General features: G+C 42.2%; 8 protein-coding genes across 17 annotated transcripts; 5 read left to right on the forward strand and 3 right to left on the reverse strand.

Annotated features, from left to right (window-relative positions):
- Positions 1-637: 637 nt before the first annotated feature.
- On the reverse strand, positions 638-9,207 carry LOC101169450 (nuclear receptor coactivator 5). Its single transcript, XM_023956002.1, has 9 exons — positions 8,997-9,207; positions 8,759-8,845; positions 7,719-7,798; positions 7,406-7,529; positions 4,647-4,846; positions 3,203-3,481; positions 2,971-3,129; positions 1,455-1,688; positions 638-1,357 (listed from the first exon to the last, which is right to left on the reverse strand). The coding sequence occupies exons 1-9, from the start codon at positions 9,056-9,058 to the stop codon at positions 1,326-1,328; spliced, it is 1,257 nt and encodes a 418-aa protein (XP_023811770.1). The 5' UTR covers positions 9,059-9,207; the 3' UTR covers positions 638-1,325.
- Positions 9,208-10,478: 1,271 nt separating this feature from the next.
- harbi1 (harbinger transposase derived 1) lies at positions 10,479-13,499 on the reverse strand. The gene is made up of 3 exons (XM_011476390.3): positions 12,658-13,499; positions 12,403-12,520; positions 10,479-12,314 (listed from the first exon to the last, which is right to left on the reverse strand). Exons 1-3 carry the CDS (start codon positions 13,419-13,421, stop codon positions 11,868-11,870), a joined length of 1,329 nt encoding a protein of 442 aa, XP_011474692.1. The 5' UTR covers positions 13,422-13,499; the 3' UTR covers positions 10,479-11,867.
- A 9,420-nt stretch (positions 13,500-22,919) lies between these two features.
- Positions 22,920-30,621, reverse strand: LOC101169695 (iroquois-class homeodomain protein irx-5-like). Its single transcript, XM_011476392.3, has 3 exons — positions 29,385-30,621; positions 28,546-28,951; positions 22,920-26,213 (listed from the first exon to the last, which is right to left on the reverse strand). Exons 1-3 carry the CDS (start codon positions 29,610-29,612, stop codon positions 25,681-25,683), a joined length of 1,167 nt encoding a protein of 388 aa, XP_011474694.1. The 5' UTR covers positions 29,613-30,621; the 3' UTR covers positions 22,920-25,680.
- A 7,144-nt stretch (positions 30,622-37,765) lies between these two features.
- On the forward strand, positions 37,766-65,120 carry LOC105354260 (ankyrin repeat domain-containing protein SOWAHC-like). Of its 2 annotated transcripts, none has more exons than XM_023956003.1 (11): positions 37,766-38,817; positions 41,093-41,305; positions 42,213-42,304; positions 48,754-48,921; positions 51,860-51,901; positions 52,813-52,935; positions 53,060-53,071; positions 59,791-59,877; positions 61,244-61,316; positions 62,859-62,954; positions 63,663-65,120. In XM_023956003.1, the coding sequence occupies exons 2-11, from the start codon at positions 41,113-41,115 to the stop codon at positions 63,809-63,811; spliced, it is 1,035 nt and encodes a 344-aa protein (XP_023811771.1). In that variant the 5' UTR covers positions 37,766-38,817; positions 41,093-41,112; the 3' UTR covers positions 63,812-65,120. The 2 variants fall into 2 exon arrangements, with proteins under 2 accessions (XP_023811771.1, XP_023811772.1); XM_023956004.1 differs by lacking the exon at positions 37,766-38,817 and adding an exon at positions 39,623-40,959.
- Positions 65,121-79,842: 14,722 nt separating this feature from the next.
- On the forward strand, positions 79,843-98,288 carry LOC101169939 (protein fantom). 8 transcript variants are annotated; one of them, XM_020704196.2, is made up of 27 exons: positions 80,161-80,357; positions 80,713-80,893; positions 81,074-81,172; positions 81,659-81,803; positions 81,919-82,232; positions 82,426-82,525; positions 82,862-83,005; positions 83,128-83,233; positions 83,472-83,618; positions 83,724-83,797; positions 83,997-84,136; positions 84,355-84,461; positions 84,546-84,596; positions 84,677-84,850; positions 84,929-85,046; positions 87,076-87,268; positions 87,347-87,513; positions 87,590-87,714; positions 88,435-88,774; positions 89,297-89,541; positions 89,907-90,005; positions 92,320-92,458; positions 92,966-93,063; positions 95,067-95,253; positions 96,482-96,566; positions 96,744-96,880; positions 97,894-98,288. In XM_020704196.2, exons 2-27 carry the CDS (start codon positions 80,824-80,826, stop codon positions 98,010-98,012), a joined length of 3,723 nt encoding a protein of 1,240 aa, XP_020559855.1. In that variant the 5' UTR covers positions 80,161-80,357; positions 80,713-80,823; the 3' UTR covers positions 98,013-98,288. The 8 variants fall into 8 exon arrangements, with proteins under 8 accessions (XP_020559856.1, XP_020559853.1, XP_020559855.1 ...); XM_020704194.2 differs by having other exon boundaries at positions 80,160-80,357; positions 83,730-83,797; positions 87,076-87,513; XM_011476394.3 differs by having other exon boundaries at positions 87,076-87,513.
- Positions 98,289-98,494: 206 nt separating this feature from the next.
- On the forward strand, positions 98,495-111,994 carry nox5 (NADPH oxidase 5). The gene is made up of 17 exons (XM_004070143.4): positions 98,495-98,591; positions 100,545-100,680; positions 101,591-101,741; positions 101,847-102,057; positions 102,247-102,484; positions 103,264-103,417; positions 103,679-103,851; positions 103,927-104,109; positions 104,251-104,383; positions 104,716-104,858; positions 104,920-105,123; positions 105,797-105,841; positions 107,525-107,649; positions 107,931-108,015; positions 108,090-108,189; positions 108,729-108,895; positions 110,468-111,994. The coding sequence occupies exons 1-17, from the start codon at positions 98,545-98,547 to the stop codon at positions 110,597-110,599; spliced, it is 2,427 nt and encodes an 808-aa protein (XP_004070191.2). The 5' UTR covers positions 98,495-98,544; the 3' UTR covers positions 110,600-111,994.
- An 819-nt stretch (positions 111,995-112,813) lies between these two features.
- Positions 112,814-133,537, forward strand: ambra1 (autophagy and beclin 1 regulator 1). Of its 2 annotated transcripts, none has more exons than XM_011476400.3 (19): positions 112,814-113,129; positions 117,045-117,250; positions 118,512-118,570; positions 118,743-118,926; positions 119,310-119,482; positions 120,139-120,205; positions 121,427-122,934; positions 123,012-123,098; positions 123,214-123,399; positions 123,669-123,749; positions 123,836-123,939; positions 126,019-126,129; positions 126,312-126,500; positions 126,582-126,736; positions 126,831-126,970; positions 129,268-129,372; positions 130,381-130,568; positions 131,304-131,435; positions 131,697-133,537. In XM_011476400.3, exons 2-19 carry the CDS (start codon positions 117,119-117,121, stop codon positions 132,224-132,226), a joined length of 4,131 nt encoding a protein of 1,376 aa, XP_011474702.1. In that variant the 5' UTR covers positions 112,814-113,129; positions 117,045-117,118; the 3' UTR covers positions 132,227-133,537. The 2 variants fall into 2 exon arrangements, with proteins under 2 accessions (XP_011474702.1, XP_011474703.1); XM_011476401.3 differs by having other exon boundaries at positions 123,069-123,098.
- A 104-nt stretch (positions 133,538-133,641) lies between these two features.
- Positions 133,642-139,500, forward strand: chrm4 (cholinergic receptor muscarinic 4). The gene is made up of 3 exons (XM_011476402.3): positions 133,642-134,518; positions 137,266-138,143; positions 138,226-139,500. Exons 1-3 carry the CDS (start codon positions 134,434-134,436, stop codon positions 138,595-138,597), a joined length of 1,335 nt encoding a protein of 444 aa, XP_011474704.2. The 5' UTR covers positions 133,642-134,433; the 3' UTR covers positions 138,598-139,500.
- The last annotated feature ends 1,193 nt before the right edge of the window (positions 139,501-140,693 follow it).

The raw sequence follows: 140,693 nt of genomic DNA on the forward strand, positions 1-140,693 counted from the left end.
TTTTGTTCAGAGCAAAAGGGAAATAGACGAAGTTCAAAAATGTTAACAGAAAGAGATGTAAACTATCAGAGGGAGGAGAGGCGGAGCTATGGATTATAAGGGTTAAAAGACTTTGCATGAGAATTGTTTTTTTCTGTCAACTTCTGGTCTGATAAATTCCACTTTCATTGTTTTCAGAGGTCTTGTGCTTTTAATAAGGTATTTTTCAATATCCTTTTGATTTTCTTCTTAACCCTTGTGCTATCTTAGATGACCCCACCCTTGCATTGACGTGTTATTCCTACCATGACAAAGGTGGATAAAGGTGGAAAGATTTCATGTAATCCATGGACACCAGTGAAGATCACAAATCATTGAAGAAAAAAGGTTCAGAGCACTGTCTAGTGGGTCTAGATGACCCAATTCCCAATGTTTAAGTGCCTAGGATAGAACAAGGGTTATGCTGATCTAAACCCTCATGGCTAAAGGTTGTGTAGTTTTTTAGATTTTTGGGAGTTTTTCTTTTTTTTTTGCGATTCACGCTCCATCTTTGTTTTAAACCAAAACATGTCATATAAAAATAACTTGAAAGTTAGAAGGTGTTAAGCCAACCTCTCTAATTGTTTCTGCAGAAAAGTAAATTATTTGGCAAAAGAGAGACTTTGATTTTTCATGTTTATTCTCTTAAAACAAAAATAGATCACATGAAAAGTCTAAAATTATAACATGTTAAATTATCTTAAGACATTTTTGAGAAAGTTAGGATTTAGTCCTGCTGTGTGTCAAGAAGTCTCCTCTGAAGTGGCTAAATATGAACAGTTCACTGTCAAATGTACAAAGCAGCTTCAACCATGGATTTCTTCTTGACCAAAAAAATAAAAACCTAGATGGTTTCTGAAGTGGTCCAATGAGGGAAAGCCTCACGATTAGGTTAAACTAAAAAAAAATAGAAATAAAAAGTGCTGACAGATGCGTTCAGAAACTAATAGTCAAAAACACAAAAGGTCATAACATGCACATAAACTGTACAAACTGAGTTCAAATCTACGTTTTTCTACAACAAACTCAGTTGCTGCTCTGTCACGCAGGTTAAGCACCATCTTGAAAAGAAAGAAAAAACAGCAGGAGGCGCCACTGTGCGACCTAAACCACAAAATCCTGAGAGCAGGAAGTGTTGGGACACGCTGCTGCTTTGCTGACTGTTTCTTTGTGACGTAATTATAGATGTGGCTGACAGCTTGGAAAAAGGAGGCGGCGAAGGACTCTTCTCGTTGTTGTTGGACTTCCTGCTCAAGTTGAAATGCTCAAAAGCACTGCGGTCTGCGTGCCGACAGGCCAGTCAGGTTTCAGTGCCTCGGGCCTGCCAGGCGGGGAACACCTGCGGAAAACAATTTCAGTGGCATGCTTCCAGCGAGAAACCGTTTAAACTGACATTTATTTTCTTCATAGTGCTCCAAGACATCACAACGACCAACCTGGAGTGGCCAAAAGGGGAGGACGGGAGCTCTTTAAAGAGGGAGGGGCCATTCTTGGACCATGGGGGCCTCTGAGGCCCATGTGGAATGGAGGGACGTGAGACAGCAGGGGTCCGCGGGACATACCAGGACCGGCGTAAGGATTGTGTGAGAGCAGGGGGCCGCGAGAGATGGGGGCCCCCGACAGTCCGTGCAGAGAGAGCAGGGGGGGAGGCTTGGTTTTGAGGTGAGAACCTGCAGGAGAAAATATGACAGAAACACAAAGACGTGAAAATGATGATCTGTGAGGCAAATTGATGGAACCTGATCCTGATTGTCTTCAGAAAGTCTTTGTTGAAGAACTGAAAACTTTAAAAAAATATCTTGATCGAATCGATGGTCGTATTGAAATTCAACCGTGCACATGGGCACAGAAAACCTTTTTCCGATTAGAACAAACGTTCACATGGTCTCACTTTCAGTCAGAATAAATCATATGGGCATGCGCAGTAGTGTTGAAAATACCAGAAAAGGAAAGGAGTTCCACTGTAAACAAATCTTGCTGTCATCTACGTTTATGCAGCAGCTCGGTAATATACGAGACGATCTTCCAAACGTGCTTTTATTACTGTCATGAATATTATGAAGGGCCTGTTCGCTCATCATTTTATGTTTAATCCGTTTGGTCAGTGCTTTTTCTGTTGAAGAACGGAGCTGGAAGAAGCCAGGACTAAGAGAGGCTAACACGGGCTAACAACATTTAGCCTTTGATGGACATAAAATCCATGCGGGAAACGCCGCAATCTGCATCTTGGCTGCACGTAAATATATGGAATAACATCCGCCTTTATTTTGTCGGGACACGACTGGAAACACAAATCCATGCGTTTGCTTGAAGAGTTTCTAAGAACTGAGCGACATCCGCTGTGTGAGCTGACGGTCGGACACACGGTTCTCCGAGAGCGGCAGCCGCTAACCCAGAGCAGCGGGATGAATCGCAGTCCGAATTCTCACACACATAACAAAACGCAGATGTAACAAAGCATCCTCCCTCCCCTCAAACACAGTTATTAATCCAGCTGCTCTGCTCAGAGACACAGTTCGCTCGGTCCACCTGCACCCAAACCAGGACCGCGCAGGGTCCAGACGTCACGAAGCGCTCCTCTCCGGCACCCCCCTCGTGAGGGATATAAGAGAGGGGAGAGGCGAAGAGCCAGCGGGGCGAGAGCGCCGCTCTGGGCCTCCGCAGAGCAGCGGGTCGGTCCTGTTTGAGTTTCAAAGCTTGATCTGGAGCGCCACACATTCCACATTCCACCCCACCTATCTCGATCGGAAAGACATTTTGATCAGAACGAGTCTGATCGGGGCAGAATAATCCGAACGGCGTGTTTACACAATGCATTTTTCTTCCGATCAGGCATTCTTTCCGATTACTTTTGGCCACGTAAACGCAGCTACAAAACTACACAAAGAGAGAGTTTGTGTGAGTGCAGAGCTGTTGAATAAAAGAACAGCTGAACTGGAGACGTCTTTTTACCTGGTGAAGGTAGGAGCGGCAGGGGTAGAGAGGGGGAGTGCTCCCCCATTAAACCCGCAGGCTGCGGCTGTAAAGGGCGAGGCGGGGTGGGAAGCAGAGGAGGCGGTTTTCCCAGACCTGAAGGAGAAGCATTTCCCCCGTCCGCCTCTGCATTTGAGACTGAAGAGACAGAACGTTGTTGACGACAGACAGGAGGACGACCGGAAATCGAGAGACTTCCCCTCAGTCTCACCTTGAACGTAGTTCTGCCGTGAGGTGACGTACTCTGAGATGATCTCTAGTTCCTCGGGGTACACGTGCACCCCCTCCGCCAACAGCCGCAGGAGCTGCCGGACTTCGGTGGGAACGACGTGGCGCTCAATTTTCTCTCTATCCAGATAGTCGTCAAGCAGCTGAGACGCCTGCGCCGCGGTGTCTGCGGGGTCCCGTGGAGAGCGGTCTTTGACCAGCCCGCGGCTGTACTCCGCCTGGACCAGCTCCATGGCCTGCTCCTTGGGCATGTTGCGATGGACTGGGGGAGGGCAGGAGGATAAATGGGGAATTGTTAGGCGGGAAAAAAAAATGTTGACAAAACGAACCGAAGCATCTGTGTGTTTTTCCCTTTTTCAGGCTGAACTGTGTTTTTTATGAAAGTTTGCTTTGAGGGGTCAGACTCTGAAAGGGGATGAAAACGTTTAGTTTGAGGGGGTAAAGATATTTTGGGGGGGACGGGAAGTATGTGACCTAAACTTTAGAATGTGTACTCTAAAGTGATGTGATTCCTGAGCGCAGATTAAAAACGTGTTTAGGGTTCGTTGGGTTTGATCAGTGTTGGAAAGGTCTCACTGTGTGGGAGGACCGTGTTCACATGCAATATTTGAATGACAGAAATCAGTGAGGTGCAACGCTGCAGAGCCTCATTATGGAGAACTGAAATGCACATTTGGGTTCAAGGGTGAGTGTTTTTGCAGCATTTAAGACATATTGACAGTTTTTCAGTAAAAGTTTTAGCTTTGAACGTGTTATACATAGACTATAAATGAGAACTGGACTGAGTGACCCCCACCGGCGTTCCAAACAGGAAGTACCTGCTGATCCTAAGAAGCCTAAATCCCATAAACAGTTACCATATTTGTCAGAATAACCATTTTGTCTCCAACCTTTTTTAAACATGTTTTTGATCATCTAAATATTGTTCACAATATTTTATTTTGAAGTGCAAGTTATTAAAGTTATAAACTGACCAATCAGATGCCTCAATTAAAGAAGGTGGTGCCTGCTGGCCCCACATCCAATGTTCAAACATTTGATTGACAGATTCTCCCGAGCCTGCCTTTAAGTGGTGGGGGTGTGGAGTTCCACCAAGGGTCACTCCTGACTGGCGAGAGTGGTTGCAATAGAAACGTTGACTGATCACTGCATCCTGATGACAACTAGCTCCAACATTAAAATTTAAAAAATAAATAAATAAATAAATAAAGGCGACTGAAGTGCCTTCATTTGGTTGGAGCTGGAAGTCAGTCATTTTCTATGGGTGATGTCATACTGACTCGGTCCAGGTCTCACATACAGTCAATGGTTTTCTGAAAGCTTTTTTTTTTTTTCTGAGGTTTGAGGTGAGGTTTGGAGAAGCTATATGGTGAAAGGGGTGAGGCAGTTTTGGCAAGTCAGAAGGAGTACCAGGGGTACGGACTTACTTTTGAGGGACTCTGAGAAAATGATAACAGTGCAGGAGGACAGAGCTATGTTTTTCTGCTCCACCAGTATACATAACGGCGAGCCATCTGCTCGGACATCCTGCAAGGCCCGGGTCAGGCCTGATTCCGCTTGGAGGTAGAGCATTTCCACTGACAGGCCGCGCTCCTGCAAGCACTGGCTTAGCGATTTGGGGTATTCCCTTTGAGAGGAAGAAAAACACTTTGTTAACTTGACATTTCTGCCCGAAGGAGACTGGACTGGCACAAAGAGGAACCCTGAGGTTCATGTCTGCGGGGAGCACAGTCTGCTGAAGAAAATGTGCAACAAAAACATGAAGAGTCATAGACACACGTGTGTTTGTGCGGCACTAAAGCCTTTCAGAAACGATTGTTTTAGTGACTCACATTCAGCAAGAGCAAGTGATGTTTGAGTTGAGAAAAAAAAAAAGAGGGCAATGTTAACACTTTAAATAAATTATGAGGTGATAATTTTCCAGACAGATTAAAAGTGGACACGAGGAAACAAAAACATGTAGGAATTATGTTCAGAAACCTGTCAATTCCCCAAAGATAAATCAGTTGTTAAAGAGCAGGACGTCTATCAGAATGATTGCTGCAAATTACAGGATTACTTTTCTATTTGGGAAACAATAAAGTTGAGATATAGAAGAACTTTAAACATGTTGCACATTGGTAAGTATGGTTCTTGCCCTGCTTCATTTGAAGAAACGGACTGCAGAAGAATCCCACATATTAAAGCCTTCCACCGGGCTGCATACTTGGCATTGTTTATTATTGCTCTGTGATGTGATCTCTTGAACTATTTTTAATTGTTTTTAAGGTTCTGATGAGGTTTTCTGTCCTGAAGTTTCTCTGATCCTGTGAGGTTGTGTGTTTTTTGAGGGAGAAGAAATGATCAGTAGAAAAGGAAAAATTTCAGATTCTGGTCCAAACAGGATCATTGTAATGATTCAGCTTTTTTCTTTCACATATTTAGTTAGTGGCTGTCTGGAAATCGGATGACCATGGTGTGATAGAAAGCTTAAAGGGGTTGTGACTGACAGTGGATTTATACCAGAACTGTTATCAGTTAAATGTGTCTGTGGGAGGCAGTGAATTTAGAAGATTCAGGTAAACTTTTAAAAATAAATACAAAACAGCACCGTTATAGTTTTTTTTCTTTTTTTCTTCAGGCTTTTGGCTGAATGTTGGTGTCTGTGCATACATGAATTCTTTTTTTTTATATTTTGCAGAGCTTCTATTAAAATGGGGTGTGTTAAAGTGCAAAGCTGAGACTGAATGTTTGTGTTTAGATCCTGAACACGTTGTTCTGCTGTAAGAGCAGAACCGGTGACAGATTTTATATCAATATGTGTTGAAGAGTGTTCTGCCGTTTGATTCACAGCTTTAAAGAACCATTTTGACTCTGAAGTTTGGAACATGGAGGTAGGGATGGGAGTTCAGGAAGAAGCGTGTCAGCTGTTCTGGTTCCCTTTGGTTCTTAAACGCTCATTAAGACAGATGAGTTTGTGCCCTAAAGTCTGGATGCATCCTTAAATCTGGGAACTGAACCCGTCAGAAAATGAACCTGGAGGGTGAAATATCACATGAAAATCTGTTTTAAATGTTTGCAAAGCTGAAAAACACAGACTGTTTGAAATGAAAAAGGCACAAGGCAGAAGCTGAATAAACACATTGGATTTTGTTCAGAGCAAAAGGGAAATAGACGAAGTTCAAAAATGTTAACAGAAGAGATGTAAACTATCAGAGGGAGGAGAGGCGGAGCTATAGATTATGAGGAGGATGCATCTCTACGGTGATGTAAATCCATCTAAAATGACAGAAAGTTTAAGTCAAATAGGTGATTTTAGGATTTTTTTTTTTTTTAAAGAACTCATGTTTTACTTTTTTGTTTCTTTTTTTTAAGAGCAACATCCTTAAAAGCCCTCATTCACCAAAAACTCCTGGGATGTCATGTTCTGCTGACGCCATCACGCAACATGTGAGGGCCCAGACCAAGACAGAGAAGATGAATGTAAGAATGACCCTTTGAAAAGACTGATGTGTCTTTGGGGTGAAACTGTTTAAATTGTAAAGTTTATGTGATTCATGTCCTGGAAAAAACATTTATAAACCCAACAATGTTGACGGAAATTATGAAAAATGTGCAGATGAAGGAGGCCTCGCTTGAAAAGATTTGATTCCTGCAAAAGAACCGATGGAAGGAACACTCAGGATTGTTTCTGTGGAATTGTGATGATGATATTTTATTTTTTGGTTATTTATTATATTATTAATGCTACAGAGCAAGAGACTAATAACGTCCTGTGCTGTGATGATGAAACAAAAAAAAAAAAATCCTCTTAAATGCAGTATCGGTTTTGACCACCAGGTGTCAGTAATGAGATCATGAGAATGTTGCCGGGGAAAAAAACACACCTGAATATCTGCATTCTGCTTGCTCTAAATAGGTTTGAGTAAACATTTAATTAAAGTAACTACATATCCCCTTCATTTAATACATGTCATCGCTCAGTTTTTGATTACTGTAAAGCACAATCTCTGCCTTTAAAACAGAAGTTAAAAGGTTTTAAGTGGTATCAAAAGGCAAAGTTTCTGAAAACACCTAAATGATTCAATTCAATTTGAGACCCTTTCAAACCCACTAAAATGTTTACATTTCAGCAGAGAAATGACATGAATGCTGCCTCAGCTGTTGTAGTTTCAAATCTCTGCAGGAGGTAAAGAAAGGTACTCACGGACACTCATTGGTGATGGAGAGGACGACGCAGTCGGCCGGCTTCTTCTCCTCCTGCACCTGCTTGTAGAACTTCTGGTACAGAGCTTTGCGTCTGTCTGACGGAGAGCACACCTCCGACTTGGCTGCAGGTTAGCAGAAAACAACAGGGATTCACTACAGGTAGGAGCTGTTTTGATAAGATGTAATAATGTCTTCGTTTCATAATTCATGTTAGTTATCACAGAAAAGTAAACTAAGTTTGAGGTATTCGACAAGAAAGTTAAAAGACTAAAAAGATTTTGCTTTCAAATTATAGAAATGCAAAGACTCACCAGCCGACTGCTGCTGCTTATATCCCTCAAACTTCTTTGCGGTGCCACTGAAGTTCTGCATTTGTTCTAACTCCTCATAACTGTCAGAAAAACAACAAAAAAAACATTTACAAGATGCCCACTAGTGTTATCTAACGAGGACAATAAATTAAACCTAAACTATTGATTCAGATATATATGTAAGGTAAAAGTTTGTTCTAAATAGTTAGATTTTTTATTTTTAAATCCTACTCTAATCATCTTTTGATCAATTTTTAAAGTGTTTCCCAGTCGTCTATTAATTATGATTAAGTTATTTTTTTTGCCAGTCATTACCAACAGCTGCACAAACAAAGCAGCGAATAGATGTGTGACTACAAACAAACAGCAAATCACAAAAAGCCACTTGTAGCTGCATCTTTTTTTTAAACACTATTTTAGCAAAAATGAAAAACGCCGGGTTGCATTAAAAAGGTGGAAATAAAAAAAATTAAAATTTGAAGTCAGAATATTTTAGGAAGTCTATTTTTGCTTAAATAATATGTAAAAAAAATTTATTACAGTTGCTGATAAGTTCCTCTGACCGGTTTACAAAACGTCAATGCCTGGGCGTCCATGACGCTTCTCTGCTTCTATCGTCCTGTTGTGACCGCAAAGAATTGTGGGATTTAATTTTCATCACCTCTTTAGAAAATAATGCTCTGGTGTTTCTCCTGCTAATAGTTTTTTAAATAAAAATATTGACTTTCTTTCCTTTATATTTTACCAAAACACAACGTTCTTTACAAATGAATGTGTTAATACTTCTGTATTTGTTTCCACTTAGTACGTGGATGTTTTTCAGAAGTGTTTTCTCGGACACACCCATTGATCATCAAAAAGACAAGCAGTTTTAAGACATTCCTGTCTGCGTCAAATGCCGTCAACAGGTGTCTACTTGTGTTTAAAGAGCTTTTACTCAACTTAGTGAAGACTTGAGTTTAGAGCGTTGAATCAGGGGCGCGGGAAAGCGTGCCGACCACGCGGGGGTTACTGAAACACCTGGAAGGCGCAGGTCGTACCTGTCCAGAGCATCCTTCAGCTCGCTGCTCCGCTCCTCCCTGGTCGGGTACGGGGCTCCTCTCCGGAACAAACGCAGCTGTTGAGCACTGCAGAACACAACCAACTTCATGAGAGAGGCACCTCAACAAAGTTAGCACATTAAGATTAGCCAATTAGACGAAACAAGCTTTATGTGCTAGCAGGTCAACAGCTATTTTATGCTATCGCTGCTGCTATGCTAAAGACCGCGAGTCCTACCTCCCGTTTGAGCTACTTGAAGGCCGCAGCGCGCCCGCAGCTGACTTCGCCCACGCTGACATTTTACTTTAACTCTAAATTCCTTTGAGCAAAACAAAACAAAGTAGCTTAATGAACTGAAATTCGAGATCTTCCTTTTAAATGTTTCTTGAGTCTGTCCACACGAAACGAAGGGGAAAAAAACTCTTCTTCTTCTCGAAATAAGCGGCCGTTCGAACCATCTTATGGACGACTGCCGCCACCTGCCGGTCATGCAACGAATTGAAAAAAATAATCTAGCAAGAAAAAACTGAAGAGTCAACTGTAAAAACCACTAATTACTTATTATAAACGAACATTTATTACTACCGAATATAAACGCTGCTTCTGGAAACTAATAAAACTGGCTGCTAAGAAATAAGAAGGGCGTGGTAAATAAATAGATTTTAATTTATATAACTTTTTTCCTAAAATCTATTATGTCAAATAATGTATTTTATACAACCCCACACTAGCCTATTTTAATTTTTGAATAATAATAATAATAATAATAATAATAATAATAATAATAATAATAATAATAATAATAATGCATTTTATTTAAAAGCGCCTTTCAAAACACCCAAGGTCACCGAACAAAGTTAGAGGTAAAACACAATAAAATCACAACATGTTAAAAACAATAGATAAATTGGATTCATCAGCTGACAGAAGATGAGAAATTGTGTTGAGCTTTAACAGATAGGTTTTGAGACTGGATTTAAAGATCAAAAAGGAGTCAGTGTTATGGAGGTCTGGGAGGAGAGAGTTCCAGAGTATGGGAGCAGAGCGACTGAAGGCACGGCTCCCCATGGTGACCATACAGGCCGGAGGGACAGAGAGCTGAAGGGAGGAAGAAGACCGAAGAGAGCGAGAGGGAGGGTTAATATGGAGGAGATTAGAGAGATAGGAGGGAGCCCGGCTATGGAGGGCTTTGAAAGTGTAGAGAAGGATCTTGAACTGAATCCTAAAGGCTACTGGAAGCCAGTGCAACTGCTGGAGAACGGGAATTATGTGATGGAAGGAGGGAGTTCTGGTGATGATGCAGGCAGCTGAATTCTGCACCAATTGAAGCGTTTTGAGAGTTTTGTTGGGAAGACCAAAGAGAAGAGCATTACAATAGTCGAGATGAGAAGTGACCAGACTATGAACTAAAATGGTTTCAGCAAAGACCTTTTAGGTATCTTTCTGTGCAAAAAATAGAACACCTTTAGCCTTACGGAGAGCAAGTTAAACTCAATTGTCTTCTGTGTTTTCGACTATATTTACCTGTCATATAAACCCGTCAGAAGAAATATTTGACTGAAATATTTGTCCAAAATAAAGCCCAAATAAAATCTGTGTTTTTACCTAACAGCAGTAGATATCTGTGTCATGATTTATCTTTTTTCATATGGGTAAAAAAAAAAAAACAACTAAACATGATTATGTGATAAATGTATAAATGTTGCACAGGTTTGGTAATTTGGTCATATTTTATTTTATTAATCTTTTGTTGTAAAATACTATTCTTGATGACAAATCCTACCAATGGAATGCTTTTTAAAGGTGCTTTCAAATAGCGTCACATTTGTAGGGAACATGTTTCTGAGTTGTACAGTTGAGCTAAAAAATAAAAATAAATTGCCCCACTTCTGTGAATTTCCTTATACCTTCACTCTGAGAGACAGAATGCGAATACAGGGAATCTCATTGTTTGACTTTTACATTTTTTGTATAATGGTGCAGTAATTGGTAAAAAATAAATAAAAAAAAATCACCTCAATAGTTTGTAATGCAACCCTGGTTGTTAACAACAAAAGCCAAAGGATTCCTGTAGGTCTTTAGTAGGTTTTCACTGTAACTGTAATTTTGGTCCATTCCTCCATGTGGATTTTCTCTAGAGCTTTGTCTGTTGTATTGGGGCTGTTGCTAGGCAACACAGACTTTTAATTACCTCCTCACGGTCTAGACCGCTCCAGAAAATGCTTTTTGTCGCCACTCCTTTTTCCCGGGCTATGTGTTTGGAATCATAGTCATGCTGGAACATTCAGCCATGTTTTATTCTCAGAACTCTCACTGACAAAAGAAGATTTTTGACCAAAATCTCACCATACTTGGCTCCATTCATCCATACAGATCAGTCGTCCCAAAGCACGATGCTTCCACTTCCATGCTTCACAGTGGGTATGGCATTCTTGGGATGCAACTCAGTATTCATCCTCCTCCAAACCACATCAACTGATGTTTATACCAAAGAGTTTCATTTTGGCTTCATCTAACCACACGACCTTCTCCCATTCCTCCTCTGGATCATCCAGATGGTCTCTGGAGAACTTTAGAATGTGATTTTCCTGTATTATTATTTTTTCATTCTGTCTCTTACAGTTTTAGTGTACCCATGATGAATGTTAAAGACATCTAATCTTCTTAATTGGAACAACTTGCAGGACTAAATCCTTTTGGCCTCGCTGTATGCGGATAGTTGTGTTTTTGGGCTAAAATTTTTCTGGAAAACCACAGAAATGTCAAACTAAACAGACTCAAAGGAAAGCAAGTATAAGGTCTCAGAAGAATCTTTGCTCTGATTTTCACCAAATCCCATTTACTAACCCCCCCAGAACTCCCCCCTCGACCTTGTTGCCAATGCAGTGGATATTTTTCTGATGCTTCAGTTTGGCAGTCGTAGGAGAAGGAGCCAAAAAGGTCTGATCTCGTTGGACTCCTTTGGACCTCTTGTGTCTGCAGCTTCAGGAGAAAATTCTGAGAGAGTATTTAAAGTCTGCAAAAGTCTTCTGACAGAAATGCAGAAATGTTTTCATTTTCACATCAGAATCAGCAGGCAGGCAGTCAGCTGATGTAGCTGCAGGCAGTTCAGTGCTGCAGGATGGACAGTAGGTTGTAGGCGATGGTGCGCCGGACCACTTCTGCCATGCCGTGTGTTTCTTCTTGGCACGGCACAACGTCTGGCTGGATGAGACATGTTCCGGACGGCGCCGTCTGCACGTTCCACTCTGGCAGGAAGGCATCTCCTTGCAGCTCGCAGATGTTATGCAGGACGCAGCAGGCGGCCACCACCTTCGGCATCATGGACACATCGATGTCACTCTTCTTCAGCAGGCACCTCCAGCGTCCTTTCAGCCTCATGAAGGCGGCGTCTACCACGGAGCGTGCAGACGCCAGCGTGAAGGTGAAGCGGCGTTGCTCTGGGGACAACTGATGCTCATCGCTGTAGCCTTTCATCAGCCAAGGCCTCAGAGGGAACGACACGTCGCTGATCAAATGGACGGGAATCTCCACGCCACCAGACAGCACGGACTTCTGAAAGAAATCAGCAACTCTCAGCTCACCCAGGTCAGATCTTCAAGACTCTGTTCTCCTCAGAGTCTGATTTGCTGGATGGGCTCACCTCTCTGGGGAACAGGTAGCCATCTGGGCGGTCCTCAGCTTTCAGGTACAGGTCCGAACTGGACAGCACGGAGGCGCTGCTGTTGCTGCCAGGCCAACCCGCATACACGTCTGTGAACCTGACAAATGATTTCACCTGATTTAATCAAACGTTAGGTCAACTGGAACCATCAGAAGCTCCACTGATCCAGAGGAAAGTCAACAGGTGTTGGTTTGATCAGTCATCAGTGGAGCCTCGGGTGTTCTGGGACGGTACCGGAGCCGGTGGTCCACCACGCCCTGCAGAATGACGGAGTGCCAGCCCCTGGCGTTCACGTAGTGGTCCGGGTTGTCCCGCGGAGGGGCGATGGGGATGTGTGTGGAGCCTATCGCGCCTGCGCACATCGGGTAGCAGCGGTCCGCAAAGCCTCGGATGGTTTCGTCCAGCTGTTGTCCGGTCGGAAGCGACACGAAGCGGCGGCACAGCAGCTCCACGATGGCCGACGTGACCTGCCGCACGATGATGCACACGGTGGCGATGCCCACCCCGAACGTGTCCGCGATGGAGCGGTACTCCCCGGACCGGGCGAACCACCACAGCGTGATGGCCAGGCGGCGGCGCGGCTCGATGGGCGTCCGGTAGTTGGTCCGGCGCCGCTGGATGCTCGGTCCGATCAGCTTCACCAGGTAGTCGAACGTCGATCGGGACACGCGAAACTGCGCCTTCCACGCGTCCTCGTCGTACGACTCGGCCGTGGCCCAGAAGCTCTCGCCCCGTATCCGCCGGCGGGCCCAGATGGGTCTGCGGGTGGTGGGGATGACGCTGAGGATGCCGGCGATGGAGGACAGCAGGAAGGCTCTCCTCCGTCGCAGGTATTGCCGCCGCCGCCGGTCCCGGTCCAGCGCCTCCTGCGTCCGGCTCCGCCTCAGCACGGCCGCCTGGAGCCGGCACATCTCGGACAGCTGACCCCCAAGCAGCGGGGCAGAGCCAGACATGAACACGGAGCAGAGGAGGACTGCGGACCGAGCCGCCTCCTCCATCTTCAGATCCAAAACAAACCTCGGCGCACAATGATGACGCAGCGCGCGACCAGGTGCGTTTCCACCGAGAGAGCGATGGGCCCCCCGGGGTGGCCCCCCGAAGTTCTTTGAGGCCCTTTACTGCTGCCATGCTGAACTGACCCCCCCCCCCCCCCCAATAAAACCTCAATCAATAAATCGATTAGGTTGTTTTTACAGAATTGGTCGGCTTTTTGTACGCTAGAAACCTTAGTGCCATAAAATCCAACATGATGAGATCTGATAATCCCTGTAATTTTAAGACCTACTCCAATCATCCTTTGATCTATTTTAAAATTGTTCTTATTGGTCTTTCAATTATGATTATGCTGTTATTCGCCAACATAAAACAAATGCTCGCTTTTTAGAGAGCAGCACTAAGTCATTAGAAAATCACCTTTGACTTGTGGGCAGGAGTAACCGCACCACCCCTTCTCCCAGTTGCTGAGAGCTGTCAGTTTCCATTCTCTCCCGGTAGCTTACAGCCCCTGAAATTCCGAACCATGCATTACCTGTGAAACAAAAATGGCGAGAAATATTGGAACTATCCAGCCGTACAATTTTGAGCCAGATGCCAGCTTAGTCGAGGAAAACAAAGACGTACATGAATCTATTTGTCTGTAAGTGGCTGCACCAGAATCGAAGCTTGTGGTCTTCCCATCGTATTTTCTACATCTCAAATAAGCTCTATTTTCAGACTGCATTTTTTCATCTGCTCCTAATTCACAACGATATGAATTAAGAAATACTCAGAAATGCAACTTTCATCTTCAATATTCCTCATATACTTCCTCTATCAGGTCACAACAACAGAAATACAATTTTTAATTAGCGAGGATCCTAAAGGTATATTTAACCAACAGGTTCTGTAAAACTGAATATACAATCCTGCAACCAATTCTTTTACCAGCAGAGGGCGCTCAAACCATAACAAAAAACCTCAGAGGAAAGTCACGAGAGCAGACTCTTTGACCTGCAGGTTTGGATTCTTTTCTGCATCCTTTGTCTGACTTATGTCCCTTATCCTAAAAAGTAAAATTAAAGCACATCTGACTGTGGTGACCCTTATTCTCCACGTTTGACCCCTAGGAGGAGCGTAGAGCCGCAACCCTTTAACCCAAAGTGTCAAACAAGCATTTGGTCCTGGATTTAGTATGACCCAACCTCATAATATCCCAAATTCTTTATGGCCCAACCCCACAGTCTCTCAGTCTCAGGGTGGAGACTTTTGGCATTGTCATGTCTTCATGATGAAGATCAGATCAAAGCATAAATTGAACTGACAGACAGATCCCCTAAAACTCAAAATTTAGTGTCAGAAGTATACATTACTTAAGGTGGTGTACCTGTATTATGCTTGTTTTTTTTAAAACGGAGAAATTTTTATTTTCCAAGTTTCCTTACTTTTTTTGACTTTTACATTTTATTCCCAATTTCGGGGAAATTAAAACATTTGAAACACCAGAATTTGTTCATAATTTTTGTATCACCATAATGTGATCGTCTCAGTTAAAACACTGACGTGAAAAGTGCTGACTATACAAGTTATGATGTTCTTGTACTGCTTGATGGAATGACCCACTTTCATGTAATCAACCCCGGCCACCCAAAAAACCAGACTGGATACACCGGGAAGGCAGAACTCCTCTGTGACAGCTTTGCACTGTGACAGACGGCTTCTCCTTCTGCAGAAGTCTAACAAAAGTTCTCATCTCTTGGGTGGTTCTTCTCTTTGTTAGGGAAAAGTCATAACCATGACACATTCTATAAACTGTAGGTTATCGATCAAACATATTTAAACCGCTGCTCAGAGATTGTGACATTATTTTATTTGTGACTTTTTTATTCTTCCTTAAGTAATTGTTGGATAGCTTTACCTGAAACATTCAGTATAAATAAATGTGTCAGTAAAGTGACTCGTCACCAAACAGAGAAATGTCCGGATCATTTATTCTCTGAGGTCTTTGGTCCTTTCACCGCTTCTTATCAGGTTTTTCTTCATGCACATGTTAGACTGTCTTGTCTGACCAATAATTTTCCAGATGACTGACAGAAACTGTTTGTTTGTTGTGGTCTTGTTTACCTGAGTTGGGTAAATAATTTATACGTCAACTAACCCTGTAATTCCATGAAAAAATTGACAGAAAATTATATTTTATGGAATCAAGATGTTTTTTAAAGGTTTTGACGAAATCCACAAAGAAAGGTTGCAGTTATAGTTGAGATAAAGATCAACTATGATACGTTGGGGGATTTGTTGTTTTTGTTTTTGTTGTTTTTGCACACAACAATATAAATACCCCATATTTTTCCACTCTCTCAAATTTGACAAACGTTTTTCAGATGGTTTAACTGAATTATGAAGAATTAATTATCGACAAATTTAGCATTCTTTCAGTACAGCAAGTTATTTAAAAAAACAAAACAATAGATGAGTTATTTTCACTATAAAGTTTAGAAAATTAGCAAAACATTTCCCGCCGAAAGACTTTTTGAGATTTCACGGAAGGAACCATTTTGTACTGGAAAGGCCCTTCTACTGCCTCTACTGGTATGATGATGAACTACAAGGCAGAAAACATGGACCAAGTTATAAATAATGGGTTTTTAAAGCTGTAAACACACTAAACACGATGCATGCGCCTGGGGCGTTGAGTTTCAATGTTAAGTTAATGTACAGACACGATCTGAGGTTGTAATATTTTCTGGTTAATAATTGTACCACTTTTAGCTAATAGTTCAAGCTACTTTACAGATGCGCTCTGTTTAAATATTAAATGACAAAAGAAGGCTGAATGAAATAAAAAAAAAGGAGACAACCTGGATCAGTTTATAACTTTTTTTTTTAATGGTTAACAAAAGCATCAGATCGGGACTCTGCATTAGAATCAAAATGACTATGAATCTGATTGAAGACAAGAAATTATGATCGGGACATCCCTAGTTTTTAAGCTAAGATCACACTAATGAGATAGGGGAGAAATGATTAGACCAATTATGATACAAATGGTTTGAGGGGTTAGGTTCATCATTGTGGAAGTTTCAGCTGGACACTGGTGTTTTCCTAAAAAAGAAAACCTGCAGGCTCTAAAACACAGCAATCCAATGCATCTTTTAGAAACAATGCAGTTGAAACAAATACCGCAGCAGTACCTGAACGTAGCTCAGTCTTGTGTATGTATGTCTATAAAAGCTGATGGGTAAAAATGTAAACTGTTCATCCTCCAAGGCAGTTCTAGGTTTGACCTCTAACAGGTTTGCTGAAATGCACAATCATTCAGGAAGTCCCACATTGCAAAGGCCTTGCTGCTCAATCACAAAACAAGAGTCCTGACCTTCATTTCCATATTTATAGAGAGCAGATGTGACATTCAGACGCTATGGACTGTGACCGCGCCGCAGAGGGTCAAACAATGGGGAGGGGAGGCAGAGCCGACTGCTTTGAGGATGCATTCGCAGGGGACCCCCGTGTACTTTAAGGGCCAGCGTGTTGCAGGAAGCCGCCTGCTGGTCTGCTTGCGTGCCCAGCTGTCGAGGCTGTCGGCGGGTGAGGCCGGAGGAGCAGCGTGGCAGGAGGGTTGAGTGGCATCACCATGTGACATGCCGGGGTTAGATGGCTCACGGCGAGGCCCCCTCGCCGCCTCACCAACATGCTCGCTGTCATCCGACAGCATTTAGCTTCATGTAAACACGCAGCTGGAAGCAGGAGGAGGAGGGGGGGGCTGCAGCAAGGATCCTCTCAGGGGACGTTAGACAAAGTTTGAACAGACTGGGGGCTGACAGCTATAATGAAATGTTTGTGTAAAAGGTTAGACTTCAATCCAAATACTCAGCATTTAAACACTTTTAGTCAGTCAGACTTGAGGCCTGGAGCTTTTTCTGTGTTTTTTTCTTCAGAAGCCCTCGGCATCGCTTTTTTTCTGGTTTCATTCCAGTCAGCCACAGCTCCTTCCCATCACTCCAGTCACATTTTAATCCCTTCATGTCCGAGCATGTCTAATTTTTACAACAATCTGCAAAAGTAAAGTTTTTGACTTTTTGTTAACCACACCCACATTTCTAAAATATTCATATAGTATGTCATATTGTTCCGTGCAGCTTGAGCCAACCATTCATGTATTAAACTTTAAAAATATTTTGGTAAAAAATATGCGAGCAATAAAGGAAGGCAACTTTGGCGAGGTCGCCACACTAACGCTGTTCAAAATCTACAACATCAAAATTTTTCCCAAGTAGCTTTCCTATGATGCTCAAAGAGTTATAAAGCGATAGATAAAAATCTCTGGGAGGAGTTAAGTGTGTTTTCAGACTGGGAAAACCATTTGGTCTGGACCAAGTCCACTTAATTTGGTCCGCATCGAGTCCTGAACCTTGCATTTGGTCTGTATTCAAACTGCTATCAAATGTACTTTCCTGTTCCGGGCTAAACAAAACCACGTGACTAAAGATCTCTTCAGTCATTGGTCCAGAATTATAAGGCAAAGCAACTAAAGACAGAAATTTGGGAAATCCTGCACTTTGTAATGCTTGTCAGGATAGTCCCTGATTCAAACTTTATGTTTCGCTGACCGATTTAGAACATCTGTATCGTCAGCCAAAGCACTGTTACTTCTTCCTTAGGTCTGGGGTAGTGCCAAAAAAAAAAGCTAAGAAGGTACACTAATAAGTGTTTATGACACATAGATTGTCGGGAAAACTGCATTATGTGTATCTGAGCACATTTCAATGAGTTGTTGAGTCTCATTGTTGTGGTTTTGGTTTAAGAGAATTCTGTTAAGGAGCTAAGGTAGTCCTAAGGATGATGTCACAGGAGCGCCGGGCGCGTTCCGCACAACGAGACACAGAAAAGCATGTAAGAAGCGTTTTCAACTGTTGTAAAATAAACTTTCTAACAATTAAACAGTTGGACTCGTTTATTCTGTTTGATAACATGACAATCGTTGCTTTACATTTGCCCGCGGCTCATCGATTCCTTCATTCCTACTCTGTGTACATCACATGACAACCGGCTACGGTGGCCATTTTGGTCCACTTGTTCCGCTCCGAGGACGGATTATTTTCAAACTGCGGAATCTTAGCGCGAACCGAAGATCAGTCCGATTGGGGACGAACAGAGACCAGCTTGAGAAATGGGTCAGAGACCGGTTCCTGGTCCAGGGTTGGCTTGGGTGTTTTCAAATCTGTTCCGGTTTATCGGGACAAACAAACTCTGGTTCACTTTAAGCGAACCAAATATGTCCAGTCTGAATACACCCTAACTGTGGTGATACTCCTAAAGGTGTTTTGTTTTAATTTAAGATGGCAACCTTTTCCCGAGGTCAAAGGTCAGCGAAACTGGTTGTAGACTTAAAATAGCTTGTGAGAATCGCTCAAACAAGTTTTTTTCTTTATGTTGTGAAAAAATGTGAAAATTGTCAAATTTCACACCTTACCACAAAAAGGGTTTCAGGTCCTGTGGCCATCCCATAATATTTTAAAAAAACTTCCTTTGGATATCAAAGTTTGTCTTGGTTTTATTAGTGGATTCTTGCTTTGGGCCCCATAAGAGATTTTGGCTCCATTCATTTTTGACAGTTTTGCCCACTGTGATGTCATCTTTTTTTATTATTTCTTTTATTTGGGGGTCAAAAATCCTTTTTGAAAGGAACCATGTGCGTACAAAGTTTTGTGAGTTTTTGAGTAAGTGACAGAGGTCAAATTTCTGCTCCAAGGTGCCATAAGAAAGAAAAAACAACATTTTCAGGTAAATGGAAATTTTGTTCAGAGAAGCATCCCGATCACCTGGTCTCAGCAATGGTGTGAATCCTTCAGAAGGTCTGAATTGATTGTCATTGATCGGCAGTGGGCTCTTATGTTCTAGCGTATTTCTGAAGCCTGTCTTCGCCAGCGTTTACACAGCTGGACATCAGCAGCCCGCCGCTTCAGAGCTCCTTTTGGCCTTCACACCTCAGCCGGACTTAAACTGATCAATACTTGTGGTGTCTTCCAAAACACTCTGCTGTGGAACTCACAGATTATTTATCAGTTAGTGTTTTTCTTTCCATCAGTCAATATTTCACAGTGTTGAGAAGTTCTACTGCACTTTTCTGGCTCATGATCATGTGTTTGAAGTGAAATGACAATGGGGTGCGTTTTCCTGCTTTACATAGAAAGAAAACAGCCGCAGAGACGTTCACGCCTGTCAAGAATATTTCTTTGGAAAGCTGTCAGATAAATCCACCCAGCAAAACATTCAAAGCTGTTTCAGACTGACACTCAAAGAGGAAGTACTTTCAAAATAAAACTGGAAGCATATGAGGAGGCACCAAAGAACCCACAGAACCAAAACAACCAAACTGTCAGATCAAAGCTGACAAAAGCTTTCACTCCTGAGCCATGTTGAGGCCCCCCACCCATATACTAAGGGAGCTGCAGTCCTATGGGGGTTTGACAGATCAGACTACCTGGAACATGCAAACTGTCAGCCAATAAGCAAACATGGAATCAGGGAAACGAGGAGCTGTTCTGAATGAGAACATTAGACTCCGGTAAAGTCGCTTTGATGGCAGCCGCACAGACAGTTTCCTTTCAAGAACAGGAACTCGGGGTAACCTTGGTGTCATTTCTATTTCTGTACATTAAAAAACCACAGAAGGTATCGCAACATTTATTGAAATCACAGAAGTGCATTGGTTTCATGATGTGGCAAATCTGCTCACAGTTTTTGCTGTGTTCTCTTTCCAGACGCTCCAACATCTGGGGTGACAACAACTGTGGATTAGATTAATGATAGTTTTATCTATTCTTACCGAATGTGGTCACATCTATTTAGTGGCAAAATATTTTTGAAATATCAGTAATTAATAAAATCCTTACCTTTTTAGAAAAAACAAACTAAAACTAAAGTGGTACGGTCCAATTTAGAAGGGTCCAGGCAATCCAGGTGTGGTTTCCACTCAAAGTTGGACGAGGTGAAGCTTACAACAGCAATGGAGGTCATCCAGCAACTCCATTTTTTCCACTTGGCGATTGGTCTGGGCTTCCTTCATTTATTTTGTGTTTTGTTCCATCGTGTGACTCTGTTTCTATTCCTGTCAGGTTCTATTTTCGTTGCACAAGCTCTGAATGATGTTTGAGTTCCATAATTAAGAGAGAATGAAGCCTTTCCTCTCCTGTTTCCACATCATCAGCATCACAGATTAAGGTCAGTTTGCTTAGCTCTGTTTGTCATGTCAGTTGCAGACAAAGCTACGTACCTGCAAATTCAAGATGAAAAACGACGACAACTAACGGGGGCCCAAAAACTGTCCATTTTATAAAACACCGGATGTTCCGCACCAAACCATTCCGCTCAGTGGAAACAAGCCTTTAGTCACATATTTTTTCAGGAATTCAAAATTTCTTCCCCGGCTATTTCATTCCAGCATATTTACACCCCTTATGTCTCATCTGTTACAATCTTGATCAGTGATACCGAGAAACAGGATTATTGGTCACATGACTCATCATCGCCATCTTGGATTTGACCTCAGCCTTATTGAATATTTGCACAGAAATTGGACAAGAAAGCCTGGAAAAAAGAGGCATACTTTGTACTTTTGATCTGACTCAAACCCAGTGGAGCTTTGCAGCTTTGCAGTTCTTCAATTGACCACTGGAGGTTGGTTGCAAAAGTAGGTCAATTGTTGTTTTCCCCACGTTTAATAGTTTTAACACAAAAAAACGTTAAAACCTTTCAGTGGCAACAGTTAGATTTGTTGACACTGGTTTGCTTTTGCTTTTATCTTTTGTTTTTATGTTTTTATGACAAATATTTAGACTTTTAACCCTAAATTGTTTAGACCTTTTAGTATTGATTGTTTTGGTTATATTTGTATATTATATTTATTTATATATATTAACATTTCTTGGTTTTTCATGAACAGCGTCTTGTTTGACTGCAGTCATTTTAAGACACCATATAATTAAATAACAAATAAACAAATAATAATAATAATAATAATAATAATAATAATAATGAAGGATAAAGGCTTACAACTACCATTTTTACGAGCTTGATTTTTTAAATCTTTATTAAATAAACATTGGTTTGAACATCAGAAACTTTTGTAACTCCTTTCACTTGTAAACTCAGTTATACTAGTTAGTGTACTAACTTTCGTTAATATTTGTTTTCACTTATGATTGTTGTTTTTAGCGCTATAATAGGATAAACATTAAATAAAGGAAAGACGTGTTTTATGAAAAAGGAAAATATAATATTGCTGTTGAAATGTGCTTTATTTAGTATTTGTAGCAGCTTTTCTTTTGTTTGGAACAACAAAAAGAAAAAAATAATGATTCTGATTATAAATTAATGAAACAATGGTGCTCAAATTTAGGATAAATCTGTGGAATTCTATTCTGTTCTATTCATTTTATTTTTAACTTGAAATATTTGCTGCAGTTCTTACATTTTATGTGTACCACTAAATAATGATCTATTTGAATTGTAACTCTAACATATGTTGGAAACTGGGGAGTTCTGTAAGACAAAAAAGGAAAATAAAATTACATTTAAGGGAACTCCAGTAAATTTGACTAAGATTTGAAAAACCCGTCAAATTTTTAAAAGTAAGCATCAATTTTTCTCACTGACCTTATACTGATTGTGTCCAACCAATCAGACAACTTTGTACATCAGACTTTTTAGTCTAAATTTAATGTTTTTTGCAAATTTAGCAAAAATAATAACAGGAATAATTTGTATTAAATTCATATTTTATGGAATAATTTTACCTGTCTGGTATAATATGCATTTTAATATGCATTCATTTTAACTTGATTGCTACGCCATTTAAAGCTGAAACTGTTATCAATTATTACAATTTCCGTTTTAAATGGCATAGCACATTTGGTTTTTCATATCATAGTGAATGAAATTTTTTATCTTTTTATGTTTTATACTCAGAATGAGTTTGGACTAATCTCCAGGCTTTGTTAATCATAAGAAGAGACTTCTGGTTTTTTGTGTGAGGCGCCGCAGTTTCAGAACTGAAAACTTGGGAAAGTCCTCTTTTAACCCTTGTGCTATCCTATGACCCCTCCCTTACATTGAGGTGTTATTCCTACCATCACAAAGGTGGATAAAGGTGAAGAGGTTTTCATGTAATCCATGGACACCAGTGAAGATCACAAATCATTGAAGAAAAAAGGTTCAGCGCACTGTCTAGTGGGTCTAGATGACCCAACTCCCAATGTTAAAGTGCCTAGGATAGCACAAGGGTTACAATAAAGAAAAAACAAATTCAGGCTCAAAAATACTAGTATTCCTTACATCCATCTTACCTTACAATTGGTTTTCTGAAAAAAAAACTTCAAGTACAGCGCATTACTTATCTGTACTTTTTTTAATCTCTTATTGTGGAGAAAAATAATTTTTTTGTATTGTTTTTCAGGATCCTGAAACGTGAAATCTTTGTAAAATTAAGACTTCAGTGACACAACTTGCAGATTTGAACGTAAGTTTTCAGAAAACCTCACTGAATTTAATGTACAAGGGAAAAAAACACATTGACATTATTCAGTAAAAGGGTGAACGTTCAATGTTTCCTGTGAAAAACAAACTGATGAGCAACTTTTTCACTCGCTCCTTTTCAGAATAAAAGAACAACAATCATGAAAAAAAACTTTTTTTTTTTTTACCTGATAGCACCATTCTGAAATGATATCATGTCTGCAGCATCAGAGGGAACCGGGCTAATCAGAGACGAGCAGAGCCAGTTTTGACATCAAGAAAGTCTGCAGAAGTGCCAGAGAACCATCTAGTATCGTAAGTTAAACATGTTAGAATGCAGATAGGGTTCCTCGGGATTCTGCTCTCAGACCTTCATAGTTTTGTCTTATTTTTAGCAGCCATCATTGCTGTTTGTTGCTGCTGTTTCCACAAATGCTCAATTATGACAGAAATCGCGTCTTCAGCACAGTTTGATGTTTCTGTGATATTTGAGGTCAGATTTAAGGAGAGCTAACCAAGACTTCATAAAAATAAACCAAGACTTCTGATTTCATTTAATTCTATGTTAAGCACTTTGGTTGCCTCTGCTTTTATAAGTGCTGTACAAATAATAAATTAATTGATTGATTTGATACAAATTATTATAAAAATGTCAAAATACATGATTAACGTGCAGAGTAATGAACATCCATACATTCAGGAAAACATTTAAATACATATCTTTTCAGTGATATATTTGTTTATTCATTTTTATGGTGTCATTGTTAGTCCTCCATATGGTTTAGTTTAATAATAATTCAATAAAGCCGTGAAAAAACAAAATCAGCACCTCAATTTTTGATGGAAATGTTACCTTTTGTTGTTTTAATCCATTTTTCTCTTTAACACATTAAGCTTCAGATCTTTACTAATAAGCTTTCAACACAATATGATGTGAATGGATGGATGGATGGAAGGGTGAAAAAAAATGTTCATGAATAAATTAATTGTTAGAACATAATTTCTAAATTAATTTAAACGTTTAAAATGTAAAGTTGGAAATTTTGATATCAAACCTACATAGTTAGTCTTTTGTGGGGGGTCAGAACAGCCTGACCCGGTCTGTTCTGACCCGGTTGGTTCTGTTCTGAACCAGTCTGTGGTTTTCCTAACAAATATGAATTTTTTAACAAAAAAAGAAACAAAAATTCGGCTTCACAAGAGATCAACAGAAATCCAGAGGAAGATGTCCTGACATCCGTTGTTCTGCAGGAGGGTTTGAGGGAACTTAACCTAACTGGTACCAAAACTGTTTAAAGACTCATTCAGCTGAAAATGGTGTTTTCTGTGTTTTTAACATGTTCTTGTAGCGTTTTTCTGACGAGGGAGGACACACATGGAGAAAATTAAGCCTAAGATTGCATTTTTAAGTATTTCTTTATTCAAATCGGCGTGAATCCGGAGCAGACGGGGGGGGGGAAATGCAGTTTGAAAAAAAAAAGTTAATTATTTTTTGTAGAAGATGCACTACTCTTACTACAAGCGCCCTGCTCCAATCTACAACAGGAAGGGGAAGTGGGGGCGGGGTTGCTCCGGTGACTAATCAAACAAATTTGTGTGAGCAGTTGGCTCTGTTTACATAATGCGTGCGTGCATGTGCACTAATGCAGAGTTGGAGATTGGTCAAAGTAAGATGAAGAGAATGGACGTGGACGAATACGTAGGGTCATTCCGCAACTGGAGATATTCAGATTATTTTTAAAACAAAAGCAAAAAACTTTTCCGTTAAATGCAAGTTATGTCCTGCAGATGAACTGCTTTCCACTGCACTAGTGCCAATGAGCAACCTGTCTATACACTATGTAGGCTACTATATAATGTAAACTTTCTCATGTTCGTGTGGTGAAATTAATGAGGTGGTGCTAAAAAAACCTGATTGCTCTTGTGTCACCTACATGTTTTTATTTTAATGATTTCACAAGAGTATCTATCAAGTGGTGAATTACTTTTTAAATTGAGGAATGAGTAAAGTAATTAAATATCCAACACTGAAAACGACAGTCTTTAAAAATGATTTTGGCTAAAAACGGCATGATCATTAATAAGAGACCACTGGAAACCCTTTTGAAATAGATCGGAAGATGATCAGAGTGACACTCTAAGATTAAAAAAACTAAAGCCGTGAAACCAAAATCAGCAAAGTTTGCTTTTTAGATGAAAACTTTTAATGTCAACCTTCATTTGTCTGTTTTTGAAAGCTCAAACGTCCAGAATGACTTTGGCATTCCCCTGACCTCAGCGATGATGAAGACACGTGGCTTTGGACGTTAAATCCCGAGGGTTTCTCCAAACATTCTGAATTTATGATGACTCGATGGGATCTTTAGTATTTCAGCCTGAACTTTAAAAAAGTTTAGAATTGATTTAATTATTTTAAAACAAACAGAAAAACAGTTTTGCCCTAAAAAAAAAGAACAAGAAAATTGATCCTTTCCTTTTATGAATTGATACTGCATTTGGGTGAAAACCAAGCATCTCAGAACCTAATGGAATGGGTCAGAACAGAACAGGGACTCTTGTTAGTTCTGTTTTGCCGGGTCAAAGTGCCTCCTCCAGAGGATCTGTCTTGACAGGTTGGGCCTTGCCGAGGACCAGCCAGGCCGCTGACAGGCCCTGAGGACCCTGAGGTCCAGAAACCTCCTTAGTGATGCCGAGATCATCAGAGCTTCTGCAGGACCTCCTGCAGATCCGGGTAAGTCCGATCAGTTTTGGACTTGTGGGGCCGACTCACACATTCATCATGCCTCGTTGGAGTTTGTTCTGCTCCAACTGGTTGTGGCTGCGTGGTTTACAGTCCTGAACAGCACCCCCCCTCCTCTCCAGCATCCTCTGCTGCGGTCCAGTTAACAGAAGGTGGGGGCTGCTGGGCATGTGGGGGGAGAACCCGGGAAGGAAGCGGTGGGTGTAGTAAACGTTTCGAGGTAAACCAGGACTATAGGAGAACAGAGTCCGTCCCACCCCCCCACCTTGAAACGAGTCTCTCCTACTGTCTGGAGACATGGCGATCTCAGCCAGGGACCACAGTTTGGGTTTGGGAGGGGAGTCTGACACTTGGGTGGTACTGCAGGACTCCACCTTCTCCTTAGATGGCGAGTTCAACATCAGCATGCTCTCCGAGTCTGAGGGGGGGGCTTCAGACACAGAGGAGAGGTCCAGGTCCCGGTCCCCAGAGTCCACAACACAAGAAACTCGATCCGGCTCGCTGTCGGCACCATTCAACATAAACCTGCAGGACCCGGAGGCAGAGCGGTGCCGAGGGGCTGCAAAGAGGAAATAACGGGTCAGTACAGAACCAGCCAGAGCGGAACAGCCTATAGGCATTTATTACGTGGGAACTTTTTTACCCTGTAAAAAACACAAAACATATTTTACATGAAAGCAAACAAAAAGAGGCGGAGCTGCTGGTCATTTCTAATCATATCAATGACTTTTATAAGTAACATAATCTGCATATATTTTGGAGACTTCATTGCCATGTTGATTTCTAAAAGTTATTTTTTACAAAATAATTTAAGTAATTCATCTTTGTCATGTGTTTCAAATTGATTCAAAAATATTTCCTAATGTGACATAATTTTGCACATGTTTTTAACTTTTGATACTTCATGAAATTTTGCTATGAAAATTCCTGAAACAATGTTTTGTCTATTTTACTGATATAGTATTCTATTTTAATCATATGAATGACTTTTATAAGTAACATAATCTGCATATATTTTATATAACTGATCTGCATTTGCAATGTTGATTTCTGAAATAGTTATTTTTTACAAAATGATTTAAGTAATTCATCTTTGTCATGTGCTTTATTGATACTTCAGGATTCTTAATTCTGTCTGATTAAAGTTAGGAACCGGATAATGATAAATCATGTAATAAAATGGTTACGGTATAACGGGATGGGATTATATAAGTTTGCTTCCTTCCACTCCCTTTCAAGCAATATATATTAATATGCCTAATTATCCTAAGTTTCATTAGTTACTGTGTGAATGTATAACTGATGACTATATTGCTTTTGTGTATCATTTCTATTTGATTGCTTGAAATAAACCATTTCAAATCAAAATCAAAAAAATGTGACTTTTAAAAGATAAACCCATGGATTTTGATTATTGTTTATATATTTTTTTGAGTTTTTCCTTACCTCGAAGGAGGGTCTAAGGGCAGGGATGCCAGTTTAGTTTAGTCAGTTTGTTAGTTCTATTTAGTATTTTCCTATTGAATTCTATGTATTCATAATCATTTGGATTCTATTTTTTACATTTTCAATTACGGATACCAAGCCCATCGAGGTGACTGTTGTTGACATGAATTGAATTGAATTGAATATTTACATTCCCTAAGCTTTTTTAGGGAGTTGATTATTTCAAAAATATTGATATTTGTTGTTCAGTTCATCCATTGATAAACAATAACAGGAAGTAATATTTGCAGATGTGCATTCTGAAGTGAAGATCTCTAAATCCTATGCTCATCAGATGTTTGCTTAGACTGAACCATTTTGAAAACATGGCTGTCACGGTGAGGGGGGCTCGAGAGCTAGTAGGACCCAGACGCAGAGACGGGAGGCAAACGGGTTCAGGATGTGGCGAGGCGGGAAACATGGAACATGGCATGAAAGGATGAAGACATTAATGGACCAGCACAAGAGGAAGGCAGAGACAAGACTTATATACAGACAGGGCAGACAAGACACAGGTGAACATGATCAGGACAGATTGGGAAAAAGGAAGTAAAACTCAAAAACATGACAAGACAGGAAACCTTTTAAAATAAAACAGGAAACAGAACTCAAACATGACAGAAGATATAAAGGAAAAACCAATCCAAAAAAAACCTAAACCATGACAATGGCTGATCCATTCTGATCCGTTTCCATTCAAACATCTGGGAGCAGCAACACCTGTCTGCTCCAAGTGTCTCCATTATGAGTTCCTGCTTTTAGATTTTCACTTGCTCGTTTGTGACTGTTGTAAAGATTTTTAGTCTGCTGTGACGGCTGGTTCTGGTCCAAGCAACGGGTGAGCGGAGGTTCATGAAGTTGCTTGACAGTGCCAGGTTCTCACCCGGTTGTCAGACTTTCCAGAGATTCTGATCTTGTGCATCAAGAAGTTTGGTCTTGCTGCAAACACAAACTCAGAACCTCATCCAGACTCGAAGAACTGGTTCAGTTTTCTCCTCAGCTTGCACACATCACAGTGTTTCTAGTTCTGGAGTTCTGACTCGAAGAGGTTCCTCATGAGCTGAGTTTCCTGAAGCGTATTTATTGGATCGAATCAGAACCAAAAATCTTGTCCTAGTTGGACATTTGGTTCTGCTGACGTCAAAGTCATTAGTCCAATGAATTTGAACTCACGACCTTTCAGTCACAGGGCAGACACTCCACCACAAGGCCACTGAGTTGGTGTCTGAAGCCCGATCACATCTGTAGCTCCGCTTTCTTCCTTTTTGAAACCAGTGCCCTGCAGTCCAGGAGAACTTGAATACACCACAACACAACTCTTCATGTCTCTTATAGCTGCCGAAAAAATGTATCCATTTATGAGGCACCCCTACCATCCTAAAAAAACAACAAAAACACGCACTCACTTGTGTTCCTGCCCTGCTCAGTTTCCTCTTCCCTCATCTTGATCTTCTCCTCTTCCTCACCGTGGAGCTCCAGCTCCAGGTTTTCCTCATCCTCCTCGTCCTCGCTCCTGTTGCGGGGCGTCCAGGTCATCTTGTTCTCCTTCTTCAGCCTGCGCCGGGCGTTGGCGAACCAGGTGGACACCTGCGTCAGCGTCATCTTGGTGATGATGGCCAGCATGATCTTTTCCCCCTTGGTGGGGTACGGGTTCTTTCGGTGCTCATTCAGCCAGGCTTTCAGCGTAGCCGTGGCGTCCCTTGTGGCATTTTTCCTGTAGGCAGAGTCTCCGTACGGAAAGGCCCCCAGGGGTCCAAATGGATGGAAGTCTAATGATCCGGAGACACCCGCAGATGGGTCAAAGGCCGGACTCTGGAACAGGAAAACACAGGTCACCGTGGAAGCTGTGTTCTGCCTTACGCTGATGTTCTCCTTGGCTGTTTGCCGGCAGAGAGCAGATTATTTATCTGAGCAAAGAATCACACAAACAACTTCTAATTAGACTCAGAGCACAGATGCTGCGGGCTTTAAGCTCCATCTGACCCCCAGATGTGGAGGTGATTCTCTGCAAAAACAGTGAACAATAAAAAAAAAGACAGAAAAAGATAAAACTAGGGTAGTGTGATGCTTTTAATAATAATAATAATAATAATAATAACAACAACTCTATGAATCTGACAGGAGTCTGTCACACTTATATTCAATTTATTATCTCCCGTTACGCACTAGTAACTTAGACGGATAATTACACACAAACCAGAGAACCAGAGCAGCAGGTCCCGCAGCTCTGCGGGCAGATACTCACCAGAAACGGGCTGAGACTTGCAGCAGCCTGCTGCTCCACTCCGTATTGGAGCTGAGGGCTGAACTCGGGAGGCGCCGCGGAGCCGGGGTACGGAGCGAAAGCGGAGCCCGAAGAGGAGCGGCTGAGCTGCTCCGTCCTCCGTCCGAGCAGGAGCCCCGGGCTGAGGGCCGGGCAAGCGGGCAGAGCCAAGGAGGCAGGCTGGAACAGGAAACCCTGAGGATAAGCCATAACGGGTGGCGTGCGGAGCAGGACTATAGTTTACGCTCAGGTCAGTTCACACGGAGCGCGTGACTCCGGGAGGGTTGAAAAGCATGGCAAGTGTCTGCGCGCGCGCGGCCGGCGTGGCTGCCGCGGGTCTCCTCTCCAGAACCCGCGGACACACTGAAGACCCGGACAGGCAGAAGAGCGGAGCTCCTCCTCCAAAACACGGACCTCCTTCAGCTCCACTCCACCTGTCACCGCCGGGCGCGCGCTCAGACGCACGGACTTGAGGCACGGCCAGTCCTACAGGTTGAAACACCTTAAATATTTAGCTTTAATCAATGTAAATCAATCCGGATTGGTGCTGCAGAGGTTCGGAAGTTCAGTGTTTTCTTCCTTACAGTAAAAAGCAGACCCGAAAGACTGTTGTTCTCACTGAAGAAGAAAAATCCACTTTTTAAGTAACTGTACAGATGTGCACGCGCCCAACATCCAACACAAAACAAACAAAAAAAGTGAAAGCGTCGAGATTTTAGGTGAGCGGGTCAACGTTTGTTCCTCCTCTCTCTCCAAAAAGCTTTGATAAACCAGAGGTTCAGCAGAACATCAGGCATCTGTGCAAAACGTCACGTCTCCAGGAATCCGTGTGGATGGAGAGTTTGATTCCTGCTACTGTCGCTCACTGTCTGTGAGCCTCTGAGCAAAATCCTACAGCTGCGTTTGTCAAAGGCTGACTGAAGGTTGCATTGAAAATGTTCTTTCAGAACCATGAACACAACGTTTTTTGTACAGTTTGTGCTTTTGGCTGCAGCTGTTTTGTTTCTACATTTTGTGCGTGACAAAGCGTGACAACTTTCTTCAGACAGAAGATCAGCAGGGATGTACACACAACTTTCTGAGAACATGTTCTTGATTTCAAACCTGTAAACATTTAAGGAACACTGATGAAGGACGCTCTTCCAACAGTTCCCCTGCAGAACTTCATCTGAGGAACCGTCTGCTGGTGGGAGGCAGTGGCGGTTCTACACTAACTTACTCCCTGGGCGAGTAACCCCACCACCCCCCCCCCCCCCCCCCCCCCACACACACACACATATACAATATTTGACAACATCCTGTTGTGTTCCCTATCTTCTATTTAGCCATTTTACTCAAAAAAATGCACGAATTTTCTAGACTCATATTACAGGGGGGTCAAACTCAGTCACACAGGGGCCTAAGTTAAAAACACGCTTAAGGTTTTGGGCCGAAGAAGATAAACATTTACTGAACACGCTAAAGCTAAACTTTTAAACCTTTTAAACTGAACTTTTTGAACATAAATATTGATAAAAACAGGAACATTAATCCAGTATAACTCAAGTTAAACCTTAAATAACTTGTAATATTTTGTTCTCCATAGAAATATGTTCTGTCAAAATTATACAAATATGAACATGCTGCAGGACAAAACAAAGAAAGCCTGGAAATATTAATAAGAAATTACATATCAAATAATTTTTAGCAATAATTTCTTAATGTGTGACGTCCTGTGTGTGTCTTTGTGAAACATATCAGAGGGATTAGATCTAAAAAATAAAACTTATTGTGATTAATATGTTTAGGTCTTATAAAACATTAAAGACTAAATCTTAGAACTCATCAGTGGGATTACTCCAAAAATATTTGGCATTTCCCTAAATTTGTGCAACACCAACAGTAGAAATCCTCCAAAAAAACTCAATCCATAAAAAATGGTCTGCGCTCATCCCCCCTCCCCCCCTTCCCCTTTCCTCTGACACACGTGGCTCCGTCTCTATGACGGGAGGCGCAGCTGCGGCTCAGAGTTGATTGTCAGATAGAAAAAGACTCCCCTCACACCTGTTAGTGTGATTCAGCCAGCCACCGGAGAATTGCGCTCCCCTCTCGAGTTTTTTGACTTATGTTCCAAAGACTACCGCAAAGAGGTGTGGCCGCAAGCGTCTTGCAGCAGAGGGCGGTGGTCACGTGCGCATCGGGTCTGCTGTGTCGGAGCAAAGAATTGTGGGAAATAATCCCCATTGCCTGCTTTTGTCGAAATTGGGTTGAGCACGAATGTTTGTTATGCCTAAATCCTTTTCATGTGCCTGTTTTACGTTGTTTCACTCTGAATTATTCTTTTTTTTTTTTTTTTTTTTTTTTTGCACCATAAGTGTGAAGAGGAAATAGGAGGAAGACATTATTAAGAGTCTGATGTGTCAAAATAAAAGTATTAAGTGTCGGCTACTGAAGCAATTTCAACTTAAAAGTTTCAAGCTACCTCGTTGAATACAGTATGTACCACATTACCACATTACGCATCGGGCACGGCAAATGCCACCCCCTATGCAGTGCCGCCCTGGGCGACCGCCCACATCGCCCATATCAAAAACCGCAACTGGTGGGAGGTGAATTGTAGTACCACCTGCTGTGAAGCTGAGAACAGAACTGGGATTGATGAGACCCAATCTGATCCAACTCTCTGTCAGTGAAACCTCTGCACTGCTGGTTTGAGTTTTGCATCTTCTTTTGAGACGCAACCTCATAGAACCGCACACAGAAACCGAGAAGGGGAAGAACCTGGAAGAATGAAAAAAGAAAAATGCACATAAACCAACCTGACCAAACAAACAGGAGGTTAGAGTATGCTGATTGTGTAGAGGAAAGAAAAACCACAAACGCAAAACTGAATGACATCAGACACTGAAGGTGTGAAAAGACAAAGTCACAAATGTTTGCTTTTTTTTTAGAAGACCGAAGAATTAGACGATTTAAATTCAGAAGATTTTTTGGTGAAATCAAAAAGTTGTTTGAGTTTTCCCGGCATCTAGAACAAAGTTAGACAAACCAATTTTATGAGTTTGTTTTTGTGACTTTGCTCTCACAACAGCTGCTCACAAAGATGCTGTGTGAGCTCCTCAGTGCAGACAAGCCTGGGGTCAACCACAAGATACAGTAGATGAAGCTACAGATAAAGTCTGAACAGGGAAGAAAATCTCCACGACTTGTAAGAGTTTTGGTTCTTGCAGTACTTTGAAGAATCCCCGTGGAAGAGGAAGTCAACAGATTTGTTTGTGCTTCAAAAACCATAAAACACGTTTTTCTATCCTGATAATCATTCTTTGACAACTTATGAAAAACAAACTTTCCATCCCAGAAAAGAAATCAGCTGAAAATATGGGAATGTTCATAATCAGACTCTATTTTGATCATTTTTCGACGAAACATTTTAGGAACACATTTGCTGTGGAGAACCCTGAACATTCAAAATATTTTTCATTTCTTTATTGATCAAGGAGAAACAGTCATTACGCCTGTCACTTAAAAGTCCATTTTACTGTGTTTGCATTGATATTGTAATCATTTTGCTTCTGGAGCTGATGAGAAATTACAGGAAGTGGACGCCATAGGGGGATTTGGGTTTCCCTTTTTTTTTTTTTTAGTTTGATGGGCTGATTAGATGAAGGTTCCCAGGTTTTATTACTGAATGAAAGTTTGGACATCTGAACTTTAAATCATTGTTTCATTTCTTAGAAAAAAAAAATATATATATATATATATATATATATATATATATATATATATATATATATATATATATATATATAGCGGCTGGGTAGCTCAGTTGGTAAGGTGCAGGACTGTCATGCAGGAAACCTCGGTTCGATTCCCAGGGGCGGAATGAACAATATAATGGCAATGGTAAATGGGGGCAATTACCATAACAATGGAAATGGGGCAATTACCATAACAATAGCGAGCAATTAACATCACCCAGTGAGGGTCCTTGGGCAAGACCCTTTACGCTACGGCCTACCTCACAAACATGAGAGACAATGAACCACATGTCATGCCGGCTCAGACGTCGCCCGGCCAAACAAGGTCTGCGTCAGGTGCTGGGGGACCAGAGCACTCTGATGGAAAGTGGGCTACTGGAACAAGACGGAAATGGACTAGGTGCGAGAACAAGGTTCTGTTAGAATGCTACTACTCAAGTAATCCCAACCAGCGTGGTTACATGCAGAGAATGTGGAATGAATGGATGCTTCGAAACTCACAATCAAGGCTAACTGCCAAACAACTGGTAGCCCAATGCTCGAACATCCACAAGCGGCAACTCCTATCACAACTTGAGATTGAAGCGATACAATACAATGGCAATACCCCGAGAGAGCCAGAACAACAGGTCAGAGAGCAGGCTATACTACACTCCCACCCTGAGATTGGGTACACAGCCCCAACAACCACAGTTACGCTGAGCGAGGCAGCAACTGACCTGAAAGACAAGATCATGTCTAGAATGAACACTTGGCAACCTCGACACCAGCTACAACGGTTAAGTGATGTACCGCCTGAAAGTCTACTGGAAACTGTGAATGAAGCATTGAGGGCAATTCCTACCACAACCATCACAGAAACCAATGAACTGGTTTACACTTCAGCAGCAGTGATCCTTGAGATGCTTGGCTATAAGAGTAACCATGGGAGAAAACAATACCCACCATGGAAGCAACGGTTAGAGGCCAAAATCAAGGCAACTCGGAAGGATGTGAGTAAGCTGACAGAGGCTCAAAGAGGTACAATGAGAAAGCAAGTACCTAAGAGATACAGCCAGATGCCCATACCTGAAGCACTGGAAACTGCCAAACAAAGGCTCCTAGCCTTGAGCAGCCGCCTAAAGAGGTACACAAGAGACAATGAAGCCAGACGGATAAACAGGCTGTTCGCAACTCAACCTGCGAAAGTGTACGCTCAGTGGCAGGGTCAAAACAGCCGAGCAGACCCACCAAGGCTAGAAACTGAACAGTACTGGAAAAGTATATGGGAGAAAGAGACAGCACATAACAGCAATGCCCAGTGGCTGGTCTCTCTGAGAGAAGAACATAGCAACCTCCCTGAACAGAATCCAGTAACCATCACAGTGGCAGACATCCAAGAAAGAGTCTCAGGTATGAAGAACTGGACAGCACCGGGCCCTGACATGATACATGCCTACTGGCTAAAGAAGCTCACAGCACTCCACGAGCGCCTGGCAGCACAAATGAACCAGCTGCTAAGAGATGGGACTCATCCCGAATGACTAACAGAAGGCCGAACGATCCTGATCCAGAAGGATCCCTCAAAGGGTGCAGTCCCATCCAACTACCGGCCAATAACCTGTCTCTCCACAACATGGAAGCTCATGTCAGGCATCATTGCAACCAAGATAAATAGGCACATGGATCAATTCATGAGTAACACACAGAAAGGCATTGGTAGAGACTCCAGAGGAGCGAAACACCAACTCCTGGTTGACAGAACAGTCGCTCAAGACTGCAAGTCACGACACACCAACCTGTGCACAGCCTGACTCAATGCCACACACGTGGATCACTGAATGCTTGGAGCTGTACAACATAAACAGGACTCTAAGAGCCTTCATAGGAAACTCAATGAAGCTGTGGAAAACCACCCTTGAAGCCAATGGGAAGCCACTTGCACAAGTGTCCATCAAATGTGGGATATACCAAGGTGATGCTCTGTCCCCACTGCTGTTCTGCATAGGTCTGAACCCCCTCAGCCAAATAATCAACAAGACTGGCTATGGATACCGATTCAGAAATGGGGCCAACATCAGTCACCTCCTCTACATGGATGACATCAAGCTATATGCTAAGAGCGAGCGTGACATTGACTCCCTGATCCACACCACCAGGATCTACAGTACTGACATTGGGATGTCATTCGGGCTCGAGAAATGCAGCCGGATGGTGACAAAGAGAGGCAAGGTAGTCCACACAGGAGGGGTCTCACTCCCAGAAGGAACAATAGCAGACATCGAGGACAGTTACAAGTACCTCGGAATTCCACAGGCAAATGGTAACCTGGAGCAGGCAACAAGGAAAGCTGCAACAGCTAAATACCTCCAACGGGTAAGGCAAGTCCTGAGAAGCCAGCTCAATGGCAAAAATAAGACCCGGGCAATAAACAGCTACGCACTGCCAGTTATCAGATACCCTGCAGGAATAATAAGATGGCCAAAGGAAGAGGTACAGACCACGGATGTTAAGACACGAAAGCTCCTCACCATGCATGGAGGGTTCCATCCCAAATCCAGCACCCTGAGACTGTATGCTAGCCGCAAGGAAGGAGGCCGAGGACTAGTGAGCGTAGAAGCCACTATCCAGGATGAAACATCCAAGATGCATGAGTACATCAAGCTCAAGGCCCCAACTGACAGTGTGCTCAGTGAATGTCTCAGGCAATGGAGAGCAGAGGATACAGTGCTGGAGGACAGATCCTCATGGGAGGACAAACCCCTGCATGGGATGTACCACCGGACCATAACTGAAGTGGCTGATATCAAGAAGTCCTACCAATGGCTAGAGAGGGCTGGCCTACAGGACAGCACTGAGGCACTCATCCTGGCAGCTCAGGAACAAGCCCTGAGCACCAGAGCAATAGAGGCTCAGATCTACCACACCAGACAAGACCCAAGGTGTAGGCTGTGCAAAGAGGCACCTGAAACAATCCAGCACATAACTGCAGGGTGTAAGATGCTGGCAGGTAAAGCATACATGGAGCGCCACAATCAAGTGGCTGGAATAATATACAGGAACATGTGTGCAGAATATGGACTGGAAACCCCAAGGTCAAAATGGGAAACACCCCCGAAGGTGGTAGAGAATGAAAGGGCAAAAATCCTATGGGACTTCCAGATCCAGACTGATAGGATGGTAATGGCGAACCAACCAGACATTGTAGTGGTGGATAAAGAACAGAGGAAAGCCGTTGTGGTGGATGTGGCAGTGCCAAGCGATGGGAACATCAGGAAGAAGGAACATGAGAAACTGGAGAAATACCAGGGACTCAGAGAAGAACTGGAGAAAGCCTGGAAAATGAAGGTGACAGTGGTGCCTGTGGTAATTGGAGCACTCGGGGCAGTAACCCCCAAGCTGGAGGAGTGGCTACAACAGATACCTGGAAAGATCTCAGACATCTCAATCCAGAAAAGCGCAGTGCTAGGAACAGCTAAGATACTGCGCAGAACCCTCAAGTTCCCAGGCCTCTGGTAGAGGACCCGAGCTTGAGTGAGAAACCACCCACGAAAGGGTGAAAGGGGCAAGTTTTTTTTTTTTTTTTTTTATATAAACAGATCCTCATGGGAGGACAAACCCCTGCATGGGATGTACCACCGGACCATAACTGAAGTGGCTGATATCAAGAAGTCCTACCAATGGCTAGAAAGGGCTGGCCTACAGGACAGTACTGAAGCGCTCATCCTGGCAGCTCAGGAACAAGCCCTGAGCAGATCTACCACACCAGACAAGACCCAAGGTGTAGGCTGTGCAAAGAAGCGCCTGAAACAATCCAGCACATAACTGCAGGGTGTAAGATGCTGGCAGGTAAAGCATACATGGAGCGCCACAATCAAGTGGCTGGAATAATATACAGGAACATGTGTGCAGAATATGGACTGGAAACCCCAAGGTCAAAATGGGAAACACCTCCGAAGGTGGTAGAGAATGAGAGGGCAAAGATCCTGTTGGACTTCCAGATCCAGACTGATAGGATGGTAATAGCAGACCAACCAGACATTGTAGTGGTGGATAAAGAACAGAGGAAAGCCGTTGTGGTGGATGTGGCAGTGCCAAGCGATGGAAACATCAGGAAGAAGGAACGTGAGAAACTGGAGAAATACCAGGGACTCAGAGAAGAACTGGAGAAAGCCTGGAAAGTGAAGGTGACAGTGGTGCCTGTGGTAATTGGAGCACTCGGGGCAGTAACCCCCAAGCTGGAGGAGTGGCTACAACAGACACCTGGAAAGACCTCAAACCTCTCAGTCCAGAAAAGCGCAGTGCTAGGAACAGCTAAGATACTGCGCAGGACCCTCAAGCTCCCAGGCCTCTGGTAGAGGACCCGAGCTTGGAGGAGAAACCACCCGCGGAGGGTGAGAGGGGCGTTATTTTTTTTTATATCTATCTATCTATCTATCTATCTATCTATCTATCTATCTATCTATCTATCTATCTATCTATCTATCTATCTATCTATCTATCTATCTATCTATCTATCTATCTATCTATCTATCTATCTATCTATCTATCTATCTATCTATCTATCTATCTATCTATCTATCTATCTATCTATCTATCTATCTATCTATCTATCTATCTATCTATCTATCTATCTATCTATCTATCTATATATATATATATATATGCTGTAGGTTGTAGGAGGTTGGGTGTGCCGTAGCTCCAAATGTCAGATTTCTCTCTTAGCGGACGCTGCGGCTTGAAGAATTTGCCCCACCCCACCCAAAAAAAAAAAAAAAAAGTAACTTAAAGAGTTTAAGTCTCAGTGCCTCAGTGTGGGAAAGGAACACTACAATAATGTTGTTTACGACAGCAGGAGCAGCAGGAGTTCATTAGAAATTCACTTCTGAATTGTGTTTGGGACTGTTGACATGGAGCAACCTGCCCCCCCTTTCCCTCCCCATTGCTGAGAGTTCGGAGCAGGGGGCGTGTGACCAGCCCAGCATATTTTCTACAACATTTTTCAAACATTTTTGTTCATGTGCTTCCAATTCACAATAGCTTGAATACTAAGAAATACTCAGAATTCCAATTTCAAGCTTGATTTTCTTTATATTTGCCACAAGAACGTGTTAAAAACACAAAAAAAACAATTTTCATGAGCTTAGGTCTTTACGAGTGGCCCGACACAGATGTCCTGATGGCAACAGAAGTTGAGATGGTACCAGACCGAATCTGTTTCTATAATTTTGACGAGGCAAAGCGAAATGACTAACAGGAGAAACAGGTGATTGGAAACGTATAACCCAAAATGAGCAAATAATATTAATGCATTTCAGTTTGTCCTTACTCGTAAGGTGCTTTTTTTTATGGTTTAGCTGCTTTTTAAAATCTTTGTGACTTTTTATGATGAGCTAAAAATCTATTCTGAAGACATGAATGTTGCCGTCTGATGATGCAGCAGAAACCTACCTGCAGAACTTTCAAAGTAAAGTTACCTGCAGTGAGATGATCAGACCAGGGAGCAAAGCTCTTGCTCTTAATCTGATTTGTACTTCCTATAATTAGCAGAGCAGGAGCTTTTCCTCCCAGCAGGAAGGAGCTCCTTTTTTCTGTCAACGAGCTTCCTGAGGCTGTGAGGTGTTCAGGGTGAAGCCAACAGGTGGGCCTCCTTTTGGTGCATTTGAAGACGTGGGGTTCCTGGACTTCCATCTCTGCAGGTAAGAAAGCAACAGATCAAATTAAACTACATAAAATTGAAACATAAAAAAAAAATCAAAATAAAATGTTAAAACTATGAAACCCCATCAAAAAAAGAAAAAAAACGGACATAATTTGAGAAATCACTAATTAGATGATGACGTTTGTCCATCATTTCAACCCAAAGTTATTTGGCAGGAAGTGATACTGAATATGCTCTGTACAAATCATAAAACGTTTATTATATGTTAATGCAATAACACATATTAACATATGAATCAATTGATTATAAAAAAAAGTGGCTATTTGGCCAATTATCCAATCATCAATGTCCCATAGTACCTTTTCCAGTTTGTAATTAAGCTTCATTTGTTAACATTTCATTTTTGTTTCATGGAAATAACTTTTGTTCCTTTTTATTTTGTTTCATTTTTTTTGTTTTTCTTTTGATTTCTAAAATGGAATGTTGTTTTTTTATTATTGGTTTTGCTTTTCTAATTGTCGTTAATATCTTTATGTTTTCACTTCGAGAAATTTGTTTGTGATTTGCCCTTCAGTGTCTCCGTAACAAATCCATTAACAATTTTTTTAAAAGCCACCCAAAAAACTTTTTTCTGCTCCATCAGTCATCTAGCCTTGAAAAAAAAAAAAATATATATATATATATATATATATATATATATATATATATATATTTTAAACTTATTTGCTAAGTTTCCTGTTAGCCTTCATTGACCAAAACATTTTTATTGCATGTTTGTGTTCCTAATAAGTGTGCTTCGTTTTTTGTTATGGACTGTGTTTGTTCATTTTAACCCGCTTTGATTAGGATGCATGAAGTTCTCAGTTTTTGACTCTATTTTGTCTTTTTATTTAATGTAGTAATTTTTTTTTTTATGGACTAAATTGACTAAAGTTAGTTATGGCTCCTCCAAATATGCTTACTTTTAATTTATGTTTTGTTTCTAAGAAAACTACAAAGACAGTAAATTAATTGTAAATTCTGAGACAGTCATAAGTTAAGGGACTACTTTTGAATAAGAAAAATGAATATTTCGTAGTGTACTGTTTGTACAGATGTAAAGTACATTATAATAATCTGACTAAATGAGTCGAAATTTTGAGAACATAAGAAAATAAAAATAAAAAGACTTTTTCCAGAAGATGAAGTTTTTTGAATCTTGTGACAAATTTGCTATCAAACCCAAAGTTTTATGTCAAATTTAAGATGGACAGCCAGTTTAAGAAAATGGGCTATGAACCCCAAAGTCCGCGTTGGATCCTCACTACGTGACTGCAGTTTCAAATACAATGCATGGTCCAGTGAAACACGAGTCATGAAGGCTGCTCTTGAGCTAAAAGGAGGAAAGAGTGCTGCAGAATAATAAAGGCCTCTTCTTGTTCTTCTCTGCAGCCTTCATAAACACTTTGCAGAGGTGAACGCAGCTCTTTTATTCTCATTTTCTGGACTCTTTCATCCTCTCTGGGTGCAGAGGGCAGAAAGGACTCTGAGGTCCACGTTTATGAAATCAAAAAGTTCTGTTTGCAATTTACACAGACAGGGCTGAACATTCAAAGAAATGTGCATCCCTGCTGCAGCCCCCACACTCTCTGTGGGACATGAAAGGAGCACTCATTTACACCCCCACCTCACCCTCTCCTGCCTGCAGGGCAAATGTGCAGAGGTTACTTAACAACAGTGTGTTTAATTAATTGGAAAACACATTTTTCTTAATGGTTATTATTCAGACATGAAATGATCTCTTTGTTCCCGGCGCTCAGACATAATTACCCCCCTTGGGACCCCTCTGAGAAGGAAGAGACAGCTTCAGATGAAGCTGCTGCTGTTTGGATCTCTGTACCTTCTCTCATCTGCAGAGGATGCAAGAAAAAAACCTAGGAGAAGATGCAACAAGTCCAGAACGTACCTAATCCCCCTCCAGCAGCAGAAGATCCAAGATGGAGTTAGAGCAGACACAGCCCCTCAGCTGTCCTTCAGCTGATCCACATCTGAGCTGCTGCGGTCCAGATCAGAGTGACATGGCTGGACATTAACCCTGCAGTTTTTTTTCCAGAGGTGCAATGAATGCAGCATGGAGTGGCTGCTGTCATGTCACAGAAACTGTATATCTGATTGTTTTTGGACTCAAACAAAGGTTCAGGTATCTGCACATATGAATAGTACTTTATTGATCTTCTGTTAATGTTTGAAACCCTTTTGCTGTTCATTATCAAGTACTCGGTTTCTATTTTTACCTGAAGTTTCTTTTGTTATTCTTTTCTTTTCACATACAGTATTTATTTGCTGATCGAGGATGGACGGTTCTCCTCAGCAGACCTTAGTGAACAAGCAGCTCCAGGCCCCGTCAAACCAGAGTCTAGACGTGCAGGTCCATCTGAAAGATCCAAATCCAGAGGATCATAATGGGCGAAGAGGACAGATGTCATCTCAATGTCTGGTCCAAGATCTGGATCAAGAGGAGCAGATCCAGGACTCTGTGGACAGAGGTGAGTGGATGTTCTTCTGAACCAATTTTTAGTTCATTTATGCTTCATAAAACCAACCCTGACAACCTCCTGGGGGTTTTCAACACTTTAGGTTTGAGATGTGATTTCTGGGTGCAGAGGTATAGCGGTCAACCTCTGATTAGAAGACAGCAGGTTGAGTTCCCACCCATGTGCCAAAGTGTCCTTGGGCAACACACTGAACCCCACATGGATCCTGGTGGTTATAGCCAGTATTCAACATCAGTGTGTAAATGTGTGCGTGGCTAAATGAAACTGTGACTGTAAAGCGTTGTTCCTTCTGAAAAGGTGGAAAAGCACTATAAAAGCACACTCCATTTACCACCTATAAACAGTCTTCATTTAAATACAGTTTCAGAATTTAAACACCACAAATGATCAATGCTTTCAGTTTAGTGGATACTAACAGAAGCACATAACTTGAGTTAAATTCACCTTCACAGAAGAAATAAGGATCTCTCTAAATCTGGTCAAAACAGTTCAGATCTGTTAGAAAAAGACACACTTTCGGACAGGAAGTGTTGGTTCAAGTGAGATCACTTCTAAAGGCCTCATGCTCATGCAGCGACGCCATCAGGACTACAGAAATGAGGAGCAGCAGAGGTGGAGCATGGAGCTGTGGATTCAGAGGTTATCACAGTCGTTGGTGGTTTGATCAGGATAGCCTGAAAAAAAAACACATTTAAGAAGAGCTTTTCCTTACTGACCAACGGTAATTAACATTTGCAGACTTTAAAATGCTCACTTTAAAATCAGCACCACGTTTCACTGCGGGCTCAGTGGCTCCCCCTGCATTTTTCACAGCTCGCCTTCCTCTTCCTTTGCTATTTTGACAGAAAAATGTTTTTTTTATTCACCTCCCTTGAACTTTACACACCTCCTCTCTCAGGGTCCAACCTGAACTCTTGTGCAACCAATCAGAGAGAAGCTGAGGAGTCGGGAGGTGGGTTCCCGGCACTGGTCGTCACTGAGCCAGAGGAGGTGAGTCCAGCCACGACAGGCATGATGGGAAGTTAATGCCAAAAAAAGGGACATCATTTTGACTTCCTGTTTGAAGCTGGTTTTAAAATCAAAGAAACTAGAGCCAGGACAGTTCACTAAATATCCACTAGAGGCCTGGAGAGCAAACTAGTCTGTCTTTAGGACAGAAATAAGAAACTGATCTGCTCTGAGCAACTCTCAGAATAATCAGCTCACTTCCTCAGCAGCTGTTCCCAGTTAAATAGCTTTTTAAATTATCCTACCTTGATGTTTGCATTTATGCTACATTTTCTTTGTTCTTGTCTTTTTCATAACATTCTAAGTCTTTTTTTTCCCTCTGCTGTCATTTGCTATGGTGACAAACAAATTTCCCACGTGTGGGATCAATAAAGTATTTCTGATTCTGATTCTGATTAAAAGGGTAACGGCCCCACTTTTACGCCTTTTTAAAGAGCCACTCCGATCGTCCTTTGATCTATTTTCAAAGTGTTCCCAAATGTCTTTTAATTATTATTTTGCAATGTTTTCAAAACCCTGTGTCATTTTCAGGGACATAGTTTCTGCAGAGTAGTATTTCATTATAATTTCGCCTCTGAGTTGTGGGTGGGACTGTTGGAATGAACCCACCCCCCCTTCACATCACCCATGACTGAGAGCTATTCATTTACACGCTCTCCTGCTAGCTTCCAGACATTCTGGAACTATCCAGCCATCCAGATGGGAGCCAGATATTTGTCTATTGATCTTTTTCAAACTGGATTTTTTCCGTCTGCTTCTAATTCACACTGATTTAATTGAAGAAATACTCAGAAATGCAATTTTAAAAGACTTATACGATGCTATTCATAAGCCTTTTTGTATTACGTCAACCTAGAGTCAGTCCCAGCAGTGTGTCTGCGTCTCGTCCACGAAAACAAACATAATTTTGCAAAGATGTATGTGCAAATTGTGCATAAAAAAGGAAAGCCGGTCACCACTAGCTGCGCTGAGAAAGAGTGTGTATGTTAGCCTGGGGGAGCTGCTGGCAGCACAGGCTCTTCCTGGAAGAGGCTGTTCTCACTGGTCTACATCACAATTTGAGACCCCGCACGTATTTGTGGGTTGAGAGGTGCTGGTACTCAGAGTGCAGGTTTTCAGTGGAATACTCAGAAATGCATGAGGGTTTCCTTTCGTGAGGAATGTGCATTATAATTAACCTAAAAGCTCAAATGCTTGATTTTGCATGATATAGACCCTTTGAGTTTCTTTTCTCTATACATTTCCTCCATCATCAGAAAGATGCAACTAGAACATGTTAAAAACACAATTTTTTATTGGAGTGGGTCTTTAGCATTAGTTTGTGATCAACTAATGAGCGGCCTTAGAGCAACAGATGAAAGGGATTTAAGTTTCTGCTCTGGATTTTGTGAGCACATGTTTGAGACTCCGCCCCTGTGGCTGTTCACCGCGCTGTATTTTAGCTTTAGGTTGGAGTTAGACCAGTGAAAGAGCTTCTCATCATCAGTTTTGAAGGCTTTTAAAGTCCCTCTATAGCTACTTTCTTATCTTCTCACTGTAACTGACCTCCTTTTCTGGTCATGAACTGGTTCTTTTCTCAGTTTTTTTGTCTAGCGTAACCATATCTCTGTTCATCATTGGTTTCCTTCCATAGTATTTGTATGTCAAAAAGAAGTGACTTTAGAATGAAAGACTCGGCTGATCTCTGTTGTGCAGGTCTGTTTCTGAAAGGGTCAGTGGATTTCACCGCGTCCTACAGCATCAAATCTACTGAAAGGGTCAGTAGATTTGATGCTGTAGGACGCGGTGAAAACCCTCCTGCAGTAGTTGCTGCTGAATGCACTTCAGGGGAAGGAGGAGGTGGGGCACTTGCAGGTGTGAGTCTGTGATGGGCGTGCTTGCTCGCTGGGCTGAAGCAGCTCCAAATGAACGTCCTCTGCACCTCTTCAGCACTGTGAGTTTTGAAGATACTGATATCATGCATGAAGCTGTTTTGCCCTCAGAAGAATTCAAATCAAGCCGTCCTCAGATGGTGATACGGGAACTAATATGAATGCAAATAGGATTAGGCTCCTCTGTTCATGTGTGCTGAGTGGGGAATGAGTTAGGGAGGGGTGCTGCGGGGGCCCCTCATCAGGGTTAACCCTCCGTCTTCAGTTGGAGCAAGCCTTTACTGTTCTGCTGCTGCCAGCTTTGCAGAGCTGAGACCTGCAGATAATCAGAGTTCGTCACAAGTTTATGGCACTTTTATGCGTCTGAAAGTAAACAATGAGAGATGACGGACCATCCGTCCTGAAAGATGCCAGGACGACTGGAGGCAGCACGGTTTGTGATCTTTGTGGGGTTCCTGCAGGACCATCCTCATCACATGCTAACAAGAGACTTACAGACAGATGTGTCGGCTGCCTCTGTGGCCCCATCAAAATCAGAATGTTGTGGTCATGCCAACCCTGTTGATGACTCCACTTCCTGTTTGCGGTGTTTGGTTTGTTTGGTAGCATTGGTCCAGAGTCCTGCAGCTGCTCTCACAGCACATGTCTGAGCTGTTGCCCTTTAACTTACAAACTTCACAAAAGCTTATCCTATAATTCATAAAGTCCAACACAAAGCATTTTGATAGTTTGAAATGTTCTTTATTGCCAAGGAAGCTGCATGTCCTCTTGGTGGAGACACAGCAGACCAGCCTCCATCCATACAGCTTCATTGTTCCCCATTGAAGCTACGGAACACTAGATGGCAGCACAGATACCTTCTACTCTTTGGAAATGTAGGTCAAGTGTTATAGTCTGTTGTGATTTTACTCTTTGAAAATTCATGCCGTTGTGAGGCTTTCTAAACCTAACAATAGAAGGTCGGTTAAAGTTCTCATTTATTCAGGTGAAGTTGTCTTGAAGTTGGATTTCCGTTTTTTCCTGTAACGTTTCACCTCTCATCCAAGTGGCTTCATCAGTCGGGATGGTCGTGGGTTCAAGTCCCATTTATATACTCCAGTTTATTTTTATAACGACTTATATCAGTCACCTCTGAGCCTAGAGTGAAGAAGTTAGGTGTCATCCAAGACAGTTTTCTATCTTTTAACTCCCACATCAGCAACATCACCCAATCAACATCCTTTCACCTCCATAACAGCAACCGTCTCAGTCCGTCCCCCACACAAATTTGTATTTTGTGCCAATATTTTGTGGTCACAAAGTAGTACTTTTTGGGCACATATTGGGATTTTATTGGCATATTGGCAATTTCTTTGTACTGTTGTACCAAGTGTGACTGTACAATGACAATAAAGCTTTGTCTTATCTTATCTTATCTTATCTTATCTTATCTTATCTTATCTTATCTTATCTTATCTTATCTTGTCTTATCTTATCTTATCTTTATGGGCACAAATTAGTATTTTGATAGCACAAATTGGTACTCTGTGGACACATACTGGCAGTTGGAACTGATGATACTAAAATGCAAATTTATGGTCACAAAATGCTAATTTGTTACCACATACCATTTTAGGGAACAAAACAAACGTCTTGAATGTCAAGTCCAGGGCTTCTCAGGAAACAGATTATAGGACACCAATATATTTGCAACACAAAGCACAATTGTGGTCATTCCCTTTTTATTATTTGGGACTGCTATGTTTGAGTTTCCTGGTTCAGCTCCAGGAAGACTTTTGGTTAAATCTAATAACAACTCTAAGACTGTATGAGGATACGAAGCCTGACCTAACGAGTGTGTTGCCCCAGTCTTCAGTCTAGTTTAAAGGTCCCTCCTTCTTCATAAGAGAGTTAAATATGTGTTCTCGTGCTTCTTGTCTCAGAGAGGGGATCTTTGTTCTGTCAGTTGTTTGTTTTATTGACGTGGGATCTGAGGCCTCCTGACAGCAGCTTCTCTCCACTGACAGACCAACTCTTAACACGACGGTATCAACCATCAAATCAAGGTGTATCTTCACCTGCTGTCAGCAGCTCAGAGCCTCCTTGCTGCTGTCATTGCGGCCCACCCAGCTCCCTTTTATCCACAGAGGAGTCATTCACTTTGACGTCTGCAAACACAAGGAGGCTCAACTCTGTCTTCACCTTCATCTTCTGACGGGTTTATACATTTTGCTAAGAACCCCGAACCGCTTGGTGTCACTGGGTTTCATTTCATGCACCGGAGGCTGCTCACCAGTGATCCACAGGACCGACCCCCACCATCATCCCAACCTCAGTCTCATGTCTCCTTGAAGAAACTGAGGAACCGTTCACCACAAAAACACCTCAAAGCAAGGCCTCTCTGTGATTCAGCCTGGACTGAAACTTGCGATTGAAGAACAAACTGCTGTCAAGGCTGTTTACAGCGACCGTCACGCAATTCTGGAAATAATTAGCCGAGATGACAATGATAGCTGTGACGTGTTTTATCAGTGTTGCAGAGGGATAATAAGCCCTCCTGGGACTGCACTTAAAGGACCGTCACAGCTCTGTGAGGAGTCTGCTGCTGTCTGTCGTCAGCTGAAATCAGTAATTGTTCCAAACAGGCCCGTTTGAAGGAGAAACTTTTCACCCGCCTCCTTTCATTTACGGCTCCACAAAACCTCGCTTAGACATTTAGTTAAGCTGGAACTCTCTAATGTGCTAATCTGGATCCTGTCTGAGAAACGCGTCTGAAAATCGGGAATGATCCCTGTTGTTGTGTCCAGCTTTTCCCGCCATGGCGTGGTGCAGCAGACAGGCCACCTCTGCACATCAGCTCCACCACATTCATGGGAAGGTCCTAGACATCAGACCAGATCAGTTTCAGATGAGTTTTCTTCCCTTCACCTGCTTTTATTTGCAAATTAAATGATAACTCTGTGCTCAAAAAATGGAAACATTCAAATTCTTATTCTTCCAATGATGTTGTTCTCAGACACCTCTGCAGGTCCATGTTGTCTCTGAACTTCCTCTTAGATGCAATATTTGAAATGAATCCAGCTTAACTGATGAAACGCAAGAACAAGAAACAACCAACATCATTTGTTTTATCAACATTTAATTTAAATGAAATTATTGCAAACGTTTTTCTTTATCAAGTAACACTATCGTTATTTAGTAGCCACTCTGATCCTCTTTTGCTCTAGTTAAAAAGTGTTCCAGTGGTCTTTTAATTATGATGATGCAGTTTTAGCAGTTTTCTAGGAGCGGCAGTAGTTCATTAGAAATTTGCCCGAGTTGTGGGCAGAACTGTTGGCGTGGAGCAACCCCGCCTCTTTTCAATGTTGCTGAAAGCTTAGAGCAAGGAGCTTGTGGCCCGCCCAGCAAAAAAAAAAAAAAAAGGATTTTTTTCCCCCCGATAGTAATAATACAACTACTACTACTAATAACAATAATTGTGAATAATAATTTGTCCTAATGAAGGCATGAAAATACTTAACAAGATTGGACCAAGCACAGAGCCCTGAGGGTCACCACGGCTGACTCCACTGTGTGAGGAACTCCCATCATTTTCATGAACAAACAAACTGAAACCAGAATAATGCTCTTCCTAAAATATCAATGCTAAATTTCAGTCTTTTGTATTAAAAAATCAACAGCGCTGAATTCTAAAATAAAAGTTTGAGGCCACGAGTAGATCCTTGGTAACAGATCCGCGTTCTTGAAACCCCTTGAAGAGGACAAAACTGCTCATGTACATTAAGTCATCCACAATCTCAGGTGCACCTCAGAAAAAGACAAGCACTTTGTTAAAAGTCAGTTTGCATCACAGCTGCACCCGATATTACTTCCTGTTAAGGTTGTGTGTCTTTTCCCGTCCCATGATTTGACACACATCTCCATACATGGTCCACAGATCGATACATGAAAGATTTTTAAAACGTTGTGGCCTTACAATACAGTCCAATTCTTTAACCTAAATGTATTCAATCTAGATATTTATTGTCAATTTTTTAAAACTATAAATGAAAATGCCTTTTAACACAGAAACTCATTTTCTTCTTAAACGTACCTTTTATTTTAAGCAACAAAACAAAAACTCTTTGATATCCCTGCTTCAAACATAAAAAAACTGGCATTTTGGGCCTTTTAGACTGGTTTGTTCTTTGTGGTAAAAGAGGGTGTGGTGATTCAATTTATTCAGGTATTGTTTGCAGAGTTGTGACAAAAAGGTTTTAATATAAATGTAGTGCACACAACACGCATCCCTCACTGTGGTTCACCTTCACCCAATTGGAACTGACCCGCCTTGTTAGAAGCAAGCGTGTGATTGGACCTCTTTTTGTTTGCATCATATGTACATAAAAAGACAAAGACAGTAGAGATGCAACAAAAAGACAAACTGACTGTTCATATCTGGGGTTTTTCATTTAATACTTGTGTTCCTCTCATAACTAAATCAATTTTTTATACGTATCCACATCTTTTACATCCCTACTTCCTGTGTCTCTTGGAGAATCCCGTGAAGCTTTAAACGTCAACACCTGCTTTGTGTTTCAGTCCCTTGGAGCTGCGCCTGCTGCTGCAGCAGCTTCTCGGAAAACTCACAGACCTGCAGACCTGGTCATCAGCTCCACCAGCTTTGGCTGTGATGGAGCCGACATGAACTGCTTTGACCTGCTGTCTCCCAGGAGCGACTCCTTCTCTGTGACCAGCGACTCCAGGAGGGTGAGCAGAGGAAAAGTGGCTCGTCTGCTGGTGCTCCTGTCCACATCACAGTGTGCAGACTAAGTGAACTCTCCTCAGGCTTGAACTCCACCTCCTCTCACACTTCCCAGCTTGCAAACAAAAGATGATGTTTAATCTGCCAGGTTCTTTTCCAGTTGCTCAGATGAGAACGTTCCTGCAGGGAAGAGAAAACTCACAGCCTTTGGTCAAAACCTGCTTCTAAAATTACGTTTTATAAAGTTTCTGAGTTGAGATCTTTAAAGTCCCACTCCAATCATCTTTTAATCTATTTTCAAAGCGAACCCAGTGGTCTTTTTATGATGATTACGCCATTTTTAGCCAAAATTGTAAAAATCTGTCATTTTCTAGGACATAGTTTCTGCAGAGCGGCAGTAATTTATTAAGAAATCCGCCTCTGAGTTGTGAGCAAGACTGTTGGCTTGGAGTAAGCCGGCCCCCATTTCCCATCATTCATCTGTTTACACTCACTCCTGCTGGCTTACAGCCCCTCACACCCCCACCTAACGTTAGCAGTGAAACAAAAACAGTGAACTATGTTGGAGCTAAAAGTTCTGATCCAGATGCCAGCTCAGACAAAAACAAAGAGGTATATCGATTTAATTGTTTACAAGTGAATGCATCAGAACTGAATGGCATTGCAAACTGCATTTTTTGTTTGCTAATGATTCACAACAATTTAAAGAAAGAACTCAATTTCCTTAATATATGTCCTCCAACGTCAGAAAAATGTCTAAAGAACATGTAAAAAACACCAAAAATTGCCACATCAGAGTGGGCCTTCAGAGAATTTAGTGATGAAGAGTCACCAACTCTTCATCACTAATGCAGTAACTGCTGTCTTTAAAGGCGTACAGGTTCAATGTTGTTTGTACAATAAAATGGCAACACATGCTTTTTCAAAAAATGTGTTTTTTTCCCATTAAGTTTTATTATTTTTAAATTCATTTTAAATTTGCTTGTTTGTTTATGTAATAATGAAAAATGCCACTATGGGATTTTTAAGATTCTTTTTTTTAGGATTTTTTCTTTACATTTTTATGTTCTATTAGACTGCTTTATTTAATTTATTTTACATAAAGAGGCAAAAAAAATCTGAAAGATAAGTCTTATGAACAAAAAATGACACATTGAATGTTAATGACAAGCGTGCATCTAAAATTGACATCTAAAATTTAGAAAGATCAGAGTGAATCTGGGCATGAGGCGTTCGGGTGTTGAAAAAAAACTGTGAATTCTGTCCGTCTTTCATTTAACAGTTTTTGTGATAGAGAAAGAAATAAAGTGATGGGAAGATTTTTAAAAGGTAGAAAAAAGAGCTTCTTTGGAACTCTCAGAGCATTTGGACACAAAAGATCCAAGTGGCTCCTGACTGCTCCTGATTTTATCAGAACATGAGCTAAAATTTAAATGGCTGGGCTGCTTACGCTGGTCCAAACGGGTCACTGTTCTGATGAAATTCATCACCTCAGAGGATGCAGACATTCACCAACTTTGTTATGGGATTCATTAATCCTGGCCCGGCTGGGTGAAGCTGAGACTTCAGAACAAAAGAGCTACACTTTGTTCAGATTAAGCTCAATGCTTCACCTCCATCATCACACAGAAATGCCCCCTGTATGGAGGGAGAGGTGGTGGTGGTGGTGTGTTGGGGGGGGGGGGGGGGACACGGTGCTATTAAATGAGGCTATGCTGTGATCATATTTCCCTCAACCTCTGCTGACCCCTGAGGGCCTCAACTATCGAGGGCCACGCTGCAGAACAGAAGGCGCCGCCTGCTCCAAAATGTTATTTTTTCACATGGAACAATGAGGCGGGGGCGGCAATAAATGAGGTGGCAGATTACACGAGGCCGAGCTCGCCGCCGACAGCCCGCTGTCTTGTCCTGAACGCAAAGAAGGTCATTAAAGGCAGATCTGTGTGTAAGAGGTTCTGAATGCTTCCGCTGATGAGAACCGGGTCGTCGCAAAGATCAATTAATATGTTAATGAGAAGAAGAGCTGCAGCCCCGATAACAGCTTTCTCCAGCTGGAGCTCAGAGGTCTACCGTGGGGGGACGGGAGAACGCGTCGAGAACCCCTTTTTTCCCCCTTAAAATGAGTGCTCAGGAACCCACAGATTCTGGATCTCACTCAGTCACCTTGTTGAATCCATGTTGAATCTAATTGAGGAAGATGAAGGACATGGACGCAGTTTTTTTTCTTTTAGAATGAGCTGCCACTCGTTACCCACAATCCTTCCTTTACTTTCCTCTTGATGTGTGTTCATTAACAGGCAAGAACTAACAAGAAGTGAAACAGAAACACTAACAAGGAAAGAAGAAACATAAAAAGTGTTACAATCAAAATAAAAAACTAATAAACCAAGTTCTGAGCTCAAATTGAAACTTACTTCATAGGGATTTTTTAAAGATTGGACCCACAGAGGATCTGTGCACATGTGCAACCATTTGGAGTTCAATGATCAAGCATTCCTTGGTTTATTATAGGTGAGATGGTGAATGATGCTCACCAAAATGGCTCAGTTTTTGTCAAACTTTGATAAAAGAACCGTCATGGAAATGTCATCCATCACATCTGGAGACATGAAGAGCTGTAGCTCAGAGCAGAAACACAAATCATGAAATACCAACAATCAAATAAACAAATAAAGATGCTCAAAATTCAACAACATCTTAAATAAGAATAATCCTGATTTTTAAAGTTTGTCACCAAATGTGTAATAAATTTCTTGTCAATTGTGAGGTTTAAACTTGTGCAATCTTCATTTTTTCAGCATATGAAAATAAACAGGATCATCAGGATCATCAAAAGTAAAATTGCAGTAAATCACATTGAGAATATCTCTTTTATTAGATGACAAATTTGCATTTAGTAAAAAGAAAAAAAAAGGACTAAAACTGAGCTGTGCTCTTCTGCAGAGTGAAGACGACACAAGCAGCGTGGCGGCCTCATCTGTCATGGTGAGTTCAAGCACACACAGAAACACAAGCAGAAACTTATACAACAAAGTGGACTAAAACCCACTTTAACCAGGAGGATTTTTAATTTATACTGGTGCAACTTTTAGGGAAGTGTTCTTTTTGTATGTTAGTGTTTTGCTGTGATGTTTGTTTTTATGTTATAGTAAAATTAACCTACTGTACCTCAATCTAAATGGTATCTTCCAATAATATTCATTTTGAAATAATTTTTCTTAATAGTTTATGTCAATTTGATTAAGAACTTTCCTCAGACAGTTCAATCTGGTTGGATTTTAGGAACAAACATAAATTTATCAAATAATCTATAATTGTTACACCCCCACTTTAGAATGCTAGTGTCTAAAGGAAGTACTTTTTTGAACCTCACTACACTTCTATCTTCATCACGTTTCCTTTGGTCAGGTCTGGTCAGGTTTGTAAGTCAGATAAGTGAGGAAGACTGTTGCAGAGACTTCATCCTAACAGAAGGTTATGTACGGTACTTCTTCAGCTGCACCGTAAAAAATACATCAAGCCTTTTTGTGGTCTTTTTTTTTTTTTTTTTACAGCCGTAGAAACAAACTGATGCAGTGTTCACAGATTGTGCGTCTTGTTTGTGTGTCGTGTGCACATTTTGTCTTTGTGTTCCCGGGAAGCCTCGCTGTGCTGTCAGGCTGAAGGACGCCCCCCTTCTGTGCTTGTTCAGCCGGTGTAATTAACAGGCAGGTATCAGGTAAACAGGCAGAACGGCCCTGCAGGCTTCTGATTATAGACCTGAGGGGGGGGGGGCTACAGAACCCTGCTGGCCAGTAAACACAACTAATGTAATCATGACCCCATCTCTCTGGAGGACAGGAAGAGCAGAGTAAAAAGAGTCTGCAGAAACAGACAGGCTGTCCCCCCTCCCTCAGTCTCTGTTCCACAGGGTGCAGCTGGACCCTCTGGAGAAGGACTGGCTGAGGAGCTCAGCTCTGGGGAACACTGCTGCTCAGCGCCTCCTGCTCACTCAGGAGCCCAGCCTCATTCTAAAAAAGGTCCGTGTGAACTCACTTGACCAGAACCAGAACCTGGTTGAGACTTTCTGGGCTCTGGTAAAGTTTTGGATTTTAAATGCTGGGCTGCTTGTGATTTAAGTTTGTTGTTGTGTTCTTGCTGCAGGACTTCATCTCTGTGAGTAACACAGCTTGTTCGACCTTCACTCTGGTGCTTATAGGCTGGCGCCAGTGTTTGGCATCAGTGTGTGAACGGGTCTGTGACTGTAAAGCGCTTCGGGCCTTCGGGGAATGTAGAAAATCTCTATTCAAGTATACAACACTTACCATTCACACTGATGTTTGATCAGAGGTCAGAGGGTCAGCAGCTGATTCAAGGTCACAGATCAGAGGCTCACATCATGTCCATCTGTCAGATCTCACTGCTACTTCAGATGTTTATCGCTCTGAATGATCAATCTGATGCTCACCTCTGCAGCATCCAAACACTTCTCTGCTGTCCTTCTGGTCCTCCTGTGTTTTAGAAGAACAGCTGAACTGTGACAGCAAAACATTCACAAAAGAGAAAACATTTCGTCAATCTTCTTCAGGGATGTCAAACTCCAGGCTTCGTGGGCCGGCCTCCTGCTGGTTTCCAGAAATCTTGCCTTATCTTCTGCTGATTACCTGGATCAGGCATGTTTAGCCCACAAGGAGCTTCAACGGCAGCTTGGTTGGAAAACATGTAGGACACTGGGCCTACAGGCCTGGATTCTGACACCCCTGCTTTAGAATTTAGAGCTGCAGTGAGGAAGATGCTTCTGCGATTTCTTTTTCAAAAGAATCTGCGGTCCAGCAGGAAGATCCAGATCTTTGTGACAGAGAAAGAACGATGAGTAATCTGTTTTCACCCCCTTTGGTGGGCTTGGTCTCATTCTTTGATCTAATCCTGCCTTCACCTCTCACTCTGTATATGAGAAACTTTTTACCCTGGAAAACCCAAGGAGAATTATCTTCTGGGCTTTTTTTTGTTTGTTTCTTCCAATTTAGTAGCAACAATTATCAGTGACCAAAAAATAAAAAATAAAACCTGTGGCCAAATTTGACCCTGTGGGTTCACCAGGGTTAAAAGTCTTTGATTTGACAATATTCTACAGCAATGATAACAAAATTGTGATAATGTCACCAAACAATGGTCATAGAGTTACAATACAGCCCTGAAGGCTGTGGAGAAGTGAGCACTATGCTGGGCAGTTCAAGGGTTTGATCCCCACTTTGGTTACAGCTTACTGGCAGCGTTTTAAATTATCAAGAGCAATTCAACAGTTTTTTACATTATTTCAGTTTTTCCTGAACATGTTTGTAAATCTGTTGGTTGGACCTCTGTTATGCCAGAATCCATTTAAAGTTCCACTGACATGCATTTTAAAACGTTACAGTGGTCTTTTAATTATGATCATGCAGTTTTTAGCCACATTAAAAAGTACGAGCAATACTGGAGCAATCCAGCCATACAGCTTTGAGTCAGATCCAAGCTCGGACGAGGAAAACGAACGACGTACACGGATCTATTTGTCTGCAAGTGAATGCATCAGAATGAAGCAGAGCAGGGAGCGTGGTCCGTCCAGCATAGTTTCTGCGGAAAAAAAAACGATTTTTTAAAATCTTTTTCCGTCTGCTCCTGACTCTCAATGATTTGAATAAAGAAATACTCCGAAATCCAATTTCAAGCTTAATGTTCTTCATATTTCTTCAAAATTTTCTTCAAAAATTCCACAAGGGCCTGATAAAAACACAATTTTCATTGTAGTGGGTTTTTATATGGAAAAAAATATCTTTGTAAACCAAGGTGGACAAACAGATCTGGTCCCACCCATTTCTCCGCCCACAAAGAGAAGGTAACACGGAGGCGCTGATTCTTGTCTGACAGCTAAGTCGTCCTCTGTTTTTGCCTGCTGCTGAATGTGTCGCCATGGAAACCGTCTGACGACCATAGGGGGTAAGTTTTTCTGCTGTTATTGCCGTAACAGAGTCACACAACTGGACTCAACAGCAAGCTTTTAGCTCCCTGTTCTGAGCTATGATTCCCCCCCCCCCCCCCCCCCCCCCCCCGGGCTTCCATCATCAACACACTCCTGTAGGCGGCTGCTGCTGCTGGGGAGTCGACACTGTTGTGTAAATCATCCTCACTCCAAACACACTGACAGCCCCCATACAATGCTGCCCCCCCCCTTCCCTTATAAACACACAACATCTTGTCATTATGAATCTCAGGTTACTGTTAACAGTGTGTACATACTGGGAGGGGGTAACACCACAAATGAACAAAAAAAAGTCCCAAAACTGAGTTTTACTGGAAGGGAAGTGCATGTGTAGAAATGTGTGTTTGTGTATGAAGATACCCCCCCCCTCTGCACCTTGTCTCTGATTTGCCGGACATTATAAAGCATGCATGTTATGTGACGGCTGGGGGGGCCTGCAGGGCTCAGACAGCGGGGACGAGTAATGATATTGTAATTACATGGCAATTAATTTTGCAGAGCATGCTGAGCCTGGGGAAGGCCAAGCAATGATAGTTTTTTTGTTCTCTAAACTGATTTTATGGATGTTCTCCGACCATGAGGAACGCAAAGAAGCTCCACTCTCATTTCTGTTACACCAAAAGGGCAACGCAGGACTTCCTGTTTGAATCACGTTGAAATGACAAATTAAAGTCGGATCAGATCACCACAAATATTCTCCAAGTGGTTTGTTATAATCAAGTCAGTCTCCATTCACTCTGATGTAAAATGTTCTAATTTGTGTTTTTCCATTGACTGTATCAGATAACTGGACCGAGTGAGTGTGATGTAATGCTGTGTTTTTCAACCAGTGTGCCGTGGCACACTAGTGTGCCGTGAAAAATTGCCCTCATCAACTGATCTAGAAACATTTACCATCTCCAGGATATCAGCTCTTTGTTCATCCAAACAGGCCCTGATAAAACACTGAGTAGTTAGGAATATGAAAGATCGTAAAATACTTTTTTCTTTGTGTTTATTTGATTAAATCAAAGACATTTTGATAAGAATAACGGGACTGCGATTTAGCCATAGCGTTGGCTGTATTCGGAAAAGTCCCGCCCCTTTAACTGTCTCCACCAATCATTCTTGAAAGCTTAATCACATGTCATCAGTCTGACAAATCAGAAGTGGTTAAAGTCCTCACTTCCTTTTTCTGATTCTGCTCATAAAGTCTCTCAGTTCCAACAAAAATACCAGCTAAAGCTCTTATTCAACGGTGTAGCTTTCCACAGAATCCGGTGTCAGACCGTGGAAAAAATGAACAAAATAATGAAGCTCAGAGGCGCTAGTCTGTTTGCGTTCGGCGGCTGTCTGTTTGCGTTCGGCTACATCTCCCATGATGCATTGGGTTAAAGTGACAGCGTCTCAGCGCACAATGAGTCTTCCTTTGACATCTTGAAACCACAACGAACACACATCAAACAGTTTTTAAATCTTCTAACTTAACTTTTATTACATCTTTTAGAAAAAACAGCTGCAGCTTCCAGCTTTTTCTGCCTCAATCATCACAAAAATGCATGTGAAATTGCAGGGGGGGGGGGTTGGGCTGTAGATCAATACAGACTATGAGAGCACAGGAGGATTTTTTTTGGATGTTGGTGTGCTGCGGGATTTTTGACAAGACTAAAGTGTGCCGTGACTCAAAAAAGGTTGAAAAAACACTGATGTAATGGACAATGGTTTACTTCCTGCTCCAACAAAAGTCAATTGCTCGTTTTGCATTTTTTGGCAAAACGAGCTGAAAATTGTCAGTAAGCAGTGATTGCTTCTAGTCATCATTTTTATGGTAACCACTCTCACCAATCAGGATGCACCTTGTTGGAAGTCCACACCCCTACCACTTGAAAGCAGGCTCTTGAGACTCTGTTGGACCACCTACTTTCTTTGAGGCATCTGATTGGCCAGTTCATAACTTGAATACCTTGCGCTACAGAAAAAAAAAAAAAGGATTATCTGTAGAAGTCTTTAGGGTTTTGGGTTCTTGGAACCAGCTGATTCTTCCTATTTGGAACACCTGGGAGAGAGTCGCTCAGTCCAGTTCTCAGATACAGTCCATGGTTTTTTCATGTGGATTTCTGTAATTGTGTTTGTGAAGGTGTGTGTTTTCTGTGTGATACATTTGTTTTCTTCATCTGTTTAAATTGTTTGTGTTTGCCTGTCTGTGTGTTGGTGGACTCAGGTGGACCTCAGCAGGACAATCTTCACTTAGCACCTTCTAATGAAAACAGCGCCCCCCCTGCAGCCGTCAGTGCGTGTCAGTGTGGAAGTGACAGAATAAACTCTCATTAAGCATCCATGTGCGATGGCAGACTCCCCACATGCCACCTTTTTGCTACTTTTTGAGGAACATTGGAGGGAATTAGGAGGGCAGAAAACAATATTCACCTTGTTTGATCCACTTTATTTCACCAGCATGAGGGTAGGGGGGGGTCTAAACAACAGAGGAGGTGGGGGTGATGGAGAAAAGGGAGATCGCTCACTGTCGTTGTTGTTCAAGTTCTGCCTCAGAGGACACAGAGTTTTATGAATTTACAGAGTTTGCATTTGTCTTCAGAGAAACATGTGTGCATCCCTCAACCTGAAACGAGCATTTATATGTCTAACTACTATTATGACATCCTTCTGAGTTGGGAACAGAGTTTTTACTGCTTGCAGCATCTGTTTTATGGGTTCCTGATGAAAGAAAAAAAAAACTAAACTAAAACATCAAGGTGATGTCAGGGAAAATTTGGAATTTATCTTTAACAACAGCAATATTTATTTATATGCTTGTTTGTTTTTTAACAAAAGCAATAACTAGATATGTACCTTTATTATTAATACTATTATATATTTTTTTAGAAGTCACTGGGTTTTATTGAATAAGGCCAAAAAGGGGCATAATCTAGTGCTTTTGTTTGCTTGTCTCAAGTCCGGATAAATGGAGGGGGTCGTGTCATGAATGGCATCCAACACAAAACCAAACTAATTATGAAAATCACAAACAGAACATCTTGAACCGGATCGGTGGTTGCCTCGGTTACAACAACCACCAGTGGTGCGGTTGACCTATAGGAGGGTGGTGAAAATTTACTTTTTTTTTTCACTTTTTTCACTTTCACTTCAGTTCAGTTCAAAACCTATATAGGTTGACTTAAGCCAGGAAAAAGAAAGTTTAAACTTCGCTCTGTGTTGGTTTTGATTTGCTTTCATAAATTCTAACGTTGCGTTTCCTCCTCATCTTGCCCTCTTTGGATGGATCTAGTTTGTAAGTCCTGTGGTGCGCTCGCTGTGTTGTAGAATCTGCTGTGGTTCTGTGTAGTTCTGTAAAGGTGTGCTGGTCCATTCAGTTTAGAGCAGGCTTCAATCCCACAATGCACTGCACATTCCAGCTGACAGGAAGACATTCATACTGTGTCAAATTCCCTAAGAACTCCCCTGTTAGTGCACTATATAGGGCGTTCCACATTTTCTTGTAGTGTCCGAACCTGAAATTCCAAAATCCTGTGCTCTGGAAAATTCCCAGACGTCTCTGCAAAAAGAAAACAAACTAGACAAGAAGGAGGAACCTTCATTGAATTCCTGGATCCAGATTGTCAACAAATTATGTCAATTAAAGTGATGTCTGTAAATTCTGGAAAACGTTACCAGACTCAAGAAGAAAAGATGTATCACATATGTATATAATAATGTGAACAAAGATCTGGATCCTGTCTTGTCTGATTCTCAGCTCTTCATGGTTTTCCTGTGAGAGTTCTATGTTTATCCATTGAACTTAACTCCTTGACACTTGCATTTATTTCCAGGTATTAAAAAAAGCACTTGTGTTTATGCTTTTAAGTAGAAGCTAAATTGAGGTAATTTTGGAGCCCAAGTGCATATTTGCACCAATAGCCGTCAAGGGGTTTAATATCCCACATTACCATAACAACAATGAGATGCAGATGTCAATAATTTTGCTCATGGACAGTTTGATGGACAGGAACCTATCAATCTTTATGAGACTGTTCCACTCTAAGTTGAGCCTTAGCTGAGTTCCACTTTACAAACTCTGTCCATCAGAAAGACTTCATGTAGACACCAGACTCTGGAGAAGACGCAGTCCTTCCATGCTATAATAGGTCTTCCTCTGTGAACATTAGAGAGTGCCGAAGGTGCTCCAATTACCTGGATTAGGAGAAATGTGTTCCTCTAGAACTCTTCTGTGGTCATCCTCAGATATTGTGTCACTTAGCAGCTTCCTGACAAAAAAACATGTCTGTTTTCCTGCAGCTCTGTGGACACTGAATACCTCACGCCCTCATTTCAGCACATGAACAAACGCGATTAACAATCTGTTCTCCATCGACTGGGAGGCCCTGAGAGGGGTTATCCCTGAGTGGGGCTCTTCGGCATGAAATCCCACTGGGCTGAGTTAAAGCTCACACTCAGTTTGTGTGTCTGTCTGTAGCTCGCAGGCAAATCGGCTCGAGCTAATGAGTGTGACTTCGCTTCAAAGCAAGACTTTATTCAAATGAGATGCCCTCTCCCTCCAAAACAATACTTTAGCACAACTGTGGACAAAAACAGGGAACGTTGAATTAAAAAAAAAACATATCTGCCTATTTTGTTTTTCAATTCTCTTTTTTAAAGTTTTTTTGTGAGAACTTGTGATATTTTTAAATGGGCATTTAACCAATACAAATATGACACATTTCCTCTTTATTCATGTATTTGTGTTACATTTAATAAAAAGTAATTTAATATGAAATATTTCATTTTTTTCTCACATAGAATAGGGGGACTTAATTAGAAGTGGTCCGATTTAAAGTGTCAGCTCTCTGATTCTTACCTTGCCAAATGTTTGTTGTAAACCCAAGAATTGATATTTTTTCAGACGGCACTTCACTGGGCAGTCAAGCAGGGCCGCAAAGACGCCGTGGACATGATGCTTCACTCCGGCGCCGATGTTAACGTCAGATCGGTGGGTGAGCGTGTGTGTGTGTACACCTATGTTCCGCAAAAATACAAAGTTTTTAAAATATCTCAGCTTTTGTTGGTAAGAAAATCAAAAACAGAAGTCAAAGTATTACCTTTGACTTCCGGATTGAAGCTTGGTTTGAAACAATATAAACCAGGTCCAGTCTACTTATGCTGAATTTCTGTTAATGATTTACTCAATTATTGATTAAGTATATATTGACATAATTATTCTGCTTGGATTTGTTTTTTCAAAATATTTGAATAGAAGCTAAACAAATATTCATAGCTATTTCCTGCTGTTTTTTGAGGCAATCGGTGCGCTAGTCAGGATCCAGAAATCCACCTTGACTCATCTCATTTGGAATCACAACACAATACATCACCTAATAAATATAAATAAAAATAACCCTGGTGGAAATGCACTTCAAGTAACTTCCATGCAATCAACAGCAGATAAGGCAGCGATTCCGGAAAACTAGCATGAGGCGCGGGCCTCAAGGCCTGGTGTTTGGCAGCCCCGCACTAGAGGGGTTATGATACCACCAATTCAGTCCCCAACTCACTGCAATGTAAAACCATTTAACTATATGGCAGAAACAAAAGCACGGACCAAAATGTTCAAGAACGTCGTGAGCAAAACACCTCGTTCTGGTCGGTGAACCCTGACCTCTCCCTCTTTTCTCCTCTCCATCCTCCTCACCTAACTTCTCAATGGCAGCATGTAAGTCACCTTCCGAGCTGTTTCTGTGATCTCAGCTTCAGTTCGACCTCCACCACTGCTAATCACATCCTGCTTTTTTCTTCTCCTCAATCCCACGATGCCTCACTGAAGGGGGTGAGACCTGTTGGATGTTCTTCTACTCTGCACAGCATAAGGATATCAGAAACCTTAGTTTAGACTAAGGCTGTCTCTGAATTCCCTCACTACTTTGTGCACTAGCAAAAGTGTTCACCATTTTGTCGGGGTGTCTGAATCAACAATTCCCAAATGTAGTGTCCTGAAAATTACCCAGAAGTCTCTGTGAAAAGCCAGTGTCCAAAGATTGCTCAATAGATTGGCCATTAGAGAATACCATGGATTAGGCCAGTGCTTCCCAAATAGTGGGGCGATGCGAGGCCAGGGGGGGCGCGCAGTAGTAGCGGTTTTGGGCACAGGTCATCCTTAAAACAACTGTTTTTTTGCTTCCTTTTCCCAGCTTTTCTCCTCTAATGTTGTTCTCTCCTCCAGTCTTGTCCCCAAAGCCACCAGATCAGACTTTAACCTGTCTGTTTCCACTTTTTGAACTCTGTATTTGCTGTGATGCCCCTCCCGCTCTGTCAGTGAATGCTGCTGAGTGAGCAGATACGTCTGTCTTTGGTGATTTCAGGGTTACACGGCTCTTCATTTGGCCTCCATTCATGGACACGAAGACATGGTTCGAACCCTGATCAGCAGCTATAGTGAGTGGAGCCACTAAACGTCTAACTGTTGAGATGTTTGACACAAAGGAAGGGAAGTCAGCAAACATGGGTCAAATTCAGCAGCAGCTGGGATTGTTTGACCGCCTTTAAATTCCCACCATGAAACTCGTCACGCCCTGCCTGTGAAACGATACCAGTCCACCTGAAGGTCCTACATCACACACATACCTATGCCTAAGAAAACTCATTTTCAGCCAGCTATATATTGCTTTAATAAATGCATTTGACAGCATTTTGACATAAAACAGCCCCCCCTATAAACTAGTCAAATGTACTAAAATGTGAATCATTTTCTTTAAGTAAGCAAATCGGCCAAAGGGGATAAGAAAAATGGTCTTATCATGCAGAATTCTTATTTAAGAAAACAATTCTAGTCATCAAGACTTTTTTTTTCTAAAACTAAGATTATTTTTGCCAAAAAAAACTTGCTTAATTGGTACTTTTTTCTCGTAAGACATTCTTTTTATTAAAAACAAGTCTATTTGCTTTATTAAGATTTGGTGTTTGAAGGGGATTGGTTGTTAATGGAAAGTGCATCACAAATAAAATTACTGTTAACGTTATCATTTATTTTTCATAGCTCAAAAATGTTTTGAGTTAATCCCTAATCAGATTTATTTAAATATTATTTTGATAAATGTCATAAATCTGTGCAGGAGATTCTGAAAACATTCTGGACTACCAGCCAAGTTCAGTCTCCAAAAATCCAGATTGCGGATCTGAAGAAAATGGTCACTACAGACGGATGCTGGAGATAAAGATGAGCTCTCTTGAGTGTTACATTTTGAATTGTCCCGTGGAAAATGATTGATCTGAAATGTTTCTGCTGGGTGACCCATCATCTCAGCTGCCAATTCTTCCATTATGAACGAACATAAACATTTATAATAAAATATCACTGAAATGCAAATCAAGTCAAAACTTTATTTGTTTCATCTAACTTCTGGATGCATCAACATTCATCTCTGTTGTCAGAAAAACTGAATTTTTGCAGTCAGATCCTGCTGAGCTTCATAAAGCATCGTCCCGATATCAAATGAGACTTTGTGGGCTTTGAAACGGTCCTAAATCCTCTGTTCTGTTTGAAGGGTGACAAAAATGCAGGAGGAGAAGCTTAGCTTTGCTCTGCGGAGTTCCTCCAACTCAAACGCCTCCTGATCTGCTGGCAGCTGGAGGCGAAGGATTTGGTTTCCTGAGTGGTGATTTGGCTGCCAGCAGGTCTCCTCACTGCCATGGAGCTCAGTTTGGGTTTCTCTAGCGGGCGGCTTAAACCGGGTTTGAGGCAGGTGGGTAGGTGGGGGGGGTGGTAATCAACCCGTAATGCGGGTTGGTTACTTGCTGTAACAATTAGCTCCTCCACTTAGCCTCCTGCCTGCTCTGCTGGGACGCCAGCGTGAGCCGCATGAGTCCCACTGAACTTCCTGAACTAAAATTTGGAGTTTTTTCCGCAGGAAAGACTCAAGTGATGATCAGTGTGAAACGTGAGTGTCCTCCTGATGAGATCATTTATCCCTGCTTTAGATGCTAAGACTAACATTCGAGATTACCATGGCAAGATGGCCGTTCACTACTGGAAGGGTTCCAGTGACGTCTTTAACCAGCCCAACCTTCAGCCAGGTCAGTGCTGTTATTCTAAAAGTCCCGCCTCAAAGTTAAGGATCTTGTTAATAACAGATTTGTCTGCAGTAAAACTAAAAATTGTAGTAAACGTTTTATTTTAACTCCTAAAACTCTTAAAAGTCACCTTTTCCATTCTGATGTCTCTTTTTTATTCTAACTTCTGTTGAAATAATGTTATTTAATGAAAATATGTAACCACAAGTGTAAAAAGTTGCTTGTAGATAAGTTCAAATACTTTCAAACCTTCTAAAACATATATTTATATATAGCACCTTGTGACTTCTATCTGTGAAAGGTGTTATATGAATACAATTTACTTACTTACTTACTATTACGATTATAACTCATCACTAGTTGATGAATGTCCTTGATTGAAACTCCCAATAGCAGCAGAAGTCTGCTTATTTTTTTGTTTGATTGAATCCAAAAACGTGATTTATCTTCACCAAAGAAAATAATTAAGTTAAATCAATGTTAAACGGTTTATCTTTGCAGCCTAAATACTCTTTTTAGAGTGTAAATGAAAGCAGTTAGATAGAGTAACAGTCCGAACGTGAAGTTCTTCAACTTCACAAGCTGAATTTAAGTACAGTTTCATGTCACTTTAAGTCTCAGGATGTTTGCTTTTTTTTATGTAAACGTGTAGAGAGTTTCATCTTCTGTTGCTGATGTTGATGCATAGTTTTGATGCATTTCTCCTTGCAGATGGGAGTTTCTTCCAGGCTCGCCGCTTACAGCGATTTGCTCTTCCCTCTTTTCGGCTGTCGCGCTCTCGCAGTCACGGACAGCTTCACCTGGAGTTTAGGACTCTGCCTCAGACTGCATCACACGATGCACTGGACCTCCATGTGTAACGTCCACCATCCTGGTTGGCCCAAAGACGCCTGGTCATTAGCGATCACAGTCAACGATTATCCATGAGACTATAAAATGTCTGCCTAAAGTGGGATGACCACAGGCCACTGACTGGAATTCATGTCTCCCAACTTACAAATGACCAATTGGGCGGGACAATTTAAAGAAAGTTGTGTTAAGGCCACCCACCTGCCAATCAAACATGCATAAATTTGATTTCGATTTTAAGAAAAATTGCTCAATTTAATTTTTTTTACTCACGGGTTTACAATAGTTTTTGGTGGGTTTAAAATTTGACTTATTTGCGCTTAACGACAAATTACTCTCCAGTGGCCGTTTGAGGAACTGCATATTTAGTCCTTGATTTACATTGGGAAGCAGGCATTGCGGCTAGTTTGTGATTATGAAAAAAACAAACAAAAACTTTTTTGAACTGTGCAGGGAAATTCAAACTCAACTCTTAACGTGAGTTTCCCTAAAATTCACCGAAGCTACCTGATTCATTTCTTTTAGTCTTTTTTTTAATTTACTTCAAAGCAAAAACAAAAAAAATCCAATTTTGTCTGAAAAGCTGTCTCAGTGGTGTCCTTTTCTGCTGAGGTGGCGGTCCCTTCTAAATCTGAGCATGTGCTGATCCCAGCATGAATCACAGCGGGACTCCCCCTCACGCTGAACTCCTTCTGCTCAGAATAACTGCCTTTCAGGTTCCAGCTGAACAGAAACTTTTTGTTTAAGTTAGTTTTTGAAAGTGGCCCTGAATGACCCTCAATACACGAGCGTAGACCAGGGGTTTGCAAGCTTTAAAAGTCAAAGAGCCATCTGAGCTTCTTTCTTTACTTGATCCGCAAAGTCCAATTGTACCCTTTTGAAGGGCGGCAGTGGCTCAGGCGGTTGAGCGGGTCGGCCAATGATCGAAGGGTCGGCGGTTCGATCAACTAGGCAAGACACCTACAGCATTGCTCCACTGGTGTTAGGTAGACTGCCGGTATGCGCCTACTGGCATACTGGCAGCGACGCCTCTGTCAGTCTGCTGGGATTACATCGGTAGCTTACCATCACCTTGCGTGAATGGACACAATGTGAGCGCTTTGACGTCTGGAAAAGGGCAGATAAATCCAATCCATTATTATTATTTGTTCTTTACAGTGTAACTTTTATAATAAATATCAATTGTATGATTTTTGGCATAAGTAAAAACAAAAATATAAAGAAAAAATAGCATTTTTTTCCAAATGTGAAAATGTTTGTATTACTTTTGACTGAAGTTTGTGTGACTTCCTTTCAAAATAAAAGACATTCTGTGCCAAATAGGATTTTTTTTAAAAGAGCAGAATAAAGAAGGAGAAACCATATTTAAGTCGCACTTTTAAGTGAAAAGTCCAACATTTATGAACAAATTCACCAAGCTTGGCGTAATGCTGCGTTCACACGGAACACAATTTATGCGTCAAACTTGCGTTCGATGCCTCTTTTGACTCACGTCAAACTTAATGCTCAATGCTTGTCCAAGACACCCGACACCCATTGCATGTGAAGAAGCTACTATCTGAATTTGTAGCCTCATCACTACATGGAGGCTTTGACTGTGTGTATCTTGTTTATAATGCACGGAAGATACGGATGATGAAAGATTATGATGATTTACTCTGAAGAACTCTACAAAAGCATCAATATTAACGTCTCGATCTCTGGGATCATGAGATCATTTAGTCTTTTTTTATTTTTCCACACACCGATCCTTACCCTCTATATATAGTGCATGAGCTGCAATTGAAAGACAGTGTATTTATCTGTTCTTCTGTCTCTCTGTGACCCAGTTTGACGACTTGCTGCTTGCAGCAAATAAGAAAAACATATTTAAAAAAATGCTAATAAGCAACCTGTTGTTAGTGGAAAAACAATGAATAAATAAGCCTATTTGTGTTTAAATATCACAAATACATAATTCGCTCCTGAATATAAGTCGCACCCCCTGGTGATAAAAAACACAACTTATACTCTGGAGCATACGGTATCTTACTTGTTGGTGCACCTCAGCCATAAATGTATAAACAAATCTGATCTAGACCAAATCAATGCTACTTAGGTGCTTTTAAAAATACTATTATAAAATTTTTCTTTAGCTAGAGAGCCACTATGGAAGGATAAAAAGAGCCACACGTGGCTCTGGAGCCTCAGGTTGCAGACCCCTGGCTTAGACTAACTCCTGGTTTTGTTTCATGGATTCAAAAGCTCTTGTTTAGAACTGAACTAAATATTGTTCTTCAGCAGGAGAAATACCTGGACCAAAACAGGAAAAGTTCCTCAAAAGCCCCAGTGAGCCGTAAGTAGGGGTGCAGATACCTGCAGAGATGCTGGATCTGTGTGAGGGACTGCAGCGTCCTGCTGGAGCTGTCAGTCACTGCTGCTGACATTCTGCAGCCGCAGGAGAGACTACCAGCCCAGCTCCTGCAGCACAGCAGGGCTCAGCGGGCCTGCAGAGAGCTGATGGTCCTGACTAGCCTCAGGCCCAGCAATGGGAGTGATGGCCCACTCCTGGTGGGTTCACAGTTGCTGATAGACTATTTCAAAAAAGTCCTATATTATCATGTATCATCAGATGATGTATTCTTTTTCCTCACTCTCATTGGCACTTTAAGATTGGGAGTTGGGTCATTTAGACCCACTAGACAGTGGGCTGAACCTTTTTTCCTCAATGATTTGTGATCTTCTTTCCACCTTCATCCACCTTTGTCATGGTAGGGAGAACACATCAATGTAAGGGTGGGGTCATAGGATAGCACAAGGGTTAAGTCAGTGCCACGTGTTATCAAACCCATTTTTTAGGATTTCTTTTCAAAGTTAGCAAGTAAAATAATACAAAAACCCAAAGAAGAATAAGGCTTCTGAATTAAAAATACAATAGCTCAGGCTAAAATATAAATTTGCACAAAAATGTGGCATTTATCAGCTAAACTGCACCATGGAGCCCTGTACGAAAATTATTTTTATTCTCTGTAACAAAAATGAAAAAGAGTGACTTTCTTTTCTGAATCTCATAATTTTCACGGACGTTTTGTGATTCCAGAAGAAAATTGAAACAAAATTGGATATTTTTTCAAGAAATTAAGGAGGAGTTTACAGGGGTGATGACTCATCCAACCATCTCTTACTCAGAGGAAGATGAAGAGGTCGTCAGTGGCGCCCCCTGTGTTTAAGTCCTCGCCAGAGTGATGTTTGGAGCTTGGTTAAACATCGATTGAACTCGACGGCTCTGGTTTGTTTTCCTGCCGACTGTGAAAGCGGCGAGTGGTGATTTTGTGGGGTGGGGGAAGCTGTGCTGACAAATGTCCCTTTCCAATTACGAGGAGGAATAATACTGCACTCGGGCGGGTAATGAGGTCTAATGCCGGGCCCCTGCGATAATTCCCCTCTGGATGGCAGCTTGATCGGATGTTAGCTTTGTAATTAGACGGGCAGAAAATCATTACGAGGTGTTCAAACAGAAAATCAGCTCAGTGGAAGTCAATTTGGCGTGGCTCTGCGAGGCGTACACACCACTGTAATGATTTAATTACAGCTGTAAGCTTTGTTGGATCAGACTCAGGTCCAGATGAGATTCTGGTCAGAGACATAACTGAGCTGGAGGAGGGGGGCTTCTGACATCAGGTCAGGGAGGTCAGGCTGCCAAGCCAGGGGTTGAAATACATCACCGGATCAAACTGTCAGCTGCTATTCTTTTCTATTCTGTTCTGTTATTTTTATTTTTATTTCTATTCTGTTCTGTTCTGTTATTTTTATTTCTAATCTTTTCTTTTCTGTGCTGTTATTTTTATTTCTACTTTTCTTTTCTGTGCTGTTCTGTTCTGTTTTTCTCTTCAATTCGATTCAATTCAAGCCGAATATTGCAACAGTTTTCTCAATGGGCTTCATTTATGTTCTGTTCTGTTTTGTTTTTTTATTTTATTATATTTAGCGTTCTGTTCTACACTTCCTCTCCCTTTTTTGTTCTGTTTTCTTCTGTTCTTTTATTTACTCTTTTGCATTGTTCCGTTCTGTTGATTTTTTTCTCTGCTGTTCTTTTCCTTTCTAATAATTTATATATTTTTTTCTTCCATTCAGTTTTTTCTTTTCTGTTTGTTCTCTCTGAGTTTTTTTATTGGATTTCCCTGCAGCTTAAATTTGATGTCCTGCTTCTTCAGGGTTTAGCTGAACTACAAGAGTCACATTATTTTAATGCAAATATCTTCATCATCTTCTTTAACGCTAAATCGGTTTGAGGCTGAGGAGCAGAACTGGGTTCCCTGTCAGCTAAAGAACCGAGTTCAGGTTTGAGGATTCCTGAACAAAATGCATCTGTGATGGTTCACAGAATGTGTTTGTGTGTGAGTGCAGTGATGTAAACTATATGAGAGTGTTTAGGATCCAGGAGTGAATACAGCCGCAGGCTTCTATCAGTGGAACTACCACATGAAGATCCGTCCCTGGCCTTTTCTGTCCACATTCCTGAAAGTGTCCGTCCTCTTACGGTTTGGTAAAAACGCAGCTCTGCTTGGTTTTCACGATCCGCCCATTAATTCTCAGAGAAAAAGCGGCTCAGACTTCCAGCAGCAGACCTGTTTGATACTGGAGATGACATGATTGAAAATTTTTCTTCTCATTTAATTGAAAGAAAAAAAGGTCCTTTTTTGAATTTTCTGCAGGTGTATGCTTTAATGGCAGGTTCATGTGCCCTGTGTGAATGAAACTTCAAAGTTGCTCTGCGGAATGCCAATATCTGAGAGATCCCGCATCAATCCTGAGCAGATGAGCTGCAGTCTTTATTGTTCTCTCATTCATGAGATGCTGACTTCCCCGCTCAAAGGCTCCCCTCTGCCACACAGCAGCCTGCTGATTGAGTGAGATGTCTCCTCGCTTTCTTCAACAAAAAACAGGTTTTTGAAGAAAAACCTGTCAGGACCGCAGGAATCCTCTGCACCTCATGGTGGATTTCTGACCTTTTCCCACTCTTGGTTAGAGCAGGTTGCCGGGATGGTCACACCCTGAGCCTCATCCAGATCTCCTGAACCCTACAGAGCAGGTATAGATCCAGCTGCTGAGGAAACACGCGTTCAGACAGCTCTTTCTTTATTCATGAGGTCGGAGAGCAGCAGTGTGAAACTGTGGACGCGTGATGCGAGTTGAAGGCCATGAAATATTCAAGCACACAGTAAACATTCCCACAATGGAGCAGGAGAGGAGGAGGAGGAAAACATGAGATGAAGAAAAAGCTGGACAGAAGAGTCTGTCTTTTACCTACAGGAACAAAGACGGGGAGCTGGAAGTTTCTTTCAGAGCAGCAGCAGCCTGTAAATCAAAGCTCAGCAATCTTTGCAGGAGTCCATGTTATTCCTTGAACACACCTCCAGACCAGGAGATGATTTTGTCAAAAAATGTCTGGTCCCAAAACGAAAATAACTCCAGAAACTTTCTGTCTGAGAAACTGTCAGCGGCAGCTGCCGCCAGGTTCTGTGTCTGCATGATTCTCGGCACATCCGTCCATCGCCTGAATATTAAAAATCCACTGACCTGTTTTTACTCTAAAGGTTAGATGTTTGGACTTTGGTGCAGACAGAAGAATTGATGGAGACCCACTGTCCCACCCTGTCTCTTTTTCAGAGGAAGACGCCGGTTATAGAAAAGCTTGTGCCTGATCGAGTGAAGGAGGATTGGAGATGCAGATCCATTAGGATGAAGTTTGTAAGGATGAGAGAAACATCTGACATCAAACATGAGAAAAAAACCTGTGCTGGAGTTCAGAGGGGGAACAGTGTTCTCCACCTGAGCATCTTTAGGCTCAAGTCCACGTGATCCCAGTTTGTTTAAGGCTCCAGAGGCTGCCGTGGCCTTCCTCGTGACGAGGAGAAGGGTTAAAAAGTAGAGTTCTGTGGAAAGTGAAGCATGTTTTGTTCCTTTTTTTCCTCCAGCTGATCTTGCAGCTCATCTTATCAGAGATCAGCTCTTGAACAGATAAAAAGAAAACGAGAAGATCAGCGCAGATGTGTGAAGAGGAACCTGCAGAGGAGATCTGTGAGGAGATACTGCGAGCCTCAAGCTGCTTTCCATCGCTCTTTCGCTCCCCTTGCTCCACAACTGCTCTGTCTGCTTCTCTGTGATTTAGAAGAAGCCAACCTAAACAGGCTACTACAAACATGAAGACACAAAGAGCCATCATTTGCCTGCAGTGGAAGTGGGAATCCCATATACATGTCAAATTTCTGACCCACACTGCAAAACAATGTAGCCTAAAAATAGGAAAAGAACACTATTCTTATGAAGAAAATCACCAGAAACAGTCTGTCCATGCAGCAAGTCATTTCTACTCGAGAAGAAATCTTATAATAGGATATCAAAATCTAGAAAGTTCTACACAATCATTTAAAAGGAAAAAAGCTTAAAAAGCTAACTGTTACAACAAACCAAAGGGTTTGTATCTTTTTGTTTTTATGTTTCTAATTGTAGTTCATTTTGATAACAGTGACAAAAAAACTAGTGTAATGAGTGAAAATGACTCATTTTAGAGTTAAATGTGAACAAACTTAGACTAAGATCTTTGTACGATTTGCCCCGTTTTAATAAATCCTCATAAAATCTAAAAATAACACTTATTCTTAGAACATAAATTTATTTATTTTTCATAATGACAAGGAATGCCATTTTAACTTGTCAACATTTATTGAACTTAAAAATAACATCCTTTAAATCCCAGAGTGCAATTTTAGGGTTTTTGAGCCTTGAATTAACTTTTTCTATTGTCAGGAGTTTGGAGCAAAGGCAGTTTGACTTATTTTAATAACAATTTTGATTTTTCTAAATCCTACTAGCTCTAATGAGAAAAAAAACTGTGCTAGTTTTGGCAACATATCTAGAATGTCTAAATTTAAATCTCATTTCGCGTGCTGTGCACTCCTGGTTGGTCCATCTGCTTTGCCCTTTGTGTGTTGCAGTCACAGAAAAGCAGAATCCTCATGATGCTGGAACGGACAGTTCAGAACCACAAAAACTCTGGAATCCTTTCACCGAGAACTTTCAGTTGACCTGGAACAGCTTTAACCTTTAGAGCATAAACCAGTGAAGGGTGACTGGACCAGTGAGACAAAGGGTTCCAGACAGATCTGGATCCAGGAGCTCTCATCACATGACAGCTTATACTCAGAATCTAACATACAAGAAAACTTTAAGAGCGGATGACTCTTTGTATTATCTTCCACAGGCTTAACAGAGCAAGCCTTATATAACTGAGGTCCTTAGCTGAATTCAACTCGTTATTGAGCCCTTGCTGGACTCATTTTAGATTCCTGCTTTGTTAAATTTGACCTGTGCATGTCAGCTGACCACACTGTATTCCCTTTCCCTCTGACGAAACAGACGTTATCTCTTGGATGAAACCCTGACACTAAAATGGTGTGCAACTTTTGTCGTCACTTCTTAACTACCGCTGATGGAATCGATGATGAGTGCAGAGAGGAGCTGAACTATGAAGATGTGCAGAACATCTGAAGAGGACCTCTCTAACTGTAAACTAAAAGGGAGCCTGTCACTTCCCGTCTCTCCATGTATTTAACACAATGGTCAGAGGTCATTTGTTGGGTTTTTTTCAGACACAAGCTGATGGGTCTCAGGTGGAACAGAAGAAGCTACTGCAGAGGTGTGAATCTCAGCCGTAAATGAGGACAGATGACGTGGTGAGACACAGGTGAGAAGATGAGCCTCTCCAGAGAGGCGAGGCTGACAGCAGATCTGCAGACAGAAAATGAGGAGCAAGACGAGCACCGTGCAAAGACGAAAAGGACGAGAACATGCAGAACAGAAATGTCTGTTTGACTGGTTCTTTAAGTTGAACCTGCAGGTTTAAGCATTTAAGCATTTCTGTTGGAGCTTGAAGATGTGACCTATGGCTTAACAACTCATAGATGACAAGAAGCCACCTCCACTGGGGATGAGCAGCTGCTGGAGAAGCTGCACCTCAACCCGATGAAGACCTTTTAAATCTCTCATGGTTGGACTCACATTAGAATTCTTCAATCAGAGAAAAGGTCATCAAGGAGTCCAGGTCCTGCAGAACAAACCCATACCATTTATCTTGCCTCCTTGCTTGACTTCTGGTTTTGGTCTTTCACTCAACTGTCTCCTCTTTGGTCTCAAAACTTTGTTTCAAAAGTCTTGAGGTTTTTAGTTTATGGACTTCAGTCAACTCTCCATGTTCCTTTTAGGCAGAGGACGTTTCCATTCCTTCAAACAAAAGGCTTCCTTCAACTGTGCCATCACAGGCTTTAACATGAACATCCTGATGGGATGCTGAGACCAGTGATTTAGTCAACACAGCTTAGGTTGGGTAAGTCTAAATTTGTTTAGTTCTCTATATTTTTACAACAAACAAACCACAGCTGACTGAATGAATTTAACCTTTTCAGCTTGTTGTGGATCCTTGTCGGTGTGATTTCTGCTTACATTTTTGCCCAATTTAGGTTCTCACACTTTTTTGAAGCTCTTTGTTCCTTTTCTGTAATACTTAAAGATTCTTTCATCTGCATACATTTAAATCCTGACAGAAGAGTCCAATAATTGTACATCAATCCATTGACTGTGCAGTGTTCCCCTCGCTGCGACGCAGGTCACTATTCGTGGTCTCGCTATTTTGAAGATGTTTTTCAGTGCAGTATTGCATGCTTTTTTTTTTAACAGACTATGATCTATGTTTTGATTGTCCGTCGTTCTCTGTGCTGTGTCTCCTGGGCAGAATTCGTAAAGGCTTGCAACATTTACATAAATAAATCGCAATTAGACCTTTGATTTTATTCAATAATGCTGGACTTGTTTTCCTAAGAAGGTTTGAACTCTGAGAGCTAAAATGAGAGAGAAAAGCATTTATGTCCGACTGAGAAAAGGGTAGAAAGTGTGTAGCGAGTTGTTTTACGGCCTAAACATCTGCAATCCTGCGTTGCGGATTTCACCTATTCCGGGTTATTTTTAGAATGAAACCCCCGCGATAAACGAGGGAACGCTCTATATGAGAACTGGACCGATTAAGGGAGCCATCACCCATAGAAAAGGGTTTGCTTCCAGCTCCAACTAAACAAAGTCAATTCAGTCGCCATTTTGTTGCGATACATACGTTGGAGCAAGATGACATCCTTCAATCAAATGTTTTGAGCGTTAGGGCCAACAGGCACCACCTACTATTGAGATAGCTACTGATTGGTCAGATTATAACTTCAATAACAGCAAAAATATCATGAAAACCATTTGGATCATCAAGAACTTGTTAAAAAAAAACACTGGCCGATCAAAAATTAGTTATTCTGGCAAACATGAAGACTGAGTACTAACTGTTAATTTCTCATTAGAAGTGAATTTGGCTTCTTGAAACCAGTGGGCACTTTCTGTTTGGATCGCCTGGAGGGAAGGGTCACTCATTCCGGTTCCTGTGTAGTCAATGAATGGATTTCAAGCTAAACGTATTGAGACGTCCAACCTTTCGTGTTCTTGTCCAACAATATTTTTATTCTTTGTTTTCCTTTGTTTTTCTATTATTTTCCTTAGGTTGATTCTATTGGTGGTTATAGTAACAAATGGCACTGACGTAACCCTCTAGTCTGAACGAGTTTAGGTGTCTGAAGCTCTTCCTAAGGGAACGTTGTTCTCAGAGGAGGAACCAGAGCTCAGAGTCGAGCTAAAGGATTTAGGAAAATCCTGGATCACATCTCTGATCACTTATCATTCACAGCCTGCAGTCCATGTTGGAGCAGACCATGAAACAAACAAAAGTGTGGTGGGGAACTGGCCAGTGGGCATGATTAGAAAGACACAAGGGGAGTAGAAATCTCATTTAAACAGTTCATAAGCCTCTTAATCATGTGAATTGCCAAAGTAGGTGAAAACTGTTATCAGAGCATTTTAATTACAACCAGAGAATGACCGGATTAAAAAAAAGAGCTGGGAACCATGACTGTGTCTCCTCAATACATCCACAAATTAAACTCCCCCAGAGGCAGGACCAATGCCAACCCCTCATGGGCAAATGAAGAGCCATTTCATCCAAATCCCTGTCTGGTTTGAGGTCCACGCCCTTGCGTCTGCCCCTCTAACTCCGCTGTGTCAAATTAAGCCTTTTTTTTAGTATCAGGACTGGAAATTTGGGCAGCAGCTCCAGGGTCATGAGGGCCACAGGGAAAGCAAGAGACTCATAAAACCACAAAGATGTCACAACAATACAACAGACTACACGAACGTCAAGATGATTGAAAAAACACAAGCGTCCACATTCATCCTTCACATTTGTATCTTCTGTGGCTAGAAGCTTTCTTTGCATGGATAAGTTCTGCTATTTGACAATAAAACAATTAGATTAAAGAAATTTAACACAAATGTGAGGAAATATAAAGACAAGTAATGACACTTGTTGAGAAAAATCCCAGTAAAACTGTCAATAATCTTAACCACCTAAAGGTTTTGGACTCTGGCTAAGTGTTCTTATTTCTGTCATAAGGTTTGATTTGGTTTTGTTTCACATCAGTCGCGTGTTTGATTCCCATCAGGTCTCCATTTGACAGGCTGAACCAAGTCGCACAGATCAGATGTTTGTGTAATTTATGGAAAATTGTGACAGAATGAAGGGTTCATTCTCTGCTTTATCACTAATTTGAGAGGGACCTGCTGCACAGGATTACTGTGTTCCCCTGCAGATGTTTGCTTACATGCACAAGAGCGCGCACACAGCATCTGGCAGCCACTTTCCCAGCTGGCAGTGGCACTCGATGCTCTGTGCGCTGAAATGAATTGAGGGAGATTACACGCTCTTCCGAGCACGGAGTGTCATCAGAAGCCATTACAGACTGATATTAAACGCTTCTCCTCCACGTCAACAGTCATTTAGAGCAGCTGAGGCTGAGCGCTTTGGAAGGTTTGCTGCTCAGATGCACCTAGCCAATTACAGGCCACAGGCACGGACGTGCACAGACTGGAATCATCAGCAGGTGTATTGCAGAGAGAGGTGTGCACACTCATATGGAATATGTTTAGCTGAATTGCACAGCAGTGGTTTGCAATAAATTGTTTTCTGAAGACACTGGGTTTGTTGTGGAACCAAATCTTTGGACATGATGGTTTGTTTCTGAGGCCCTCAGATCTTCTCCCACATCTAGTCTATTGAACACTCAATGCTTCAGCTATTTTAATGTCTTTAAAAAATTTTTAAGGGTTTCTTAAACAGATTCTGTAGAATCTTTTCAAATGCAAACCTCCATTCCAAAATGAACTTGGATGGTCCTGAGTGTCAGCAGCAACCGTGCTTGTGCAGCATAATCCCTGCCGTGACTTCATCAGGAGATCCTGACATTGGTCTAATTGCAGGCAGCAGACGCTGGCGGTGAAGAGGACGTGCGTCTGCAGGCGGGTTGTGGGATGCCTCTCAACAACAGCAGCAATATATCTGATTGTCACCCTTAATTTATCACACACAGCACCCGAACAGCCTCCGTATAGTGACAAAAACACAAAACACAGGACATCTGTCTCTGAGAGAGGAGGGGAACATCTCCAGTTTCACCTTTTTCATTTGAGAAGGGTTTGGGGTCATTACAGTTTGACCAATTTCACAGTTCTTTGTTAGTGTTTTAGCATTATTGATTTATAAAGCAGATGCATGATGTTTTTATTTAATGCTCTCAGGTTTTATGTTCAGTCAGCTTAACAATGTTTATCTATTGTCTTAAACCTGTTTGTCATCAGGTGAGCAAATTGTGATGGTCTGTCTACTTATCAGTCGGTCTCCCTGACTGCCTGTCTGCCTGCCATGATCCCAGCATGTCTACCCACCTGCCTCTTTGTCTGCCTGAACCTCGCCTGAGCATGTCTGCATGATGTTGGGATAAGGAGGCGACAGCAGTGTGATAGCTCTCTGACAGGAAACAAACACAACAAAGCTGCAGCTTTGTGACCTTGTTACTCCAAAAACAATTCAGCGGGGAGCATTTTAGAGATTTCAAAGTTTAATCGCCTCATTTTGAAGTGTTTCCTTCTTAAATGACATCTTCTTCCGCGTGAAGATTCTCCTGCATGATCCCCTGGAGGCCCACATGAAGCGATGCAGCTCCACTCACCAGTTTGACTGCGCGCTTTAAAGACAATTACAGATGAGACGAGAGTACCAGGAAGACAGACCTGCTGACCTTGTCTCCACTCCTGAAAGGCAAAGCGCTTTTCATCCGGTGACAAACCGTCTCCCATGTTTTTGCAGGAATGAAGATGTGTTCTCTTCAGAGGGATTCATCTGTCAGAATCCGAAAAATCTTCTCCTCCAGGAGATGAACGTCACGGCTCGTCTTTAAAGACTTTGCTGACAGGTTTATGTGTTTAGACACTCAGAGATCCCTGAACTCCCATCTGCATGGCGACAAGCTCAACGCTGACTTCCTCACCCACCGGCTCAAACATGGAGGACTGCAGGTGACATGACATCATCAGACCAAGACGCTTCACCTGAGCTTCAACTGAAGAGACTTTCACATCTTGACTCATGCACATCAAATGCTCCCTTGAAGAAACGTAGCATTCCACTCAGTTCAACATCCCGCTCTGAATTTTCCTCTCATCTTAAACACTTCCAGATGGGATGAAACGCGTTTTCTGATGTGCTTTCATCTGCCTCGTCTTTTTTCTGAAGGCACTCGTGCCACAAACGTCATACTAACCAGCTGAAGCTGAAACGGAGATCAAACTTTTTTTAATTTTTATTGTTGGGCTGCAGTATTTGGAGTTTGAGGAGTATCTAACCCCTCGTCACCTCATCATTCCACAATCCGTGAACTTGGGTGATGATAAAAACTTTTGTCAGGGTAGACAAAACCTCAGTTTTCAACAGGAAATGGAAATGTGTCTTCTTCACCCAAATTCGATTCCTTTTCCTCTCTGCCTTCAGTGTGTCTTCACCACAAATAATTTTTCTTTGCTCATCCTTCTGTCTGACTGGTCAGAAACACTGAAGTTCAGCTTCATCTCCATCATCTAAAAAAATAGTCTTTAGTTGGTCCTTTCTGAACTCTGAACCCCACCAGTAACTTTACAGGAATCCTGAAATTATGCTTTTTGTGTCTTTAAAACACTGGATAATCCTTTTGTACTCCCTAACCTTAATTGCAAATTTTATGTTTTTTAAAAGTTTATATTCTGCTGCTTCTTTTGTTAGTAAAGACCTCCTTTTCTCCCTAAAACTTCTAGTCTGCAGATGTATTTCTGCAAACACACCCAGGTGCTGACAGGATGAGGCGGGGCGCCTCTCTTACATGGACACACTGCCACCTAGTGTTCACCTTAAAGTTTTTCTGAAGTACAGTGTTCAGATGATGGAGTTATAAGAGCTCAGGAAGAAAAGGCTGGTGTTTGTGTACAGCTTGTATTCTCTTTTTTTCTTGTCTGAGGCTGAGGGCCTCTCCTGTAGCACAGATTTTATTGCTACAACTAGGGTCATGTGATCTTTGTACACACAATATGTGTCTTTGTTTACACGCATTTTGCATTTCATGATAAACTTTGTTTAGTTAAAGAAAGAAACAGATCGAATGAAGTTTACCCTCAGATTACCCTAAACTGTGTCAGAAGTTTTACCTCAACATAAAGACACCCCACTGTGTCCAGGCCAGTGACTGCATATCAGAACTGGACTGAGTGACCCCTTACCCTCTGGCAATCCAAACAGGAAGTACCCGCTGACTCCAAGAAGTTAAAATCTGGTATACTTCTATTGAGAAATAAACAGCTAGTACTCAGTCATTCTATTTGTCAGAATTATTACAAGTTATTAAAGTTATAAACTGACCATTCATTTACCTAAATAAAAGTGGGTTGTATCTGCTGGTGGTATGGGAATGGATTTTTAACAAGGTCACTCCTGGTTAGCGAAACAGGTTACTATAGATGCCTGACTCCAAAATGGCAGCATGCATATTGCAAATAAAAACAAAAAACGGTGACTGAATTGACTTTATTTTGTTGGAGCTGGGAACAAATCATTTTCTATGGGTGACATCACAATCTTTTGGTCCAGTTCTCATATATAGTCAATGGGCCACAGTCAAGTACAAGGTCCACCCTCCTAGAAGCGCCACCAGCCCCAGGCGAGGGGCCTGCTACCAAAGGATCCTACGTATCTACTAAACCAATAAGGAAGGGACACATGACCATACAGCCTTACAGAGAGGTTCCACTGCCAACTAGAACAACCCCCAAAGTGTGTCAAAGGCAGAAACCTTCCCCAAACACCCAGACAAAATGTTATAAGAAAGGAGGACAGTCGTGGACAGTTAGGCAAAGGTACCACAAGGTACATTGGTTTTCCAGGCCCTACTGCACTACCCAACATGAATTGAGGGGAGCTAGGTGGGTGTCATCACCGAAAAGCAGACCTGGGCTCTCACTGAGCACAAGACCCTTGAAAGTGGGTTCTGGCAGGAGCCAAATTGATATAGATAGAGATAGAGATATTCTTTATTGATCTCACGTTGGGGAAATTCAATTGTTACAGCAGTTCAGTGCAAAATAGAGAAAAAAGAACAACAACAGTGATGTGCAAAAAGAATGAAAGGGTGTTTAAAAATGTGCAAAAATTCAAAAATAATAACATTTAACAACAAGAAGAATCTACACCTATATACACTATACACGAGGCCCTTGACTAAATAGAGTCTGAATGGAGGCTAATCATCACAAACCATCTCCGGTAGACCATCCGGTAAACCATCTCCTGCAGATCCCACCAAGCACCATCATCCCAGGATGAGGACCCCCCCCCCCCAATCCAATAGACCCCACAGAACTGACAAGTGGCACCAAAACCCATTTAGCCCCAGAGGGGTAGACAACTGAGAACACTCTCGTGTGTTAAGACTCTGGCTCTGAGCTCCTTTAGTCTCTTACTGCAGCTACCTTTACTTCTTGGATGCCGCCTTTTAGCATTTTGCAAAGCATAAATAATTTCCACTCTGTAGTTGTTTGTGTTTCTGTTTTTAACATGACATAAAAATATTAAAAATTACATAAAAAATAGACATAATATGAAATAAAGGAGATTGAGAATTTTTATGCAAAGATTTGATTTTCTGAGGAACAGTTTCCCTGACAGAACTTTGACTTTTGCTTGTAACAAGCACTGACATTCCTTCAGCTCCTCTCATCTAAACGCAGTGAACACAGGCAAGACGGCAGATGCTTTGGGGAAATCTGCCTATATTACAATTGGGTGGGTGTGCTGAAGGCAAAAAGGCCTCCATGCTTGCTTGATCATGCGCTTGACAGTTAGTGCTCGGCCGCTCACGGCCTGCTGAACAGGATGTCGGCAGCCATCATGGATCTCAGCGAGAGGTTGACTCTGACAGGTTTTATGGCGTTTCCAGGCGGCCTCCAACTACCTAAGCGTGAAGAGACGCAGAGGTGTGGGGGGTCAAAGGTTACTGCTGGAGGAAGCGGCAGTGATGGGAGCCTGTCACGGCTGAGCGGTCGCCTTTCAGCAGGATCAGAGGCTGCTGTGTGCAGGAGCTGATCCTGTGCATCTCCCTTGCTCATCTGTGGTTGCTCAATTAGATCTATTGTTGAGTTATGAGAGGTGCCTGACAAGCCTGTCAGCTACTCTGCATTACATTCAGGGAGCTACCATTTCATCAAGCTTCTGCTGTTCAGCCTGCATATGAATTCAGGTCAGTCCCAGTCCTCCACTGTCAAAGCAGCATAACCTGAGATTCAACACAGCACAAAGCAGTGAAAACATGAGAACAGAACCTCGCTCTTCTACATAAAATCCGATTTTTGTCAGATTCTACCTAAATTTACATCGATTTTAAATGATATTACATGTTGTTTATAGCAATAAATTCACATACCAAATCGGCTAAAGCGGAAAATTGTCAACTGTCAAAAGAAACTTCAACTCCCATAAGTCCTCAGCAATTGCGCATGCGTCGTTGTACCTCAACTACACGATTATCGGTTGTTTTCAGTAGCAATCAGATCTCTCAATAAAATAAAATGAAACTTTTTTTAAGGTAAGTAATGTTTAAGACGTAATGTATGACATTAGCGAGGATGTTTCGGTAAAATAATGAGCAACATTAAGAAGAATTGTTGTGGAGAACAACAACTTGAGTTCTGCTTCGGTACGATTATAGCCGTCGTTGCTAATTGATCATCAGATTTTGGGGGTTTTATTGTTTCCACAATTTTAAAAGAATTTACATGACATCTATATCTATAAAATCCCTTAATAAACCCGCAGAAGATGGGAACGGTCAACAGTCAAAGGAAACTTCAACTCCCATAGGTCCCCTGAAACTGCGCATGCGTTGCAGGTGACGCATGCGTAATGACGCGACTAACGGTTGTTTGCTGTAGCAACCAGCTCTCCAAGTGAAAGAAAGTCGTGTTAAAATATTTAAAATAGTGTCTAAAATGTAATATTTTAAGTAAAGTGGGATGTTTTGGCAACATTAAAAGTAACATCAGGTAATACTGGCGTGGAGGACCACAATTTGAGCTTCGGTACGTTAGCCGCCACTGCTGCTAGTTTAGCAAAAGCTAAGTTTTGATTTGAAAGAAATTTGAATTTCGTGTCGTTATATCAATTAAAGATCGCCTCATAATCAGACCAACTGCAAAACATTGAGGGTATTTTTTACGTTTGAATACTAAAATTAGTGTATATATTTATTTGATTTAAAAAAAGTAATTTTTCTCTTGTAACACCTGTGCCTTTGACAAATCTAAAGTTATCCAAAGTTAGCATTTTTTCAAGACTGGTCTCTTTCTACAAATTTTAAATTACAGTCTCCAAACACTTTCTAATAACAGATATTTGTAGTTACACCATTTTAGTTGTTTTAAATACATTTTACAGCCACTACAGGGAGATGTTTTCCACTTCGCTGCAGCAGGAACAACAACAACTCCACCCAGTTCTCTGCAAGAAATAATCCATGAATGAGCACCGACATGCCTTAAAACAGGGATGTTACACCCCCCACCCCCCAATAATCCGGAAATTGCTGTATTTTGTTGGTGGAATTTACCCGATCCAGGTAATTAGCAGTTAGGATGAAGATATCTGGAGAACTAACAAGCTCTCGAGGTATAGAATAGGACCCACCTGCTGTAAAGCTTACATTTTTTTTTTTACCTGGCTTTGTTTCATTATGCTTTCCAAAAAGCAGTAGATTCGCTACCGAGGTTGATAGTTCTTTTAAATCTGTTTGTTCCAGGCTGCATTATGTCGTCTCTGCTGGACGAGACGGCTGACGATGCTCCCGTCAAAGACGTCGCTGCCCGGCAGCAGCCTCGCCTCCCTGCTGTTGCACGTGGTGAGTTGTTGCACAAATACACATCCTCATAGGGGTTTTGTTGGTGTTTTTACACCTTAGTTTGTGAGAAGAGAATCGTAGGAAGCTTCTGATAAGTTTTTAAAAAAAGCATCAGAGCTTTCCTGTTTAGCTGGTATTGGCCCACAAACACAGCTTAAGTGCTACATGAGACACTGGATTTGTTCAATGTGAGATTAAATATACATATGAGAGTACAGTATAACTGGAACTAGTTTTTTCTAATAGGATTTGTGAAGAACTAGGAATACACTGGTTTGTGAGGATTAGGATTTTGACCCTCTACGCTGTTGGTGCTCCTTTAATTTCAGTTAGCTGCAAACCCAGACATCTGCACATTATTACTACGTTCTTTTTGCTCATAATAAGACGAATTGTTATTGGAATATTCTGCATCTTAAGTTGGATTCTGTTTATTTTTCACTTCTATCCTTCTGAAACTGTTTTTGTGTTGCTTTCTGGGGGCAGATTTGGCAGGAAATCGACATGCTTGGGCTCCACAGGATGTCTCACGTGTGTCCAGGGATGAGCTGGAAGACCGTTTCTTCCGTCTGCATGAAGAGACGCTGCAGCTCAAACAGCACATCCACAAACAGGATGAAAAGATCAGAAAGTGAGCAGCACTCAGCATCCAGAGCCTGACTGGAGTCTCTGTTCTTGTCCTTTTCCCATGTTTTGTGCTAGTTGCTCTGAATTTTGAGAGAGTGCTGTATGACATCGTCCTACAGGCTGGGCACAAAGCTAGTGCGTCTTGTGAAAGACCGTGAACGACTTCAGCAGATGGCTGCTGGGAAGGTGCAGCCGCCCAGCAGGGTCCGAGACATAGAAACAGAAGAAATGATAGAGGAGCTCCAGGAGAACGTCAGGGGGCTGCAAGCTGAAAAAGAAGAACTGAAACAGCGCCTCCTGGTGGCCAAAAACCAGGTGATCAACTCACAGAGGTGGAGGCCAACACCTTATGGACGTGTGCAGCCACAGGTTGACTCCGGCCTTGCCAAGCTTAGGGATGATGCTTCGTCTCCTTCCCGTGCTCGACCCAGAGGTGAGTCCACTGTCGTGAATCAGAAACAGTAGGCAAGATCTGTTGCTGTCACACACTCTGCATGTGCCAGGTCCTTCTCTCACACTGAAAAAAGCTGTTTGGTTCAGAATGAGTTTTGTTACTTCTTTTGCTGCATGTGGGACAAAGAGAACCCAGAAGTTCTCAGAGCAAACGCTGGTTTTGCCTCCTGCAGGTTTGAGGAGTTGGGATACAGAGAGGAAGCCTCCCACCGGGCAGCTTCCTCGATATGGACACAGCTTATTGGAGGAGGCCCGAGGAGAGATACGTAACCTGTGAGTTCAAATCCAAAATTTGACCTAAACACTGTTTAAAACATTTGCAATATGTCAAACGTTATGAAACATCGTTCCACACAGTAAAAGCTAAGTTTCCTGTGATGCAGATAAACTTAATTCAGTTTTTCTATTGAGAAATGTTCATAAACCAAAACATTCAGAGCAGCACTTTAAAATCTTAAACCTGTCGAAATGTAGTCCTTCTGTAAATGTCCCACAGATTAAAACCCCCGTGAGGTGGTTTTAACTTATTCAGATGCTTTCTAAAATGTCCAGAGTTCATTCAAAAAACGTTGTGACCACTAGAGCTAAAGTCTTCACTTTGTGTTCCAGAAACAATGTCATTGAGTCCCAGCAGAGTCAAATAGAAGAGCTGGAACGAGCATCTGAGCTGCTGAGGGAGGAGCTGAAAAAGAAGGAGGCGGAGTATGAAGAGCATCTTCAGCAGATGCGACAGCAGCAAACCTTCTCTCTAAGGTCAATTTATCAAGTGGGTCAGCAGAGCCGCTCCCAGCCTCTTCATCGCATGTCTGCAGTCTGAGGGCTCTTCAGACCTTCTCGTACATTTCATGAATCACGTGTCTTTGCTGTAAATGCAGGTCCCAAGTCAACAGCAACGTGTCGCTGATCAAACTGCAGAAGCAGCTGGCTGACCGCTCCAACGTCGTCACCATGCTGGAAGGTCGATTTGTGAGCTTGCAAGAGGTGAGATATTTTGTCATTGAAACTTCCAGAGGGACACAATCCCATGATGTCCCTGAGACAGCAGTAAAACACGGCGATTTCACCAGGTTCTAGATCTTCCTCCTTACCTCCTCTGTCAGATTCAGCTTCCACACAAGCATGTGTGTCTTCTTCCGTGACATCCGTTTAGACGGACACAGCTTACGTTGCCTCGCCTGAGCTGTGACTGAAGATCAGCAAACATCCCTGTGCTTTTCAGGCTCAGCAGACGTTAAAGACCTGTCTGGATGGAGCGATGGCGAAGGTGGAGGAGCTGACAGCTCAGCTGAAGGAGGAACGGCTGAAGAGTCTGGAGCTGGAGACAGTTGTGCAGAATGCCAACATCACCAAGACCCAGAGGGAGAAGGTGAGAGCTCAAACCTGCTGGGCATTCAGCGCTGCTTTGGACAGTTTCCATGGTGACAGCCGCCATTATGGTCAAGAGGTCTGAGTGGACTCAATTTATCCTCAGTTACAGGAGAGGATCCATGAGCTGGAGCAGGAGAGGGACCTGTTGAGGGAGGAAAACAAGAGACTTCAGCACAGGTGTCATTATGCTTCATGTTTATTCATAATTACACTGCAGGTAATCATGAATTATGGATCATTTCCCACGTTTGGAGGTGAAAGTCACAGCTGATCTGTCAGATGAAGACGCTGGGTATTGGGGGCATCTTCTGTCTTTGTGAGTCCAGACTGTGCTCAGGTGTTCTCAGTCGTCTGACCTGGTTGTGTGTGTTCACAGTGCCTTCGACATTTCTCAGCAACAAAAATGGCAGCTCCAGGAGCAGCAGCTGAAGCTGCAGATCTCTCAGCTGGAGACGGCGCTGAAGGCTGACCTCGTCGACAAAAATGAGATCCTGGATAAAATGAAAGCTGAAAGAGGTTCTTTTACACCTCACTCTTTCACCTGTTCTGCTGATTGAGCTCAATCTTAGTTGAAGTTAATGGAGCAGAATTGGTCTCTGTTTTTTGTTTTGCCAGAATCCCTTTTTTGGGATCCAGAAGGTGGTTTAAAGCTGTGAGAATAACATGATGGTGGAACTAAAAAGCAGATTGAGTTGTTGTCTGAGTCTGACAGGCCCCATGTGGTCTTGTTTCAGATAGAAATGAGCAGCTGGCAGAAGAAAACAGGAGAGTTCACCTCCGCATTCTGGAGCAGAAGCAGCAGCTGGAGGAGCTTAGCAGCCGCCTGAAGTTCTGCAGCAGGGTGAGCTGCTAGTTCTGGAGTCGGTCTATGATCTGTGATGACAGTCAACCAGTGCCTAAGGAGATGTTGTGGGTTTTCTTAAAGGAAAATGATTACAGCGAAGCCGAGCTCACTGAGGCACTCCTCCTCATCAAGGTAGATGCAAGTTGGTTGTCGCACACTTAAGGTAAAGATTATGCATCAAGCTCCAGAACTTCCCTGATTGTCCCCAACAGACACGTAAATCCCAGAGGAGTGGGGACCTGGGTTTCTTGGCTGAGGAGGAGGGGAGCAATAGCAAGGAGACCTCCATCAGAGAGCTGAGGGCAGCCCACGCCGAGACCTTCCAGGAGCTGGAGAAGACGCGAAAACTCCTGAGCATGGAGAGCCGCATCTGCAAGGACTACAAGGTGATATAGAATTTTGTTGTTTGTGTCTGAAATCTCAGGGTTTTTTCGATCTTCACTGAGTGTTTTTGTGGTCTTCAGGCGGAGCTGGAAGTAGTTGTGGAGAAGGCCAACAAAGACAGAGCGGAGTACGAGCAGAAGCTAAAGCACCAGACTCAGCTGCTGGATGCCAGAGCTGCAAAAATCCACAAACTCGAAGGTATTGGCCAAAGTCAAATCCCATTACCACAACTGGTCCAGGTATGGAGAGAAATTAGACTCAGTCGGATTTTTGCGTGCATAATTCTTGATTTGTGCGTAAATTAGGATTTGTGTATGCATATTCTTGCTTTGTGCGTGCGTAAATTAGGATTTGTGCATAAATTTGGATTTGTGCGTGATTTGTTACTCACATAATATGTTTTGTGTATAAGTTAAAAAAATATAAAATGAAAAAAATACAATATGCAATTTACGTATGCACAAATTAAGATCACAACGGCTTGAAACTACTTACACACACACACCTTTAAAAAACACGCACGAATCCCTTGTTACGCACACACGACGCCAAAGTTACGCACGGATCTACCGTGGGACCCTTTTCACGTCTCACAAATTCGTCCGTAAGTGCTGCGTTTAAATACCAGTGGAATGCTCGGTCATTAGAATTTTCCTATCAGCTTTCCCTTCTAAACGTATCCAGACAATGACTCAACTCAATGACTTAATACAGGGGTGGGCAATTCCAGGCCTCGAGGGCCGGTGTGTCTGCATGATTTCCAGATACTCTTCCCCTACTCATGGCTGATTACCTGGTTCAGGTGTGTCCAGCCAATCAGAACATGCCAGAGCAGGGTATGCTGGAAAACATGCAGGACTGCGGCCCTCAGTGCCCACCTCTGATAATACATGAAGACAGTAGATGTTAGTGTTGAACATAGAGGCTACTTACTTCGGGGCGCTGACCACCGAGATGGGTCGCCGTTCTTCCCGTGACTTTCTCAGTCTGACTGCCTTTGATTTTTCCGGAAGAAAAAAAACAGTGCCCCCTACTGGTCGTTCCTGTTACGCATTTTGTATCAATTCGGTGTCTCGGAGAACAATATAATTTTAATATATATATTAGCGTTTAAAAGTGAACGTCATGTTCTCAGATAATAATTTTTATTTTCCTTTAAAGTTTTTTTAAGCCCTGCTACACCCACTGAAGGAAATACATTTAGAAGGGAAGGCTGATAGGAAAATTCTAATGACCGAGCATTCCACTGGTATTTAAACGCAGCACTTACGGACGAATTTGTGATACGTGAAAAGAGTCTCACGGTAGATCCGTGCGTAACTTTGGCTTCGTGTGTGCGTAACAAGGGATTCGTGTGTGTTTTTTAAAGATGTGTGTGTGTAATTAGTTTCAAACTGTTGTAATCTTAATTTGTGCATATGTAAATTGCATTTTGTATTTTTTTCATTTTATATTTTTTTAACTTATATACAAAACGTATTATGTGAGTAACAAATCACGCACAAATACAAATTTATGCACAAATCCTAATTTACGCACGCACAAAGCAAGAATGTGCATACACAAATCCTAATTTACGCACAAATCAAGAATTACGCACGCACAAATCCGACTGAGTCTAATTTCTCTCCATATCCAGGAGCCCCGGCCATACCTGTGCCTTCAGTCCTGCAACCTGTCCTGCAGTCCTGTCATATGTCTGTCATTTTCTAGGACATAGTTTCTGCAGAGCAGCAGTTGTTTATTAGAAATTTGTTGTGGGTGGGACTGTTGGAACAGAGCAATCCCTTTCCCTCCCAGTTGCTGAAAGCTCAGATCAGGGAGCTTGTGTCCCACTATTTTCTACGTCACAAATAAGCTGTTTTTCCAACAGCATAATTTTGTCTGCTCCTGATTCACAACAATTTAAACCAATAAATATTGAGAAATGCAATTTTCGGCTTACTTTTGTTGATATAAATATTGGAGTATCACAGAAGAAAATGAAGAAAAAACATTCTATACTTACTGCAATACTTGCATAGCTTTTTCCTCCGTTACCATAGCAACTCCTCTTCTGTTAACGATAACACAATACAAGTGTGACAAATCAGTGAGGATACAGCTGATTCCATGGAAGATGTAAACCTGAGCAGCTGGAAAAAGTTATGAAACACATGCACAATGATGTTTAAGTTTTTTTTTTAAAGTGAAATTCTTCTTCTGCCTCCCCCTCTGACACTCTCAGCTAAGTTCAAAGACATCGCATACAGCCCCAAGACATTCATGACCAGAGCAGAGCCTGCAGATACTGGAGAGTCTGATGAAGCTTCTGGGAGAACCTCCTGTGAAAACCTTGTGGAGTTTCAGATCGTCAGCGTCTCGCTGTCTCCAGCCACCTTGCAGGCTCTGGGGGATGCTGAGCTCTCCACCTTCTGCACGTACTCTTTTTATCTGTTTGAGCTGCACGCTACTCCCGTGGTGACGGGCGTCAGCCCCAAATATGACTTCACCTCCAGGTATGCAGTGAGCATGGACAAGCACTTCCTGGACTACCTGGACAAAAGCTCAGTGACGGTGGAGCTACATCAGGCCCAGGACTGGAAGACTATTGGAAGTGGAGAGATACGGCTGCAGGATCTGCTGGGGAGGGAGGGGAGTGTCCATGGCAGCATTCCTCTGTTCGGTAAGCCAGACCTAACCCACCCCACCTGTACGAAGTGTGCACACGTGAGCTCATGCTGTGGTGTGTTGACTGTCAGGGACACAGGGGTCGCCGTGCTTAGGCTCTCTAGAATATTGTTTGAGACTGAAGACCCCCATGGCTGAAACCAAGAGGCTGCTTGCAGAGACGGCTGCCAGCTCCGCCCACTCCGCCCACCCACAGGTACACCAAAGTGTATTCGCTTTCTGTCAAAAATGTTCCAAAAACATCCAGAACAAACAAACTTGTCAAAACATTTATTTACTGGACCTGCACATTTTCTCACAGCTCATCTTGAAGTTGAAGGTCTTGAGTTTCAAACAGCTGACCAGTATGGAGGACCAAAGGGAACAAATTGAAATCAACTAAAACTTTAATTAATTGTGTAATGAGATCAATACAATTGGAGCTATATAAATTGTCATTAAATTTGTCAATAGCTCCTTAATATACCAATAAATTTTATATAAGAAATACATTTAATTAATTTCTGGTTTGGTATTGCAGCGTTTCGTGACTTATAGTTATTTCTGAAACTCACCAATCAAAGTCAGTGGGCGGGGCTAACTCAAATCCAGTAAATTCCGTTATTCTGAAGTCTAGGTAACCAGCTAGATGCTGCTTCCCACCCATTTGACTTTAATGGGAGAGTTTGACAGATAAAATTAATTCATGAAGCGCTGCAACACCAGACCACAGAACAATTAATTAACTGGATGTATTTCTTACATGGAATTAATTGGTATTTTTATAAATTAATTGCACATTTTATGACATATTTGTTTATTTTATTCCAATTTTTTGGATTTTAGGACACATGAACAATTTTTTATTTTATTTTGTCACCTTCGGTTCTCCATAGACCAGCAGAGCGCTTCATCTTTTCTTCTGCTTGTGTGACAGCTGCTGCCATCAGTGACCGACAGCTGGAATGAGCTCTTCATCACCATACACCGCTGCTCGGACCTTCGCTCCGTCCACTCCCAGTTCCCGAGTCCATATGTGGTTTACAAGTTCTACAGCTTCCCTGACCATCCCTCTGCAACCGTCCATGACTGCTGCGACCCGGAGTTCAATGATCTGAAGTCCTACTTTGTCCCCATGGATTCAGACCTGGACCGGTACTTGAGGTCTGAGACGCTTCGGATCTATGTGTTTGACTTCAAAGAGGAGCGGATGGACATGTTTGTCGGGAAAGCCGCCGTTTCCCTGCTGCCGCTGGTCAATGACCAGACCTTTTCTGGTAAGTCGATTGTGTTGATGACAATCTAGTGTCATCTAGTGAAACCTGACCCAGTTCAGGCTCAGGTCCGGTTGGGTACAGATTGGTTCTGATATTTACCAGCGTCTCAAACATTTAGGATCTGGTGGTGTTCTGAGCGAGGTCTTAATTTTCTCTTTTGATAGAATTTTACATCAATCTTCAAGTGAATTTTATGGGTAAAAAAAGTTGCCAAAAACTTAAGGAACTTGATTTTGTTTTGCTACCTTTTGTCGACAGAAACGCTTTAGATTTTATGTGAGTCTTCTTAGCAAAGTCAGAAAGAAAAACATTAAAGTTTTCTTCAACAAAAACAGTTGACGAGGTCAGTTTCCTGAACATGGTCACATGACCGATCACCTGACCAATCCCTCGTCTTCTGTCCGCCTGACCGGATCACACCAGACCAAAACATGCAATTCTTTTGGTTCAAAGATTTGTTTCATCTTGCATGTTGTTTTATGTTGGAAGGACTCCTTATGTTCCTCTGATTGGCTTCCTCAGGTGTATTTGAGCTGGTGGACCCGTCAGGACGTCCTGCTGGACATATTGAGGTGCTGTTCGGGTGGAAGCTCACTTACGTTCCTCCTCCGGGATCCGTCACTGCAACAGACTCGAGACTCATTACAGAGAGGAGACCTTCTGAGGATCCAGCAAGTCTGACACCAGAACCCAAAACTGAAAATAAAGAAAGGACTGACACAGGACAGAATACACACTGGGCCTGTTCTGAAACTATAGCTGGAGAGGTATACCCAAATCCACACAGCACACAAATATCCTCAATAGGTAAAACATCTGTAACTCTGAGCTGGTGATCATCCTTCTCTTCCTGCAAAAAACAAAGTTTTAGTTTATTAATAAAGCAACAGTTTAAAACCAAGGTTGTCTTAAGGTGCTACACAAAAGTCAAGAAAGCATCAAACTGAGCTGAATAAGAAAAGTGTTCCAGTCCAGCTTGTTCCAAACATTCCAGATAATTATAACCGAGCTAAATCCAGATTCTACAAAACTTTATTCCATTAACAGCCTACATTTAATGGTTTTCAGTTTAATTCCTGTATTAAACGAGCAAAGAGCAACTGAAAAGGGAAAAACTTGTTTGTACCTGCAGGTGGCGCCACCAGAACCCACGAAACACAAGACGCAAAAGGAGGTCAGAGCGTCGGCCAAACGAGTCACGTTTGTGGAGTCCACGGATGCAGAAGCGCTGGTGAGATTTCGTGGTTCCGCTTTCCCACTGCGAACAGTTTGCACAGCAATGCAAACATCAACAGATTCTATGTCTGAATTCCTTCCCTAATCCCTAACTACTAAAAAAACCACATAAAGTGGGGCTATCTAGTGCCGTAGATTTTAAAAGCAGTTTAGAAACCATCCTCACTACTTTGTTTTTTTCAACCGGCAGACTTTTCCATCTCTCGTTACGTGGCACCGGTTACCGTGACGACACCCTAAAAGCCCCCTTGTAGTTTCCTTAACAGAATTCTCTTAAAATAATGCCTAAACACCACAACGATGAGACACAGAAACTCATTGAAATGTGTTTGGATAAGTGCAGGCTAGGGTTGTGCCGATGGACGATATCATCGTCCATCGTGATGGGTGACTGACATCCCGATGGAGAGACCACCATCGTGATGCCACGCCCCCGCTGCGTTGCGCGTCGACACCATAAGCCGCGGTTACATGTACAAAATATCTTGATGGGATCAATGGTCGGATTAGAATCCAACCGTGTACATGGGCGCAGAAAAATGTTTTCAGAATATAAAAACGTTCACTAAGGTCACACTTTCCGTCGGAATAAATCATTCGCACATGCGCAGTAGGGTTTGAAAACCGGAAGGATATAAATTCCGCCGAGCGGCTTTTTTTTTCAAACTTTATTGAATGTAACAATTCAATACAAAACAATGTTAAACAGCGCCGAGCGGCTATATACATTGACATGTCAGCTCGGTAAAATACGAGATGATCTTCTAAACGGGCTTTTAATAATGTTACGGTTATTATGAAACACCTGTTCGCTCATCATTTGAATTTTAATCCGTGTGGTCCGGGGTTTTTTCTGAAAGAAGCCAGGATTAGCAGTATGCTAACACGGGCTAACAACATTAGCTTTGGGTGGTGCTGCTTGCTGGCTGCACGTAAACATGTAAGAATAACATCAGCTTTTATTTAGTCGGGACACGACTGGGAACACAAATCCGCGTGATTGTTTGAATGTTTTCTAAGGACTGAGCGACATTTCTGCTTTGAAGCTCAAACCGCTGTGTGTCTGCTGACGATCCGAGCTGTGCTCAGACACACACTTTTAGACCCGGTTCTGAGTTCGGTAGCTCATAGCCTCGTACCCCTAGAGCTGCGGGACGGATCGCAGTCTTAAATCTCCCACACATAGCGCTCATGTAACAAAGCACCCCTCCCTCCCCCTAAAACACAAAGCTGTAAGTCCGCGCTCCGCCGGTCCACTTCACTAGTGAAGTGCGGGAGCGGACTACTTCTTTTCTATTTTGTTTGTTACTTTTTTTGTTAAAGTCACTTCCCTCAGTTTATACTGGATCATCGCGGATTTGTCATTAGTTGGGAAATAAAATGAAAAAAGCAAAAAAACGAATAGCAGTTATATAAGAACGAAAAATGTAAAAATACCCCCCCCCCCCCCCGACGATGTCATCGTCCATCCCGATGGTTGACAGCAAACATCGTCAACGGCCAATTTAAGGGACATCGCCCAACCCTAGTGCAGGCTCATTAAATGTGACACACATAGCTTCTTACACTGCTTTCCCGACAGTCTATATGTCATTAACCTTCATACCCTACGGCTCCTCATCACTATGTTGCTAGCATCCTCTGAGTTAAAGCACACACGCCACGTCTCTTCGCCATGAATCGCCTAGCAGCAGACCTCTGCTGTACAAAAGTGACAAGTAAAAAGTGTTCAAATCTGGTAGATGACATTTAAAGTTTTAATAAGTTAACTGTCCCGATAAGGATTGTAAAGCACGTCCGTCTTTCTCCTGTTGTTTTGACCCGCCCTTGTAGTTTCTGGCCAATGACTGACCAGATCTCTAGTCACATGGTTTTGTTTACAAGCTTTGGTTCAGAACAGAATGGTTTGCTTGACAGCAGTCTGAATACAGACCAAACGCAAGGATCAGGAGCAGAGGAAAAAATCCTGTTTGAAAAAGAGCTTATTTGTGATGTAGAAAGCGAGCTGGGAGGGCCACAAGCTCAGTGCTTCAAGCTCTCATCAAAAAGGAGGGGAAGGGGGGCGGAGTTGCTCCAACAGTCAGAGGCAAATTGCTAATGAAGGGTTGCCCCTCTGCAGAAACTATGTCCTAGAAAACCACACCTGTTTTTTGATTTTGGCTAAAAACTGCCTATTCGTAAGACCAGTGGGAACGCTTTTGCAATAGATTCAAAGATGACTGAAGTGAGTCTTCAAAGGTATGTCATCTGATCTGGAACAAATACAAGTCCTGACCGTCACTCACATGTGTGCTCCTGTGTGTGGACAGATCAGAGACGAAGCTCCTCGCAGCGCCAACGAGGAGGAGGAGCTGGAGGAGGAAGAGTCTCACGTCTCTGAGGGTCAGCTGATTCCAAGCTCCCAGTCCTACTCGGATGATTCCGACATCTCTGAGGAGATTCCTGAAGGTTAGCAGGAAAACATTTCTGGTCCACTTTGCAGAAGACGTGTTAAATCCACAGCGTTTACAGATAAATCCAGTCCTGGTCCATGTTCTTAGTCAGAGCTGAGCATTTTCACCATGAAGAGTTAGATCTGTCTGAAGGACAGAGTTTGGGAAAAAAACCAAAAGATACAAGAGCTCTATGGACAGAGAGACAGGTTAGAACCGCATCTGGTTCTAGTGACAGAGCAGAAAACAGAGGAGCAGATTTGTTGCTTACTGGGAATCAGAGATGCTTATCTGATCTTTAAATGATTTACTAATCATATTTCAATGTACATCTATGAATGGTTTGGTAAATGGAAGGTGCTCTTCTTTTTACATCCTTTGCATTCAGAAAATAGTGTAAAAGATAAAACTGACCGACTTCTCTCTGATGAGGCCGGAGCTCTGTTCTTGAGATGCTGCTGCTCTCCTGCAGTTTGTTGTCAGAGCAGCAGAGTCACTGGTCTTCTTTTGGTTTCTTGTCCAGATGTTGTCAACACTCCTGTAGCTGGAGACGTTCAGAGAGAATCGCCTCAGTCCGACAGCGACGACTGCATCGTCCAGGGTCTGAGCACGCAGAAGAAGGTCAGTGAAAGTCTAACGGAAAGATGGTAGTGTTTTGCAGGGCAACCTAAAAGACCACAAGCAGTCTGAGTAGCATGAGAAATAACCACTAATGGGAGTTGATACGTTCTTCTGTGATCTGCTAAACCGCACGGAAATATCTGGAATCAGATGCAGAAATGTGGATTTATAGATACCTCTTCGTCTGCGTGTTTGAGTTCCGTCTGCAGCAAGTAACTGATGATTGACAGGAATAGCTCCTGCAGCTCTGCAGTGTGGATGAGGGTCACAGTTGTGACCATCTCAGACTATCATCAGCTGCTGGATCCTGCAGATATGCAGACAGATGTAAATGTTATCCAAAGGTCTTCTCACGCATAGCTGCTGGAAGTCATCGCAGGAATCCTGGCTTTCATGTGCATTCAGGTTTGATGAAGCTTCTGTTTGTTTATTCTGTAAACAGAGTTATGTTTATCCTGTAAAGCAGGGGTCTCCAAACTACGGCCCGCTGGCCGGACTCACCTCTTATCCAAAAGGCTTTGTCAATTCTGAAATAGCTGGTAAAAATGCAGGTTTATATGTGCTCATGGGGGAGGAGTCAGACTTGAAACTGGATAGTATTGTTTCCATGGTGTGACAAAGCCACATAAATGTATCATGTTTTCTGTATTTTACACCCTATGAGGTGAAGAGGTCCTATGTTTTCCTTTTATTTTAGTGAATGTGTGTATTTTGGGTATTTGTGTACCGGGGATGCCGCTGACGTCACTCCTCACAGCTGATGCGATCAGCTGGGGTGCGTTAACACACGGCATGGCTTCCGGGTTAAAAAGGGACAGACAAGGTGGGCTGAAAGCCTAAGGAGAGTTCAAACTCTGACAAGACGGAAAGGGAGACTAAGAGGGCCCTTCCAACAGCAAACACGCACGGAATACCCCGGAAACCGACCATCGGGAGTCACAGAGGAGGATCTGACGCGGACCTTTCCAACTTCTGCTGCGGGGATTATTATTAATTTCTTTTGGGGAAGGACGTGGCTGGAAAGTGACCATGAGAAAAATGAGACTCCCTGACGTTAACCCGAAGGACGGGGTGAGATCATTTCAGTTTTTCTGTTTCTTTTGACTTTGGGAGGAATTGTGTACGTTGGAGCGCTTACGCGCACACAGGTGGGAGTCGCTAGACGGACAATAGGGAATCATCGTAAACGCGTGCACGGACCTATAATGTAATCGGGAGCGCAATTCATGGAGTGTGACTGGGTTCAATGAAATTATGATGGTTAAAGAACAAATCTTGATTTAATTGGTTGTTCATTTGTTCATTTGTGTTCCATAGTCAACCCACGACAATAATCTTAAGACTCTAAATGAACTGTAGAGTGTTACAATGGAATACATTTGTTTCAGGGTTGTTAGGAGTCCTTTGTCCTCAGCTGGAGTTGGGGAGACAGTGGCTACCCTCCCCAACCTGGTCATCTCTTTCAGCTGTTAATGACCCAGGTGAAACTGATTTGGTTTGTTTGGGTTTCAGAACACTGCTGTAGATGCAGTTTCAGAGATTCTGCTCTTACAACTGAAGTTGAAGATTTCCTAAGATTATGCATGGACAATAGTAGCTTTATTTCCGTGAACAACTGACAGAGATTCATTTGGTTATTATTGATTTTCTAAAATCTAAAATACTGTTACTATATATTTCCTGACTTTTTATGTAAAGAAGAATTTGTTTTTTGCTGATTTCATAAAGAGTGTTATTATAAAGTTGCTGATTATTGTTTTTTTGTTGTTGTTAAGAACCCAGAGAGAATTATTTGATATCAGATTGGGTTATTAATATTTGGTGATGTGTGGTTTTCAGTTTACATTTAGGCACCCCTGCGATCGTCACACTTTCTCCGTTTCAAACTGACCCTGGCCCCCGATCAGAGAATGGAAACGTCAAGTGGCCCTCACTGGAACAAGTTTGGGGACCCCTGTTGTAAAGATCTGCATTGACCATCAGCTGTGTTTATGTCTCTCCAGGCGTTGCCGAGGATACGACTGGAAATTGTTTCTCTGAGTCTGCGACCGCAGTCCCGCCTGGCGCAAGACGACTCTGTGGTTCGCCTTTTCGTTGAGTACTCCTTCTTGGATCTCCCCACTGAGGAAACCCCCCTGTCCCTGCCAAAGCCCCTCCCAGGCCGCAGCATCAACTACAACTACAGCAAAGGTAACAGTGCTGAAGTCGGGGAGGGATTGCTAAAGCTTTCGTTTCCCATGGAGGACAGGCCAACAAAAGGAACTATGAGGGAGTGCGAGGAGGAGAATAGACAGGCTCTGAGAGGAGAGGTGATGAATGGTTTTATAAAATAAATCCAAAGATTTTTAACGGAATTCTGTAGGTGACTGGAAGCCAGTGCATTTGGAGAGCTGCAGGATCGGCTAGATACGGATTGTCTGGGGTTAGAAAATGGCCAAATCTGCACAAGGCCGGGAGGGGGCCCGCACAAAATATCGAGATCATATACCACTCTGTGAACCAGTAGAGCAACAATGTTCATGCACATCGTTTTTTTAACGGGCAACAGTTCGTAGTGAACACTTCAACAACACACAAGGGTATTTAGGGATGTAGCAGGTGAGATGCAGGAGGGTCAGACCTCCCCCCCCAAATCCTGCAGACTGCAAGGACCCAGTTAGTGCTGTTCAGACATTTATTTCCAGCAAGGGATGACCATGCCTGTTTTGTGACAGTGACTTTAGAAATGAAAAGATTCAACTTTAGTCACAAAAGGTTGTCAGGTAGGCTGGTGAGCATGAAGGACCCAAGATGGAGAGACAGGAGGCACACGGTTCTTGGGCAAGGGGTTTATTAACTAACAAAAAGCGCTGCAGAGCAGGGAAACAAAACTAAACTTACTGTGGGCTAAACGGGGCAAAAGACAATCAGGGAAGAGATAGTATGGACCAGGACAAGAGGAAGGCAGAGACAAGACTTATATACAGACGGCACTGACAAGACACAGGTGACAACGATCAGGAGAGATTGGAAGCAGGGAAGTCAAAACTCAAAAGCATGACAAAACAGGAAACCTTCCAAAATAAAACAGGGAACAGAACTCAAACATGGCAGAGACAAAAGGAAGCAAAAACAAAGGCAGACACCCAAACCATGACAAATGGAAAAACAATCCGTTGACATGAATTCTACTATTTGTGGAGGAATTTGTCTTAAATTACAGATGACATCACAGCAACATTATTGCAATTTCATTTTGACACTAACCTGGGGTGTCATCAGCAGGGAAGCATCAATGGGAGGAAGATTTCTGCTGAGTTTTCACTTTATTAAACTCGTGTCACGTTTGTTATAGTCGTTCATGTGTCTGACCTCCTCGTACTCACAGGCGTCCTTACAAACCCAGAAAACTGTGTTTTTTTTCTTTGTTGCCTTGCAGTAATCCCTGTGGATCCTGAGAGCAACGCGGCTCGGCGGTCGCTGCTCAAGGAGGTTCTGCAAGGACAGAGCCCTCAGATGGAGAGGTAAGGTCCAGACCAACAGAGGTCTTCTATGACTTCATTCTAGCTTTATCCCAGCAGCAGAGACACTAAAACCTGTTCAAATCCTTGTTCAGCAGTGATTCGTGCTGCAGCAGCGTTTTCACATCAAACTGAGATTGTTGAATGTTAAAGGGTAAAATTTTGCTGTGTGTCAAACAGAATCCGCTTTACAGTGGTGAGTGAGCCGCCGGAAGAGGAGGAACAAGAGAGGGAGTGTGAGGATGTGGGTGTGGCCTACCTGAGAATACCTGAGATCCTGGAGAAACAGGAAGAGCTGATGGAGGTCGACTTGGACGGTGAGAGCACACGAAACACACAAATTTGATCCAAGTCTGATCTTGAGCTGATCATCCATGCTTTTATCTCTTCTCATTTAGACTACTGCAATTCTCTTTTTACCTGTTTTAATAAAAAGTCCCTTAAATATCTCCAATTGGTCCAAAACTCTGCAGCAAGGCTCTTAACTGGAACCAATAAGTGCACTCATCCCTCCCCTCTGCTTTTATCACTACACTGGCTTCCTATTAAATTTAGAATAGAATTTAAGATTTTAATTTTAGAGCCTTGCACGGCTCTAAAAGCTTTGCACGGACAAACCCCAAAATACATTTCTAACCTTCAACTCCCTACACTCCTTTACGTTCCTTGAGGTCCACTGATGAGAATCTTTTGTGTTCCAAAAACTCATTTTAAAACTAGGTGAGACCTCGCCTGTCAGCCGACTTTGGAATGACCTCCTTCTGTCTCTACGCCAGATTCACTCAGTCGCGTGTTTTAAAACTCAAGTTAAGACGTCTTTATTTAGGATAGCTTTTAGCTGACCTTTACTTGTGTTCACTTTTATTTGTTTGTTTGTTCGTTTACTTCTATGCCAGAGTGAGTTTTATTTGGGTTTTACCTGCTTTCGAGTCCCTGTGCCATTCTGTGTTCTTTGTCTGCTTTTATCTTGTTTTAACATTGTGAAGCACTTTGCGAGTCGTTCTCTCCAAAAAGTCCTATACAAAGTAAGATTTACTATTAAAAGATTTACTTACAAAAACTGAAACGTTATGCGAACTCAGGACTTATTGGAGGTGTGATGGAACCGAGCGGGTCACATTAGAACAGCTTCACATCTGACAAGAGATTCTCTGTTGAAATATTTTTTCTCTCAACCTTCCTTACATCTGAAATTTTATTTCAGAGATTTAGAGGGTTTCTGGGTTCCTCCAAATCCCTGTGGTCCAGTTGTAGAAAAGGGTACTGTTGGGCTGACGGGAACATCACTCATCAGTATGTCCTGGTGTTGTGGGTCCGTCTGTATCTGCAGTGTTGGACGTGGAGGACAACAACGAGGTGCTGGGCCACCTAACTGTGTCTGTGGAGGGGCTGGAGGCACTGCAGGCCATCATGGAGGACCTGGACAAAGCCGAACCAGTACTGGACTGAACCTTTCTGTTGGAGGTGGAACATCTGCTGATCCAAACATGAACATCAACGTATATCACAGACTCTGCAGCTTCTGAAATGGATCCATCAAAAAACCAGGAATCTTTTTTTATCTAAGTTTACAAAAGTCTGCTTGAAGTTTTGACAATAGACCTTTTTTTTACCAGCTTTGCTGATTTAAATTAAAATTTCTATTTATTGTAAAGTGTCGGTGTTGGGGTCATGTGACAATAATCTCAACCAAAAATATTTGAAATAAAAAAGAAAACAAATGATTATTTTCTACATTTTCTAAACCTGCCTTTTTGTGATTGTGTGTGTGTGGGGGGGGCATCTTTTGAAGTTTGATTTTTAGTTTTCCTTTTCATTTCTTCTTCGGCAGATTTCACTATAGCTTCATCATGCTGCTAAATCTGCTGCACATGCAAAAAAAAGTGCTCAAACTGTGTTCAGCGTTAAGTGATGCTGGGGTGGGGTTGGTGGGCGGGGGGGCTTGTCCTCAGCAGCTGACACCCCCACATAAGAGGAGAAGATGAAGAGCTGCAGCATCCGAGCTGAAGACGACCATTGTAGGAGCAGGTAAGTCTGATGTGAGCTCGGGTTTTCTTTGCTTTTCTGATATCTCACTGATCAGATGCTTGTTCTGCCTTCAGCTTTAGTTTGTGTTGCTTGTTTTGCTCATCAGAGGAAATGTTAGTTTGAAGTTGAATATTTTCCTAGACTTCTCAGAAATGTATTAAAACTGCATTTTTTTAATCTCTCAGTTCCAAAGCCCACAGGATGTCCATTTCCTCATGCTGTTCTGGTCTGACAAAAACAGCCTTATCTGATGTTTTTGGCTTTGCTACCATCAGACTATATGCACCACTCCACCCTTAGATGTGTTTTTCTTAGCAGCGTGTCTGAATTTGACCCCCTGAAGTTTGTTTTTTCTGCTTTTAACTCACAGATCCAGTGATAGAAGTTCCATTGTGAATTCGGTCACAGTCCAGCAGTTCTCTCTGACTGGACCATGTCGAGTTCATCCTGTCCGTGACCCATTCTCAGGATTTGTGTTCTGAGCATTTCTGATCCATGGGCGAGTGCTGAACTTGTTCTGACCCGAAGTCTCTTCAGAAAGAGACTTTTTTTGTTTTAAGGGTTCGCTCAGCTTCTCCGGACAATCTGGAATTTTTAGAGTGCTACTATTGCCAACTTTAGTTTTGTTGGTTACACCACACAGCTGTCTGCAAGATCTGCAGCATCACCCGAAAAAACTAAACTGAAGGATTGAGAACTCTATCTTCATACTTGCACCAGATATTGTCTTTTTATTCCATTAATTAGATGCTGGAACATGTTCTACAGCATCAGAGGGTTATAAGTCAAGGTGTTGTTGAACACGGATCAAGAGCAGAAGTTAAGGAGCTGTAGACAAGTAGACCAGGTTACCTCTGAAAACAACAGATTCTGTCAGAACCACCTTTCCGTGTCCGCTGATGTCAGGTGGGATACTCCACCAGATTCTTCAATTATCTCTGATGGACTATGCAAAGTAGGGAAGAGGTTAGCATCCTCACCTCATGGCGAGAAGGCCCTGGTTCAAATCCCAGCTGTGTGGATTTATGGGTTTACCCCAGGCAGTACGGCTTCCTCACCACAGTCAATAATATGCAATGCAGGTTCGTTGGTGAATCTGAGGCTTGTGATGGACTGGCAGGGTTTGCGTAGCAGTGGCTAGGATAGGCTCCAGCAACCATGTGACCCCAATAATCAGTTAAATTGATTTCATATCAGTTTTGTTAAACAGCTAAGATGTTCTGGAAACTACAAGCCAGTAAAACACTGTGTTCAGGTCTGTCCTTCCAGGACTTGGCGTGTTGTATTTCTTGTCTGCAGCTGCCATCTCCATAGCAACAGCCTGAAAAGCAGAAGGACGAGCAGCTGTTCCTGAAGCTCTGTAAGACGCTTAGAGAGGAAATCCCACAGGTTCATATCCTGTTTTTCAAACCCTGCTGCTGTACTAGTTCTGAACCTCTGTGAAGCCGGTTCTGTGTGGACCTCGGAGCTGAGCCTACTAGAAACACATGTACGACTGACAAAGCTCACAAAGAACAATGAAAAACCAAAATGAAAAGTCTTATGTTTTCATACATCTCTATGCTTCAACAAACGATTCTCATTTAGTTTTTATGGTTGGGTTACGGCAGGTATGTGTTCTATTTGACAGTTTAATATAAAGTAGGAATTAGAGCTTCTGGATTAGAAAACAGAAGAATTATGAAAATAAATGTAGCATATATTAGAATGAGCGGAAGAAAAATGAAGTTTAGATTCTTTACGGAATAAAGACTTGTCAGTTTGATGCTCCTTGTTTGGGTTCAGTTGTTTTATTTCAGCCAAAAACACAACCTTTGTCTCCGCCAAACATCAAAATGTAATTCAAGATGAATGATGGAGAAGAAAATGACCAAACTGATGGTTGAGGAGAGCCAATCTCTGAATCAAACATTCACAAGGATCAAATGTTGTGCTTGTTTCTTCCGGCTGCAGCGGAGTGTCCTGCATCATGAGTGTGGACGAAGACGCTCGCTGGCTGGAGTGGGTCACCAAACAATTTGAGAGCATTGCAGGAGATGACAAAGAGATTAATCTCTGTGAATTTAAAACTGCTCTCAAAGTAAAAGAGGTAAGATCAGTCCTTTTTCTGAGGACCAAAGAGTTGTTTCCTTTCAGACCAAACATTAAGGGTGAAAAAATGAAAAAAAAAAAAGATGGGTTTTGAAAATTCATGTTTTGTTTGGTGAAATATGGTATGAAATATGTGTGTAGGCTGCACAGCCGGAACCCATACCTTATGATTGAGGTTTTAACTGACAACTAAAGAACGGGGGGGGGGGGGGGGGGGGGGACGACGACAATAAAAGCTCAGAAAACTGAAGTCATTTGAAACATGGGGGGTTTGTCCGGGATAGAAATCCTATTCCACCAATTTAAGGTACAGCACTTCTAGATATCAGTCCCCTATTTGGATGTTTTGGTAAGGTCGCCTTTTTTTTTTTTTACTTTTTCGTTTTTTAGTCAGCAGTAGTTTTAGTCTGTTTTTTAACTTTATAATACTTAGTTATTTTTTTGTTTTTATACTTTTATATCATTGTTTTTATTATTATTTTATTATTATTTATTATTTTTTAATTCTTAAGTCTTTTATTTGTTTTGTGTTTGTTGTGGCAAATGGACCTTGTGTCTATAATAATAAAGCTTCCTAAATACATAAAGAAAGTTAAGCTTAAAAGCTCCTTTGGCATGGTTCTTCCAGCTTCTGGGCGTTTGTTCAGATTGGCGAATTGGCCTGCTCACAGGTGGATGTCATATTCATCATGTTCATATGGCAAAGCTACACAAACAACTGCTTATGCAATGAAACAGACAATGTAAAATAAACAGGACTAAAAAAATGTAATACACCATGCAGCAAATGAGAATCCATAAAAAATGTCAGACTGCCCTTTGACAAAATGACAGCCAGCAAACAAACTTAATCATTGTGAAGAGATCAGATTGATTGAGTTTGATGTTTGCATTTTTCTTTTTTGTAGTCTTTCTTCGCTGAGCGTTTCTTTGCCCTGTTCGACTCGGACGGCAGTGGATCCATCAGTCTGGATGAGCTGCTGAAAGCTCTAGACCTCCTAATCCACGGCACTGAGACTGACAAGCTCCGCTTCCTGTTCCAGGTGTACGACGTGGACGGTCCGTTCAAATACAAACGTTTCACCCAGCCTGTTTCATGATGAAAGATAATTTAATGGCATGAGGTATGATCTACTTGAACAAAACCTTTGTTCTCACTGACAGGGAGTGGCTCCATTGATCCAGACGAGCTGAGAACAGTTCTGAAGTCATGTCTGAGCGAAAGTGCCATCTCCTTGCCGGAGGAGAAGCTGGACGACCTCACACTAGTTCTTTTTGAGTCGGCTGATACAGACAACAGCGGCTCCATCACGTTTGAGGAGCTCAAAGAGGAGCTGGAGAATTTCCCAGAGGTTATGGAGAACCTTACCATCAGGTTAACCTCACGCTTGCTCCTGAACTAGCAAACATCAGATAAAGCGTTGTAAGCCTATGGAGTTTTGGTTTAGTACTAGTAAATCTGGCTTTGACAAACCTGAATCTGCAAAAGAAATGTTTCTTACTAAATAAAAATGTATTTGAGATAAATGCAAAACTACACATGCTTTGCTTTCCATTTCTGCAGTGCTGCCAACTGGCTGAAGCCCCCTGACCTGGACCAAAATAAGCATCAGACCCCTCGGTACCTGACCCGAGCCTACTGGCAGAATAACAGTCGGAAGCTGCTGTTTTTATTCGGATACGGCGTCCTCAACCTGCTGCTCTTTGTCGTTGCCATGCTGCGGCACAGCGACGGCGGTGTCTGGCTCATGGTGGCCAGAGGCTGTGGCCAGTGTCTGAACTTCAACTGCACCTTTATTGTGGTACGGCTGCACGATGCCTCTCCGAAAGCAGCAGATATGAGCTGTTGCAGAGCTCTGGTCTCAGATTTAAGAAAAGCCATGTTGTTTTTGTGCCGATGATGTCAAGGAAAACTGCAGAAAGTTTTCTTATAGCACTATTCAAGTTCAAAATGTTCTGAAGAACATTGCAATTAGTTTAGAAACACAAAGTTTGTGGAGACATCATGAATGCAGGTCTTCCAAGAACTGCAATTGAAAGCAACCGCACTGCTGCTACCCCTGAGTGGGCTTTTGTTTTTCAGTTATCAGATTTGCTGAAGCCTCTTGATGTAACTTAATTCTATATGAACACTTTTTAACTCATTTCTATTGTTACAGCTTTTTACTATTAGCAGTTTTTCAGCTAAAGATTGAATTCAACAAAATGAACAAGGAAGTAAATGTCTTTCTGCTTTTTCCTCAATGCCTGAATTCTTTGTTATGAAGCTAAACTTCATGGGTTGAGTGCAGCAGTGCCAACATCTTCCTGTTACGGGACGGGGTAGGAGTGTTGTGTTCTGTCATTGTGCATGTTTATTTTACAACAAAACCTCCAAAAAAAATGCTTTTTAGCCCAAGTGCTCAATGCTTTTACTCGTTTTTTCTAACTGTTTTGGTGGACTGATGGCACAGAAAATGTATGCTCTTCCACCACCTCTACTTTCATCTCTGGGTCATGAGTAAGACCACGCCCCCCCTCAGATATTTTGCTGCTGTGAGGATAACGGCAGGATGGTATTTTCTGCCCTGTCTGTGTTCAGGTGTTGATGCTGCGCCGTTGTTTAACCTGGCTGAGAGCTACCTGGGTGGTAAGAGTCTTACCTCTGGACCAGAACATCCTGCTGCATCAGATCGTCGGATACGCCATCTTTTGCTTCTCGCTGGGGCACGCCATCGCACACGTTGTCAACTTTGGTTCGCACACTTACAGAACCTCCACATCAAGACTTACATTAGGATTAGACTTAAATTTAAGATCTTAGTTCTGGATCTTGTGACTCTTTCGTCACATTCTGCGGGTCTGGATGATTGGACTCCCTGAGACAGACCTCCCAATTAAGATTATAACCTTTTCTTGTTGATAAATTTAAGATTTGACGTCCAGTAAAAAGATTGGATCCAGCCTTGAACCTGGTCAGCTGATGTTGACCCATGATCTGGTTGTGTGTGTTTTAGCCAACCTGTCACAGCACAGTGAGTTCCTATTGTGGGAGTACCTGCTGACAACACGGCCCATGATAGGTTGGGTGAAAGGGACAGCATCGCTGACGGGGGTGGTGCTGCTTCTACTCATCTGCCTCATGGTGCTCTGCTCCAGCACCTTCGTGCGACGCAGCGGACACTTTGAGGTCAGAGTCCAGAAGAGTGGGTCTTTTGAGGAAGTGCATAGAGAAGAATGTCTTGTTTTAATGGATCTTCCACAGGTGTTCTATTGGTCTCACCTGTCCTACATCTGGGTCTTGATCCTACTCATAGTCCACTGTGCAAACTTCTGGAAGTGGTTCGTGGTTCCAGGTCTGCTTTTCCTGTTGGAGAAGATTGTAGGAATCGCCGTGTCCCGCATGGGCGGTCTCTACATTGTTGAGGTCAACCTTCTGCCATCGAAGGTGAGGAAAGAAAACATGATGGACAACATCCCACTCAAGTCACGTTTCCTTCAGGAGTTTGGAGTTAAATGCAGTTTGAGATCTGCTTTGATGCCATCAGACGTCCATCATCAATTTTTTTTGAAATTTTCATGTGACCAGGTGACTCACCTGGTCATCAAACGTCCTCAGTTCTTCCATTTCAAACCTGGAGATTACATCTACATCAACATCCCAGTGATAGCCAAGTATGAGTGGCACCCGTTCACCATCAGCAGCGCTCCAGAACAGTCAGGTACAGAAGTCCCTGCAACATTTCTTATTCCTTTTGCAATTTCTGCTCCGTTAATCCAGAACAGAGATGGAATGCATCTGCATCGGAAATCCCAGTGGATCTAAAAAGAGGGTAAAGATCTCTGCCCCTGCTGCAGGAAAGCTTCACTCTAAATAACTGACCCTGAAAGTTCCTCTTACCGGTCTTTAATCAGCTGTTCTTGTGTAAAAAACTCTGAAATATTTATCACTTTAATCCAACTTGTTTATAACAAGATTTCCTTTTTTTTAAAGTTGTTCTTTGTTACTCTCAGTGGTTAAATCTGTTTTTATCTGCTCACTCTGGAACTACAGACACGCTGTGGCTTCACGTTCGCTCTATGGGCCAGTGGACCAACCGTCTGTATGAATATTTCAGGCAGACAGATAGCATGGAGCTCTGCAGTGGAAGACTGGCCACCAGCTTAAAGAAGCGCAGACAACAAGCCAAGGCAGAGGTAGAACCCAAAAGACCTCAGGCCTTATTTTGAAAAGTTCAAAGCTATTTGTTTTTGTCAGCAGGACCAATTGTTTGGGTCTGCGAGTGCTGACAGAGCCGTGGCATCAACTGAGGATGAATCGATCGAGCTGACAATGTTCCGACAAAACGGCTTTCACTCCGGAGAGACGTCATCTTTACAGTCAGGGGCTCAGGGCCTCGTGGAACATGTGATGGACGAACCAGGTCCAGCAGAGGGAGAAGAGGCTCCTTCACTCAGAGAGGTCAGGTTTTAAAGCTGCAGGTCCCTCCAAGTAAGGGGCAACCCAATTCTGGTCCTTAAAGTCCCACTCTAATCAGATTTTGATCAATTTTCAAAGCATTCCCACTCCTGGTAGTCATTTAATCATAATTATTTTTACCTAAAATCCAAAAACCTGTATTGTTTTCTAGGTCATATTTCCTGCAGAGCAGCAGGAGTTTGTCAGAAGTTTGCCAGAGTTGTGGGCGGGACTGTTGGTGCAGAGCAAATCAGAGAGCTTGGAGCAAGGAGGAGCAGGGAGTTTGTGGCCCACCCAGCGTATTTTCCATGTCATAATTAAGCTATTTTCCAAATGCCCTTTTCTTGTCTGCTCCTGATTCACTCCAGTTTTAACAAAGAAATACTCAGAAATGCAATTTTATGCTTTGTGTTCTTTATAAATGCCCTCCATCAACAGAAAAATGCCACAAAAAGTTGTTAAAAACGTCAAAAACACAATTTCCATTGGAGTGGGTCTTCAAGCCCATTTTTTATACAGTCTGACATTTGTTGTTCTACCTTGCTGCAAACTCCATTAATGACCCAAAACTAATGAATTGTTTCTGTGAAGAGAAGGAAAATTCAGGCTCTTCACCGGCTGCCCCCAGAATTTGCCCCAATGACCTTCAGTTCTTCCTGTGTTCCTTCACCTGCAGGTTTCAGCAAAGTTTGCTGAGAACCACAGAGTCTGCAACATCAAGGTAAAGAACTATGGAAGCATACATGTCTCATAAATCAAAATAAAAGTTTATATTAATTAAGTGACAGACTGAGCGGGGTTGTAGAAGAAGAAAAAAAGCAGCTTGGCTAGTTTATTTTTATTTTTATTTTTGAGTCAAAGAACACAGCTTTATTGTGAAAATTAAAAAAAAGCATTTCCGGTATTGACTTTTATTATGAAATACGAGACACATATGCATCCATAAAGAACGTTTTCAGTCTGACAGCTTGTAACTATAGCAACTGTTTTTGCGATTGTCAGATTTAGACAAACTTTTTATTGCTGGTTGATTTCTTGTCTGCCTGAAATTGTAACCTTTCATGCTGAGGGACTGCAGCGCCTCCTACTGATGGAAGAAAGCCATGAAAAACTTTAATAAATATTAAGAATTGCTGCTACTTGGTGGATTTAAAGAAAAAAAGTAGTACGTTTAAGACAAATACGGCTTATTGCACAAAACTAAATGAGACATTTCAGTTTTCTCTCAGCACTCTAACTGACTGACCTGAATTTTTTATCAGCGCTATACAGTAGTGTTACAGTTTCTCCATCTCAGCAGCTTCTGATTAATGATTCTATAAAGTAATATTGGCACAAAACGTTCTGCTGCAGCCAGCCTTTCATGATTTGGAGAGGGAGACAGAAAACTGCAATCCAGTCTGCTTCATGAGTGGTTGCAGATTTTTCAGCTTTCTGCTCTGATGATGGTAAATCTAAGAGGTCAAAGGAAGCAGACTGGATTCAGCAGCACTTTAGATCTGATGAAGATCAGATTTGATGAAGATTACTCCCAGATCTTATTTGATATTAATATTAGCATACTGATGGATCTGATATATGATCTACACTTGGACTGGTGAGATATAAACAACTCTAAATAGAAGTTATGAACCAGCTTATGAGAAATAAGTTTAAACAAAAAGGTTGAATAAAGCATAATAGGGTGTGACTGTATAAGTTCAGTTCCTCCCACTCCTCATGTTATTCAATTAAACTCTTTTAAACAAACTTCACTTTTGATGGATTCATTGTGAACTGTAGTGTATGGATACGTACAAATATGTCTATTTATGATTAAGAGTAAATTTAATGTCATCATTTACATGCCTAAGTTTATTGACATACATGGATGTGTATCTTCTTTTACTCTATAATCTTTTATTTTTCCAATAAAATCAAGACTAATCATTCAAAGTTTGACATTATCTATGCATACGTGTATTTTTATTTTGTTTGTCTTCTTTGGTAATCTTTTTCTGTTTTAATAAAAAAAATTCCAAATCCAGGATCATTGAGGAAATCGGACGTTGATCAGAAAAGAGCTTCCCAAAATACACAAGTGAATGTACCAGTAGCAAATAAGTCAAACCGCTTTACCTCGCTTTGTACTCATCAGACGTTGGCCTGTACAGCATATTTTTCCACAAGAATTCACTACAAACAACAATGCGATTGGCCACTTTGTTAATTTCTCATATTAGTAACAATAACATAAATACAAATCAATTTTCTTTTCTACATGGTAAGGTAAGTCTTTATGGCATCTACTGGATTGTTGTTGGAGAGATATTGACTCTAAGTGTTGAAGGTTAACTGTCAGTGTCTAATACTGTGAAGCTGTAAGAATCCTGCAGTTACTGCAGGGGTGTCACATATATGTCAGTGTTATGTAGATGGACCGTATGGAACGCCAACTCGACAGATTTTTACTTCTGAGCACGCCGTCCTGATCGGAGCAGGAATCGGCATCACACCTTTCGCCTCAATCCTGCAGAGCATCATGTACCGGTAAGAAAACTGATAAGGTCCACAACCTCGCCCTCCCCTAAGAGCCTCAGAGAATGAAAGGTTTCACCTGAATTTTTCCAGATCAAACATCATTGCAGCGTTTTTAGAGAAGCGTCTGCTCATCAGCCATGAACCTGCTTGAGCTCATTTGATGTACTATACAGTAGTTGTTCAGTTGGAGCTTGTTGCTTGGATCATTGCAGACTTCAGACCTCACTGTTTCTCATGACAGATAAGCAAACCTACACATGTAAATCTGAGATGCTGCGTGATCTCCACAGATATCGCCTGAGGAAGCAGAACTGTCCGAGCTGCAACTTCTCCTGGTGTGAAAATCTCAAAGACAGCGACATGACGCTCCGCAAAGTAAGAGCACATAACCGTGCACGCAATTCAGAGTTCCAAATTGCAGCTCGACTGAGTCTGCTTTCCCACTGCAGGTTGACTTTATCTGGATCAACAGAGACCAGAAATCCTTCGAGTGGTTTGTTAGTTTGCTGACCAAACTGGAGATGGACCAGGCTGACGAGGAGCCCGAGGGTGAGGAGGACTTTGCAAACTAAAGGATGAAGCAGATCTTAGAAGACTATGAATTTACTTTAACAAAGCTGGGCTCAGTTAAAAAAACAGGGAAGTTGAACTGATAGGCTAAAACTTTGCAGGTGCTGAGGTACCATCAGAACTGAACCACAGAGCAAAAACCTGAACTGAAAAAAAGGAGCTGAAATACAGAGAAAGAATGACAAAGAGCTTCACACCAGAAAGAAGGTTGCTCAACATTTCACCTGCTTTGCAGTAGTTTATGGTCTTTATATTCAGGAAAATGTTGTGATAAGTCAGTTAGATGAACAGTGACTCAATCAAATATTTTGTGCATGAATTGTGCACGAAGGTTGAAACTTTGAGGAAGTGAGGAGGAGATCATGATCTGACCTGTTGGACATCATGGTGTCCAACAGTTCCAAGAGGACCTGACCTCAGACAGGGTTGTCCAAAAAAAACAATTCTGATCATTTGTCGAGTGATCCTGGTTCTGGGGTCTACTGGTGCCCTTTGCAGCTCAGTTTTTATGTTTGCAGGACGTTTCCTGGAGATGCACATGTACATGACATCCGCACTCAGCAAGAACGACATGAAGGCTATCGGCCTGCAGATGGCGCTCGACCTGCTGGCCAAGAAAGAGAAGAAAGACTCCATCACCGGGCTGAGGACCAGAACCCAGCCAGGGCGGCCGGAATGGGGGAAGGTGAGGTTCTGCTGCCAGAGATGCAGGGATTTGTTCTTTCAATTTTTAATTATTAACAATCAGAACTTGAACCATGGAACAGCTAGTCGGGTATTGAATCAAACAGAGAAAAATATATTTTTTTAAAACAGTCAAAGCTAAAACAGTGACGACGCTGATTCGGTGGGTCAACGCAAATACTTTTTTTTAGTTCCGTGTTTTTCAACCTCAGACAAACTGACACTTCATTAAATGATTGGTCTCCATCTGACACCTCAGTTTCTAAACAAAAAGACTTTTTCTGCCTTCAGACTACAGACTTTGATGCTGAATTGAAGCACAGCCTTGGTTTTAAGGTCCAAATCTGGTTTACAGGAGTTCTATATTGAAATTTTAATTTAGATTATTTATCCATCCAACCAGCTTCTGAACTCTCTGCATCCCTTTCTGGGTCACAGGGTTTCTGGAGCTTGTCCCAGCTACGGTTGTGCAAACACCGAGTTCACCCTGGACAGGTCACCAGTCTGTTGCAGGACCTAGATTATCCAGATTATCTAAAATCTTGTAGTCTCACAGGACAAATGATTCAATACTCCCACCCACCCCAACCTTGTAGAACATTTTTACTCTCATGTCAGGAAACTGCAGATTGTAAGGGGGGGGCAGCATCATGCACCAGATCTACATGTTTCAGTGTTCAATAAGTGAAACTCACGCTGCTACTTCCAGGGATTAGCATCAAAATGCAGGTTTAAAAAGGTGCACAGTAAAGAAACAAACAAACAAAAATACATTTTGATGGAATCCATTGATCACTTACTTGACTATAGACTATAATGGAGCACAGTTAAAATAATCATTTATTTTATTTAGTTCAATGTTTTATATCTTTTTATCTTCTGCCTACAGATAACTTTGGTTGTAAATAGGTTCTTCTTAAAAGTTTTAAAAAAATGAATTAAATAAAACCTTTTTGTTTTATGGCTGTGAAAGACTGCATTCATTTGAGAAACAAAAGACTTTTTTTTACTGTGCTGCAGCGGATTCTTTTTTTTTTCACAAACAAAACCTCAGCTGCAGACTTTTTGTTAGTTCAGAGTAATTGTGCGGTTCAGCCTTGGAAACGTAACACAGTATGAAGCTGGATTTTACAAAACGTTTGAACTGATCTGCTTAAAAAGAAAACAGAGATTCTCATTAACAGTGGAAGGGCGGGAATCTTTACTTTAGTTGCCAAATCAGAAGAGATGAGTGGGCAAGCACAGCATGACATCTTTGATTATTTACTCCAAGGATGAGACATGTTTCAGCCAAGATTTCTACTGAACTTATCACAACAGCAAATGGAGAATCTATGGAATCTGTTGCTTAGATCGCCCTCTGCTGGGTTTGCACTGCTAAATCCCAGTTCTAAATAGATGTACCACAAAAACAAGCAGGATTATAGCTACGGAAGATGTGTTACATTAAGTACCGGTAAGTGAAAAATCTGGCTCAGTCTGGATCTGATTGTTTTGTTTTACTGACTTGTGACACTCAGCTTTAAAGTTTGCAGATTTCTGCTCTCACAGAAGTTGTGTCTGTGTCTGTCAGGTCTTTCAGAAGCTGTCAAAGGAAAATAAAGGCAAAGTTCATGTGTTTTACTGTGGGGCTCCGTCTCTGGCTAAGGCCATCAAGGCTCAGTGTGAACGCTTTGGCTTCAACTTCTACAAAGAGAACTTCTGAAGATGTCTCTTTCACAACTGTGGAGTGTGTCTATGAGTGTGTCTTTGTGAGTGCGGGTCTGTTCGTGCACAAGTCTTACTCACTCCAATCATCTTCGGATCTATTTTCAATGCTTTCCCAGTTTTCTTTTACTTATGATCATGCGATTTTTAGCCAAAATAATAAAAAAAAACCTGTGTCATTTTCCAGGAGATAGTTTGTGCAGAGCGGCAGGAGTTCATCAGAAATTCACTGTTAGCCTGTAGCAGTCCCGCCCCCTTTCCCATCCCTAATGCAGAGCGTAGAGGTTGTGGCCCGCCCAAAGTATCACCTGCGCCACAAAACTCCTTTTCCGATCGAATTTTTTCATCTGCTTCTGATTCACAATAAAGAAATACTCAGAATGCAATTTTGAGCTCAATTTTCTTAACATATGTTTTCTATCATCAGAAAAATGAACATGTCACCAAAACACCAAATAGAACATTTTTGTTTGGAGTGGGTGGGTTTTTAGGTCAAACACACATCTGGTTTAAGTCAACAGGAATACTAAACTATACCACTTTAAAAAAAACGACTAATGAATTTAAATATATATATATATATGTTGTGAAGTTTTGTTTTAGGATTATAAACTCACCTCAGCTACAAGCCAACTTTGTGTTTTAAAGGGAAGGGGGAAAGGTGGATTTCTGGACATTTATGAATGCTCAGATGTTTTAAGCTTATTGTTCCTGTCTCCAGCTTGTGTGTATCTCCATTTATCTGTTTCTGCAACAAACAGCCAAAACTGAAACAGTTCCAGAGAAACCCCTGTTTTCTGGAGAAAAGCCTCCAAGCATCAAAACGTTTTGGGTTGAAAGCATACAGGCAGGAACAGTTTCTTTTTTTTTTTCAAGATCAAAAAAAATGTTTTTTCTGTTTTCTTCTTTTTTTTTTTTTTTTACATTGTCCTGGCTCAAAAACCTTTTTTTCCCCACCTGATATGCTTTGTCTGCTCTGGGTGGTCCACTCCAGAAGACCAAGAAAAGCCCTGGACGAAGCTCCTGGATGTAGATTTGTAACCTGCACAGCTGTTGTTTTTTTTTTTTTTTTTGGTGTGTACATCATTGAAGTGTACATCAGATGGTAGAAGAACAGAGGCTCTTGTTTCTCTCATAACTGACCTTATTATCTGACATTTTGAACGCTTTTGTTCCAGGTTGTGTGGAATTTTTAAGTTTAATCATGTTTTCAGAAAACCAACATCAAGAGCATCTTTACTTTATCGTGGGACATTGCTAAAAAAAAAAAAAAGCAGTGATGTTAACCTGTGCTAGCTGGTGAATTATGTATCTCAGTTAATGTGTCTTTATGTGATGTTTAGTGTATGACCACTCATTTATTTCCACAGTAATAAAAGCTCTTCTAAAAGTTCTTCTCTTGGATTGAATTGATCTGTGGTGCTCAGATCAGGAGGCTTTGTTTCTTTTCAAAAATTATTTCTCACATCAGGATGGAGTCAAATATCTTCAAGATGAAGAAGTGATCTAGTACAGGGGTCTGCAACTTGACCATCGGGAGCTATGAGGGTCTTTTATCCCTCCATTAATATAAAAGACTAATGAGAAAAATGCAAACAATTTGAACAAAAATTGGGTTTGTTAAATAGGTTTTGTTCATTTTGCATAGAATTTTAAAGCGGTGATCTTATATCAATAAAATTTAACCATTTCTTTTAAACTTTGATTTTTAATGTAAAGATGTTTACAACATACTCATACATAGAATATGGAGATGCTATAAATAGAATGTGTTCATTGTATATTATAATGTTCATTTTTAAAAAGTACATGAGTCAGGTTTAAATAAATTTTACAAAAATTGCAATGCAAATTGAAAAGATAAAAAGTAATGTATAGTCAGGCTTTAAATGATAAATGCATAGCTCTGTAAATATTTTATATATAAAATAAAGAATAATTTATGTAAAGATTTAAATCTTTAATATTTTACTACTGGTTTTAAAATAAAACTTTCAGACTTTGTAGTGGATAAGGGAAAAAAGATGGTTAAAAGGAGTTTACTAAAATTATATTTTTTGTATAAGTTTTATAGTATATTTAAAATATAGTACAATTAAAGCATGATTATTGTATCTCTGCTAAATAAAGAGTGTGATTTAAAGTTATTTCTGTATGTTAAACAGTCCCGTTTACGTTGTGTTTATGTTAGAGGGCGATCGATCGGTGCTCTGTTAATAAGCCTGCGTATGCTGCGGCTAGCAGGTTAGGTGGTAGCTGTTGGCACTTGGGCAGCTAATAAGGTTGGACTGATGCTTCTATTATTACTTAAGGACTTTTATCATCTAGTAAAATGAATATTAAACGTGGATCACAGTGGGGTCCGATTTGTAAAACCGCAGTGTGAGACGGATGTTTCTGCCAAACGACGTGTTGTTTGTTTGCGGCCGAATTTTCCGTTTTTGGCCGAGCTAGCTCCTCAAGCTAACCGCAGCTAGCTTGCTAGCAGCTGCTGATGGCAGAACTGGAGCAGCGCTCGACCCGAAAAGGTAGGCCAAACTCTATCCAAGGTTTACCCTGTTAAAGCTTCAGCTGATATCCTAAATATCGATAATGTAATGATTTGTGTTTACAATCAAAGATGTATAGCCCGGGTTACTTCAAACTGATAGTTAGGTCCTAAGCTGTGAGAGGCTAGCAACGCTGTCGATCTGTAAACCTCAACAAATTCATATAATTTTCGACTCGGCTGACTGTCATGTGGATCTAAGGAGTCTGTTTTCCCCCTTCCTTTTATCTTTTAAATGTGGAGTTAAAATGACTATTGGCAGTATTCTTCTACATTAGCTAGGATGCGAAATGGGAAGACGCCTCATCATCGTCTTGGATTTATTTAATTTACACGTTAACAGCCTGTGTGTGTCTGTCAGTCGCAGATTACTATTTTGTTTTATTTCATTATTTATTAAAATCAATCAATATGAGAACAACCCCCCCAAAAAACTCGACAGCATTACTAAGAACATTTTTATTACTCCACATTTTTAGCCATCCATAAGTCAAATTGATCGTCCTCCCCTGTTAAAAAATAAAAATACAAAATCTGACTTTCTTTGATTCTGAGTCTAGATTTTTCTTAGCAAAGACGTATATCGGCTCTAAAAATATAAACAGAAAATTCTCCATTTTCTGATTTTTGATCAATTTTGTTTAATCGTTGTTATTGATTTCTGGGTGCACTTTGTTGCTATTTGTCCCCCCCCCCAGCACCCTGACTGTTTTCCACAGAAGCCTGACCTTATTCCTACTGCTCAGTCAGTGCAATTCAACAGATTCTCCAAGTATCTAAAGAGGAAATATATGAAAAAGATAAATGATTTGAAAGTTTGAGGGTCTGCAAAGGTAAAGTGTTGACTTGATGTCAGAAGAGATCCAGTCTCTCTGGCTTTCATTGTGAGTTGCTGCCCCACTTTAACCCAGAAGAACCTAGATCTATTCTTCCTAAAATTAAAATTATGTGGGATAGACCACAGACCAAGTGCACCACAGGACCTATTTCTGTTTTTCCGTTAAACCAATGTCATCATGAGTTCTTTCAGGTTATGCAAACAAATCACAGCACTAATGTTGTATGTCAAAGAAAACCTAATCCAATTTTAACACTAAAAATAATGTATCGCTATATGTATAAAATCCTTTTTCAGTAATCCAGATGAGATAAAATGTATGAAAGTTATTGCAAACAGACACCTCTGTTATCTGTAACCTTCCTTAGCTCTAAAAGTACTTGATATTGTTTAATACAAAATAGCATAAAAATTGTTCAGATACCAAAATAATTCAAAATTGCTAAGAGGAAAGTACTAACATTTGAAGGGGGGGGGGATATCAGGCTTATAAATCACCAAGAATAGTGTTTCTACTTCTGTAAATTAAACTTAAGTTGTCTGTTGTGGGAGAAAAAAAAATCCAAATATCAGAACATTCAAAGAGGACTTAATGGCTTTGATTTAACTTAAATATTTTAGGTAATCTTGTGGTGCACTTTGTGGTTTTCCTGTGTTATTGTTTATTGGTTACAGATTTAAATATGTTTAGATTGTTGGTGTTTTCTATGTGAGACCTAGTGACTATTCAAATTGTTATTGCAATTAATTGCATGATTTTCTGTGATAAATTGTGCTGCAGAATACAACATTTATTAATGTACATGTTTTCAAATGTATTTGAAAAATGTTAGTATTGAAAATCAGTTTACTTTGAAAATAAATAATTAGAGGATAGTAATAAAAATTGTTTGCTTTAGTATCCTAACCACAACCAGAACTCAATGGTCATTGTCTGATCATCAAGATGTCAACAATTTTGATTTATTTTTTGAATTTAATAACTACAAGCGACAAAAGTTGTCTTAAAAGGGAACAGCTTAAACGTCCCATGTTCAGGGATAAGTGTCCCTGGTACAGACGTAAACGGATGCATTAAATAAAAGGAAAATTGAATTACAGCTAAAAGATTTTTTGTATGAAACTTTTCAGTCTGAGTTTTACTAAAACTACAAATTTAAATGATAAAGATACATGTTTGATGCATTCTATGATAAGAGTCGTCTTTATTGTTTTGAAAATAAAGTAATCAAACTGGAGTCAACATTTTTTTATTGTAAATCATTTAAAACCAAAGCTGTGAAAGTATAAGCCCCTTCTTTATGAGAACCACTGCTGTCCAGCTGTATTCTGCTGTATAAACAAAACTTCCAGAATGGACCAATCATTTGTAATTATCCAAATTATTTGTTTTTGTGCAAATGTTTCCACATTAAAATTTTGTGGGTTTCTTTTTCCAAATGAACCTCCTGTTTAATCTCCTCCTTGAAAACAGACTTCTGTTGTGGTTCAAGGCTAAATATTTGAATAAACTGTTTGTTCACTTTTAAATACAGTTTTCTTAAAATTTTATACTGGAATCTAATTTATTTTTAATGAATTTAAAGTCTCAATATTTCAGAAAAATCTTTGGTTAATTGAGATAAAAGATGCCACTTCTTTTTTACAACCATAAATTAGCGTGACACTGACTCTAGATAGCAGTTTATGCTGAGACAAAAGCTGCAAACAGTCCTGATAAACATGAATGATGAAGTTTCAGCTGCCATAGAATATACATCCAGTCCATTTTAGATCCCCAACGGCAGTGAGTCAAAGACTTTTCTATTCAATATAAAAATACACAAAGGTGGGTTAAAATAATTAACGCTTTAACATGCCCGTCATCCTGGTTTGTATACAATATGTGTATAAATGAAGGTATGTTTTTACAATTCTATGTGGAAGGGAAATGAACAGGATTTCTTAATTTTTGGGGGTATTAGGAAGGCGAAGTGTGTTTACTCAAGTCTCCTCCCCCAATTTTTTTGGGACTTGTGAATTTATACATTTATACATATTGCTTGCTTACACAAGTTTCCTTATATTCTAGCATATGTTATACTTTGCAAAAGTTCTTGTTTTCTTTTATTTTTATCACTTGTTCATAATACATGTATGAATGCAATAAGTGCAGCTCCAGATGTTTTGGATCCAGATTGATTTGAACTCTGTCTTCATAGGAAAAACCTCCAGGGATCCATAATGTATTTTTTTTTTTTGTGGGTAAATTAGTCTATTTTTTTAATGCTGTAAGTCGGCAGCAGTCCCAAGTTCCTGGGTTTGTGTGGGTGCGTCACAAACTACTGCTGCAAGGTTTGGTATTACGGCCAGAACCGTGAACCGATTCACAACGTCATGATTTGATAAAATATCAGCCCTTTTAGAAATATCCGTTTTGAGAGCTAATTGAAATTGTAAATGGCGTATACTTGTATAGAGCTTTACTAGCTTCCTAGAAGGCCCGAAGTCCTTCAGTCTCATTCACTTAAGCACACAGACATTCATACGCTACCAAACACTGGTACCAACCTACAACCGCCAGGAGGAATGTAAGGCTCAGTGTCTTGCCAAGGATACTTTGACACACAGGCGGACAGGGCGAGTATTGAACCTGCGATCTCTGTGCTGTTGGGACCTCTTAAGGCGGAAGCAGCTCTAAGTCGGACATGACTTCCCATCAGTCTGTTATTGGTTTAATAAGGATATTTAGAGACGGAGTGAGGTTTGTTTCTTTCCAGGATTACTAGACCGAGCAAAAGCTAAAATGTTTTACCAGATTGTTTCAGTTACTCCTCAGATCAGTTCTGCAGTAGAAAAATTAGGACATATTTGAGTACATCCAGACTTTGTGTTTGCTGAAGCTGACATTCTTCACGAACACTGGGATTTCTCATTCTTCAAAATGAAGAAGTCATCATTTAGACTCCGGGTGGAGTGTAGACTGCATCATATCTACAGAATCCTCTCTTTTTGGCCCAAATACTTTCAGCTCCAGTTTCCATCATATAAACACTGAGCAACCTTTTCTCTTTTTAGCCTAGACTCTGGATGGCGGCGGACAGCAAGCAGCACGAGTGAACAGCCAATCAGCTGAGGCTACCTGAAGCAACATGGCGTCTCGTCATAGGAACTCTGTGCGGATCCTGTACAGCCGAGAGCGGGGGTCCCAGACGGTGGGATCGCAGAGGCTGCTGCAGCTGCTGGTGGAGGAGAAGGTCCGCTGGATGAAATGGCAGAGTCAGGTGGGTTCGGGCTCATATTTAGGAACAAGTTAGTGTAGCTCATGACACAAGTTTCTATTGTTTTTCTGTCTTTTTTTATTTAAAAAAATGTTTTGCTTTTTGAGTATTTTTTTAGACGGCTGCCATAAAATATTACAGTTTAAACTCTTTAGGTCTAATGCGGCGTTCATACCGAACGTCATCAGCGCATCAAATTTCCGTCATCTACCTCTGTTTAGACATGCATCAAAGTGGCTGCTAGACCCTTATCCAAAAATGTGTGCATAAACCTGACGCTCCTGCATGTGTGGGAGAAGCTACTTTTAAAAGTTTATTTCTTCACCTGTGCATAATGAAAGACAGAAGAAAAAAGAGTTGTTAAACACGTCTCCATGAGATCTTTCAGAGACTCTCCCCATACGGTGAAGTTCACCATCTACTGCAGGATCTGCGTCTGAATGACGGCCGCTTTCAGCGCTACTTCTGCCTCTCTGTGACCCAGAATAATGAGTTGCAGTCCTGCATTCGTCAGAGGAAGGAAAAATTAAATTAAGTATAAAATTAGAGGATCTTTTTAAAATATTGTCTCCATATAAATAAGAAAACAGTAAAGTTCAGCAGGAGCACAAACAGCAACATTCTCCTCTATGTTGGTTTTGGACTCCACCCGCTGATCACATCATCAACACGTCATGGGCCAAAGCTGAGTTCCTGATTGATTGACACGATGCAAATTCTTTGCTAAAGTTCAGATATTTTATCTCTGGAAACATTCCCCCCCATGACATGCCCAAAATGCACTGCTTCTAGACCACCGCGTCCTGCCTGATGGCCAAAATATGCAGAATCTCATCGTGTCTGGACATTGACTTAACATTGAAACTGGACGCCTCTGCCAGGCGAGCTGCATTTGTTGTGAACACAGCAGCAAAGCTTCAGCCTCCACAGTGGTAGAAGAGGGTGGGGCACCTCCTGGTGGCCGAGTTCTGCTGCATCGCGATGCTCCAAACATTTTGCTTTTTAACAAGTTTGACATGTATTAACAAAAGAAAATTCAAAGTATAGATAAACAAAGATTAAAATGTAATTTGTGTTTGAAGTTGATTTGTTTTTTCTTTTCTTTTTTTTTAAACTTTTGAGTCAGAAAAAAATGTGAGTTTCTTAGTTTTCTCTGAAGCAAACTTAGATGTCTGTGTGGAAGAGTCTTTATTTATGGTCATAAAGAATGGGTTTTGATGCTTGAACCTGACTGACTGTTACCTGCTGTTCTCTGCTCTAACAGAAGGTGGAGCTGCCTGACAGCCCTCGTTCAACCTTCCTGCTGGCCTTCAGCCCCGACAGGTGAGACTCACTAGTGACACGAGGCTTAAACCTCCTGTGTAAATGATGAGAAAAGAGACGAGTTCCCTCCACCTGCGGATTTTCTTTGACGAGCAGCAAGACTCTTCCTTTGGCCGTCTTTCTCCGAGTTTCCATCTTTGCTGACTGAAGAGCTCCCATGTTCCCCCTGCAGGACTCTGATGGCGTCCACCCACGTCAACCACAACATCTACATCACTGAGGTGAAGACCGGGAAGTGCCTCCACTCTTTGGTGGGCCACAGAAGAACGCCCTGGTGCGTGACCTTCCACCCCACTATTCCCGGGCTGGTGGCCTCTGGGTGCCTTGATGGTGAAGTTCGAATCTGGGACCTGCATGTGAGTATCCGGGTCCAAAGTTCTGGATGTTTGTTAACAGGCTGTGACTGCTGCCATGGCAAAGGACTACGTTTCATTTCAAACCAAGAGGTTTTTTTTAAATCTCTTGGAAGTCAGAAAAGATTTCTGGATTTGTTATGTTGAAGCTTTTTTTGTGTAAAAATTAAATTGTTAAAGCATGTGTGCATGTAAAAAATTTTTCTATTGAAATCGAAAAACCCCTGGTGCATTCATTGGCGCTTTGAAAAGAAAAAAGAAAAATCAAGTTGCTGTCTGCATTAAATCCCTACTTTTCATGAAAACTGAAGAAAACACAACAAAACAAATTAAGTTGTGTAGTTTTAGTGCTCCTGTGCTGTGTTTGACCGCTCCTCCTCCTGCAGGGTGGCAGTGAGAGCTGGTTCACAGAGAGCAACGTGGCCATCGCCTCTCTGGCCTTCCACCCCACAGCCCAGCTCCTTCTCATCGCCACCAACAACGAGCTGCACTTTTGGGACTGGAGCCGCCCGGAGCCGTTTGCTGTGGTCAAAACGGGCAGCGAGACGGAGAGAGTGAGGTGGGTTGAGGAGCACAAACACCACGATCAGCTGCATCTTCAACACAGCTGCCTGATGCTTCCCGCTGAACAGTTTGTTGCAGTATTTATTTGTTCATATTTTCTGTTTTAGCCCTCTTTGTTGAGCTTTAGTTTGGTCCTCTTCTTTGTGTTTCTCACTGATGGAATGCGTCCAGTTTAAAAAAAAACTCAGTGTGATGAGTTTTTTGACCAACAATCACATTTCTGAATGTGACTTTTTTTTTTCTTCAGCTGATGTGATCTTTTTTTTTTTTTTTTTTTGTCAACTAACAATGTGACTTTTTTTAATTGTATGAACAGAGATGATAAATGAAAACAAAGCAAAAGGAAGGATTTTCACTTGAGTATACAAAAACTGGGGAAACCTGTCAAAATATAAAAAATAAAATTGAACAAAATCTTAAATATGATTTTTCTAAACGGATCCTAGTGTTTTTTGCAGAATCTAAATTGTTCTTTCTTCTGTCCTCATTTCAGAGAACATTTTCATTCGAATTGAGTATTTTTCACGATTATTTTTCATTTTTTGTTTGCGTCTTTTCTCGTGCTGTTACCAGCTAGCTCTTACTGGTTTGTGTGAAGCTGTCACGTAAAACCTTTTTGTCTTCTGATGAACTTGTGTACATTTTTTGCAGGCTGGTGAGATTTGACCCTCTGGGTCACAACCTCCTCACTGCGATTGTCAACCCGTCCAATCAGCAGGTAAGAGAGTAGAACCGACAGAGAAAGATGTCGGATCAAACGTCTGTGATGACTAACTATCCCTTTTAAGTATAAGCTCAACACATTTGTTTAATCAATGAAGTCGATTCGACCGCCATTATTTTTCACGAAACTGATGCCACCATGTTGGAGCCAGACATTGTCAGTAAGCAGTAATTGGTTCAAATCTGTGTGCGTCATCGTTTCTATGGCAACCACTCTTGCCAATCAAGAGTGAGCTTGTTGGAAGTCCACACCCCTACCATTTGAAAGCGCGCTCGCTACATGAATGAAATCTGTCCAATGTATGAATGTTGGACATGTGGGGCCAGAAGGCACCACCTACTTTTGTTAAGGCATCTGATTGGTCCATTTTATAACTCAAACAACTCACTACCGAAAAAATATCATGAAAAAATAAATTGGATTGTTAAGAACATGTTTTTTAAAAAAAAAGGTAGCAGAGTAAGAATGGTTATTCTGACAAACATGATGATAGCTGTTTGTTTCTCAACAGAAGCTTTGGGGATTTTTTGCTTGTTGGAGCCAGAAGGTACTTCCTGTTTGGAACAGGAAGTTTACATATACAGTCAAAGATTTAACACCTTTATACTGTATTTCATTATTTCCAACGAACCCTTAAATCCAGGACTCCACTTAATTTAGCATCACCTTAAACAAACAAAAAACACTGAAGATTTTCTTTTTTTAAATAATTAAAAATAAATTCAGGGTTTATCCTGTTGTGTTTAAAGCTGTTCTAGAATACCGTTCCAGCTGATCTGCTGGTGTAATTCCACTTGGCATGAGTGGAATCAGGGGCGGAGCTACAGGGGGGGCAGCTTTGCCCCAGACTTGCCCCCCAAATATTTGAGTCAATAATGGTATCATTATTGACTAAGATTAAGAAATGCTCAATACAAACTTCTTTAAGCGTTGCAAAATTAATCAAAGCAACAGTGTTAATTAAAATAAAAGCAATATTAATAATAAAACTGTCAGAAATGGGTATGTTTAATCCTTTAAGTTGTAATGGCCTTCCACTCTGGTGTTCTGCCATTCTTCCAAAGTTCCAAATGTTCTAGCTGCCCCCCTGAGTGGAGTTGATTGCGTTTTCAAGTCTTTCCCTCTCGACTTGCATTGTTTATATGTGATTGTTTGTGCTCTTCCATGATGTTTGTATACTGACCCTACTAACCTGTTGTGCACCTCTTCTCCTAGAACGAGGAGGACTCTGAGGTTCCTATGGACAGTGTGGAGATGCCTCACTTCCGTCACCGGTCCTTCTTGCCCCCCCAGCCTGTTCGCCGCACTCCCATTCTGCACAACTTCCTCCACATTCTGTCGTCTCGCTCCCCCGCCACCCAGCCTGGAGGCGAGCAGGCGAGATCTGTGAGTGACAGCGGAAGCAGTATGGGAGCAGAAGGTGCCAGCATGCCCCTGAGCCAATACCCCAGTTCTGAACGTGGACCACCCTTTCCGGGCTGCACGCAGCACCTGGGCATGGTCTGCCTGTGTAGCCGCTGCTCAGTCAATCGGAGCCCCTCCCTGACTGCTGATGGCCTCCCTGTGGCTCTCTCTGATCCCAGGACTTCGTCTGACGCCACTGCTCTCTCCATGGCATCCACCTTCTCCTCAGCGCGCACAGAACCCAGACAGCCTTCAGAACGACCTTCAGCCTTTACCTCCGTCTACTACAGCGCCGGCGCCTCTTTGAACCCCATCATACCTGGAGGGCTCGAACCACATGTCAACCCCAGGCCCACGCCTGACTGGACTCGCAACCTGCTGAGCATGAGAGAAGGTGGGGCTGGTCCGGGCATCCTGCCGCCCAGAACCTCCTCCTCCTCCATCAGTCTTTTGTCGGTGCTTCGCCAGCAGGACGCCCCTTCCTCGTCTCCTGTGTATACTTCGGCCACTGAAGGTCGAGGTTTCCCCCAATTGGGGGAGTCTGGGGTCCGGGACGCTTCAGGGACGAGCAGCGGGCATCACCCTTTCTGGGATGGCTCTCGCACCAGCTCCGCCTCCTTCCGTAACGTGCTGCGGTGCAACCTAAGCCGCTACTTCCTGGAGATCGACCGTATCGACATCGACCCATCTCTAGGAGGCAGTGTGGCGGATGGAGGCCAAGAGCAGAGCCAGGAGCTACTGAACAACAACATGGACCCAGACAGGCCGGGACCCTCCTCGTCCTCCTCCACGCCCACCATCATTCACTACCAGCCTCCTCCTCCACCTCCTCCAGTCTCCCACAGTGTGGAGAACAACGTTCCTCCTCCATCCTCGCGGGGCCACTTGAACCGCTGCCGAGCCTGCCACAACCTGCTGACCTTTAATCATGACTCTCAGCGCTGGGAGCGCACCAACCAGACCTCCTCCACCTCTGCCTCTACTCCAGAGGCCCCCTCCTCTTCATCAGCAACCCCCTGGCAGCTGGATGAACATAGAAGGGCACTAGAAGCTCATACCCAGGAGAGGAGGGGGCCTCTGGAGTCCAGTGAGCAGCCGCCTCCTCCCCCCGCGGGAGGAGAAGGAGCAGCAGTTACATTTCCCGTTCCCCCACCCTCCAGCCAGCAGGGGGAGCAGACCGTGGGTTTGGTGTATAACCAGGACACCGCACAGTGGGAGAGGGTGTACCGGCAGGCCACTGCCAGCCGGATGGCAGATGCACCAGAGGCCTTAAGCCAAGAAATGCCTGTTGACCCCCCTGATGAGGACTCTCTGAGAAGGTAAGCTCTGCGTGAGCTGGTCGGTCTCACACTGGGGGGGGGTCTTTCTGTTATCTAAGGTTTTATGTGTCTCAAAGGCGGCTGCTGGAGTCATCGCTTTTATCTCTGTCTCGCTATGACATGTCCGGATCCAGAGACCATCCCATCTACCCTGACCCCGCCAGGTATGCCATGCTACACCTGACCTGCAGCAGGAGCAAAGCCGGGTTTCACCTCTGCGTCTAAGTTAGAAAGAACCGCTGAACGGAGCATTAACTCAGCTCTTTTTTCCTTCTGCAGACTTTCTCCCGCAGCGTACTACGCTCAGAGGATGATCCAGTACCTGTCCAGACGGGACAGCATTCGCCAGCGCTCACTGCGGTACCAGCAGAACCGCCTGCGGGCCATGTCTACGTCCTCTGACAGTCCCCCCAGCAACCCATCGAGCTCCATGGACAACAGCGATGTTGACTTTGAGGAGTTGGAGTAAGTGAGCTTTCGTTTTTAGGAGGGAGTCTGACTGTAAAAAACTGTAGGATGGTGGCACTAAACACTGCCACTTCTGGGTTTTGATCCAAAGATCAAATTTAGATAACATTTTTGCCCATACTCGAGGGAAACTTGAGAAACCCGCTAATTGGAAGGGGTTCAATCTCTGCGGTAGAACCCCGCCTCCGCTGCTACAGAATCTTTTTATCCAGTTTCATTTCTGTTTGGATGGGTTAATATAAATGAGAGTTTGTCTGTGTTTGCAGTGATAATGCCGACCGAGCGAGACACAGGACGCCACGGAACGCCCGCATGTCTGCTCCCTCTCTGGGTCGTTTCGTCCCCCGGTAAGTGCTCTAACTGAGGTCCCGCTGCAACAGAAAACCCAAACATTTTACCCTCATACGTTGTCTCTGGGCCCTCCCATCTGCAGCCGTTTCCTCCTGCCTGAGTACCTGCCTTATGCTGGGATCTTTCACGAAGGACGAGGACAGCCCGGCCTGGCCACACACTCATCTGTCAACAGAGTGCTGGCTGGTAAACAGACATGTTTTTTTCTGTGTCAATCCAAAGTCTGCGATCTTCATCCTATCCGTCTTACTTGGGGGTGTTTGTGTGATTCTTAACGTGCAACAGATAAGGGTGATTAAGGACAGAGATGGAAAGGTGCTAACAACCCAGGAGAGTGTACAGAAAAGATGGAAGGAGTATTTTGAGGAGCTGATGAATGAGGAAAATGACAGGGAAAGAAGGGAGGAAGATGTGGTTGTTGTGGAGCAGGAAGTAGCAGAGATTGGAAAGGATGAGGTTAGGAAGGCTCTGAAAAGGATGAAGAGCGGAAAGGCCGTTGGTCCTGATGACGTACCTGTGGAGGTATGGAAGTGCTTAGGAGAGACAGCAGTGGAATTTCTAACAAGGTTGTTCAATAGGATTCTAGAGAGTGAGAAGATGCCTGAGGAATGGAGGAGAAGCGTTCTGGTCCCGATCTTTAAGAACAAGGGTGACACGCAGAACTGCAGCAACTACAGAGGAATAAAGTTGATGAGCCACACAATGAAGCTGTGGGAAAGAGTAATGGAAGCCAGGCTTAGGAAGAAGGTGGAGATTTGTGAGCAGCAGTATGTTTTCATGCCCCATAAGAGCACCACTGATGCCATTTTTGCTTTGAGAATGTTGATGGAAAAGTACAGAGATGGTCAGAAGGAACTGCATTGTGTGTTCGTAGATTTAGAGAAGGCGTATGACAGGGTGCCGACAGAATACGTGTCTGAACGAGAGGGATCAAGGTAGAAGCGTTAGGTTACAGGGGGCTGAGGTGAAGAAGGTGCAGGAGTTTAAGTACTTGGGGTCAACAGTTCAGTGTGATGGAGAGTGTGGAAAAGAGGTGAAGAGGCGAGTGCAGGCAGATTGGAGCGGTTGGAGGAAAGTGTCAGGAGTGTTGTGTGACAGAAGAGTGTCAGCAAGACTCAAAGGAAAGGTGTACAAGACAGTGGTGAGACCAGCTCTGCTCTATGGGTTAGAGACGGTAGCAGTGAGACAGAGACAAGAGGCTGAGATGGAGGTAGCGGAGATGAAGATGTTGAGGTTCTCCTTAGGAGTGACCAGGTTAGACAGGATAAGGAACGAGTACATCAGAGGGACGGCTCATGTTGCCTGTGTTAGCGACAAAGTCAGAGAAGCCAGACTGAGATGGTTTGGACATGTTCAGAGGAGGGACAGTGGATATATTGGTAGAAGGATGTTGGAGATGGAGCTGCCTGGCCGGAGGGCAAGAGGACGGCCAAAGAGGAGATACATGGATGTCTTAACAGAGGACATGAAGTTGGCTAATGTTAGGGTAGAAGATGTCCATGACAGAGTGAGGTGGAAAAAGATGATTCGCTGTGGCGACCCCTGATGGGAAAAGCCGAAAGAGAAAGAAGTGTAGTAGCCAAAATGCAGTTAGTGAGTCTCAAAGAAATCCCAATTTAAAAAGAAAATTCTTTTTTTTGTAGCAGCATGAATTAAAGACAGGAAGGAAGTCGTCTCCTTTTGTTCCAGTTTGCCTCTTTTGGCGCTCTCTGAGAACCGTTTGCTGTTCACTTTATAATAAACCACAGCGGTGTTTGAAACCTTGAAGTTAGATTTGGTTTCAGTGGAGTTTTCCTTTGATATTTTTAAATATCAACGATTTAAACTCTCCCAACAGAAATTCAAACCTTAAATGTAAACAGAAACCTAAAAAATAAGAATTTACAAAACATCACAGATGTCAAATCAAATTGCGATGAACTGTCTGCATGGAAACAGTCTGCAGCATCACATTGTACATTCTTTGTACACTCCATTACATCTTTTCCTACTTTGTACATGTGAATATTCTAATCAGGGTACCATGAACTGCGTGTTTTTCCAGAGAAATATTGAGCTGGATCATTTTATAGGCAGCAATAGACACTCCAAAGCAGCATAGTTAAGAGGCGGAGCCGATGTGCTCGTTGTCGTGGCGCTTGGCTGCACTTGATGCTGATGAAGTTTTAGTACTTTCATTACTGCTTGTGCATTCTGTGGTCACCCTTTTTCTTTTTCTAATGTCCATTTTCGTGCAGACGTCTGAGCAGTGTTTCTTGTCTTCAGGAGCATCGATCGGAGACGGTCAGTCTGCCGTTGCCAGCAACATCGCCAACACTACGTACCGCCTGCAGTGGTGGGACTTCACAAAATTCGACCTGCCGGAGATCAGCAATGGTACGGTCTACACTGGCAGCTTCTGCTGCTGCAGTGTTTTTATCTGACTGATGTTATTATTTAAATCTCAGATTCTATTGCTTCGGCTTGTCTGAGGCAGCTGCATGTTTTAGATGTTCAGGGTGAAAAGATGAAACACTGCTGCTCACACATCTGAATGCTGGGTTTTCTTTTATTCGCAGCCTCGGTCAACGTTCTGGTGCCAAACTGTAAAATCTACAACGACGCCAGCTGTGACATCTCTGCAGATGGTCAGCTACTAGCGGTCTTCATTCCCAGCAGCCAGCGTGGTTTTCCAGATGAGGGCATCCTGGCCATATACTCTCTGGCTCCACACAACCTAGGAGAGATGCTTTACACCAAGAGATTTGGTGCGAATTCCCGCCACATTCCCTTGTTCAAGCCTTTGACTCGCTGAGCCACGGCATATCTTGACATCTTTTCCTCTGCAGGTCCCAATGCCATCTCTGTCAGTCTGTCTCCCATGGGCTGCTACGTGATGGTGGGACTGGCCTCTCGTAGGATCCTGCTGCACCCCACCACAGACCACATGGTGGCGCAAGTCTTCCGCCTGCAACAGCCGCATGGAGGAGAGACATCCATCAGGGTGAGAAAAAAAATCTTTCATTTCACTCTTTGTTGCTGTGTTTTGTTCTTATGCTCCAGTGGTGATCATGTGTATTTGCCCCCCTGTGTTTCAGATGGTATTTAACGTGGTTTACCCCATGGCGCCAGACCAGAGGCGCCACGTCAGCATCAACTCTGCTCGCTGGCTGCCAGATCCAGGGATGGGTCTGGCATACGGGACCAATAAGGGAGACCTGGTGATCTGCCGGCCCGTGTGAGTTCCTGTTCCTCTGTAGCTGAAGTTGACTTCAAAGTAGTAAGAATTGACAAATGTGAGGAACACAGTAGAAAGCCTGTGTTCACTGAGCATTGTTTCTGTGTTGCTGCTTCACTGTTTTTGTGTCAAACTGTTTTTTGCCCTTATACTTTTCTTTTCAAAGTTTTTCTCGCTTCACTTTTTGTCCTTGTGTTTCGAATAGGATTGAATCAAGTTAACAGTAGCGGTTTTAGGCAAGGGCAATACGGGCAATTGCCCGGGGGCAAATTTCAATGGGGGGCAACATCCTTGTGCTTGGAAGAAAAGAAAAATTGTGCCACTATCGGTTTTCTATTATCTATTATTTTACAGACTTTGGAACGGCTTAAAACCAGCGAATTGGCGCCCCCGCAGCTGCGCGGTCCTGTCTTAGAGAAGGAAAAGGGGAGGGGTAGTGGGCGCAATAACGCAAATCCTAGATCATGGCGTGCCGTTGGATCACTCAGCTCATGTTAATGTCATTATTTACTGACTATTGTAGATTTATTACGTGTCTTTTCTGTGGTTTATTTGAGATAATTAATAAACAATCGATCATTTGTTTATTAATGTTTTAAGGTTTTTTGGAGGATTTTTACTGTTGAGCGCTGATGGGGTTACTCGCCCGGCAAGTAAGTTAGTGTAGAACCGCCACTGCAAGTTAAAAATATATATTTTTTAACTTCAACGAAAAAGACTTGAACCTTTTAAGATCTGAGCTAATATTCAAGCTAATTCTCTACACACATAGTCATATGGCCAAGCAGAATTAACTACTGTGGTGAACCCAACATGTGATGTCCACGCATGTGGATGCCAGGTTAGACCTCTTAACGTGATTTGACGGTCTTCATTTATGTTCCTGATGGATATCAGAGGAACTGTTTTCCAGGATTCCAGAAGAGTCTGAGTTTCAGACTGAGATCCTCCCTCTGCGTTTGAGTTGAAGGTCTCCGTCAGGATGAAGCTGAAGTCCAAAGAAAGGAAATAGGAGGATACACTTTCAATCTAGCATGTATATGCGTTTTTGACGTTTTCCAAAAAGTGTTTCTAAACTTTGAACAGCATTTCTCTTAATGAGGTGCTTTGTTGAAACAATCTTAGTGAAACCATAAGACGGAATGATGCATAAACATGAGGAGCAGCTGAATACGGGAGAAATGCTGGATTGAGAACATTGTTGCAGCAGCACGTTTAACATACATATCTATTTGGTGTTTTTAACATGTTCTTGTGGCATTTTTCTGATGATGGACGTGTGAAGAAAATTTCCGTATTCAAATCCCGAATTAGAAGCAGGCGAAAGAATCCTGTTTAAAATATGTAAAATATGTAAATATGTAATTTTACTTTGATCTTTTAGGGTGATTTTTAACATCTTCCCAGGGACTGCAGATGAAAAATAGCCCTTTGGCTAACTCTGGCATATTGACAGAAATGTTTATTAATATGCGCTGTCCCCCCTATTCAAATAAATGATTCTCAATTGCTGCGATTCTCAAAAAAGATTATAGTTATGACATTGAGAATATGCTGGGCGGGCCAAAAGCTCCCTGCTCCCTCCATTCTGATGCATCAACTTGGACGTCTCTGTTTTATCTTCATCTGAGATGACATCTAGATCAGAACTGGACGACTGGATAGCTCCAATAAGGCTCGCCATATTTGTTTCACCGGTTATGTTAGATTTGGGGTGTGAGGGACGGTAGGCTAGCTGGGGAGAATGTAAAAAGAGAGCCCCGCCCACAATTCTGAGGGGAATTTCTAATGAACTCCTGTCACTCTGCAGTCCTGTCTCTGTCCTGTGTTTCTAGCAGCTCAGCAGGTCACAGTTGGAAACTCGACCCCTAACTCGTTTTACCGAGTTGTTTGGGAAATTACGCATGACATCAACGGTATAAATTATGGGTTTCAACTTCACAAGCTTAATCCAGCTCTGCTACAGCTTTCACTTTAGAAGCCATTTCCTCCCTAAAGAACCTCCCAGAACATTGAAAAACCTCGTTTGTGGTGCTGAATTTTTACAAAAGCAGTTAAGCGTTTCTGCATGGTGTTTGTTTTCCTTTCAACTACAGCCTTACCCCCCCCCCCCCCAAACTTCCTCTACACGAAGCACTGATGTCATTATCTTCATCTCAACAGGAAGAGTTTTAATTGAAAAAGCTCAATTAGTGCGTTTAATGAGGTTGTGGTCCAGGCGCCTCTCAGAAGACGCCCTTCCTGATCTTCCTCAGAGCAAAATTGGATTATAAACGTGTTTCTGTGTGCGTGTGCAGGTTCTACCGCAGTGAAGGAGAGAATCCCAGTGAGGCGAACAGTGAACCCTTGTTCTCCGTCAACAATAGTGGAACAAGCCGGACTCGAGGTTCTGACAGAACCGGGTAAGAATCTGCACCAAGCAGTGTATCTAGATCAGTGTTTTTCAACCTTTTATGAGCCACGGCACACTTTAACCATGACAAAAATCCCGCAGCACCAGAAAACAAAACAAAAAGGAAAAGCTCTTAGTCTGTATTGATCTACAGCCCATCCACAATCTCACATGCATTTTTGTGATAATTGTGACAGAAAAAGCTGGAAGCTGCAGCTGTTTTTTTAAAAGATGTAATAAAAGTTAAGTTAGAAGATTTAAAAACTGTGTGTTTGTTGTTGTTTTAAGACGTTAAGAGGAGAGACTCATTGTTCGCCAAGACGCTGTCACTTTAACCCAATGCATCATGGGAGATTTAGTGGAAAAATCCGCAGACAAGCGTCTCTGAGTTTCATTGTTTTGTTCACTTTTTCCACGGTCTGACACCGGATTCTGTGGAAAGCTACACTGCTAAAGACGAGCTTTAGCTGGTATTTTTGTTAGAACTGAGAGCGAAACAAGGAAGTGAAGACTTTTAACCACTTCTGATTGGTCAGACTGATGATGTGTGATTAAGACTCCAAGAATGATTAGTGGAGAAAGTTAAAGGGGCGGGACTTTTCCTAAAATAGAGCTTAAGCTGCGGCTAAGTCGCGGTACTGTCATTCTTATCAAAATGTCTTTAATAGAATCAAATAAACACAAAGAAAAAAGTATTTTACGATCTTTCCTATTCCAAACTACTCAGTGTTTTATCAGGGTTTGTTTGGATGAACACAGAGCTGATATCCTGGAGATGGAAAATGTTTTTAGATCAGTTAATGAGGGCAATTTCCCACACTGGTTGAAAAAACACTGATCTAGAAGAACAGTTTCAGGTTTTTTTCCTCAGATTTCGTTAAAAACTTCTGCCTCACCTTCAAAACATGAAAGTTCTGTTTTTGTTCAGAAACCTGAAAACACTGCAGGAGCTTTCACTGAAAGATGTCTCAAACTTTCAGACACCGACGTGTCACATGAACTGGTTTTTGTTTTTTAGACCAAACCGCACTGGTTGGAGGCTGGACAGAGACATGGGACTGATGAACGCCATCGGTCTTCAGCCCAGAAACCCCGCCCCTTCAGTAACGTCACAGGGAACCCAGACGCCAATCATCCAGCTGCAGAATGCTGAGACGCAGACAGAAAGGGATCTTTCAGAACCCAGCGTGTCCCACCCACCTGCAGGTACGTAAAGGAAAACTTCAACATGCATTAGATGACTTATCTTTGTGATTAATAACAAAGTGAACAGAGAATTTGTTGGCACAGCAGGTCTAATAAAAATGTCAATAAATACTTCCCTGAAGTTTTTTCTTGTAAATAAAACAAAGTCAAATACCATTTGAGAAAAAATGTGACTGTTGGTCGTCAGCCGCCCCTTTTAAGCAGCACCAGATTGTTGTCTATAAAGCTAAGTTGTTCTGCTCGTTCTTCAACCATGCGGCTTCTCAGAAGATGCAGAAGATGCGTTCCCTGGACTGATGAGGATGGTGCAAAAAAGAAAACTTTCCTTCATACTTTGCAAATCTCTTGAAGCGCAGGAGGGAGGGGCTGTAGTGACACCTGCACACAGAGCAGCTGAGGCGGATTCTGTTTTTCTTTTTTTCTTTTAGTGAGGGCAGGACATTTTTCAACATTCATTTTGATGGCATTAAGACATTTGCATTAACGGGTTATTTACGTGTTGAAAGTGACGGCCCTAGTTGCTTTTGCCGTGAAGTGCAGAGGACTGAGTTCGTGGTTTGCATAACCATTCAGGTCGCTCGGTGGGTGGGATAATGCTGGAGACGCAGTGGTGCTTCTGAGCCAGAATAACCAGTTCAAAACTAGCTGATAACAAATATCGGCCCGATCAGGTGACTACTAATAAAGAGGGGGTTTTTTTTCCCTTTAAGGACAGTTGTTTTCACTCTTCTTTAGGTAGGGCTCCTGAAACTCCATCCACAAGTCGAGCAGCCCAGGTGGAGCTGGAAGGGGCAGGAAGCAGCAGAGCTGAAGACCGGGTCCAGGTTGAGGTCTCATCTGAGGCCCACGGCTCTGCGGCTGGTTCTGGTACCGTTTCAGCTTCTTTTCTCTTCTAAAGAGCATGAGCTGCTCTCTGCTGCAAGAGGCTCCTTCAATAGTTTTACTTTGGTTCTTCTGATCCGTGTCACTGAAATACACCTGAGGACAGGTGAGGACAGGCTTGACATCATGACTGAGTGGTTCAGTCAGGGAGCCTGTGAGGGTCATTTCTCGTGGAGAATGTTTGCATTTTGTGACGCCTGCTTCCTGCTCCCCTCATCTCTTCTCACATGCTTCCTGCTCCTGCAGGTCCAGCAGAGTCTGCAGAGTTTGGTTCAGGGGAAGATGCTCTGGCTCGAATTCGGCGGCTGATCGCGGAGGGGGGCATGACAGCAGTGGTCCAGCGAGAGCAAAGCACCACCATGGCGTCTATGGGGGGCTTCGGAAACAATATAATCGTCAGCCACCGCATCCACCGTGGCTCCCAGACTGCCTCTGGTGCCTCAAGGCTCATTGCTGAATCCTCCTCACGACCTCTCCATGTTGTCCCATCCCAGCCCTACCCCCACCCTTCAGAGACCCCAACCCCATCTGAGCAACTCACCCCAATGTGGGGCTCCCGGGTGCTGTCGGGCCCCCAACCTGCAGGCCTGTCTGTGGCTGTGGAGATGGATGACGTCTTTGACGGGGTCCAAACAGATGATGACTCCTTGCCAGGCCCCTCCTCCCTGCTGTTGTCCTCCCCCTCTTCGTCGTCCTCATCCTCGTCAGCTCACAGCCCCCTCCCTGGCAGTGGGGGGACTCCAAACGCTTTTTCTGGTGACCCGTACAGCAGGTAGAGACCCAGCGTGCCCCAGCGTGCCTGGGGGTGGGCGTGGCCCACAGCTTTACCTGCAGCCTACTCTAAAGGTGCTGCCCGACTCTGAACGGGGTCTCCTGCGTATAAAAAGAAGGGGCCCACACTCCAAGTCATCACCTTCGTCCCCTTGCCCCCCTCCTCTGTTCATCTGGAATGGCATCCGTGAGGATGAGAAGCAGACTCTTCCTCACTGGCTTCCATATGAAGAAGTGTGTGGATGATGGAGGTTCGAGGAGGGGGGCTAGGCGGGTGCAGCTCCATGGCGAGGACCCAACAGACACTCCTGCAGTTAAAGAACCTACATGGGGCTTTTTACCCCGCAGAAGATGGAAGAAACCACTTCCTGTTGGAAAAGAGCGGCCGCGCATCCCCCCCCTGTCAGTTGCACTAGCGTGTGTTTGGTGCTGCCCTTGTTGGTTTGTTTGACCCAGGCTTTAAGTGAGCGATTTTTAAAGTCCTCATGTTTGAACTGATGTAGGGGTTCTTTCCAGAACCACGGCTGCAGCAGGGTCCGAAGGTACCGAACGCCAAAGTTCAAGCATTTTCGGACTTCCTCTCTCCGTGGACGAGCAGGGATACACTGATCTAAATTATCAGCCAGCAAGAACAAAGTTCTGGTTCCTTTTTGAGAGTTTGGACGTGAAGAGACTGTTTACAATTGATACCTTTGATTCAAACCTGCTGGTCCAAAGTTCTTCATCCTGATGAGATTAAGGAGTTCCAATCATTTTGGTAGGTTTGCTCAAGCAGAGCAGTGAAACCGGCTTAGATTCCACCTGGATCTCACGGAGTCGAGCTGCTGGGGACTCCTGAAGGCGGAGCTTCAGCCCGATGGGAGGGGCTTCCGTTCTGGATTTAAAACCCTTTGCAGCTGCGCAGCTCGGGTTGTCAAGAAATCCCCTCCCACACTGTGTTCCTTCAAAAAAGCCTCCACTGAAATCTCTTCCGTTCTAAATTATGCAGAGTAATTGGACCCGTCAGTAACAATGATGTGGAGGGAAAACTCTTTTATTCTCACCTGTATTTCCTGCGGCGTAGGTGAACTCAGGTGCCTCGTTTCCCTGAAAACCTGGGGTCAGGAAGCAGGACAGTGCAGCAGATGATGGATCTTGATGCTCCTCCCTGGTTTTACTTGATGCTCGAATGTTCTAGACCGGTTCGTGTCAGCTGGTGTGCATGTGCGTGTGTGCGTGCATGGTTTCAGCTGTTTATTACAAAGATGGACCTGTGTCAGTGTCACTGTGGAGTTTGACTTTTAGACGTGATGGAATTAAAGAACTTTGAGAGTTTGTCTGTGATCTCCTGTATGTCCTTCATTATTTTTTAAAAGCTATAACATTAAAGGTTTTTTTAGGTAGAAGTCGTACACACAAGTCATTTACATTTTGTTTTTCTAAAAAAGATTTTATTCACTTAATGATTTCTGTTAAGCAAACATTGTGAAGCTAATATTTTTATCACCTCAGCAGAGAAGAACGTTTAGATTTATTCTCACTTCAATATATTTATTAAGGTGTTAGACTTATTTTCACATTAAAACTTTAAAGCTATAGAAAATAGAACAGGCTGTATTCAAAGCCCGCTTAGCTGTTGGGAATTAAAAAACAAGCAGGTTGCTCATGTATTCATTTCTCAGTAGCAGCATAACATGGTGGAAATTTTACATTAACTTAAGAACATTTTTTCTAAAACAATACAATATATATATATATGTTTTTTTTTAACATTAATGTGAGTAGCAGCCATCTTGATTTACGACTGTGGCGGGAATTTCTGCTTTAACTTTAAACCCTTCACAAACGAATTGATATTGGAGTTGGATTGACGTGGTTGCTATGGTGATTCCCGCTTTATTTTTTCAGGGAATGGGAGACAGTCTGACCTATTAGAACTGTGAGTTAGAAATGTTGCTCTGTTAAACAGAACAACACGATTTTGGTACAAACTTGTGTTGGTTTAATGTAAAGCTAAATACTTTCAGTAAATAAACTGGAGCTTTAAATGAATTATTTTGATAAAAGTCCCAGTGAAATCACTTCTACTTTAGGATACTTTCCTGCTTTTTTTGATGCCAGAACTCAACTCTGATTGGTCAGAGCAGGCCTCCCCTGCCATTCTCCAGCAGATGTTTTGTGCTGAAAATAATTAAACCCACTGCTGAAGAGGCACAAGGCGGGGCGAAGGAGGATGATGAGTGAGGTCTTCCTCGGCTCCGTATATATGGCTGCAGCTACAGATGGTGATGATGGTGTGGGCCGCCGCGGAATCAAAGGTAAGCTTTTCTTTACATTGTTTCTGATCAAACTGCTTTTTTTTTTTATTTAATATTCAGTTTTTATTCTATGAATTTATGAAGGAAAATAATGTTCCTATGATATATATATTTTTAATTTGAATTTAATTGTTTAATGTGAATTGAGGAAAGATATTGTTTTGTTGCAACTGATTTATTATTTTGTTTAAATTTAAAAGCAATAACCTTTTTCCCTGATTGGCTGATTTAAAAAAAAATTCTCTTGTATGGAAATAATGCAATTTGAGTCCCTCTCTTTTCCAAACTTGCATTTATTATTATTGGTCATAAAACTTTATATTTAGTGCCCTGAAATTCACCCTTTAATATATATATATATTTTTAAAATAATGAAATTGTGTCCTTTAGTGAGAACTAATACTTTTGCTTTTTCATTAGATCATCTATTTAGTCATGTCCCTCATGACCTTACTGAAGGTTGACTTTAGGAGAAACCAACCAACACTTTTTCAAAAATTAAAACATTTGACATCAATTTAAAGCTTGTTTTAAGTGTTGCTTTAATTAATACTTAAATATTATTAATTAATGATTAAATATTATTAATTATAATCATTTTATTGTTGTCCCAGAATAACACACTGAAGAATAACACACTGAAGAGTCCAAGAGTCCTCAAAAGAAGACAGATCGGTTCCTGCCTTTTGTGTAATTTCTGACATTCACTTTGTGAAATTGATTTAGCCAATCTCAGTACCTCGAAACCATCTCACGAAAAGGATACTTCTTTTCTTTTTGGCTTTTCCGTTCAGGGGTCACCACAGCGAATCAGCTTCCTCTATCTAACCCTGTCTTCTGCATCCTAACACCAGCTACCTTAATGTCCATAAACCTCCTCTTTGGTCTTCCTCTAGACCAGGGGTCGGGAACCTTTTTGGCCAAGAGAGCCATAAATGCCACATATTTTTAAATGTAATTTCGAAAGAGCCATACAATAATGTAGCGTCTCTTTCCCACACTGAGGCACTGAGACTTAACCTCTTTTAAGATTCTTTATTCTGGTTACTGCAGACCGCAACAAACGCCGTACAATTAATTCAGCAACTCCTGAATCTCTCCCGCCGAGACGAGAGCGCTTCTCCCAACTTTATATTCCCCTGCTCCCGCTGCAGCCCTCCCATTTCCCTTATTCGGCCCATAGCTGAACCCCATTGGTCCAAACTACCTAACAACAGGCTGAGCGACAGAACTGAGAGCCAATCAGATCTCTGCTTGACGCGTTCAATGAACTCCAGAACTTTTAACGCGGCCCAACAGCCATCCAACTCAGTCCGCGACAATTTGTTTAAAACTAAATATACAAATGAATGTGTGCATTTGATTTAATTTCAACATTTTTAAAGTACAATAAGTCTGTAGATTCTTTTTAATAACATTGTTATTCTGTTGCTAATAAATGATGAGTATTTCTCGTGGTAGTTTTGCTGATGGTCTAGTCTGGTTGATCCGTGGTGAGTTTCTGCTTCGTGCAGGCGTTGAGACTTTAAACGTCATCGTAGGTACGAATGTTCTGTAGATGTGAGAAAGACTGCTCACATGCAGACCTGGAGCCAAACATACACTCTCACGCTGCAGTGAGTGACGGGCAGCGGGTTTTACGTTTTTATAATCCCTGCGCGATTCACCTGCTGTCCCCACAACCCCTCACCCCCACCCTCTGCTTTCTCCCTCACACATCCCGTCCCCGCATCTGCGCGCTCTTTCTCAGACACGGGAGCGCGCAGTTTTAGGCACGTCAATTCACAAGTTTCCAGCTGGTACAAACTCTGTGAAATAATAGATAATAGTAACTGATAGCGCTGGCGCAGATTTCTCTCTCTAAGCACTGCTACTACTGCGCGCCTCTGGCATTGCATCGCGCCCGAGAAGGACTGGTCTAATGAAAAAAAAAACTATAATTAAAGATTTGTCTGCGAGCCACATGTGACCATCAAAAGAGCCATATATGGCTCGCGAGCCATAGGTTCCCGACCCCTGCTCTAGACCCTGTTGCCAGGCAGCTCTAGACTTATTTCACTGTCTCCCCTCTGTCTGAACCATCTCAGTTTGGCCCCTCTGATTTAAAGAGAACCTCAGCGTCTTCCTCTCTGCTACCGCCAGCTCTGCTTCCCGTCTTTTCCTCTGTCCCTCTGGGCCGAACAACATGGCTGGTCTCACCACAGTTTCTACACTTTTCCTTTCATCTGAGCTGTAACTCTTCTATCACACGTCACACCCGATACCTTTCCCCACCCACTCTTTTGCACATTTTCTAATACTCTGTACTGTTGACCCTAGATACTTCAAATCCTCCACCTCCTTTATAATCACAGTCTGCAAACGTCATAGTCCATGGTGATTCCCGTCTAACCTCATCTCTCAAGAAGATAGAAAACTACTGATAGAAAAAAAACATTTTTTAAATAAATCTTTTAACTCTAAACGTCAAGCATAAAATGTGCTTATTGTTTAGTACATGAAGCAGCTGCATTTTTCTGCAAAAATCTCAATCCGTCGTGTTTGAGTGTAACAGAGTATTGATGGGTTGAGATTTTAATACTTTGGATTTTAGATTGTCCAATTATTTTGATAATTACCCTTCATTTGAATTAAAATTCTCCTCCTCATTCCATCTTCAAACCTTTTACCGGTATGCTTGTTGTAATCTGCATCATGTTGTGGTTCTGCTTCTGGTTCCGACTGAAACCCTGTGTGTGTTTTTGTAGGAAACATGAGCTTGACTGTACACCCGGACCTGAACACCTCAGCTTGGCCCGGCCCCTCCACCAACGTCTCGGGTCAGCCTGCAGTCAGAGTGACACGGCTCAGCCCAGCTCAGCAGGTCCTCGTCGTCATGGTAACCGCCTCACTCAGCGTGGTCACCGTCCTGGGCAACCTGCTGGTCATCTTGTCGATAAAAGTGAACAGCCGCCTGCGGACGGTCAACAACTACTTTCTGCTGAGCCTGGCGGCGGCTGACCTGATTGTAGGCCTGCTGTCCATGAACCTGTACACGCTGTACCGGGTGAGGGGCCAGTGGCCCCTGGGGGCTGCTCTCTGCGACACTTGGCTTGTTCTGGACTATGCAGTTAGCAGCGCTTCTGTGATGAACCTTCTGCTCATCAGTTTGGACCGGTATCTCTGCATGACACGACTGCAAAGCTACTCAGCGTGGAGGACAAGGAAGATGGCTGGCCTGATGATCGGCGCCGCCTGGGTGCTGTCCTTCGTCCTGTGGGCCCCCGCCATCCTTTGCTGGCAGTCAGCTGGTAGCAGGCGTGTTGTCCCAGAGGGTCACTGTTACATCCAGCTGCTGGTCAGCCCGGCGGTCACTCTGGGGACGTCACTCCCTTCCTTTTACCTGCCGGCTCTCACCATGATCGTGCTCTACGGGCGCCTGTCAGCTGCCAGTCATGCACGTTTGAGCGCGCTCCAGGTGGAGCGGGCCACCCCCAGCACACCTAGCTACTTCCACCAAGACTTTCTCCTGAAACGACACAGTTCTGTAACCAGTGACCAAGGCTCAGAGTCATCAGTGAAGCGGAATGACAGCATCCACAAGGAGATCAGGAGGTCTGTGGAGATGGAGGGCTGGAGACATGTGGTATGGGAAGTTCAGCCTCCTGACCCTCTGAGCTGATGGACCAGTAACTCTGGATGCCACTAATTTGACTCCTGTCTTTTAGGTTGTGGACGAAGACTCCACTAATAACCAGACAGATCTGCTGTCAAGAAAAGACCTCCACTGGCGGGCCTCAGAGGCGCTTTCTACCTTCAGGTGTCAGGAGGGAAGGAGGCAGCGGGTAATGGCGAGGGAGAGGAGAGTCACCAAAACGATCCTGGCCATCCTGCTGGCCTTCATCCTCACCTGGACGCCGTACAACATCATGGCTGTGGTCGCCGCCTTCTGTCACATCTGCATCCCGGACGTTGTGTGGAGCCTGGGTTACTGGCTGTGCTACGTCAACAGCGCCATCAACCCTGGCTGCTATGCTCTTTGCAACACAACCTTCAGGAGGACCTTCTGCAGCCTCCTGCACTGCAGGAAGCTTTACTGATAAAGACCAGGTGACACTGCTAACGGCTGTTTTTATTGAGATTACATCAAGTTCACTGAGCTTCAATCATGTCCTTTCAAAGAAACAAAGCTGCTAGTTTATGTAAATAAGGAAAATACCAACATTATTTTTTCTATCTTCAATTATTAGATTTCTTGTGAAAAACAGCGTTCTTCATATTTATACAGCCTCTTAAAGTACCACTCTGATCATCTTTTGAGCTATTTTCAAAACCTTCAGCCACAATTTAAAAAAAAAAAACTGTTGTTTTTTAGGACATAGTTTCTGCAGAGCGACAGGAGTTCATTAAAAACTCTGCCTCTGAGTTGTGGGTGGAGCAACGGCGCCCTCCTTTCCTGTCACCCATGACTGAAAGCTGTTTGCTTACATGCTCTTCTGTTAGTTTACAGCCCCTCACAACCCCAACTTGACATTAACAAAATGGCGAGAAATATTGGAGCTATCCGACTGTACAGTTTGGAGCCAGACGCCAGCTTAGACGAGGAAAACAAAGATGTACGTAGATCGAGTCGTTTAGAAGTGGATGCTTTCGAATAGATTGAAGCAGGGAGCTTTTGGACCATCTAGCATATTTTTTGTCACAAAGAAGCTCAGCATTTTTTCATCTGCTCCTGATTTTAGAGATATTCAGAAATACAATTTTGAGCTTCATTTTCTTTATACATCTCCTCCATCATCGTAAAACCGCCCCAAGAACACATGAAAAACTCAATTTTCATCAGAGTGGGTCTTTAAGAGATCAAACTTTATCATTTAGAATCCATGATTAAGAACTGATGATTAGAGACAAACTGCAGGAGGTATAATCCCCTTTTAACCCCTGTGCTATCCTAGGCACTTTAACATTGGGAGTTGGGTCATCTAGACCCACTAGACAGTGCTCTGAACCTTTTGTCTTCAATGATTTGTGATCTTCACTGGTGTCCATGGATTACATGAAATCTTTCCACCTTTATCCACCTTTGTCATGGTAGGGAGAACACGTCAAAGTAAGGGTGGGGTCATAGGATAGCACAAGGGTTACAAGATCAGAACATGAGCTCTTAGTAAAATTACCTCCATGAACTGTGAGGATTAGTCAAAGATTTTGATGTTCTCCAGTTGACCACATGGTGGCGTCTCTGCATCTTTGGAGATCTGAGGCGCTGACACAAATTTAAAGTTGCAGGCCATTTGGAGTCTCTGGATACAGTCATGAAAGATGGTAAGGCACAACAACTTTATTTTTCTGATGAGGGCGATGAACCTCTTGAGATGAAGATTGGGTTATTGTAGAAAGGCAGACCCAAAATGCTGTGGACTTTTGCCTGTGTTCTGAAACTGTCTTGTTTTTAGTCATGTGGCAATAGAGAACATCAAGGTTATTGTGGCTTTTTGGTCTTTGCTTTTTTTTTATTTTTTAAATTAGGTGTGTAACGATGAATTAAACGAATCAATGAATTTATTTATATTCCTACAATCAAACGACATTGATCTGTCTGAGGCATTTTGTTAACCACGTTGACCTATACCATTTTATAGTTGTTTCAAAATGGAATAAATTCATTATATTGATATTGGAAGATGCTATTTGGATTGAGATACAGTTGATTTTCTTTACTATAATGTAAAACTGTTACTCACAGGTGATGCTCAGTCCATTCAAGTCCAAGATGTGGAAACACGTGTGACCATCCAGAGTGCTACAATGTTCTAATAATGTTCCATTTGGATTAGTTTGATGTGGAGAAACAATGGCCAGAAATTTAACCCTTGTGCTATCCTAGGCACTTTAACATTGGGAGTTGGTGGGAGTTGGGTCATCTGCACCCACTAGACAGTGCTCTGAACCTTTTTCTTCAATGATTTGTGATCTTCACTGGTTTCCATGGATTACATGAAATCTTTCCACCTTTGTCATGGTAGGAATAACACGTCAAAGTAAGGGTGGGGTCATCTAAGATAGAACAAGGGGTTAAGAAGGATCACCAAAATTACCCAATGCATCCCCTCTTGGTTCAGCCTGTCAAACTTTAGAAGCCTTTGTGGCTCACGAGTCAAAAAGTTTGCCCACCCGTAGTTTAAATCCTTCTGGT

Source organism: Oryzias latipes, chromosome 6 (assembly GCF_002234675.1).
Source record: "Oryzias latipes chromosome 6, ASM223467v1".
Taxonomy (NCBI): Eukaryota; Metazoa; Chordata; class Actinopteri; order Beloniformes; family Adrianichthyidae; genus Oryzias; species Oryzias latipes.

What these genes read in the sequence shown, in the direction of transcription:
- LOC101169450 (XM_023956002.1), bottom strand. Translation starts at nt 9,058, where the DNA reads ATGTCAGCGTGGGCGAAGTCAGCTGCGGGCGCGCTGCGGCCTTCAAGT. An exon ending in CTGAAGGATGCTCTGGACAG is followed by an intron (nt 7,799 to 8,758) that starts GTACGACCTGCG and finishes TTTTTCTGACAG; the next exon opens with TTATGAGGAGTTAGAACAAA. An exon ending in TTTCTCAGAGTCCCTCAAAA is followed by an intron (nt 3,482 to 4,646) that starts GTAAGTCCGTAC and finishes GCCCTCCCCCAG; the next exon opens with TCCATCGCAACATGCCCAAG.
- harbi1 (XM_011476390.3), bottom strand. Translation starts at nt 13,421, where the DNA reads ATGGAGGAGGCGGCTCGGTCCGCAGTCCTCCTCTGCTCCGTGTTCATG. An exon ending in GTGGTGGACCACCGGCTCCG is followed by an intron (nt 12,521 to 12,657) that starts GTACCGTCCCAG and finishes ATCATTTGTCAG; the next exon opens with GTTCACAGACGTGTATGCGG. An exon ending in GCTACCTGTTCCCCAGAGAG is followed by an intron (nt 12,315 to 12,402) that starts GTGAGCCCATCC and finishes GATTTCTTTCAG; the next exon opens with AAGTCCGTGCTGTCTGGTGG.
- LOC101169695 (XM_011476392.3), bottom strand. Translation starts at nt 29,612, where the DNA reads ATGGCTTATCCTCAGGGTTTCCTGTTCCAGCCTGCCTCCTTGGCTCTG. An exon ending in CAAGTCTCAGCCCGTTTCTG is followed by an intron (nt 28,952 to 29,384) that starts GTGAGTATCTGC and finishes TTCCTGTTCCAG; the next exon opens with AGTCCGGCCTTTGACCCATC. An exon ending in TGAGCAGGGCAGGAACACAA is followed by an intron (nt 26,214 to 28,545) that starts GTGAGTGCGTGT and finishes TCCTCTTTGCAG; the next exon opens with CCCCTCGGCACCGCTCTGCC.
- LOC105354260 (XM_023956003.1), top strand. Translation starts at nt 41,113, where the DNA reads ATGGACGGTTCTCCTCAGCAGACCTTAGTGAACAAGCAGCTCCAGGCC. An exon ending in TGACCAGCGACTCCAGGAGG is followed by an intron (nt 48,922 to 51,859) that starts GTGAGCAGAGGA and finishes GCTCTTCTGCAG; the next exon opens with AGTGAAGACGACACAAGCAG. An exon ending in CCGATGTTAACGTCAGATCG is followed by an intron (nt 59,878 to 61,243) that starts GTGGGTGAGCGT and finishes TGGTGATTTCAG; the next exon opens with GGTTACACGGCTCTTCATTT.
- LOC101169939 (XM_011476394.3), top strand. Translation starts at nt 80,824, where the DNA reads ATGTTACACCCCCCACCCCCCAATAATCCGGAAATTGCTGTATTTTGT. An exon ending in CAGGATGAAAAGATCAGAAA is followed by an intron (nt 81,804 to 81,918) that starts GTGAGCAGCACT and finishes ATCGTCCTACAG; the next exon opens with GCTGGGCACAAAGCTAGTGC. An exon ending in AGGCACTCCTCCTCATCAAG is followed by an intron (nt 84,597 to 84,676) that starts GTAGATGCAAGT and finishes TGTCCCCAACAG; the next exon opens with ACACGTAAATCCCAGAGGAG.
- nox5 (XM_004070143.4), top strand. Translation starts at nt 98,545, where the DNA reads ATGAAGAGCTGCAGCATCCGAGCTGAAGACGACCATTGTAGGAGCAG. An exon ending in CCAGGTGTACGACGTGGACG is followed by an intron (nt 101,742 to 101,846) that starts GTCCGTTCAAAT and finishes TCTCACTGACAG; the next exon opens with GGAGTGGCTCCATTGATCCA. An exon ending in CGCACACGTTGTCAACTTTG is followed by an intron (nt 103,418 to 103,678) that starts GTTCGCACACTT and finishes TGTGTGTTTTAG; the next exon opens with CCAACCTGTCACAGCACAGT.
- ambra1 (XM_011476400.3), top strand. Translation starts at nt 117,119, where the DNA reads ATGGCGTCTCGTCATAGGAACTCTGTGCGGATCCTGTACAGCCGAGAG. An exon ending in TCAACCCGTCCAATCAGCAG is followed by an intron (nt 120,206 to 121,426) that starts GTAAGAGAGTAG and finishes CTCTTCTCCTAG; the next exon opens with AACGAGGAGGACTCTGAGGT. An exon ending in CTGGTGATCTGCCGGCCCGT is followed by an intron (nt 126,971 to 129,267) that starts GTGAGTTCCTGT and finishes GTGCGTGTGCAG; the next exon opens with GTTCTACCGCAGTGAAGGAG.
- chrm4 (XM_011476402.3), top strand. Translation starts at nt 134,434, where the DNA reads ATGATGAGTGAGGTCTTCCTCGGCTCCGTATATATGGCTGCAGCTACA. An exon ending in GGGCCGCCGCGGAATCAAAG is followed by an intron (nt 134,519 to 137,265) that starts GTAAGCTTTTCT and finishes GTGTTTTTGTAG; the next exon opens with GAAACATGAGCTTGACTGTA. An exon ending in TGGAGGGCTGGAGACATGTG is followed by an intron (nt 138,144 to 138,225) that starts GTATGGGAAGTT and finishes CCTGTCTTTTAG; the next exon opens with GTTGTGGACGAAGACTCCAC.